Raw genomic sequence first — 144,179 nt, 5'->3', positions numbered from 1 at the left:
AATATTGGCTCTTGCAAAACAGTGCTCCAGAGTGGGAAATGATTGGAGAAGAGGCTGATGCAAACAATATTCTCATTTATACGCCTTTTTATTATTGTAACGTAGCAGTAATGCGGCGGTCTGCATTTTTTACATGATGCACGCAATATATCAAACGTTTTTTCAGCGTGCATGGAGATGTTTGTTCTCCTGAGGCACAGTTGCCCCTCAAGCAAATTTTGTGCCTCTCGCGTCTTGCTGTACTGCATTGTTTATGCATTTACAGCTGGTATATTGCGTACATGTGCAACGTTCTGCAAGTAGCATGTCGTATAAATGAGGACCAAGTTTATGATGGCTTCTACTAGTAACCTTAGATAATAGTGGGTGCCAGGTGGTTGCTGACCTCTATACCGGAACCTTTCTAGGCCCCACGCGTCTTGTCGAATAGTGATAGACGTCAAGCACAGATATCTCAGCAGGTTCTGTAGTGATTAGTACAATCAATAGTTTCTTGCTAGCAGAAGTATAAAAAGAAACATTTATGCACGCAAATACCGCGGCAGACATGTACACGTGACACGCCGGTTATCATCCATTTCTATTGTTGCACCCAGTACTGCGAGTACTTCAAACCTCCTGGGCGCCTTTTTTCGTGATTTATTGTTTTTCCGATGCTAGGGCAATTGTTCATTTGTGTCATTGATCCCACGTGAAATGAGGCGCTAACATCTCCGATACTTCGAGTTGGCAGCTTCTGCACATACTAACATTTATTTACAGAAATATATTACATTCGTTTACTTTTAATTGCATCGACATCTATGTTTATGTCAGGTGAGGTTTAAGCATCAATTTGCATTTTAAGCTTTGCTTATCAAAACAAAGGTTTCTCAGCACTATTCCCGCATTTTGGGGTTCCTTTCTTTTTTGGGGTCCCAAGTAAGCTATCTTGACTAGCAAGATCTTCACAGAAGACCAGACCACCAGGTGCTGCTCGCTTGTCCCGGCATCGCTACTTAAAGGCCGTCTTCATCTAATGTGGACCATTCTTGTCAGCAGCAGCAGTTCGTGCGCAAACTCACGCATTTCTTTCTGCTTGTGCAGATTGGTTAAGACAGCATCTGTCATTTTCTTTTTTATTCTGTTACTCTTACTCCCGCCACAAACTGTTATTGCGCTATTGTGTCCTGGCATTAAGTTTTCAGTGTTTTTTTTATAGTTGAGTGCTGTTGGATATGCCTACTTGTGCGGAGCTCACTAAGAGAATTGATGAACTGTAGTCAAGACATTTTATTGAATCTGATCGCATGAATGATCGCATTGTTGACAAGATTATGGTTAACACGAAGACCTCTGGAATTGACGTGCAAGAGCTAAAGAAGCACATGGACAGCATTGAGTTCAGTATAAAGTTTCTGAATGATCTGGTTGACAAGCTGTACAGTGAAAATGCCTCACTTGTGGCAGGAAAAGCTCTGAAAACTGTTCACTTCCTCTGAAGGTCTCCGAGCTCCAGCAGTACCATAGCATTAACAACTACAAAAGAAGGCGTATATTCTGTACGCAGAGCGAGGACTGTGTTGCGGTATTGGAGACAGTTGGCAGGAAAATCGGATGTCCCGCGACTTCCTCTGATGTCGCTTTTGTTCTTTGACTCTCTACTAAAAATAAGGACAAAAAAACTTAATTCCTAGATTCTGTTCCCAAACGAAAAAGAATGATTTTATCAGCAAGGCACGAAACGCAGGGCTCTGCCTCCGTGACATCGGCAAATAACAACTTTCCTATGTTTATTAGTGGCCACTTGCCCACTGACATGAAATGAGGCATTTTGTTCCAATCCACTGGTGCTAAATAAAGCTAACAACTGCAAGCATTTGTGGACGGATATTTCTCAGATTAAGGCTACAAAAACAAGAGCCGTGCTTGTCGCATAGCTGATCAGTCTGATCTCTCTGTTTTCAACTGACTGCCTCTATTCTGACCCTTAAATGTCAGTACCTTCCACCATGGATTATTACTAGTCAACATCTGCACAGCATGCATTCATGACGCGGGTGTGCCATTAGTCATTCACTTCAATGCTAGAACTCTCCACAAGCATTTTGATGTTTTTCAGCAGCTGTTTCCGACACTTTAGAACATCCTTTCACTAATATATGTGTCTGAAACTTGGCTTAGTAATGATGAAAAGAACCTATTCTGCTTTGACTCATACATTTCGAGTATTCTAATAGGGAGACGAGTAGTCACGATGGCGCCGCCATATTTGTCTCATATAACATTCCATACAAACGCCGCCATGACTTGGAGTTGAATATTACTTACTGTGAACCTGTATTTGTTTTTTTATTCCCCCGCCTTCTGTGTAGACAAGAACGTCATGTTTGGCTGCATTTATCGCTCACCTTCTTCTTGAGTTACTGATTTCTGTAGTGCCCTTGATCAAGTCATGGAACAAATATCTTGCGCTAATTGTACCGCAATAATCATGGGCAATATCAACATTAATCTCATCGATGCCACTTCATCTAATTATTCTAGTTACCCAAGCATATTCCATAGTTTTGGCAGAGTGCTTCCATGTTTTTCTGGTCACGAAACTCCGCCGTCACGCTACGGGAGAGGATCATATGCCGCCCAAAGCTGCCGCGACGCAGCGCCACTGTGCCGCAGAGGGCATCGTTCGCGTACCGAAACGCTTGCGCAGTGCGAGGCGAGCTGAGTGATTGGTGCATTTGCTGCGCTATTTTTCAAGTGCAGCATGGGCTGTTTAGTTGATGTGGCGGGGTGGGTCAGCGATGCTGAACACGTGTTGCGTGCCGGGGTGCCGTTACGACTACAAGGGCACGACCGAAAAAGTGTCGTTGTTCTCTTTACCTATTGCCAAGGAGCAGTGCGAGCAATGGACGCAGACCATACTGCCGCAGGAAAGTTGCGGGTTTAACTTCGAATCGAAGTATAGGAGCGTGTGCATTCTGTAATTATTGCCATTCGTTTGCTGGTGTTTGTTTCCTGCCCCCCGATGCATATCTCTCACGTTTGATGTTCTTTCTTTATTATTATTATATCAGTGTCATGCTTTTAACAAACTTCTTGCATTGTGAATGGTGGACCATTCATGACCGGACGCTTCTTCGTGGTTTGTATTTCGCTTCGCTTATTTTACATGATAAATAAATGATCGTGCTTGTATGTTGTTTTTGCACCAAGACGTTTTATTCCCTAATAGAGTTATAAAGTTTTTTTTCATTTTTCGGCCCTGATAAGAATGTCAGAACCGGTGATTACAACTTTTTTACAGTTTGTAAGTAGTTGCGCATTAAGAACCAAAATACCTAATCTCGTCGTTTCTGCGTCCAAACCACGAGCAGCGTGAATAAGTGCTGGGCTTACTGACGCTTCAAAACGACTGCTTGCAGAGGCAATTTCCTAATTACAATACAGCTAGTTTCGACTGGGCAGGTCTTAACACTTCGCGTTCGCCTTAATCCGTTGCCAAAAACCGCACCGAAGACATTTAGTAGCGAAGTTTGTCTTGCATCATTCCTACCTAAATCTCATTCAGAAATGGCATCGCTTTGCAGAGAAATCTTAAAGCGCACGGAGCAGCTCAATTTCCTTTTCTTTGTCATTAAGTATTCTACTGTAGCAGCCCTTTGCAATAAAAAATTCATTCTTTTGATTTCCTGATAAGCTACTGCCCACAGTTTAGCAGAAAGTTAACAGCTGGTGCTCAGCAAGCAATCTGGCGCTATGCTCAACGGAGAGTTGGCGCTTACTTAGGGCAGAGTCCTTACGGGTAAGCGGGGGTGCCACAGCCCATATGTTTGCATCCGGTGATAAGTGGGACCACTGGTGCTTTGTTGCGAATGCGCGGTGTTTAATTTCAGGCAAATATTAAAAAGCGGAGAGCGCCGAAGTGTTGAGGCGAACGGTGATGATGAAGAAATCTGGACCGAGACCGTCCGGCCGTGTACAGCGGACGGATTTTGACGGGGCCGAAATGTAAAAGACCCGTCTACTTAACGTTAGGTGCATTTTAAAGGATCCTTGGTGGTCAAAATTATTCCTGAGTCTCACACTAAGGCGTGCCTCATAATCGCATCGCGGTTCTGGTTCTTAAAATTCCAGAATTTCGCTTGGACTGAGACCGCCGAAAGCTCCATGTTATGAGCGGCTTTCTTTTTTTTTTTTCGTCTCGGGCGCTCGTATCATGACAGAAGACGCACTCACGCAGTTATTTAAGCATGTTGAATGTTACAAACGGTTGCGGGAAAGGAAAGCGACGGTTGTGGAAGTTTAGAAAGCTAGAATACCGAGGCTGCCCCACACACAACCACAGCGGTAGCGGCGTTCGCATGCCCTCTCATGCATGGTTGCGTCTCTAGCGGCGGGCGCCGGCTCTACATGAAACTGAGGCGGCAGTTTCGTGACCAGAAAAAAAAATGGAAGGACTATGGTTTTGGGTAGGAATGTTTAATTACTCTCCCTATTCGCTGTAGTACCATTGCCGATGGCACCTAAATTGATCACGCATTATCGAACTTAATAGACCCACCTTTTACTGGCATTGTTACCACCGACATTACTGATCACTACCCTATCGTTATACGCCTGCGCACTCAATCCACCTCATCAAACACTTCATTCTACAGAGTTCTACTTGACAAAAAAATGTTCGTTGCTAGCCTAACTAGAACTGACTGGTCGGAAGTTGTACTATCTAATGATCCTCAAAAAGCTTTCTCACAGTTTTAACGACAATTTCACCGTACTTCAACTCCCACTCTAATAAACTAAAATGCAGAAAAAAGCTATCATCGCCTCAAAATCCATGGCTTACAGATAACCTTCTGAAAACAGGGCGGTCTCGTAAAAACTAAGAACAAAGCATTCAATACTAAACTTCTTGCCCCTTACAAAAAATTTTCTAACTCACTTTCTGCACAGCTGATAAGTGCGAGGAGGAATTATAGCAAACAAAAAATTATAGATTATCGTAATAACACTAGGGTAATAACAACTTTTTAAACCGTAACTCTCATAACGTCATCTCGAGAATCATTCATAATGCCATGGTATACACTAATCAACTTTTGTAAGGATTACTTCAAATACAATTCTGATTCTGCTTCATGCTGCAATATGCCCTTTAAGCGCTTACCTCACTAACCTTTTTTTTCTTTTTCCAACGATACCTGGTGAAGTAATTTTAATAATTAGGACCCTTAAAGGCAGTAGTGCTGGACTCGATAACATAAACGCTTACCACATTAAAATTTTCATATATCGCTAACGTTCTTTCAGCTATCACTAACCCGATTTTTGAAACTTGGTATTTTCCCACATGAACTCAAATGCGGTCGAGTGATTCCTGTTTTCAAGAAAAGGTGAAAGCCCGATTACACAGAATTTTAGACCTATTTATGTTTTTTTTTTCATTTTTGATAAACTAATTGAAAAACTTATCGAGCAGCATCTAACAAAATAGGTAAATTTAGCATTTTCCCCCTTATCAATTTGGCTTTCGTTTTGCTTTTTTCAAGTAATCTAGCACTTGTATTTCCTACTGATTATCTCAAAAGGCGATTGATGAAGGTACATTTGCAGCCTCGATATTCTTTGATCTATACAAGGTCGTCCACACAATCACACAATTTTTTGTGCTAAACTTGAAGCCATTGGAAAAACTCGTCCGTCACTAATTCTAATCCGTAGTTACTTAGAAGACAGAAAACAATACGTTTTCTACCTTGGTACAACTCAAAAGAAGCTACTGCTAACATGTGTGCATCACAGTGGTCCATATTAGGTTCCTTACTTTTCCCAATTTGAATAATGATTGGCCTAGTTGCATTTCCTCATCAAATTGCATTCTGCATGCTGACGACACTACTATTTTTCGTTCTAACAGTTGTGTAACAACGCTAACAGATAAGGTAAACGAAAATATCTGGAAAATACCCACATGGTGTGAACTTAATAAGCTGCAGATTAACAATAATAAGACTAATTTTGTTGTCTTTGCCTCGCATCAGCGATCACGTGAGCTCATTCAGTCTAGTTTCATCAACAAAAACCTAATCACTGCAGTTGATCATTGAAGATATTTAGGTACGGAATTTGATTGCTACCTTAAATTTCACCATAACACAGCTAAAATAAAAAAATGGCACATGGAATACGCGTTTTAGTCAAAGCACGACCATATTTTTCGTTTTGTACTCTCAGGTCGCTTTAATATGCTTTTGTTCATTCACATATTAAGTATAACAATGAATCATGGGGAAACGCTTATAACCAATCAATCAATCAATCAATCAATCAATCAATCAATCAATCAATCAATCAATCAATTCTTTATTCAACATCAACATGAGGATGTCACCCGAAGTTCCTTGCAAGTCATTCTGAATCGAGCTATTCGCCTAATAACAATTTCGCCTCGTAGAATTAGCGCTCAGTTATTACATAAATATAATATTTCGAATGTTGCTATTTTGTTAAATCTAACCTCGTCATATTTATCTCTAGGTCATTAAACAACGATATCCAAGAAACGATCATACCAAAGGTATCCCTTATTATTATAAACAATACTATATTTGTTCACAATTTGAACTTCATTTTACCCTACATTCGCACCAACTATGGTACGCAGTCATTACACTTTTTAACTTTGTCCCTCTGGAACACATTACCATTCCCTTTATAATAGCTCAATGCTCAAAGATTTCATACAGAATTTGAGCATGAATTTCTTTGAGCTTTTTCCGACCTTTCCATTTTAGTGTAGTGTGTGTTGTATTTCTCACTTTAACTGGACTGGAATTAAACTTTGTTTCTATATTTGTCTACCACAGTTTTTTACATCGACATCATTTATCGTGTATGAGTTTTTATAATGTCTAATTGTGATTACACTCTTCCATCCTTTTACCAACATTAGGTCTCAGGGATGTCTAATCAGCCAGGTGCACTTAGACGTATCAGTAACGTTTGTGCACTGCATGTGCTTTCATTTCACTCACATGTTTTGCAATGTATGCGCCGAGTACAGGCAATCTAACACGCGAAATTCGTCTGTGCTTTGCCATCAGTAGCAAAATGATTTGCGTTTCCAAATACCTTGACTAACGCACTCAGTGCTACTCACTTGTAGGAAGTATGTGATTGACGTCATGGGGCGTATATGAAAGATAATGCAGAACCGCTTTCTTTGAGTTCTAAATGGCGCCTCCTCTTAGATCTATACAGCTGCGAAACAGGAAGAATGTACGTGAAGCCATACACAAGTCGTATTTCTGGAAAAGGAAACCTACACATTGCACGTACCATGTGTTGCCTTACAATAGAGCATTGTCTAAAACTTGGAAAGCTTAGCTTCCTTACATACACATGAGCGATGAGTTCTGCCGATTTCCTTAAATCTTCGCAATCTTATTTTTATAGTTGTTATTAGACGTTCATTTTCTCTTACCTACGAACAACTCAATAACTATTTCATTATGGTACCGAAGTAATTCAACAAGGCATTTTCCAGATATTGAGTATCACGTCGCTTTTTTTTAATCTCTTAAATGATTTCGGCTGTAGCTAGTCCTGTATTTTTTCTGACATATTTTTTGAACTTCTCTGCCTTTGACCTAGAATAAGCGATGGCATGTGATATCACACCATTTTTTTGTATCTAACGCTTGAACACCAAGACGTTTCGTGCATAAACACTCAATATAAAATGCCAAGATGGTTTTATTCATAGACCCTGGACAAGAAAAACGGTGAATAGCTGTTAGATAGTAACGATAAACATCAACCGATGAGCCATCACCTGTGTTTGCCATCTTACTCAGTACATAGGAACCGCAGCAACACCATCATCCACCTATACTTGCGTAGCAGCTTCTTCCGTTTCGTGATTCTGCGGCATCGCTCACCACGCGTGGTCATAAGTGATCGCAGATGGCAGTTCATCACCAACGCTGTAGACGAGCTGCTTCGCCTGTGGGATATGCATTTCCTACACTCAACGCCGTATCCTCCACAGACCTATAGTCTTGTTGAACAGACGAACCGAACGCTGACAAGCATGCTGCCCACGTACGTGTGCTCTGACCACAGGAACTAGGGTGATGCCTTACCACTCATCAAGCATGCCTACAACACAGCAGAGAATGAATCATCTGACAACAGCCCTTTCTACCTCGTTTCGGCCTGATCGCCGCAGAGCTTCCTCGACACAATCCTATCGTTTTTCTCACATACCAAATATTCAAGTTCAAGTTCAAGTTCAGTTTATTTGAACATCAACTTATGCAGACAGCATGCTGCCGATAGGGGAAAAAAGCCTCAAGAGAGGGCTTGACTGCGTCCACTGACAATTTACTTGACAGCAGTGCTAATAAAGACTGCATACAAGAGTGTCAAATGGAAGAACACAAGACATAAAGACAGACACTTAAAATTGTAGAAGAAAAAGCAATATCATTATTACAAGACGGCATATCTAAACAAACGACAAATAAATATATAAAAGGAACATGTGTATAAATAGCAAACAAATTTGATCGCCGATACACTCTGCCTTGCCGAAGAAGCCCAAAGAATAGCACGTCTTCACATGCTGGCACCGCAAAACCGCTCAAAGCAGGAGTACTACCGCACTCAGTAAGGCTTTGGATCGCACAGCGCTGGCGCGGCTTATGCCGCAAGTTTCCGTCACACTATGTTGGCTCGTTCGCCGTTTTAGACCGTTTGAGTGACCTAACTTACGTGGTCACACGCCTCCAGTGTATGGTGCGCGTTTTGAGCACTATTATAGTATCACTCAACAATGACTCTCCCAGCGGGCTTCGTCTGTGAAACGGAAATTAAAACGCTGCGAGATCAATAGGTTCAAGAAGAAGAGGACGATGACAGTCCGTGCGGCGAGCAGCAGTGTTTACACGGCTATCATCCCGATCAATCGTCTATGCCAGCTTTAATCTCTAAACAAACACATGATAATCCGTAACAATACTATTTCCGGGGCCCGAAAGGCAATGTCACGCCTATAAACCATCCGAAGAAGTCTGACACACATCCGATGCATGTCTCATACCAAAGGCCCTGGGATGCTGGCCCTGTGGGTCCACCCCTACCCTGAGGACCACAACTGCGCTGTACCTTGTGCCCTATGCGGTGGCGCACACCACACCAGGGACCACGCGAGTAAGAAACTACTCAAGCCCAAACATATCGCAATAAAAAACATGTAGGCTTACCTAGGTGTCAATGCCGCTACGACAGAGTAGACATTGTTGTGGTGAGATGTAAATAGCCATCACTTAAAGATATTTGTTTTGGTCGCTAGATAAACGTGTACAGTGACGCTAACTATCTGTCTGAAATGAAATAATAGGGTTTTCTTTTTCTATAGAGCAAACAATTCTAGGCTATAATTTTGAATATGTGCGTTTTCTTCAAGAACGGAATGCACCCTAATTCGTTGCAGCTTCTTGCAAGTTAAACCCATTTGTAGAGTCAACAGCTACAACGCACGCCAAGACGCAAAATGAAGATATGGCAGAGTGCGTTGTTCATTGCGACGGCGAGCTGTGTGTCATCTATTTGCGATGGTAAGTAAAATATTTATTATAGAACAGCACCTTGCCTAATCTTGTAGGCTAGATTTCCTTGCTATTCATAGAACGGCCCCGTGAAATAATTTGAATAAAAATCAGTGACCTGTCACAAGTCTTTAGCTTTAAAATTTTTAATGCTAAACCGTTGTGTGAAATCTTTCACTCCGCGAAAACGTAGCCGGCATTATGCGGCATTTTATATACCTAGGCAGCATTAGTTACGCCTCCAAGACGTCGCAGTGCACTTAACTGACACTGGTATACATTTTTCTAAGTATCTACTTACTGATTTGGTTGTTATTGCAAATCAGGAATAGGGAGATTCGTATGAAATAAGAGTTTACAGAGCACATACGAATGCAAAAAAATGCTTTGCAAGAGCCGAATGTCCTTTTAGTAGGTTTAAATAGATCACGTGCAGACGAAGTGAGTTATGACAAGAAGCAGCTTCATGAATAGAAGCTCCAATAAGAATGGAAGCACAGAATGGTCGAAAGCAAGCTTTCGACGTGCCCCCCTTCTCTCTCTCTCTCTCTTGATAGTCTATACTTTTCTGGACATCCATTTACCTTGCTGATCGAATGCAACTGTTCCATTAGTCGAATACATCCGTTTATCAGAAGCAAAAAAATCACATTTTCTGAATGAAGCATAATCGCTTTAGCTGAACGCCTTCTTAATTCAAGAACTGCGACAGTGTTTTTTAATCATTTTGGAAAGAAGTGGCTATTTTCTTAGAGTGGAAAAGTATCCTTGATAAGATATCATGCAACAAACGGCATAATCTTAGTCAATTCAATCAAACAGATATTTAAGTTGCGCCGTCAAAAGGGGCACGTTTACAAAATAATCGCACCAATAGCCTTTCGTGTTGGTATCCGGTACAATATAAAAAAATAACTATAGGCCAGTAAAAACCCGTTAAATATGTACATTTCTACGAACGTACTACATATTATCTCAAAAAGCGAATACAATTTGTCACAGGATTGGTCTTAATTTCGAACATCCCTGCCCCCTCATGTAATGCCCCAAGGGGGCCTTTAAGGCTCCAATAAATTATGATGACGATGAGAAAATTGATGAATTATCGCGAATAAAGAAGTAATGACATGTGATTTCACTATATTGAGCATATACAGGGAAGCGCATTCTCTGGCTGGTAATTTTATACATACTGCCACAAAATCCAAGGTAAATAGTGAGAAATGTTCAGTAGTCATTGGCCGTTCGAAATAAGCCAGCTGGAAAGATTTAATTTACCATTGAATACTTGTATAGCGTGCCGACTTTGGAACGTAATTACGTCATGAGGAAAGAGCGACCTCCAATATTATATGTTGCGTGCTAATAATGCAATCCCAGAAATTGAAGCACGTGAAGCTCATCCCACATGTTACCTGAATTTCTACGTGAGAAAAGCCTATAATTGTTTACATCACAAGATTAAGAATTAGGTTGCATGCTGTTTTCCTCATATTTTACAGCATTACGGTAGGGTAACATGAACAAAGATCATACCGATCTGAATGTAAACGGCTTGGAAAATATCAATGGGCACGAACGAAAGCATTACTCCATCGCATGTAAGCTTAGGCGCCGGCCTAGTCGTACATACCGAGTGACCCAAATCGGCATCAAAAGTGTACATCAAAGACCAGCACAGACTGCTCGGAATGTGCCCAGTGATTGAAGTCGGTGTCGTAGACGTTGAGAGAAGAGTGGTACGTACCCAGTAGAGCATCTACAGTGACCCATGTCGGCGGGAGAGAAGTTCGTAGAAGAGTGGTACATGTAAACATCATCCAATACTCAGTTTCCAAAGTTGTTGCAATGGTTGCTTTCGAACCCTGTTTCCTAAGCACAGCCAGCCCTATGGTCAACCATTCTACATGTACTACAGAGTGAAGCAGGTTGTTGGGAAAATATAAACACACAAACGTAGACAGACAGACAGACAGAGCCCGGAAAGTTCGCGAAGTAGCCTAAGCATGCTGACACATTATTAGTACAGAGTTCTGCGACAGATAAATCAGAGCAAGTCGCTGTTACGTTCCAATCACTGCCACCTATCAAGTGGTCGAGGATTGTGGCATGTTGTTTACAAAAGAAAGTGCAGGACCAATTGATTCTTTTGACATTGTAGAATTGCACAAAAACATAGCTTCGGGATTTGTCTTCAGGGCAAGTAAGTTATTATGTCAGCGTTTGTTAAAAATAACTTGAAACGTGTACATAAGCACAGAAAATACACTCTATAGTGGTTTAAAAAATTTGCTCCTTGAATGAGGAGGACGATAGCCCATGCTTATTAACACACCGCAATCAAGGTAGACAAAGAACGCTTGAATTCATTCTTTCCTGCAAGAACACTTAAGCAAGCATTCGAATCTCAGCCCTTCTTTGATGAAAGGAGCAACGCTGCCACCTTCTGTAGGCTATCACTTTATTTGGTTTTATAGATCGTAACTTCAACCGTAATGCCCATCGTTTTGGTCATATATTCATTAGCGCGAAATCTCAATCTCCATGCTACAAAACGTATGCGAGAAATTAGTTTGTGTTTTTCCTTATGTTTCCGTGGTTGCAACGATATTTTCTATTTCCCAACAAACCTTCATCTCACACTCTACGTAAGCAAGATCTTCCGCGTATGCCACATGAGTAATCTTCTATGTCATATACAACTAAAATTCCAGCGCTTTCTTTCTCTCTAGGGAAGAGTGCTTTGTCACGCAGTACCTAGCTGTCCGCACAAAGATTCTCACTGAAAGTAACGAGAGCGTTGCTATTCCAGCCTACCGCTACTAAACAGTACTACTAAACGTACCCTATTAAACAAAGCACGTGCCGGATGCTCACCATTCATAATAGGGCAACATACAGATTATAAGGGGCCGCGTGTTTCCATAAAACGAACATCAACATGAAGTCTGTGTTGTGGTAGCACGTGGGTTGGAGCGCATGGGTCAATGGGTGCCCAATTACGTAGTACTGCTCTTTATTAAGGTATTAAGAGTAAAATACATAAATAATAATTGCGCAAGAAGTGGTGTGGTTAAAAACACCCTGTGGGATATTTTAAGACGCAGTGCTAGTTTTACCATGAGATACCACCCCATTAACTGGCAAAAACATGTTTCTTTTCCGCAATATTGCTTTTACTTAAAACGCAAAAATACGTTGGTTGCTAGAGGAACACTGATGCCGGAATCCTGCAGGTACCATAATTTTACGTTGTGCCCGCTTTATTGCGATAGCAATTAGATGGAAAATTCAGGCGCATTTCTGCCGCTACCGTGACCAGCGCTGGATTAAGGCGGGAGGGGGCGGGGGGGCTAAGGGGACTGCAGCCCAGGGCCTCACCTCGGACAGTAGAAGGGGATCCATTTATTCTAACCTGCTTAGTATATAGAACCATGTGCAACGGAACATCGAGCGACATGTATGAAGCGAGAAAACCATAATGAGCAGACGGGGCCCCCCGCCTAATGTAACAGCATGCGTTTAGCCTGATGACTTGTGGTGAGCTTGTCGAGCTGCGAAAACAGGAATCCCCCGCCACCTCAGCGGGGCCCTGTTTCTTAAGAAGCGACATGCGTTTGCTTGGAAGAGTTTTCGTGGTTTCCTGTCAGTCCGTCTGTACAGTGCTGTCCGGAGAGGAGGGGCAAGGGGGAAACACCTAAACCTTTTAATGTGGGATGAGGACCCAAATCGCCCTTGCCCGCCGTCACCACCACGCCACCCTCCACCTCTCAAATAGTTTCGCCGCTGTTCTCATAGAAAGGATATGCTGCAGTACCTAACAGTGCCTCCCATTCGACTTTTCTTTGCCGTGATGGTAATTTGGGCAGGGCAGGATGAGTTCGATAGCAGATGATGATGAGTCTGATGGCAGTGTCTAGGCAGGAAAGGAAAGAAGACACCAGACGTGCTTTTGTCCGCGTGCCGTGGGGCATGGAATGTTCATTGTTCGGGCTAAGGTTGTGGAAGAGTGAAGGGGGAAGTTGGGGAGCTGGACACAAAGGCCTGTCTCCAGGGCCCATTCCTGCCTAGTGGCTGCACGCATTCGCGCGTGCTCAACGGAAAAAGTAAGTTAGACTGGCCGCCGAACATTCCAGAAAGAAGTAGAAAAATATGACTCAGAGGCGACGGAGGGTGCGTAACTTCGCCCGCGCTACGCGTCGCCCTCTCCCCTTCGTTCTCGCGCTCGGCGTCGGCGGGGTGAAGAAGAAATCGAGAACCACACAGAACAGACGATTGCTCCTAGCCGATTGGAAGACGAGACCGCAACGGGAGAAGGAGTGAGTTTTTACGGAGAAGGAAGGAATTTGTACAAGCAACTCTATGCGTATGTGAACGCCCGCTTTGGCGCTAGTAACAGACAGACGAGGCGCGCGTCTATAAAAGGAAGTTGATCGTGGGCTGCGATTCAGCCCCGAGCCGCCGGTTAAGCCCGCCCGCTGAGGAGCTCCCGGCGGACGTACCACTCTCGGCCAGCCACGGACCATCCAGGCAGCGTGCGCCAGTCATCGGAACGGCCACCATTGGACACCTGTGGTCGCGTCGGACTGACGAAGTGCCCGGCGAACAATTAGCACCCATCCATGTGATAATGCTGGGTCTGAAGCATCAAAGTTGTGTGTCTAAACAAAAGGCGAAGCTAGAAAGAGAAGAGCATGAAAAGAGGCTACCAAAGATGACAAAAAACCTACTGAATACAGCTTCCGCGGAACAGTATGATAGCTCTACCCAGACTCCATGTGAAACTCACAATAGTACCGACTGTGCTTCAGTGGAGGACTTGCCAACTCCAGCGCCATGGTTTCCCGTCAAGAAGCAAGGTTTGACTCATCTTGGTTGTCTCGATCCTGTGAAAACGGTGCCAACCTCGGTCGTCCATATTTCTGAGCATCCGACGCTAACCAAACCCCGTTGTGTTCCTGAGTCAGCAACGTCTATGCTACTCGTCCGGACCCCTGCCACAGAGCTCCAGGTGTCCGGTCCGCCACGCCCGATTTCTATTACTGCTGATCAACAAGTGACAAACCTCCCCGATGAGCCTCCTTCTACTGACGAGCACCAGGAAACAACACTTCAAGAACCGACTCATTTATTTCCTGTTAGTTTGGCTTCAAATAATCATGTTCCCACCCACAAAGTGTGCCTCGAGAGGACGAGTGAGACGGCTTTTCGTTGCGGCAACAGAGAAGTACAGACACCCCCACAGCAATAGCAACGTTGCGACATTCTTCGAAGTGACCCTGCCAAGTGGCCGGACGTTATTACTGACAGCTTCCGGAGTGTATGCCTTGAGAAAGGGCCATTGTATTTTCAAAATCGGGCAGAAAATTTTCGGTCTAACGAAAGGCAATACGAAACTCAGAAACGCTATATGTCACCTCATCTTTTCGTGCGAAAGCCTGTAAATGGAGAGGCGTACGAGTGACACTGGTGACACTGACACAGTCCAAAGGTTCCATTTACTGTTTCATTGCAAACAATTTTTGATTTCGAGCAACCCCAGTGCTTTCACCACGCACGTCTTTTCTGATTGGAAAAGAGCAGAAGAAAATGTTTGCGCACATGAAAATAGCGTCAAGCACCGAAACTACGTGGCAGCATGGCTCACGCGCTCTAACTCGAGCAGCACAATTGACAAGGAGCTCATTAAGCATCTTGTCACTAAAATCACCTACTGGACAGAGGTGTTGAAGGGTGTAATCGTTGTAGTTAAGCTTCTAGCTGAGCGCAACCTAGCGATTAGGGGAAGTGAGGATATTTTTGGTTCACTGAGACATGGCAAGTATATGAGAGTGCTTGAGGCCATTGCCAAGTATGATCCCTTTCTAGAGGAGCACATCAAACGCTACGGGAAGAAAGGAAAAGGTCACCCATCGTATCTGTCAAAAACCATTTCATATGGCAAAGGCTGTCAAGCTACGTCTCGTTGACGAAGTGATACGCGCAAAATACTTCTCTTTCATTGTTGATTCGACTCCACACCTTACTCAGGTTGATCAGCTGTCAGTTGATCTACGATACTATTTCAATGGGAAAGTGTACGAAGGCTTTCTTGGATTTGTTCCAATTGGATCGCATGCAGGCTTTTATATTTTCGATACTGTGATATCCCTCTTGACGACCAATGGTATCTCATTTGATGATTGTAGGGTCCAAGCTTATGATAATGCGAGTAATATGTCAGGAAAATACAAAGGACTGCAAGTTCAAATCAAACACCTGAACGTATTGGCAGTCTACGTCCCGTGTTCTGGTCATTCACTGAACTTAGTTGGCGCGTGTAGCATTGACAGATGCCTTGAGGCAGTCAAATTTTTCACTGTAATTCAGAGACTGTAGCGATGGAGGTATCTTTTGGACAACATGGGCGGAATTGACTAGCAGCTTGTTTTGAAAAGTCTCTCTGAAACCAGGTGGTCAAGACACGCTGAATCATGTAAGGCCATTCTGAAAAATTTCAATGCAGTCTTGTGTTGCGTTGAAGCTATATCAAAGAACGAGGAAGAAAACGGGGACACTAGGAACGAAGCGCACTCTCTCTTCAAGAAAATGACAAAACTAGAGACTGCATCCATGGCCATTTTCGGGAGCGAAATCTTGGAGCGCTTTGACAAAACGAGCGTAGCACTTCGGAAACCGGGCCTATACATTTCAACTGCTGTAGACCTGCAGAGCTTTCTAGAAGGCTTTGTTAATTCTTTGCGACCTCTCTTTGATACCTTCGAAGAGAGAGCACGCACGCAAAGCACCAATCAATGTTATCAGGATGAGGGCAAACGCATCGTTTTGAGTAACTACCCGGAGGGAAAAAGAGATAGCGCGCTACAAGGTACAAAAAAGTTTATCGTAGAGACCTGCAATGTTGTACTTGACAGTCTCGGCTCTGCTTTGCGAGTGCGAAAAGCTGCCTACACTGAACTCTGTGAAAGGTTCGGATTCTTAAAATTGCTGACAGAAGATGGGAGTGAGGCCTCTCTGACACAGCACGCTGAGAAGTTGGTGAAAACCTTAAAATGATTTCGAGCCAGCATTTTCACCTGAAATCGTTCAGTTTGCGAACTTTCTGCACAACTCTGTGTGCCAGGACACTAGTCCCCTTGGAATAATGAAGTTGCTGCATGAAAGAAAGCTTACTGATGTGTTTCCGAACCTTTCTATTGCTTTTCAAATGTACTTAAGCATACCCGTGGCAAACTGTGAGACCGAACGATCGTTTTCCAAGTAGTCGCTGATAAAAAATCGCCTTCGTTCGAGCCTCCTTGATGAGAAGGTGAACTCGCTTGCTATCATGTAAATTGAAAGTGACTTCCTCCGCGATATATCCTTCGAGCAGACTATCTGATTTCGCCAAAGCGAAGGCGCGAAAGATGCCATGGTAAAAGAGGACTGTTTGCGCTATACATGAACAGTTCCAATAATTTCGTTGTGTAGCCTCCCAGCCTCAATAATGCCAATGAAACACTGAGCAGTGTAATTTAAGATATGCAAATCTTCGTTGTTCGTCTTTTGTTTCTTATCCTTGTGATATTTAGCGTGCTTATGGAGAACTGTATTTTTGTTGTTTTTGGTAGTAACACATTTATTTGGTGTCGTCCTTGCTTGTTTCACCTTTAACGAAAATATTTTCAAATAAAGTTTTGTAATTACAGTTGGTAATTTCATCTCTATTCTAGTCTATTATTATGGTGTTTGTATTGTCTTAAGTATTGTATATATCTATTGCCTATTTATATACTAACGTGTATAACGATTACTGCAGTCTGATGCTTGAATTTTAATAATGTTTTGGATACAACCGTGCCTCTCCTCACCGGATTAAACTTAGTGATGCAAACAAAGCCTAGCTTCATAAGGATCGACATCTGAGCTGTGTTGTCTTTTCTATGTTCTTGTTTGCCTTTAGTGCACTAAACTTTTCCTTAAAGCCTAGCTTTTGCGTAAAAAAGAATGCAGATTAATCACAAAGTGAACATATGTGCTGGTGTTTACAACAGCACGCGTTTCAAGCAAGTGTTGTTGTTTTCCTGATAATAATAATAATAACAATAATAATAATCCCACTGACCGCACTTTGTTCATTTTAATTTGGTGGAATTAGAATGAAACATGGCATATTTCCAGTAGTGTAGCAGGCGACAGGGGGGGGGGGGGGAGGGTTCATTATAGGGAAAGGATGCCTGCATGCGCATTATCCCAGTGCTCCCATTTTTCTTAATCCGGCCCTGAGCGTGACGTTACGTAAAAAGTCCAAGGGCGATAACATCGTCGCCGCGTAGCATAGGCTTTATGTACAACTGAAAGCGTGCAAGGGTGAGCCGGCAATGCCGCCACAGTCACGCCGGAGAGGAGGCAAGTAGAAAGGCAGCGTTACGTGCAAAGCACCAAGGGGAGGGGAGAGAGGGGGGTCGTTCTTCTTCGGCAGCTGCTGCGCATTAGGCGGCCATGCTGCTCTATCATGAAAGGGATGAGAGATGGGGAGAGAGTGCACCGAGTGCTGATAGCTTTGTTTGCGCTGTGTTTCTGCCGCTTATTTCGCGATGAAGCGAAAGGCAGCACGAAGGACAACTCACTCGCTGCTGCTGCCGCGTTTCCTCACTCCAGCGTACTAACAATGAGTTTCAACAGTCATCGAGGGAGATGTGTTCATGTTCGCTTGCGCGCGCATGGCACCGTTAGCGTCATTTAGTTAGCAAGCGAATGTTTCTGTTTTTAGGGACACTAAATCTAGTAGCCTTACTTAGTATAGCTGTCAACTAATTTGTTATAGCATTGGATGATTCGCCTTTCGATACACTGTCTTTGTTCTTTAATAGCGCTTGCAACGTTTCCTGGAACATTTGGCACATGGCAGGTGTACACGATCATATGAGTTTTGTATAGGTGCGGAAAGCAGCATATGTAAAAAGAAACACGAAGTATTTAGTTACCAGAACTGTAATGAACTACTTGTGAACAAACTTAATATAAATTGTTATTTCCTCTATGTTCCTATTACCCGTTTGCGTAATTGTGTTCTGTAGTAATTTAACCTTTCTTGCTTCATTATTTCATGATACGTAGATATCCTTTGTTAGTCTTTTCCCAAATTGTTATGCACTTCTGTATGTGCTTTGCATCTTAACAATCCTTTTTTTTCCTTTGTTATGTCAACCTCTGAGGGTGGGAGAGCCGGCTGTAGTGGCGGTTTAACGTCTCAAATATTGTATTCACTAAAAATGAGAAAAAAAAGTGGGAGAGGAGCCTGCGCTGCATTCTTCCCGCAGAATCTCAATTTTGTGAGGACAATAAAAAGAAGTTTGGTAGCAGGTTACACTCCTGTAACAGGTGAAGCGGAAAGGTTACTGCGCATGTAGTGTAGTGCACATATACATGGTAGTGCATTAATTTTTATTATCGGAGGAGTCAGAATTCCTGTAACACATAACGAGCCGTAGTGTTCCGTAAACCTATGGCGCTCTAGCTCGACCTCCTCAATTACACATGCGAGCATCCACTGCACTACCTTAACGTTAGTTCTTTCTTTCACTTTTTCTCTCCGTCTTCCGTTCCATGTTTCCTTTGTTCTTCTTTTCTTTAGTTCCTTCATTCATATTCATCCATGGCATCTTTGCTTGCTTAGTTACGGTTGTATTAGCCACTCCAGATAATGACATTATTTCCCTCACAGGACTAGACGTCGCTTTTCTCATGTATCAGCCATTGCCACGAGTCACTTGAGTGTTTTGCCTGCGGTATGCCCTTCAGCGCGAAAACAGTAAAAAGGTATTCCCATCGGATACGTGCCTACTTGGAACAACAAATGAAATCATGATCAATTAAAGCTGCGTATAAAGCACATAACTCCGAATACCAAGGAACCAGGCGAAGCGCACACAGCTTCCTTCCAAAATTATCATCATTGTATTTTGTCCGGCCTTTCTTAGTCTAGCATATCAGCCACCGAAATTTGGCGATTCTAGCAGTAAAGCTGAAGAAATGAAATATTACAAGAGGTGCAAGGCAACCTTAATCACCAATTGGTTCCTTTTTTATTGTTTCTTGCTAGAATGCTGGCGAGAACATGAATGGAAAGTGATATGCTACGATTATAACGTGCCGGAAGATTTGTGCCCTGGAGTTCCTTCGACATATTGCAGGAAAAAGAGGCAGCGATGTGTTTGCGGCTGCAAATATGGAACGTATCGGAGGATGGACTGGGCATGCGTGCCGTATAGAGAGAATGCGGTGAGTTGACAAGCGGATTAGTACTTTCGATCGCGTCTGCTATCGCCTTGCTCACAAATTAGGAAAGAAATGGACAATGAATCAATCCAAACATATGCTTAAAGCGTCAAAAATAAGTGTCATCCGTTTATATAGTATGTTGCACTGTCAATGTACTATCGAAGAAGGCCGGGTGAGTGCCGCTATAGAATGCCTTCCACGTACTCATGCAGACTCCTTAAGAAGCCACCACGATGTCACATTTTTTTTCAGTTTTCAGTTATTTCTTTTTATAACTACACGTTGCTGAAAATCACATGGGCCCTTAGCAATACTGCTAGTTCTGAGCCCATGTAAATGAATACAAACCACCATTGCAGCTCGGGTTAACAGGTAATGTGATTTGGAAGTGCAGATTCCGCTGACGTTGTTAGCGAGAAACCACCAAGCGGAAAATCTGTTACTATTACAATACACAAACATATTGATTACGAATCATAAATTGCTTAAGAGCATACGAAAAATTTTCGACTCTCTTTTATCCTCTTCGGAAAATTATTCCATACTTTCGTTCCAATGTACGCTAACCTGCGCCTACCATACAAGTTGCTAACAGTTGATACGTTAAAATGTTTGTTCAATTCTGTCCTAGTGTGTATGTGTGGTGTGATAATAATGCTACTTGAAATGGGGCTTGTGTGCGAAAGTGTGGCATGAACTGAGCACGCTGTTTTGGGATCCCTAATAATGAGGAATGGCGTAATGTTAGTTTTTTTTTTTTTTTTTTTAATAGCGGCACTGTGTGTTCCATATAAATAGAGAAGTAAATAACTCGAAGCGCTCTTTTGTAAAGTTTGATAACTGGATCTACGTAAGATGAATACGTATGTCCCCATGTCTCAATAACATAGTTTAAATGACTGTAACAAATACTAAAGTAAATCATTCGTAGTGTACATGCGGGAAAATGCTGACGCGCCTGATATAAAGTAGAGCATGCATGACTGACCCGGCTGCAAACATTTGCTTTGTGTGCCCTGTAATGAAGGGATGAATCTAACGTTATACCAAGATATTTAAATTTTTGAGCTTCTGTAATTGTTGTCATCGCAATCTTTAAAATTATCAGTGGTATTCCGACTCTACTAGGACGAAAACATAATGCATTTAGGGTTAATTTGTTGTTTAGAAACCAGTTTCTTAGTCTTTTCTAGTTCTCTATTAGCAGTGTTTTGTAAGTGATGGATATCGTTTCCTGAGATTAAACCTGTGGTATCGTCGGCATAGATTATTGTCTCACCCTTATCAAGCCTTTAGGGTAGGTCCTTGATGTACAAGGAAAATAATATCACAACTAAAACAGACCCCTGCGGAAGGCCGTGTGTACTGGGCAGGAAGTAAGACGAGACACTGTCCAAGTGTACGCTCTGCTATTTGATCGATGGTGTCGCAAGCTTTTTCAATGTCTAAATATATGCCAATCAGTACTTCGTTGTTAAGTTCTGCAGAAACCTTGCCGGTTTCTGCAGAACTACTAAGTCAACTACTTTGCCGTTATTCAGATAAGTGTTATTATAGGTTGTAACACAACTAACTGTGGTTCTGGTCTACTTGTTTTGGCGAAATCCGTACTGGTGCGTGTTGGTATCTTATAGTTTGCTCAGAACTTAGTTTATCGCTTGACCACAAGCTTCTCGAACACTGTGTTAATGGTAGAGACGACCATCGCGCGAAGTCTACCGCGGCTGCGACGGGGTGCCACGACCAGCTCTTACGCAGCTGATGCACCCGAATTCTGGGTGGCGTTTTGGCTTCTTGGCTTCTCCCCTATCACGGCAAGGCTAAAAGGGAGACGGGAAGAGCAAGCGCGTCTCCCTCTCTAGTTAGGCCATGCTACTGTCTGGCTTCTAGTGCGCTAGCGGAGACGAACAGAGAGAAAAGGCCGCTTATAAGTGTGGTAACTCTACCAATAGTTAAAGCATTTGAAAAAGGTTTGCAGCATCAGATTGGTGGCACAACATCAATGAATTGTGAAGTCGTTCTTTGATTAGTCAAACAATTGTTTCAGGGCCCTCATAAATGCGGACAGGTGTGTATGCTTCTCTGATACAGTTCTGGAATCCTGCTTCAAGCGCCACGCAAAACAAGTTATCTTGCTAGATACAGTGCCGCACATGTCCCCTAATAGATCTATTTTGAAACGAATACCGTATTTGGCTCTTTAAACCGCTTTCGTGGCCAGCGGCTCGAATATTTGTGCTAGCCGAATGAGAAAGGTGTAACGCCCACATCACACTCCTGTTAGACGAGAAAAGGAGCTTCCATAACTCAAATGACGAAGGAAGGGAGCCATCATTTCACATCAGGCACTAGCATTCGTAATACCAGCGGTAAGCTTGAAATTATTTTGGCGTGCGCGTTTTTGCGCGTATGTGTGTGTGAGAGAGAGTTTTCTCGAGCCAGTGTATAAGAAGTGCGGGTGTTATTACTATGAAATGTGAACGTTACGGGTGGTGTCTCTTCATTTGTGGCTTGGCGTTGTCCTACTGAGTTCTTGAACCGAAGAAGTCCAGCGGTACCACGGTCAGAATGGCCGCCATTCGTTGACACAAGTATTACCATGCAAGAACACGGCCAACAAAACTGAGGTCATGGGCCAAATAAATTCCAAGTGTTTATAGTACAGATAAATACTAGTACTAAGTTGGTTTGTTACTTTCGTTTGTAGTTTCCTACTATATTAATTGATAATATTGCTATGGGGATGCTGGCAGTATACAAAGACTCTATTTACAATACATGTAGAAGCAGAGTCATTGTGGTTAAGATGGCTGACCAGCAAGAACCCGCAGCAGCTAGCGTCTCGCGATCTTCTTCCTTCTCTCTTCTTTCGTCCTTCCGTAACAGGATCCCACGGTGGCGAATCGCCGTCTCGGTGCATGTTAAGCGAAGAACTGCGAGCGAACTATGGCTTCAGCCGCGAAACGTGCACGATGTCGATAGGCATCGCACTTCAGCATCGATCAAAGTGTAACGGCGACATCTCGCAATTGACGTCCTCAACTTGACCTAGGACTTCATAAGGCCCCGTGTAGCGAGAGCGAAGCTTCTGATAGGGGCCTACCCGACGACATGGTGACCAAAGGAGCGCCTAAGCATCTGGAGCGAACTTAACATCGTGATGGCACCGGTCCTAACGCCCTTTTTGTATAGGCTACGAGGCTGATAAACGAGATCGGGCGACATGACGCGCCATGTGAGCGCGAACGATGACTTGACGACCGTACTCAGTTGCAACACGGGCCACATAAGGCGGGACGGTGTCAAACGGCAATGTGTGGTTGTGGCCTTACAAAAGACAAAAGGGTGAATGTCCTGCTGTATCGTGTAGAGACGAGTTATACGCCAATGTCACGTAGGCCAGCATCCCAGTTGGGGTGATCGTTAGAAACGCACATCGACAGTATCTCTCTGAGTGTTCGGTTGAGACGTTCCGCAAGACAGTTCGTTTATGGGTGGTAGGCGGTGGACAGCTTGTGCTCATGCAGTGGCACAAGAGCGGAGGTCGTCGACAAGAAGAGACAACGACGAGCGACCGCGGTCTGTAAGTAAATGCCGAGGGGCACCGTGGTGGAGGATGATGTCGTGGAGAATAAAATCGGCGACGTCAGTTACGCAATTAGTCGCGCACACCTTTGTTATCGCATAGCGTGTCGCATAATCAGTAGTGACGGCGATCCACTTATTCCCTCTAGTCATCGTCGGAAAAGGGCCAACCAGGTCAAGGCCTACGCGAAAGAAAGGTTGAGAGAACTTCAATTAGATGCAGTCGTCCTAGAGGTAGTAGGGGAGGTTTCTTCGGGCGCTGCCGTTATTCGCATATTGCAATATAAGGACAGACAGAGTGGTAGGACCCGACCAGAAGACGACGCCGGTCGTATGTATGTAGAACTCCAAGGTGTCCCGCCGTCGGGACATCGTGAGGTTGTTCAAGAACGATGGATCGCAGATGACGAGGACGGACAACGAGCAATTCAGGGCCGTCAGGGTTGATTTTGCGGGGTTAGAGGATACTGCCGTGCGCCACGAACATGGGGCACGTGCCTTCGGTGCTGCCAGATTGCACTCCGGTGATAATGAACTACTATAAGGATTCGTCACGTTGTGGTTAAGCGCACATGACGGTCGTGTCAGTCAAAGCCATCACGCAGGTCACCGGATCATGTGCAGCAGGATTGGGAGGATGCATCAGGGGACGAGGGAGACAGTCTGCGTCCTTGTGCAGACGTCAAGACTTGTAGTTGACTATAAATGAAAATTCCTGGAGCCACAAAGCCCAGCGACCAATCCGTCCCGTCGGGTCCCGGCGCGAAGAAAGCCAGCAAAGGGCGTGGTGTTCTGTAACGACCACAAAGTTGCGGCTCTACAAATGTGACCGGAACTTCACAACAACCCAAACTAAAGTCCAGCACTCCTACTCGGTGATGGAGTAATTTCTCTCAGTAGGTGACAGCAGGCGGCTGATGTTGGCGATCACGCACTTGGTACCATTCTGCTGTTGGGCGAGAACAGCGCCGATGCCGTGGCCACTTGCGTCCGTGTGGACTTCGGTCGGTGCAGATGGAACAAAGTGGGCAAGTATGGTGGAAGGGGTAGTCAGAAACCCGATGCGAGTGGCGAACGCGTAAGCCTGCTCAGTGCCCCCTGAGAATGGCGTGTTCTTCTTTAGAAGATCTGTCAAAGGCCGAGCAACGCGGGCGAAGTTTTGACAAAACGGAGAAAGCAAGAATACAGGCCGACGAAGCAGCACACGTAAGAAGCAGAACGTCGCAAAGGGAAACTGCGATCGGCGCGAACTTTTTCCGGATCTGGTTGTACACCGGATGCGTCAACTAGGTGTCCCAAGACGGTAAGCTGACGGCTCCCGAATCGACATATCGTGGAGTTCAGTTGGAGCCCGGCTTTCTAGTAGACCGCAACAATAACAGCGACTCGGGTAAGGTGGCTGCCGAACGTGGGAGAAAAAACAATAACGTCGTAAAGATAACAAAGACAGGTGGTCCGTTTGTAGCCTCGCACAAGAAAGTCCATCATACGTTCAAATGTCGCAGGAGCAGTGCATAGGCGAAGGACCACGACTGATCACGGCTATCTTCTCGCGGTCCATTTCAGCAACTGAAATGAGCCGGTAGCCGGATCGAAGATCGATGGACGAGAAGTACTTAGCTCCGTGCAAATAGTCCACGGCGTCTTCGATGCTTGGCAGTGGGTAGACGACTTTTCGGGCGATCTTGTTGAAAGCCGATCATTGACGTAAGAGCGCCGGGTACCATCTTCTATTTTCACAAGGAGAACAGGCGAAGCCGAAGGGCTGGATGATGGTTCCATGGCCCATTTGTGGATCATATTGTACACTTCTGATTTGGTGACTCTACATTCAGCATGCAATACACGATAGGGACGCTGACGAATAGGATTCGCGTCTCTAGTGTTTATGCGGTGGTGAACAACAGATATTTGGCCTAAAGGCCTGTCACCAACATCAAAGATGTTACTGTACGTTTAAGGAGGAGATGTGCATGTATGTCCCTGGCCTGTGCAGAGGTGAGGTCAGCTGCAAAAACTTTCGCGAAGTCACCCGTTAATGAAACAGAGCTGTGAGCTGCAATTAGCGCTAGTGAACCACTCTCAGCATTTAGACTCTAAATTTCCAATTCTAAAGTATTAGAAACGCTGGCCAAGCACATGCCGGCTCGAAGCACTTGAAAGCACACGCTGAAATTCAGGTGTGGAAGAACGACGTTGTTATTAGTAGCCATGACCAGGGTAGGCGGAACCATAACATTCCGGTTCAAAAGCACGTGGACGATGGGGCGAAGCACATATTCATCGTCAGGAACCTCTGGCTGTGTGGTCAAAGCGACGTAAGTGACTGCCTCGGGCGACAGACGCACATCTTGAAGCGAGCACAAGTGCGGTGGGGCGGTGCTCAGAGCATCGGCAAGTTGAGGCAATTCCAACTGAAGAACGTCGGTTACGACGTCGATGAGAGCAGAATGAATGCATAAAAAGTCCACTCCAAGGATAACGCCGTGAGGACAGTTGTCGATCACAGCAAAGAGAGCCGAAGTAGGGTGGCCGTCTATAATTAAACGCGCAGTACACATTCGAAGAACAACCAGCACACCGCGGTCGGCCACACGAAGCACTCGGGCAGCTGCAAGGGTGAGGACCTTCTTTAAACGACTACGTAGGCTAGCACTCATCACAGATACGTGGGCTCCAGTGCCGACGAGTGCTTGGACAGGTACGCCGTCTATTTTAAGTCAATTGCACTTCTCCATGTGGACACATACAGAGGATTTGCTGCGGTGGTAGGCAATGCAGCACCACCTCCGAGGGCTTCATTTGTTAGTTTTCCGAATGGGTGCGGCCGAAAGCCAGAGGGGACGAAAGGCGACGTGGCTGCGGCGAACCGGAAGATGGGCGACGCGTTTGCAGTGAACGAGACTGTTGTCCGTGCGGCGATGGTGAGCGACGGTACCACGTGTTCCTAGCAGGGTTGTCGGCGCTTTTAGACTCGGCGGTGGAAGAAACGTTGCGGGCATTCCCATCAAAGCGGCTTAGGTTGGTCGGCATGCTAGGTGTTCCGGCCCACCAGTTGCAACAGTATCGAGCGACATGACCAATGCGGCGACAGGTGAAACATATGGGCTGGTCGTCCAAAGTTCTCCACTCAGTTGGGTTGCGATAAAGCGAAGAGAAGCGTCGGTGGGGAGCACAAATAGTGGAAGAGCGTACGTAGGCTCTGGGACTCATGACCGCACAGACAGAATGTATACCAATGCTTTCAAGTTCCTGGCGAACGATGGCTTGTGCGAGGGCAACTGAAAAGGGGGTAGCATAAGGGCTACGGTAACAGAAAGCTGCGGGCGCCATCGCGTCAAGTTCACGTCGTACAATTCGAACCACGTCCTTTGATGGTGACGCATGCTGCTGCGCGGGCTGATTTCCACACGTCGACGTTGCGGCAGTATTCGGAAATGTGGTGAATGGCTGCAGGACGCCTCGACTTTTGGCCTTCTAGAATTGTTGCACTCTTTCATGGTAGCATCAACTGTAGAGCAGCTTTCGCGCATGAACAGATTAAAAGCGTCGTCAACAAGTCCCTTCAACCCGTGCCCGACCTTCTCAGCTTCTGGCATGTCTTGATTGGCTTTACTATAAAGCGCCAGCACGTTCCTGCTTTGCGGCCAGTTCCTGCTTTGCGGCAATCTTACGGCGGTCTGGTTGGCCAAACAACGATGTGAACTTCTATTTGCATTGGTCCCAACTGATTAGCTCATCTACATGGTTTTCGTACCACATCTTTGCAGCGTTTCTTAGGTAGAACAACAGGTTAGCTAACATAAGCCTAGCGTCCCACATTGTGATTCCACTCAGGCATTCGTACATAGCCACCCACTCTTCAACGTCGGTGTTATCGGTACCGCAGAAAGTTCCGGTATCTTTGTGTTGCACAACCACAACCGAAGGGAACAGCGACGTAGCTGACGACGGCGACGTTGGAGGCGGCAACAACGCTGATCGCGTGTGCTCACCGTCATTCATGGTGGGATGATGATGAGACGTGCACTGCGGAGCTCCGTTTCCAGTCGTGGTAACCGGCACTTCCCACCAATATGTTACGTAGATGTTGTGAGTATAGACAGAATGTATTTACAATATACATACAAGCAGGGATAATGTGGTAAAGATGGCTGACCAGCAAGTACACGCAGCAGCCAGCGTCTCGCGATCTTCTCCTTCTTTCGTCTTTTTTTTTTCATCATTCTCGTATAATATAGGCACCAGAAGATGCAGAAACCCATGACCCACGAAAAACCGAATGAAATTTATTCCATATCTGAGGAGGAACAAAAATCCAGCGAAGGACTTGGTGCACCCGCTGGTACGTGCGATACAGCCGCTCCCTCAACTCCAAGCCTGTGCTACGGCGTGGATAGTACATTGTTTCACAGTGCCGCACTACTGCCGGAGCTAACACTGAAACGAGATGTTATGGGGATGCACAAGTCTCATGTACGAGTTTTAATGTCAAGCCCCGTGTTTCTCCTAAGTGCGCAAGCACTCAACTTTATTAGCATCGTGAGGTTCGTAGCAGCCTTCACTTTGCAAAAAACTTAATAAAACGCATTCAAATACAAGATACCTCCGCAATGCATACTGTTGAACGCCTTCTACCCAATATAATAGAACATCTTCTACCTATATCACAGCGAGCACTAGAGGGCTGTTTAGGATTTTGCTTATAAAGTTTGACAGCCCTGTACAGTCTGTAAAGGTAAGTTCTGATGGTCAATCGAGGCACCAAATGGACAGATGGAAGTCGCCTAGGGGCACAACGGTGGCACAAAGAGAGCAGGTAATTGAAGCCACTCATGCACTTACATGTGCATGAGTGCAAGATATGCATAAATGAGCATAAGCCATTATCTCCCAACATTATGTATGTACCTTGTTGTTAAGCTTCTGCCTTTATCTTTGTTCTGTTGTCTTGTTTTCTATGGTATGACGATACTAATTTATGGACTGGAATAACCCTAAAGAGCCCAGGACGATGGAACCAATGCACGTAAGTAGCGGATCACGTGTACTTTCATGCAAATTGCTCTCCTTGCTGCCTAATGTTTGCATGGAGTTTTATCGCCATAACCGGAAACATATTTTTGTCGGACCGCACAGCTACCACAGCGAAGAAACTATTAAACGCTTACAGTGCTTCCATGCAGAGTACTTTCAATTCAATTCCACAGTAACTTTAGTTAAATAAGCAAAACTGGTATGCGACAATGTGTGGATACTTAGCCAGATGAGTGTTATGGATCCATGCAGCTACACAAAGCAAATGATTCAGACATGGGCGCAATCATTTCTTGTTTTGGATCAAACAAACAAACAAGCAAAACAAAAACATATAAAAGAAAGTAATGCAACCAAAGAAAAACCAATAAACTAAGGTACAGACCACCGCAGGAGCGAAAAAGCTACGGACACCGCTGGCTCTGCCGCGTGCCATTCCCCGCATCTCGACGACACATACATAGTGGAGTATGTCACTAAGTTGTGCAAAAATTGAGTAGACATTTACAATACTCGGTATTTCAAAGCGTTTTCTTTCTTTGAGAGATAGCCGGTATTTTTTATGTCATACTTTTACGTAAGCTGGAGCACAAGAATTCACACTAACCGAGTGGTAAAGACCACACGGTGGTACACTATGACCCAGTCATTGTACCAGTGTTACCCTTGGTACTGTGCACTTCTGCATGGTAGTAAGAGGAGCATCGAGGCCTGTAAACTACAGCGTAATTGAAACCGTAAATTTACAACCCGAAATCATAAAAAGAAGTTGAGAAACAGAATGGTAACTTGTATGCAAAAGGTAGGAACGATAAAAATACAGGGATTCAGAAAAGCAGAAAAACAAAAATCAGTAGGAAGAATTTGTATAATGACGCAAAGAGTTGTGTCTTGCGGTTTGAGGCGCGGGCGGGCGGCCTGAGAAAAAACATATCGAAACGAATATGCACCACAGCATGACGCACCTGCGTGCAGCAAGAGCAGCCCCGAAAGGACTCCACTTATCGAAATTGAATGCAAGGATACTCCCCCGTCATGACGCGTAGGGAATATTCGTCTTGTAGAAGTTTTGGGATTCAAAGAAGATAGGAGGAATAACTGGTTGGCAGTTGACAAGTAGGATACTCATCTTCTACCTAGGACAGGTTGTGACCGCGGATCTTGATCATGAGATTGAAATAATCAGAAGAATAAGAATGGGCTGGGGTGCGCTTGGCCGGCATCCTCAGATCATGGACAGCAGGATGCCATTATCCCTCAAGAGAAAAGTGTATAGCAACTGTGTCTTACTAGTACTCACGTACCGGGCAGAAACCTGGAGGCTTACGAAAAGGGTTCTACTTAAATTGAGGACGACGCAACGAACTATGGAAAGAAGAATGAAGGGTGTAACGTTAAGGAATAAGAAAAGAGCAGATTGGGTGAGCGAACAAACGCGAGTTAATGAAATCTTAGTTGAAATCAAGAAAAAGAAATGGTAATGGGCAGGACATATATTCAGGTGGTAAGATAACCGATGGTTATTAAGGGTTACGGACTGGACTCCAAGGGAAGGGACGCGTAGCTGGGGGCGGCAGAAAGTTACGTGAGCGGATGAGGTTAAGAAGTTTGCAGGGACAACATGGCCACAATTAGTACACGACCGGGGTAGTTGGAGGAGGAGCAGGAGGAAATAAACTTTATTGCTCTAGAAATAGTGATTCAGCGGTCAGGCCGGTTGTCTTCATCTTCTATTGGTTGATGACGATCTCCGGCCTGCGTGGTTGGCGTCCCTATTCCAAGGCACCACTGAGCGTGGCTGCTCGTCGGGCATGATCCACCAGCCTCCGTTGGAGGCTAGGGTTGCAGCTGCAGAGCACGCTCTCCCACTGCTCCACAGTCAGATTTTCTATTTGCTGGAATGCCTTATTCGTATTGCACTCCCATGTGATGCGGTAAAGTGTGAGTATTGCGCCACATCACGGTCATGTCTCCCTGTATTGACTTGGAATGTAAATACTTGGAATGGCTTAGCATATGTAAATTTGCTTAACGATAGAACGTTATCTAGTGAGGCGAGTCTAGCAGTGCTATTGGAGGAATTAGAGGGCAGCAAATGGGATATAATAGGGCTCAGCGAAGTTAGGAGGCCAAAAGAACCATATACAGTGCTAAAAAGCGGGCACGTCCTGTACTACCGGGGCTTAGCGGAGAGAAGAGAACTAGGAGTCATATTCCTGATTAATAAGAATATAGCTGGTAACATACAGGAATTCTATAGCATTAACCAGAGGGTGGCAGGTCTTGTTGTGAAACTTAATAAGAGGTACAAAATGAAGATTGTACAGGTCTATGCCCCTACATCCAGCCATGATGACCAGGAAGTCGAAAGCTTCTATGAAGACGTGGAATCGGAGATGGGTAGAGTGAAAACTAAATACACTATATAATGGGCGACTTTAATGCCAAGGTAGGCAAGAAGCAGGCTGGAGACAAGGCAGTGGGGGAATATGGCATAGGCACTAGGAATAGAATGGGAGAATTATTAGTAGAGTTTGCAGAACAGAATAGTATTAGGATAATGAATACCTTCTTCCGCAAGCGGGATAGCCGAAAGTGGACGTGGAGGAGCCCGAACGGCGAGACCAGAAATGAAATAGACTTCATAGTCTGCGCTAACCCTGGCATCGTACGCACCTTGCCGACGTGCTCGGCAAGGTGCGCTGCAGTGACCACAGGATGGTAAGAACTCGAATTAGCCTATACCTGAGGAGGGAACGGAAGAATCTGGTACATAAGAAGCCGAATAATGAGTTAGCGGTAAGAGGGAAAATAGAGGAATTCCAGATCAATCTACAGAACAGGTATTCGGCTTTAACTCAGGAAGAGGACCTTAGTGTTGAAGCAATGAACGACAATCTTGTGGGCATCATTAAGTTGTGTGCAATAGAAGTCGGTGGTAACTCCATTAGGCAGGATACCAGCAAACTATCGCAGGAGTCGAAAGATCTGATCAAGAAACGCCAATGTATGAAAGCATCTAACCCTACACCTAGAACAGAACTGGCAGAACTTTCGAAGTTAATCAACAAGCGTAAGACAGCTGACATAAGGAAGTATAATATGGATAGAATTGAACATGCTCTCAGGAACGGAGGAAGCCTAAAAACAGTGAAGAAACTAGGAATTGGCAAGAATCCGATGTATGCGTTAAGAGACAAAGCCGGCAATATCATTACTAATATGGATGAGATAGTTCAAGTGGCTGAGGAGTTCTATAGAGATTTATACAGTACGAGTGGAACCCACGATGATAATGGAAGAGAGAATAGTCTAGAGGAATTCGACATCCCACAAGTAACGCCGGAAGAAGTAAGGAAAGCCTTGGGAGCTATGCAAAGGGGGAAGGCAGCTGGGGAGGATCAGGTAACAGCAGATATGTTGAAGGACGGTGGGCAGAGTGTTCTAGAAAAACTGGCCACCCTGTATACACAATGCCTCATGACTTCGAGCGTACCGGAATCTTGGAAGAACGCTAACATAATCCTAATCCATAAGAAAGGGGACGCCAAGGACTTGAAAAATTATAGACCGATCAGCTTACTGTCCGTTGCCTACAAAGTATTTACTAAGGTAATTGCAAATAGAATCAGGAACACCTTAGACTTCCGTCAACCAAAGGACCAGGCAGGATTCCGTAAAGGCTACTCAACAATAGATCATATTCACACTATCAATCAGGTGATAGAGAAATGTGCGGAATATAATCAACCATTATATGTAGCTTTCATTGATTATGAGAAAGCGTTTGATTCAGTCGAAACCTCAGCAGTCATGGAGGCATTGCGGAATTAGGGTGTAGACGAGCCGTACGTAAAAATACTGAAAGATATCTATAGCGGCTCCACAGCCACTGTAGTCCTCCATAAAGAAAGCAACAAAATCCCTATAAAGAAAGGCGTCAGGCAGGGAGATACGATCTCTCCAATGCTATTCACAGCATGTTTACAGGAGGTATTCAGAGACCTGGATTGGGATGAATTGGGGATAAGAGTAAATGGAGAATACCTTAGTAACTTGCGCTTCGCTGATGATATTGCCTTGCTTAGTTACTCAGGGGACCAACTGCAATGCATGCTCACTGACATGGAGAGGCAGAGCAGAAGGGTGGGACTAAAAATTAATCTGCAGAAAACTAAAGTAATGTTTAACAGTCTCGGAAGGGAACAGCAGTTTACGATAGGTAGTGAGGCACTGGAAGGGGTAAGGGAATACATCTATTTAGGACAGGTAGTGACTGCTGATCCGGATCATGAGAGTGAAATAATCAGAAGAATAAGAATGGGCTGGGGTGCGTTTGGCAGGCATTCTGAGATCATGAACAGCAGGTTGCCATTATCCCTCAAGAGAAAAGTTTATAACAGCTGTGTCTTACCAGTACTCAGGTACGGGGCAGAAACCTGGAGGCTTACGAAAAGGGTTCTACTTAAATTGAGGACGACGCAACGGGCTATGGAAAGAAGAATGATAGGTGTAACATTAAGGGATAAGAAAAGAGCAGATTGGGTGAGGGAACAAACGCGCGTTAATGACATCTTAGTTGAAATCAAGAAAAAGGAATGGGCATGGGCAGGACATGTAATGAGGAGGGAAGATAACCGATGGTCATTAAGGGTACGGACTGGATTCCGAAGGAAGGGAAGCGTAGCAGGGGGCGACAGAAAGTTAGGTGGCAGATGCGATTAAGAAGTTTGGAGGGTCAACATGGCCACAATTAGCGCATGACCGGGGCAGTTGGAGAAGTATGGGAGAGGCCTTTGCCCTGCAGTGGGCGTAACCAGGCTGGTGGTGGTGATGATGATGATGAAAGTGTGTTTCTTGGTGGTGCTACTCCGCATCCTGCTCGATCCCACGTCGTTGCAGTATGTACAAAATTGTCAACAGGGTTCGCAGTGAGAGAGAGAGAGAAAGATTTATATAAGATAAAGGCAAGAGGTTAACAAAGTTGGATTAAAATATTTCTCATAAATTGATCGTTTCCTGCGCATTTTTTCATATCATTGGCATGCGCTGCTTCGCTGGTTTCAAACTAATATAGTGCTAAAGTTCGTGTGATATTTTCTTTACCTATTAATTAGACAGAAAACACGCAAGCACTGATGTCAGTTATTTCAGGACAATTATTCAGACATGCGAGTACTATATTCTTCTATGAAAATACATATTTTACAGTTCGTAGCGTTCAAGAATTCGTTCGCAGCATCTTTGGTAATGGCAATGCAGTTATTATTAATCTATTTCATCCCTCGACAAATTTTATAAGCAAGAAGCCCAGCCGTAACGTGACCCTTCCCCGAACGAAATTTCCGGCTACGCCACTCATCATAAGATATAATCATATAACTTTCGTAGCTACTCTAGAGTAAGTCTACTTATATGTGAACTGTCATGTTAATATGGACCAAATATAATAATTGGAAGGAAAAGAAATTCGCTGAAAGGTACACAAAAGAAAGGCCAGAAAACTACTTAAACAGCACATTTCATGTGCCGTCATAAGAAATTGCTGCACTGTGGAGCCAACAATCCAGTGGCTAAATGCCACAATAGACGTCCGAAATGAAACCACTTATGCCAGTAGTTCTTGCAGGCACTGCAATGACCTCGCTAGCTTAGACCATACGCTCTGGCGTTGCCCCTCGTTGCGAGGCACGGAACAAATCAATGAGGACAAGTGGCTCTCCTCTATCAAGAGCCCCGATGCCGAGGCGCAACTATGGGCTGTCCAGAGGGCCCACGATGCGGCGGTCGGGCATGGCCTGGCTGTCCCAACGAGGGAGCGGCCCGCAGCGCGCTGAGTCGCGTACCTCAAGATTTTCATTAAAGTTTTGCATCCATCCATCCATAGCGCCAAAACTGTTAGCTTTTTGCGCATCTTATTCACTTTTACCTTCAAAAACGTAACATGAGACATTTTTCCCACTTATATTTTCTGTCCACATTAATGAGTAACAAGCTAGGTCACCTTAAGATATTGAGGTTATATGCTTACCAATCAGGAATTGTCCTAGTACGATATTTTTTTATGCATTCTGTTGCATCCGGGATAGAAGCAAACAATCAAGGGGCACTTATTTATGTCTACGTGGATGAATACGAAAGCATTGCGACCATCGCGCGACGCTTAGAATTACGCCGATACAATAGGTCGTGGGCTCGACTCCCACTAAATGTCAATGGTCCAGGTCCCAAGAAAAATCATGGGTCCGAGTCCCTAAATAAGTATACCTTAATTTGCTGTAGCTTAATTAACTTCACCCTAATTAACACCAGAGGTCGCGGGCTGGACTCCCACCAAATTTTGTTGGTTCGAGTGCCTTAATTATGCCTACAGAATCTCGTCTTAGAGGCTAATGTAGTGGGTTCGAGTTCCACCAAATGTGCCAGGTTCAAGTGCCTTAACTATTTCTTAATTAACAGTGCATTAATTAACACCATCTGTAAGCCATAAGCCATGGGTTCGAATTCCTTAAATAAATTTATCTTAATTCAATGTTCCTTAATTGCCTTCGCCTTAACTAGGACAGCAGGTCGAGGGTACGTAGCCTTAATTAGCACGAAAGGCCGTAGGCTCCAGTTTAAACATTGGTCTAGGGTTCGTAGCCTTTTGAGATTTCATTTGGTTACGCCGACAGCACCATATCTTCCGTCTGATGAGCCATTTAACCATTTCCCATAATGAAGAAACATCTTAGGAGATGAGCTTCTCTTCTGCAACAGATGCTCTTTCTCGCTCTTTGTCCTGAGAGGGCCGAATTCTCATTTCTTCATGGCCCTGTCTTCGCCAGCACCGTGCGCGTTTATTTGTCCACCCTGTTCTCTTGCTGTGCCAAGTATTCTAACAAGCTGCTCAGGATGCTCTGCATTTTGTGCATACGCACTATTTCTCGCGCTTCTGCAGACCTTTGGTGCCCCCAAGGAGTAGTGCGAGCGACGTGGAAGGGCCGTCGCAACTGACATCTCTCTCGCCTAACAACTGGCTTCTTCGAAGAGCAAACTGGTTTTGCTTGCATTTTCCGTTGTTTTTGCGGAGACAATCAGTTTAATACATTGCAGGCACGACCATCAGTGCCTGAACCACGCACAATGGCTAGCTGTTTGGATTGCCTAAACCTGAAAGTAACTTCGGGAGGGATGACGATCGCTAGACCAGAGCTTAATTTTGGGCAGGTTTCAAGAGAAGGGTAGGATTTCTAGGCAGTACGGTACGCAAGTACCAAGCTAACAAAGAGTTAGTGTAAGCTCTTAAAATTCAATTCAGTAGAGTTGGCCCGAATGACTGCTGTTGCATCGCAGGCAGATTCTCCTGCCAAGCTGTCGCGTCACTGAAGTTCTCACGACCCGATGTAGCACACCTTACTGGCGACCACCTTTCCTATAGGGATTGCAACTTTCTCAACGTTGGCACGCGTCTTGCACACAAATGGTCCTCAGTCTACGCAGATAGAGCGGCTTCGATAACCACGAAATGGGTACACAGGAAGTATGAAAACATAATGCAAAAAAGGGTAAAGCATGCAGATATGGACACAACAGAAGTGGCCAACACGCCGTATCTGCACGCATTACCATTTTTTTGCATTACGAATCCTTACCAACTAGCTCAGCTTTCTTTCTTTCTAAGCTTCATACGAAAACATGCCGCGAGCAATCTCGCTGCAGAAATGATCTGGGGTATAAATTTCGCAAATCAATGCGCACCACTTTAGCACGTGCTCTTCAATCAGCCTTGAACCGGTCAATTGTAGTACATGCGAACTCCATCAGCGCCCATCTGCCATGAGAACTAATGAAACCAAGTCAATGATAACACTCCAGCATTAGTGAGGTATCGCAGGAACGTCATGAATAGCTGCAGCTTGTAGACCTGGTTTCGGGAAACTTCAGCGACTGCCGCAACAATTTCGGTTAGCTAGGGCAAGCGTACTGGTAATTAAATTTGCACCATCCATTCACTAAAGCGTCCCAAAGCCTCCCCGTCCGCAAAGGCCTCCTAATCCACCGAGCATTTTATTATGGGTATTATCGCGCGTAGGCGTCTTTAATGACGAGCGCTTTATCTTGACTGCAGATGTCTGAACAGAGGTGTGTTGTCCTTGCTCTGTAGAGTGTAGCTAGCGATGGTGGTCCATAAAGGCTACGCCGTTTGTCTCAGGCTGCGTTCTTTTTGGGTCCAGCGACTACAAGCCACAAGGTTCAATGCCTTCAAATGCAGACAACAGATCTCGTATTTAGAAAACCTTTCGTGCCCAACGTGCAATGAAGTTCATTACTGATTAAACTACAAACTCCGCATAAGGTGAATATGCAAAACACGCACGTACGATCGAGCAAATATTTAAATACGGGATCATTTCACTGAACAACTAGGCGCGATGCCAAGTCAGTGTGCAGAATGTTTGGTCTGGATATGAAAGCACTTGCCGATGCTATGGGTAACACATCGTACAACCTGGTAAAGGCGCTGGCAGTGGCCGGATATGCGATTCACGAGCACCGTTCACAGCTTGGCTGACGTGGTCTCAGATGCCAGCCGAGCTCTGGTTGGACGCACTAACGGCGGGAACGCTGTTGGCGCGTCGGCGGCGACGAACGCGCTTAACCTCGGTTCCGCCAATGATCGACTAATTGCGGTCATTCAAACCGGATCTTGCAAATTTTGGTACCATCGTCTCCGTGAAGATCAGCGGCACAAGTGGACACCACTTTCATCAAGGTGGGCCCATTCTTGACGAATTCCTGAGTGCTCGAAGATTTCGCCGACCGCCGCACCGCTAGGCCTAACGGCGGTGCGGCGTCTTTCTGGTGCGGCGTCCGCCAGCCCCGGCCGGAGACTGCCCGGCAATGGCGGCTCCGAAGACTGTGACTGGCTACGATCCTGCTTCTATGCAAGTCGTACGCATGGATACTGCTCAACTCGAGGACATTCCACCATCCGAAGAAGAATATTTGGACGACATGGTCCGCATATGGCGGCGCAAGCAGAAGCCTCACGTTCCCAAAGTCGCCGGTGCCGCCAAGCAGCAACAGACGCCGGCTCGCTCCGCGCATGCTGCGCACGGGGACGCGGCTAGCGCGACCTTGAAAGGCGGAGCCCGCAAGCCCCAATGGCGGCCGCAGCAAACGCCGCGCTTTGGGCGCGACGAACTCATCGTGGTGCTCAAGCCATGCACAACATTGGATCTGAAGGCGACCTTCGTTCCAGGCCAAGCCGGAGTTGCGGTGCGCAACCTCATACGTGACTGTGGAGAGGTGGACCTCTCTGTATGGCCTGTGTGGGATCAAAATGTGTTAGTTTGTGGACTGAACTCAGTGCCCGCCGCCGAGAGGCTCCTCGGGGACGTTATGCTGGTGGTAGGGGACCGCCAGCTCCCATTCCGTGGACACGCCAAAGCCTCGGGTGACGTCTGCAAGGGGGTCATCAACATTGACCCCAACGATACATCGGTCTCCCTTAAGCAAAAGCTGAAGTGGAGGCACGGCGAGATTCTCTCCGTGAGGAAACTGGGCGACTCTAACGTCGCAGTGGTCACCTTCGAAGGGAAGAGGGTGCCCCGTCAAATCTACTGCAGCGACCAGGGCATCCCTGTAAGATTTTATAAGAAGACGATCCCCGCCTGTGACTGCTGTGGCACGGTGGGGCACCGGGCTGACGTCTGCCCGAATCCACAGTCAGGACGCTGCGCCCGCTGTGGCTCTCAAGTGGCTACCACTTCCGAGGGCCCTGCTGAACATGATTGCACCCCTCGTTGCCTCATCTGCGGGGGCAACCACCTCACCGGTGCTGCCGGCTGTATCGGCAAGTACCGGAAGCCTATCAAACCGAGGACTCCACCGACCAACGCCAGGCGGAAGTCGGCTCCCAAGCATGCTCCGCCCACCAATGTCAACAACAGGAAGTCTACCACTACGACGGGCAAGTCCGGACAAGTCAAGACGAACGCGAAGTACGGGACCAGGACGAAGGCGCCGACTTTCAACGCTGGGGATTTCCCGTCCCTGGAAAACGCCCAAACCAAGGTGAGCGGTTGGGTAAGGGCTGTCTCCGGGCCTCCCTCCCCCTTCCCAACCGAAGCCGCCCTACAGCGGCAAAATGCTGAACTCAGGCGCCAGACCGAAATTCTAGCTAACAAAATACAAGAGCTAGAGGCAAAATTGGCCAGGCTCACGGAGCCTCGGGCACAGGACGGGCCTTCGGAGCCCATGCAGCAAGCTGAGGTAGCAGAACAAGATGATAGGGCCTCGGTCACGTCAGGACTATCTAGCGTCTCGCAGTGCTCGGGCAGCACAACTGTCGAGCGCATGCCCATTGTAGAGCACCGTTTGGAAAATTTAGAACGCACAATTGCGGACATGCCAGGTAAAATTTTAGCAGACATCAGGGCTTCCTTCCGGGAACTCTGGGAACAACAGCTCCCGCACATTGTGCAGAGCATAACTCCAGCCGTGATAGACACTGTCCTGTCCACAGTACAGGAACGGGCTAGCGTCCAATTTAGGAACAGCCGCTCTCGCTCTCGTTCCCCGCGACCGGATTCTCGTAGGCGAAAGGTGGTCACTCGCCAGACCATAGGCTCCCAGGAACACAGTCCGGCTGCCGCCTCCCCGGAGATCGTGGTGCCTCTGTCTGAGGTGCCATCGCCTTCGGGGAGTGGGCATGCCCTTCCCCATTAAAAACAACCTTCACTATGGCTATCCGACCCCAGCGGAAAGCCCATAATAAAGCCGTAGAAGAGAAATTCGAGATCATACAGTGGAACTGCAGGGGTTTTCGGAGCTGGAAGAAACGGTCGCACCTCCAGCTCTACCTGCAGTCCCTCGGTTCCGTGCCGGCGGTCCTGGCTCTACAGGAACCCGGCGCGGAAGCTAAATTCACTGGGTATAGCTCGTTTCAAGGATGTCCTACAACGTGCATCCTGGTGAACAAGGCGTACACCGCAGTCCCGGTCGATCTCGACTTGGAGATTGAACAGGAATACACCATGGTCAAGGTCCTGCCACTTAAGCGCCATTACCCGTCAATACATATTCTTAATATTTACTGCCCCCCGCACAAGCAGCGCGTAACTTTCAACGAAATCTTCTACCGCGCGCTCAAATTGGCTGACAAGGAACCTCTCGTGATTGTTGGGGACTTCAACGCTCCCAGCCTTCATTGGGGATACCACTTTGAGAAGGCCAGAGGACGCAAACTGGCGGAGTTAATATCCACACTTTGTCTCACGCTGCTCACGGATCTGGCATGGCCCACACGCGTGGGCAATTCGGTAACGCGTGACACATGCCCTGACCTATCTCTCGCTAAGAACGCTAAAGATGCCGCCTGGGAGAACCTGGGGGACTGTCTTGGTAGCGATCACTGCCTTCTCCGGATCACTCTTCTGGCGAAGGCGGCTCGCAAAAAGTGGAGCAAGGCCAAATTGACCGATTGGAATAAGTTCAGAATGCAGGAGGTACCTCCCTTGCTCTTTTCCAGCGGTTACGCTGAGTGGGCAAAGCAATTACACACAATACAGCAACAACACGTTACGACAGTTCAGACTTCCGAAGACATCCCCGCAGTGGACAATCACCTAATGCACCTGTGGGAGGCGCGCCGAAGCCTTACCAAACGGTGGAAGAAGCAAAAGCTGAATCGGAAGCTTAAGGCTCGCATTACCGAACTCACGGAGCAAGCCGCAGCGTATGCTGCCCAGCTCACGGACTCAAATTGGATGGAAAAGTGCAATTTGGCAGCGCGTCAAATGAGCTCGAGAGGGACGTGGCGTCTCTTTCGCAGCCTCATTGACCCCACTTAGACGAGAGGGGAGACGCAACGACAACTTCTGAGAGCTTTGCGCGGGTACCAAGGCACGACAGCTCAACTCGCGGACACGCTATGTGACAGGTATCTCTGTCGCATAGAGGACCCGATTGGGCCCGAGTACGAGTACACGGGCAAGCCTAATCCAGATCTTGATGCCCCTTTTACATTCCACGACCTTAGGGCGGCTTTAGCTAAGATGCGCAGAGGCACGGCTCCGGGCCGTGATCGCATAACAGTGAAACTATTGGCGAATCTTCCGGACTCGGCCTGCCTTCACTTGCTAGAGTACATTAATCAGATCTGGGACGGGCGTCCACTCCCTCCTGATTGGAAGACCTCCTTGGTCACTTTCATCCCTAAGCCAGGCAAGACCGTAAATACCGACAACTTAAGGCCCATCTCACTGACTTCGTGTGTGGGCAAACTTATGGAGAAGATGGTTCGCGATCGCCTCTCTCCGTACATGGAGGCTAAGGGCCTCTTTGCAGACACTATGTTTGGTTTCCGCCCGCATATGTCTGCACAGGACGTCCTCCTCCAACTACATCGCGACACAATACGACCCACAGCCATGCGCCACAACGACAAGGCCATCCTTGCCCTCGATCTTAGGGGGGCCTTTGACAACGTTCGTCACGGCACCATCCTGGCAAACCTGAGCACCACGGATTGCGGGCACAAGGCATTCGCCTACGTCAGAGATTTCCTCTCGAAGCGTCAGGCCCTCCTTAAGATCGAGGACGAGGAATATGGCCCATACACCATGGGCACACGGGGCACTCCCCAAGGAGCGGTCTTGTCGCCACTCCTTTTCAACATTGCCATGATGCAGCTTCCACAACAATTGGCCCGGGTGGAAGGCATTCAACACGCACTTTACGCGGATGACATAACAATTTGGACTACGGAAGGGAGCGTTGGGGAAATGGAGGACCGCCTCCAGCGGGCCGCCTCCATCGTCGATAGCTATGCTATCCACTGTGGTCTCCAATGCGCTCCTGCGAAATCGGAACTTCTTCACATTAAAACCAATCCCAAAGACAACACGAGTTTGCGTCTCTTTCTGATGGGAGGTCCTATTAGAGAGGTCGAGGAGATCCGGATCCTGGGTCTGTTCATCCATCACAGACTCAGCCCGGAATCCACTATCGACAAACTCAAACGCATAGGCGAACAGGTCGGACGTATGATCTACCGCGTTTCCAACAAACGCGGCGGGTTGCGGGGCAGGGACGCGCATCGGCTCGCCCATGCCTTCGTAACCAGCAGGATCCTATACTCCGTACCCTACCTTCGAACTACAAAGAAACACGATGAACGCATCGACGCCATCATAAGGAAGGTTACAAAGCGAGCTTTGGACCTCCCGGTGGCTACCTGCAACGCTAAGTTGTTGGCTCTAGGTGTGCTTAACTCCTACCAGGAGTTAAAGGAGGCCCACCTTGTGAACCAATACACGCGACTCTCGCAGACGGTGTCCGGGCGCCACTTGCTAGAACGCTTGCACGTACAACACGAGTGCATTCCAGAGGAAACATGCAGGCTTCCGGAGCTCTGGCGTCACAAGCTCTGGGTCCCTCCACTCCCGCGCAACATGGACACGCAGACACATGAAGGCAGACGAAAGGCGCGCGCTCGGGCTCTCGAACACCAATATGGATTAAAGCAGGGTGTATACTACGTTGATGTGGCAGGGCCGTCGCCCACTGGATTCTACACGGCTGCCGTAGTTCACCAGGACCAACGAGTTAACGGACTTTCCTACCGCGCTTTCAACTCCGCGCAGGCCGAGGAGGTTGCTATAGCACTTGCCGCCTCGGACCCGAATTCGAAGGTAATCATCACAGATTCGCGCAGAGCCTGTGAGCACTACCTGGCGGGCGAGGTATCACCTTTAGCCTACCGCATTTTACAGCGAGCCGTGAGGGAATCCGACCCCTCACCCAAACGCATTATTTGGACTCCGGGCCACCAGGGCCTTAGAGGTAACGATGCTGCGGACGCGGCCGCCCGAGCGCTTACCCACCGGGCACCTCAACCAGACTCTTCCGGCTCAGAGATTAGACAACCGCTTCTGCGGTTCAGGGAAATTCTGGCAGACTATTGCGAACGTCATCGGCTTTTCCCGGTCCCTGCTAAGGGCCTGAGTAAGGCCGATGAACGAACACTGCGGCGCCTGCAGACAAACACCCTGTTGTGTCCTGCAATAGCAAAACATTTTGACCCAAAAGTTGATGGGCGATGCCCTCACTGTGGGGAAGTCTCCGATAACTTTCAACATGGTGTGGGCATGTCAGATGAATCCGTCCCTTCCCCCCAACCCTTACCCCACTAGAGAGGCATGGGAGGCAGCCCTACTCAATTGCTCGGCGCTGGAGTCCCAAAGGGCTCTAGTCCAACGGGCGCGGGTAGCAGCTTCGTCCAGTGGGGTCCCAGACTAAGGACTCCACCTATGTAAAGGGCCATGTTTGGCCTGCAAACTCTCAATCCGTTGAATAAATGTTTTTCATCCATCTAACGGCGTTCGCCAACACAGGCAATGAAAGATGAATGATGAAATGCCTGTGTCTATGTGGCAGGCTGCTGCGAACAAAATCTCGCAGCTGAGATGAGGCGTAGTAGTATGAAACATTTATTATGGAAAATAGGATGAACGATCTTCAGGCTCGTCGGAGCGCCTGTACTAGGGCTCCACTGGCTTGAGCACTGCAGCTTATCTGACGGTCCCTTTCCGCGATATCCCTTTCAGCGCAGGCTCATTGACTCGTTGACGAAACCCGGATGAGCTGATTGGGCTGGTTGAGCACGACATCACGCTAAAGCGTTAGTATCGCCGAAGGTAATCGTCCGAGATTACGTCCTATGGTCGCTAACCCTGCGCCACCAAAACCACTTTCACCGTTTGCTCGCCGAATGTCTCACGTCATCGTTGCATTCTCTCAAACACTACTTAAGAGGTGCAGCATTCTTCAGCTACTTCGCCCATTATTCATGGCTGACACTTTCTCTCTCTGTAGGTATATAGATGGTTACATGATGTATGCAGGAGGAGAGAAAGGACTCGTGGTGGAGGCGCAGGCATGGACACGTAAAGAACAGATCACTCGATTTGAGAGCGATCTGAATGACATCGCTTAGATAAGGGAGGAGGAATGAAAGGAATTCACGTGCCAAAATGAAACTCCTGACATGACGTCATCGCAAAATTGTGCACAGGGCATGAACACGATGCACGCGGGGAAGCATTTTAAAAACTGTCATGACGTCACCTTCGACATTTGCACTGATTTGCATAAAGCGCGAACATTGCGTGCGCTCGGTTTTGTATCAAAACTTCCTTTACGTCATCGCAAGAACACCTACACCGGGCATACAGCTTATTTAGACCAGATCGCGTTTCGAAAAACTCAGGCCTCTTGGCTTAGGACCCCGACGTTATTATCAAGCACATTGTGCGCGTGCGCAAAATTGTGTCTCACACGCGACACGCCAGTATATTGAAGTAAACGCATGCTTTGTGCCCCAACACAGTTGGAGCTTAGTGCTTGCACAGTTCTGGGTAGGAGGCTTACTGTGGGCTATGGGATGGCACGGAGGTGGGCAGCAGGTCCCCACAATTTCTATTCATCGGTTGGAGAATTATCTGAGCTGTGATTTCATCAATGCTTTTTTTATGCAGAAGCATCAAATGGCCCATTGTGTGAAAAAGCCTGCGTCTGTAGCAGTGGAACTGCAACTAGCTACGACACAGCATTACGTGTGCGCCTCGATGATGCAGAGCGAGCGAAAGGCGCCGGCGTTGCGTGAGCGTAGAGGGCATCGCGACGACAACGCGTCATCAGGGCGCTTTGATGGAAGAGACAAGGCGATGAGACGCCGCGCGGGGCGAGAGGGGGGTTAGCTCCATCGAGACAGTCGCGTGAAGCCTGGGATACATGGAGCGAAAAACCGGCGTCCAGGCGGCGAAAAACGCCCGGCGTCGAACGCTCGCCCCTCGGCGTCCAAAAATTTGGCACCCGCCGGCTATTCGGACCGATCGGAAAAACCGACGCCCGGCGATCGACGCCGGCGGAAGTGGCGGGAGTGCCGCTCGTGCTCACCAGGCGTCGCGACGATGGATCTCCCACCGACTTCCGGCAGCCGCCGAACGTTCTTGTGTGTTTTTCCTTTTTAGCTGGTGCCTCCATCGAAGCGTCCGTCGCGCGGCTGGCTGGCTTGACGCACACGTGTGGGTACGCCGTCTCGTTCATGGAAGCCGGCGCACACTGCATATCTCTCTCAACCACGCTGCGCTTAGCTGCTGCGCGCGCATGCCAGCCTTGTTGGCCGTTGCTGCTTCCATGCAGGCGGTGTCCGTGGTCTCTCAGCCATATGGTGGAAGTGCGGCCAACACGCTAACTTATAAAGTGCGCAAAAATATCCACGGGAAATAAATCTAAAACCTGATAACATACCTCGCATTGAAACGCGAAAACATTGCTTGCAGGCCAAATTGAGTTGAACGCCGCTCAGCGACGTTCAATTTGACATTTATGCCTTTTCAACAGCAATGCATAGGAAGTGCTTAAATGTCCTCGTATTTTTTCCGCGCTGAAGGTTGCTGATTGCCCCAGCTCTTCGTCCTTTCTTTTCACATGCAGCGTCGGGACCCAACCGTATATTGTCTTCATTTAAGAGAGGTTTTCAGGGAGAAACTCCTGCCGTCCCTTCAGGTAGTCGTCGCCTCTTTCGGAGGAACGCCATACAATGCGTATTTGGTTTGCTCCCTTCGCTTATTGCCATGATAAACGTAACGAACAAAGATGTCACTATGATCATTTCTGCAAAATACCTTATTTACGATGAAACAGCAATCAGCTTCTCTTCGACATCTAAGTGCTACATGCGCCCTTCTACCACCAATGAACCAGTGATCAGTAACGTCACTTCACTGACGTTGCCTAGAAGGACATTTCACGTTGTTCGTTGTAACATACTTACTTTTCACTACATTTATTAACTTTGTGGGCTCTTTCCATCTGTCTGCGGTACGTGTATATGTGGATGTGCTTTTGTCATCTCAATCCTTCTTTCGTGGCCCCTTTCGTGGCCCCTGTGTCAAAAACAATCTCTCTAGTTACGCCTTCCAAATCTGCGTGTTCGCGCATTTAGCAGTATACTGGGTGACCTGCATGGCTTACATGACACTATTTAGTTTGGCATTATTGTTTTGGACCCAATAGATTGAAGAAGCAGTGGAAATCACATCGCGCTAATTATTCTGGAGGCTACTTTGCGAGGCTCTTGGCGAATCACATGCAGCGTCAGTGTTCGCATCATTTTACCTATGAACACAAGAAATGAAAAAATAGTTATCTTTTTGCTAAAAACTGTATCTCGCACTAAAAATGCTGTATTTTTTTAATGTCTGTGGCATCCTTACTAAGTGGAAGCATTTTTTTTTAAACTCCACGCTCCCCTGCGCACCTGCTCGGCTAAACTCGTCAAACACGAATCCAAGACATCTATGGTGCTCAGAGAGTATAATAAGCAACATTCCTTTTGTACGCAGCTGCTTACGAGCAAAGAAGACCTCATCATGGTGGGCGTTTCGGGAGACATGTACCGGTGGGCTCCTGTGAGCTGCTTCAAATCTGAATTTATTGAATATAATAATGGGAAACTCCAGCGCACCATACAATACGAAACAGGCCGCTACGTGAGTACCATCCCCCTTTTTTTTTGGCTGCATTCCGAATAAGTTCCATTCTGCAATATTTATCATGCTGCTGAAACAGGTTGAGTGAAAGTCCTCTCCTCAAACCAGTGGCGTCAACAGCCCTTCAAGAGAGTGTAATTACTATCGGGTGTTGCCTCACGTTTAAGTAAATTTTCAATAGTTCAGGCAGTTTGAGATGATGTGTGTGTACTCGCCATGTGCAAAATAAGACTTCCCGTGGAGTCAATGTTTAACGTATACGAATTACCTGACCTGGTAAGAGCAGGCTGACTATAGGGTGTTTAACTCAGTTCCTATAGTACTGGAAAAAATGAAAACGTCCTCATGAATGAAAAAAATTACACAGAAGCTCTACTATGGTTGTCTAAATATGTGTAAGCATCCTTCTACTTCGTCCTCTTCACGCAGCGTGGTCTCATTAAGAATCTTACCAAACTTGATCCGACCTGTATAAATATGCATCATTCTTTCTCGGACTAGATCCACGTGTTATCAACCCTTATCGGCCATTATCAACCTTATGGCAGTCGATCATATTCTTATCAACACTTATCTGTGCTTCATTCAATCAATAAAAGCATTTTATTTCCACCATAATAGGTGGGGGTCACCGCAGGCGAAAAGCAGAAAAATTCATCATGAAGGTGCCTGGTAGCCCGTACATAGGGCAGCATAACAGAAACTCCTAGATAATATGCAAAAAACATAGCATACATAACGAACAATCATCTTTAATATAGTATAGAAAAATTAATGACAAAATGCTGGCAAACATAACTGATACATACATTTAACTTGAATCAATGTAACTAGAAGTAGTAAACTTAAGAATGACATCACATAGTTACAGCAAAGTAGCAATTGGTAAACACGACAAAATAATAATAATAATACCAAGACTAGAAACACTTATGGCACTTCAATATGTAATGCAAGAAACTTGGCAATCCGGTATAATGAAATGAAAGTGTACAGGTAAGAAATGGATGGAAATGCACAGTACAGATCTGAAACAAAATATTCGCGCAACTGTTTTTTAGAAACGTTGGTAAAATTGATCCCGTGCTGCTGATATTTGCTCAAAAGTTATGGTACATTTATTTGACAGTCAGTGGGAGCTTGCCTTAAGATGTGTGCCATTACGGTACCAACTATATCTCGTTGCTCCTGTGTTCGAGAATCGCCTATGTTTAAACGAGCCTGGAATGGCTCTTAAAAAAGTGTTAGCGTTTTTGTTTGAAAAGAAATACGAGTTAATTAGGCGGTACTCATATATCAGCATGGCGTTTATGATTTGATACCGAAAAAGGAATTCCCTGGTAGAATGGGTGTACAAATGTTTTGCAACGCATCGCATGGATTTCTTCTGTAGCAAAAAAAATTCTGCGCAGATTAGTTTGCGTAGTTGTTCCCCACACAAGTCTGCAAAAATTTACGTGAGCGTAAAACAGTGCATTATATCCTTGCATTTTCACCTTGCTAGGAAAGAAATTCGGCACGTCGACAGCGCTCCCGTAGCCAAATAAAGGGATTTGGAAACAGTCAATATGAGCTGTCCACGTCATTGCACAGCTCACATCAAACTTATATGTCATTATCCGACCGTTACCAACCAGTATCGCTTTTGTCAACCTTAGCGGACTCGACCCGACCGTTGGCAACCCTTTTCAGATCTTATCAGCTTTATTAGAATTGATCCGCTCCTGATACGCAATTATCACCCTTAGCACCTAACCCATCCGCGTCAAACTATTGTCAACGATGATGAGACTACTACAACCTTCATCAGTCTTTATTATCCCTATCAACTCATTGACTGCTTATCTCTCAAAGTGGCGCTACGCGAAGCGCACGAGCCGTTAGAGATCGGTGGCATTGCGTCCCTAACGGAAGGCGCATCCCGCGACCACCTAAACGCATCGGGATGTCGGGCATTTGTTATTACATTTTCACAAAGTCGGAAACCTACTCATATGCACAATGCCCCAAGTCGCCTCTACGGCTCGTCCCTGGGATGGCTTTTATTCCACCATCGCCAAATCTTTCAAGAAAACCATCATATAAATTCCTCTCTTTGGCATTTCTTTTCTACCCTCCGTATACAGTACGTTCATATGGTTCAGTAATATTCCCCTTATTGAAGCCAGGAGTTTTAGCCCAGTTGATAAAACACTCGACCTCTTACCGTGGAGCTTTTCGTTCGAAACTCACCTGCACGAACGTTTTTCACTTCCAATTTATCTCGTTTTATACATTTATTTCTTTATAATGACGCGTCTTATATGATGCACAGACGGGTTTCGTCGCTGGGTAGACATAGAAATGATTACTCATTAAAAAAAAATTTACTCCCCATACAGAGGTCTGGACTACAGGAACACCAAGGAAAACGTACAATAAGAGAGACACATGTTGAAGGTGCAAAATAATTCGTACATTTTGAGAAACGATGCACACTTTGCGCCACACCTGGGACACTGAAACATTTTATAGGGAAATACTGCAGAATCTGTACAGGAATATGTTTACCTAGGTCAACTACTCACAGTGGATCCTTATTGTGAGAAGGAAATTTGCAAAAGAAATAAAATGGGCTGGCGCTCATACAGCAAACATTACCAAATCCCAATTGGGAGCTTACAACAGTAACTGAAAAAAGAAGGGTACAATACATTCATTGTACCCGTGCTAACATATGGTGCAAAAATTTGGGGGTTAACAAAGGAGCTCGGGAATAAGCTGAAGACCGAGAACAAAGCGATGGAACGATAAATGTTAGGCGTAACGTTATAAGATGCTGGACGAAAGCGGTGGAGATTACAAAACAAACGAGGAGAGCCGATATTCCAGTTGGCGTTAGGAGAAAAATGTGGAGCTGGGCAGACCATGTTAGGCCTAGGGCGGATAGCAGGCGAACCATCAGATTTGCGGAAAAAGAGCGCCAAGAGAAGGGAAGCGCAGTCGAGGACGGTAAGAAACTAGGTGGAGTGAAGAAATTAGGAAATCAGCAGCCGCCAGCTGGGATAACCTAGCGCAGGACAAGTACAATTGGGAATCAAAAAAGGCTGATGTCGTGATCACGACTACAGAGTCGGTTACTTGAACAATGAGACTTTCACACTAAAGTAGAGGCTTGAATTTCGAAACAGTGCTCAAACGTTGAATGCCGATGGAGCTTACCTTTCACTAATGATATTTTTCGTTTTTAGCGCAGCATAATAGGTCTACACATGAAATACATCATGACAGGAAGAAACGGTATGCCTCGAAACAAAGCTCTTCAGCAACACTAAATCAATGGCTTCGGGTGACCTGCAACCAACGCGCCAGTACACTGCACAAAGGGCTTTTTTTTTGTACAAGCGAAGACAGAGCCTTGACGAAGACAATTTTCCTTGTAGAAATCTTGGCTGCTCCCAAGTGTCACCGTCGACCAAAGTTCACAGTTCGACTAAAGCTGATCACTACAAGCACTTACTGGCCAAAAAGTTGTGACTTTCCAAGTGACATTTTCAGAGGAAGTTTTAGCTCGGGGCCAACTTTGATTTCCATATTCAATTATGTAAAACGCAGACATTACATTATGAGACAACCGCTTCCCGGATTTTAATGAAATGGTTGCATTTCAACTCACATGTTATGTACAAGAATTCGCCGTTTAAGGTAGCCACATGCTTTGAGGGATTCGACAAGTCACAGTCGCAAATTATGGTAGATTTGCGAGCCTGTACAAAGCATCAATTGAATATTTGTTTAGCCATTTCTCCTGTTTTCGTGAGCAGTGGCGTGTCGTCGGCAGTAGCCGATAAAAGATAAGCGCTCAGAGATTGGTTTTCGCAAGTTACCACAGCAGAGCTGTACAAAAATTATGCAGAAACTACGCTGCAGTTCTCTAAGTGTTCTCTAAGTGCTCTTCTCCACTCAGCCCGGTGTTGTTGTCGATCTGATAGAATTTGATCTGAACAGCATAAACCCTTATAAACCCTTATCGCTCGTTATAATTCTTATCGGACTTGGTGAGACTCTTACCAACCCTCCGAAATTGTTATCAACCTTAGCGTACTCGATCTGATTCTTATGAGCCCTTATCGACCTTTACCAACTTTATAAGAGTTGATCCGATCCTTAACAACGCTTAATCCTTACCTGATCTCATCAATCTTTTGGACATGACCCGGTCCTTAGCGACCCTTATCGCTCCTTATAAACATTGTCGGACTTGACCAACATTTATAAACCCTTAGCGTTATCAGAATTCTCCAGACCATTATGAGCACCTCATCGCTGTTATTTATTGATTGATTGATGGATACCGCGACGTGATAGCAGATAACCGTAGAGTGCGTGTACATAGAAATATACAAGAATGTCAACATACAGATTCACAAGAATTGCAGGCATTTTTCCAACATTGTTAAATAATTATAGACATATTGGTGACTTAGTGACTCGATCTGATTTGATCTAACCTTTGCGGAGTCGATCCAATTCTTATCAACCTGTATCCATCGTTCTCAGCCTTATCGCAGTTTGTCCGATCCTTATCAACCCTTAGCGGTTCGTATTAACATCATCGGACTTGATCCGAACTTTATCAACCCTTATCAACGTTACCGCAATTCTTCCGAGCATTCGAACCCCTTATAGCTGTTATTTATTTATATGTGTATAGACACACCGATATGATACCAGAATAATTGCAATCATTTTCAAACATTGGTAAGTAATTATAAAGACGTGTAAGGAATACATAAGAATATACAAGCATATAAACACACAAATTCATAATATTTGCAAGCATTTTTAAAAAAAAACTGCTGAGAAATTGTAGGTAACGTACAATCTCGTAATTAGGGGATTAATTAAAATAGCTGAATTGGGGGATATTACCTGTAAAAATTACGATCTCAGTTTCAGGCATGCCGTAGTGGGATACTCCGGAAAGTTGGACCGCCTCGGGTTCTTTAATGTGGACTTAAATTTAAGTACACGGATGTTTTCACATTTCACCCCCATCGAAATGCGGCCGCCGTGGCCGGGAATAAAATGAGCATTATTTCCCTTTGTTATTGTCCCAGGCGAAAATATTATTTGAAACAGTTATTTTGTGCGCTCAAGAGTGTTTTTGTTAGAGCATGCCTTCGTATCCTTTGATACCCTAATGAGTTAGTAAAAAAAAATGAAAGTGGTAGCTTTATAATGGCCGTTTACAAATCGAAAGAGGAACTTTTATCGGCAGACGCGGTTGCGCACAGTCAGCAGGGGTAATCCACTGCGTAGTATGAGCTTACTAACAGACATACGACCATATGATTTTAAAAAATATCTAACTGCCTTATGCAGTATACGTTCGAGTTTTTTATTGTTGGTTAAAGTGAATGGGTTCCAAAAAGTTGACAGACACTTTAGCATACCCTAAAGATGATGAAGTCGAAATACTGTCCACTGATGAGACATTCGTGACATTACCTGACAGACAAACAGACAGACAGACAGACAGACAGACAGACAGACAGACAGACAATGAAGTTTATTTGATCCTGAGGAGCTTCACATTTTCATTTTTATGCTTTGTCCCTTCCTATCGTTTTCGCTCACCAGAGTTCGTGAGTTAGAGTGCCTCGAATAGATGTGCCTTATTAAATTCGCCCTAATTAACACCAAAGGTCGCACCTTTGACTCCAACTAAAAGTCCTGGGCTCGAGTGCCCAAAAGAAATATCATAATTAGCCGTCTCAAAATTAACACCAAAGTAGTGGGTTCGACACTCGTCCTTCACGATGTCAATTGAAATCCAACTTGGAGTTATGGCTGGTTAGCACATATCACCGTATTGGGGCGTGGGTTGGAATGCCTTAATGCACTTGACCTTAATTAAGACCAAACGTTGTGGGTTCGACTCCCACCAATGGTCGTAGGTTCGAATCTCGACCTTCGCGATGTCAATTGGAATCGAACTTGGAAATATCACCGGTTCAACCGTATTCCCAATTTGGTGAAACACGCACCAAAGGCCGCGGGCTCGAGTGCCTTAAATAACTCCAATTTAAATACCTATAATTAAGGCACAGTTAAGTGCTTGAATTCCTTTCGACCTAATTAACACCAAAGGTCATGGGTTCGACTACCATCAGAGGTCATGACTTCTAGTGCCCAATTAACTATATGCTAATGAACTGTGCGTCAATTCATTTTTCCGTAATGAACACCAAATGTCGTGGTTTGCACTCCCACCAAAGCTCGAGGGTTCGACCTCCAATACTGGCGCCATTGCATATGGAAGCAATAACGCCGGATGGTAAAATTTTCGTTCCATAAGCTGTCTAAGGCTTGCGCCCAAATAATTACGGATCAATAAGCATTTCATCCATCCGCATCAAATCATTATCAACTGTGATGTCACCCGTATGACTCTTCATAACTCCTTATCGCGGTGGCTAGAGGTAGAACACCCGCCTCGCGTGCGAGAGGAGCGTGGTTCGAATCCCGGTGCCGCGCCATTTTCCACTGGATTAAAAAAAATCAGCCTGTTGATAAAATTCCACAAACAGGCCAGGAGTGTGGGCTGATCCCGGTGACTAGAACCGGTAACGCACTCCCTCACCAGAGCAGGATCGGCCACCCTGGTGCAGTATTTGGCCACAACCTCCTATATGAAAACAACAGTCGAACCCCGGCCCTCAGTCCCCAGCAGCTGCGAAGCAACAGACCACGGTGGCAGTCAGACCTGCGACGCAGCAGAGGGTGCTAAGAATCCCTGGTTCCGGACAGGCCGCCATTGGAATCTGAAGCCGGCAACGTTTAACGCTAGAACGTTATCTAGTGATGGGAGTGTAGCAAACCTATTGGAAGAATTAGAGGGCAGTAAATGTGATATAATAGGGCTCAGTGAAGTTAGGAGGACAAGTGAAGCATACAGAGAGCTAAAAAGTGGGCACGTCTTGCGCTACTGGGGCTTAGCGGAGAGAACTAGGAGTCAGATTCCTGATTAATAAGAATATAGCTGGTAACATACAGGAATTCTATAGCATTAACGAGAGGGTGGCTGGTCTTGTTCTGAAACTTAATGAGAGATACAAATTGAAGGTCGTACAGGTCTACACCACTACATCCAGTCATGATGACCAGGAAGTCGAAAGCTACTATGAAGACGTGGAATCGGCGATGGGTAAAGTCAAAACAAAATACACCATACTAATGGGCGACTTCAATGCCAGGGTAGGCAAGAAGCAGACTGGCGACAAGTAAGTGGGGGAAAATGGCATAGGGTTTAGGAATAGCAGCGGAGAGTTATTAGTAAAGTTTGCAGAACGCAATACTATGCGGATAATCAATTCTTTATTCCGCAAGCGGGATAGCCGCAAGTGGACTTGGCGGAGTCCGAATGACGAGACTATAAATGAAATAGACCTTATACTCTGCGCTAACCCTGGCAAATACAAGATGTGGACGTGCTCGGCAATGTGCGCTGCAATGACCATAGGATGGTAAGAACTCGAATTAGCCAAGACTTGAGGAGGGAACGGAAGAAACTGGTATAGAAGAAGCCGATCAATGAGTTAGCGATTAGAGAGAAAATAGAGGAATTCCAGTTCAAGCTACAGAACAGGTATTCGGCCTTAACTCAGGAAGAGGACCTTAGTGTTGAAACAATGAATGACAGTGTTATGGGCATCATTAGGGATGTGCAATAGAAGTCGGTGGTAACTCCATTAGACATGATGCCAGTAAGATATCGCAGGAGGCGAAAGATCTGATCAATAAACGCCAATGTATGAAAACCTCCAACCCTACACCTAGATAAGAACTGGCAGAACTTTCAAAGTTAATCAACAAGCGTAAGACAGCTGACATAAGAAACAATGACATCGATAGGATTGGACATGCTCTCAGGAACGGAGGAATTCTAAAAGCAGTGAAGAAGAAACTAGGAATAGGCAAGAATCAGGTGTACCCGTTAAGAGACAAAGCCGGCAATATCATTACTATTATGGATGAGATCGTTGAAATGGCTGAGGAGTTCTATACAGATTTATACAGTACCAGGGCCACTTACGACGATAATAGAAAAGAGAATAGTCTAGAGGAATTTGAAATCCCACAAGTAACGCCGGATGAAGTAAACAAAGCTTTGGGAGCTATGCAAAGGGGGAAGGCCGTTGGAGAGGGTCAGGTAACAGTAGATTTGTTGAAGTATGGTGGGCAGATTGTTCTAGAAAAACTGGCCACCCTGTATATGCAATGCCTCATGACTTCGAGCGTACCGGAATCTTGGAAGAACGATAAAATAAACCTAACCCATAAGAAAGGGGACGCGAAAGACTTGAAAAATTATAGACCGATCAACTTACTGTCCGTTGCCTACAAAGTATTTACTAAGGTAATTGCAAATAGAGTCAGGAACACCTTAAACTTCCATCAACCAAAGGACCAGGCAGGATTCCGTAAAGGCTACTCAACAATTGACCATATTCACGCTATCAATCAGGTGATAGAGAAATGTGTGGAATATAACCAACCCTTATATATAGCTTTCATTTATTACGAGAAAGCGTTTGAGTCAGTCAAAACCTCAGCAGTCATGGAGGCAATGCGGAATGATGGTGTAGACGAGTCGTATGTAAAAATAGTGAAAGATATCTATAGCGGCTCCACAGCCACCGTAGTCCTCCATAAAGAAAGCAACAAAATCCCTTTAAAGAAAGGCGTCAGGCAGGGAGATACGATGTCTCCAATGCTATTCACAGCGTGTTTACAGGAGGTATTCAGAGACCTGGATTTTGGAAGAATTGCGGATAAGAGTTCATGGAGAATACATTAATAACTTGCGATTCACTAATGATATTGCCTTGCTTAGTAACTCAGGGGACCAACTGCAATGCATGCTCACTGATCTGGAGAGGCAAAGCAGAAGGGTGGGTCTAAAAATTAATCTGCAGAAAACTAAGGTAATGTTTAAGTCTGGGAAGAGGACAGCAGTTTACGATAGGTAGTGAAGCACTGGAAGTGGTAAGGGAATACATCTACTTAGGACAGGTAGTGACTGCGGATCCGGATCATGAGACTGAAATAATCAGAAGAATAAGAATGGGATGGGGTGCGTTTGGCAGACATTCTCAGATCATGAACAGCAGGTTGCCATTATCCCTCAAGAGAAAAGTGTATAACAGCTGCGTCTTACCAGTACTCACCTAAGGGGCAGAAACCTTGAGGCTTACGAAAAGGGTTCTACTTAAATTGAGGACGACGCAACGAGCTATGGAAAGAAGAATGATAGGTGTAACGTGAAGGGATAAGAAAAGGGCAGATTGGGTGAAGGAACAGACGCGAGTAAATGACGTCTTAGTTCAAATCAAGAAAAAGAAATTGGCATGGGCAGGACATGTAATGAGGAGGGAAGATAACCGATGGTCACTAAGTGTTACGGACTGGATTCCAAGATAAGGGACGTGTAGCAGGGGGCGTGAGAAAGTTTGGTGGGCGGATGAGTTTAAGAAGTTTGCAGGGACAACATGGCCACAATTAGTACATGACCGGGGTAGTTGGAGAAATATGGGAGAGGCTTTTGCCCCGCAGCGGGCGTAACCAGGCTGATGATGATGATGATGATGATGATGATTATGATGGTGATGATGATGAAGAAGAACTCCTTATCATCCATATCAACTCATTGATTCCTGATTTGTCTGCGTATCGCTACACGAAGCGCTTGTGGCCGCGGTTACCTATGGAATTTCGGTCGGTGAAGGAACGCGCCAACGCAAGGCGCATCCCGAGTCCAGCGAAACGCAACGGTGATGTGGCGTGTTCGCGAATAAATGTTAGCAAAATTTGAATTTGCCTGATGTTCTCCAGGCTCTATATTTTCTCCACATGTTGTCCTACAGATGATTTTTATCCCACTATCACCGAATGTTTTAGGAAAGCCTTCATAGAAACTCTCCTCCTTACACATTCATTTTGTACCACAGGGACGACACATTCATATGGTTCAGATATATTCACCTTCTGCAAGCGTGAGTGTTTGGCACAGTATCTCTACAATATGGGCTAAACATTCACGCTTGCAGAAGGTGAATATATCTGGGTAAAACACTCGGCTTGAGTGCATAGATGGATGGATGGATACAACTTTCTTGTATGTCCGGCAAGGTTTAACGCGACCCGCGCTCAGGTCTCCCATGGAGGAACGTCAAGGCCCTGCCTCAACGCCGCTTCACGGGCTTGCTGGACTGCCCACATATGAATTCCGAGGTCTGAGCTGCGCAGAGCGGCGGCCCACCTCGACGACAGGGTCTCCGGAGTAACTGCCATCCCTTCTATAACTACATTGCACTCCCACAGCATGTGTTTGAGTGTTGCTGGTCCTTCCTGGCACAATTTGCACGTGTCGTCCTGATGCTTATCTGGGAAGATACGTTTGAGACGGAATAGATTAGGGAACGTGTTTGTCTGTAGTTGTCGCCAGGCGACGGCCTGCCTCCTGTTCAATTTGGGACTCGGCGGTGGGTATATCCTTCTGGCGTTCAAATATGCACTGGTGATGTCGTTGTATCTGGTGAGCCTGTCCCGTTCTGCTCGAGATGCGTTCGCTATCGTGCGAGAGGCGTTGCCCTAGAAGTTAGAAACTTTCATAGATTCATAGGTTCTTAAGTACGAATCTTACCACCGCTCAAATTTTTCCTCTCGAATTTATCCTATTTTTTTCTATGGAGCGCATCGTGTTAAGCTTTACGGACGAACCGACAGAACGACGGACAAATTTTCTTAAGGTCCCTTACAGACTAAAAAGCGCGTACGCTCACGTAGTGGGGCTGGTTTGTTGCCGAATGCTAACTGTCACAGCTCTTTCTGAGGCACGTGCTGTCCACGCCTACAAGCGCCAAAGGTGTTCTGATTAACCGCTACGTTTTCCGTGAAATTACGCAGTTAGACGAAAAACGAAACCAATTTGTTTTTAATGCAACAAATATATGTTGTTTAGCAGGCTATTCCTTTATTAAAGCGAGAACATTTCTTGAAGCGTTTAGTTATTCACATTTTTGACAATTATTGTTGATAGTTTCCGCACATTTTTTTCAACTGTGCGAATTTGAGCAAGTAGTGAAACAAAAATTTGAACGCCTAAATAAAACGATTCTTCCAAAAGTCCCTACATTTTACCGTTTCCTTATAGATGCAAGAAACCTAATCAGAAAAAGTGCTGTGATTGCCAGCAAAACAAATTTCTCGGTTCACATGTACGACGTTTAGCGCTCCCGAGGTACACCGCCCTTTAATGTCACATTGCTCGACGCTGAAATAAGAAAGAAAAAAATGAGTGCGTTAAAGAGTCGTAGGATTTTTCACGTGCTACTGGGAAGTCAAGTGAACTTCTGCGCACCAAATAGAAAGAGAGAGAGAGAAATCAACAATACAGGCTGTGCATCTGTCTGTTGGGTAGCCAAAGGGGATAACAGAACATATACACGATTTCAATACATATATTATTCTAACTTTCGTACACGAATTGCACACTGACTATTGGCATTCGCAATTTCTCGCTTTTCTTTGGATTGCAAAAGCAAAAGTGAAAGTAGCAAGAGAAACCTTAATTATTGCTTTGTAAAAAACGCAACACATGGCGTGCATTCTGCTGGAGCCCAATTACTCTTTTGGTACACGTGCAAACATAAAGCTGCATTTTTAAGGACAGGGCATTCATTCGTATTTAAATCAGATGTCTTTCTTCCAAAAAACTTGACTTATTACAGGTAAACTCTTTTAGCTGTTTGTGCATCGTATTCCTATCTGTCGGAACAAAACTTATTTCCCATTCTTTGTATTTGAAAGCGAAGACAATCCGGAAGTTATTTTTAGCTACAAGTGTGAGCAACATTTTCCGTAAGTGTTGCCTGCACAAACACACTTCTACGATGCTGTTTAGAGATATTCATATCAATGTAAAATCACTTGCCATTTGACAAGGTCGTTCGATCATTCCTTTCCTAAACGAGGTTGACTGAAAAAGAATGCTCCGTCCGAAATTTCGCACTTTACCAGATAAACTATTGAAGGCACCACCGGCTGATGAACAAATAAATGTTAATCTAAACAGTCACACGCATCTGCATTGAGAACTTCGCTTCAACTGTCGTATTTATTTACAATGCCAAAACCTAGTCAATGATTTACCACACGACCCCTTTTACAAAGAGAGAGTCCACATACCCAAACGTAGGCTACCATTTTTGAGGCAATTCGTCCCTGTTTGTGTAACTCCTATCCCACAGTGTGTTATTGCATATGTAAAGCCCCATTATTGACTTTGAGCCTCCTTTCTACTGTGGCAATAATTGAAGGAATATGACGCACGCCATAGTGGTAGGCCGCACTTTAACTTTTGTCACGTGGGGCTTTGTACAGGATCCTAAAGCACGGAAAATGAGTGTCATAGCATTTTTATTGTACTGAAACGCGGTCACCGCCACCGTGAATCACTGTTGCCGACTGTGTTCTGAGGATAATACACGTAACCAACTTAGCCACCGCAGGTTTAATGAACAAACATCAGAGGTTTCTTATCGGTGAGGATTCAGAACCAGCGCACATTGAGAAAGGGGCGGAAATAACGAACTGTTAGGTGCGATGCGAAGCCCTCTCTGCTGGACGTGATGCAGCCCTTTTCTGGGAAAATTATTTCTGACAGGAGAAATGTTCAGCTAGATTGGCTTGGAAGCTGACGCCTGGAAGTCGTCCAATGTTTTCACTATGCGAGCTCAATTCAGTGTAAGAAATTGGCGTGAAATCGATGTTTCGTCAGTGGCGTTACTGCTGGCCGGAACATTCAACTGTAGTTTACGGTTCAAGGAGATATGAACGGTTTATCGCAAGAAAGTTAGATATGACACTTTACTTTGATATTTACGATTCGTCCATTATGGTCTAGGCGCTGGGAGACAATCGGAATGCGTCCGTGATTTACAAGTGGCACGTTATTCCCGAAGAGCGCGTCTTCGAAGTGGGTGTCGCAAAGGTGTAGACTGCACGGAACTTTGTTGGTTAAGCGCTGAAATCGTTGCGCCTAGTTTCAAAGGCCGAGAGGAATCTGTAGGAGAATCGCATGCGATTACAGTTTGATGGTCTACGAGGACAGCGTCCATCTCCGATAATATAGTCGCTTCGCAGTTGTCTGCAATGCTTTTAAATACGTGTGCGATGGTACAGGTGTCAGGAATGGTAACACGGCTGAGAGTTCCGTAATCGGCATGCTCAAAGAGTACATTTTTATTCTATGCACAGAGATGAGCACCAAAAGCTGTTCGAGGATCATGTGGTGCCGAGCGCCAGGTTATGTTGTAAATCATTCTGTGGTTCGTTGTATGTTTTATTTCAACGCCGGTGCACATGGTCGTGGATAGGCTGACCGTTAGAGTTTTCAGAGTGCAGGACATTGTCAGTGATATTATTGCCCTGGCACGTTGACGGCGTCACATAAGGAAACTGGAGAAGATCTGCCAATAAAGAACGTGAAACAGGACGTTTTAACAGCAAAGGAAAGCTGCACCGATGGTGGCGCATTGAAGGTCAGCAGCAGTAAACAGTTATTGAAAGAGACAAAAGAGGATAGGTTTAGACTCAGCGACTTATCACTGTCAGATGTCATTTTCCTGTGTTCACAGCTTTGAGGGAGAACTTGCCAAACGTCTGTGGTGGGCAGCCGTTGGCAGTAGGACGCTTACTTCGGATACTGTGTCCAACAAGATGCGGTCTGAAGTGACGCACCCAGAAACGATTTGGTGGCACATATGTGCGGCAGAGGCACTCAACGTTGTCAGTAATGGGACTTACGTATCTCGTGTGACTGCGAAGGAACGCACTTTCAGGGTCGTGTCATCGAAACAGCGATGTTACCGGCACAGTCTGACGGCGAGAGAACTGGTTCCAGCACGGGGGGTGTAGGTTGCACAAACGGTTTCTTTCTGAATGAACATACACAGATTGCGTAAAATCAGCAAGACAGGACACGTCTTAGCCTAGCTCTATCACTGGATCCCCGCATCTGTGAGCTTCGATGGCCAAGATGGAAGATGCCGAAAGGTCCATAAGCTCGTGCGTGAAATCTTCAAGATTACAGAGGTCAATATCATCGCCTGCAGCTAAGATAAGGAATGCCCTCAAATTATTCGGAAAGAGCTGACGCAGGAGATATATATCGGTCTTGTTTGCTCTTTCAAGAAGTAGACATTGCATGTAGCCCTTTAACCACGCTGTTGTGCTGCGACAAAGCCTTTCTTCTGCGAGTAATTGCTGAAGACACTTCCGATCGGAAACTGAATGCAGTTGGCAATGGATTTTTTCACGTCTTATAGCGTGAAGTCTTTCACCGAGGATTAACAGTCGAATGTCAGTTGGAATTATTCATATCTAAGGAATGAATATCCTGAATGCTCTCGCGTTGTTCGGAATACTGATATGGGCAACTAAAACAACAGAAATTGCTACATATTCGCATGTTTTCCCCACAAAACAAGCACATGCTTTATATGCGTTCTGTCTCATCAAACAAAAAGTGTGTAGAATAGTTGGTGTTGCAGAGATACCAATTTCCAATGTATGCGCCTGGATGGACGCAGTCGCACAAGTCTTTTGGAATATTTGGTTGTACTCGTTAAAAGCACCATGCACAAAGTGTTGTTTACTGAGTTAGGAATGGCGACACGCTCAGGCGCTTTTCGCTCTGACCGTGCATGACGTAAATATCAGCACTCTTCGCCCACAGGAGCCACTTGTTTATTTGTCTCAAATTTGGCATGTCGAAGAATAGCCATAACACAAGTTGTTCAGGGTAGCGTAGGTGGCCTCGGACTGGCGTATGGCACTAAGTTCACTAATTTCGGCAATGATATTAGCAAGTAATTTGGACAGAATGTAGAAATAGCGCATCTCTTGAGAGTGTAACTGCTGTGCAGAAAACTTGTCCGGGCCAGTAGGAACCAGAGGACAAGATCGACAAGCCCGAAAGAGGAAATTGAAATTGAACTATAGGTGGAAGCAGCACTGGAGCTGTCTTGACTGTGTAACGGGCAGTACGCGTACCCTCGTCTATTGCCCCAGGCTAACACTAATGTGTTCGACAATATAGTCAGCGTAGCAACACAAAACAAAATTTAAGTAGCACGTGTTTTCAAGGATACATGGCCTTCTAAACCACCTCGATTTTCGTCAGACATCACATAGCAGTGACATTACAGTTTCATCAGATGCCGACAGGTGGGTGTTGTTTGACCAAGTGAATGTGTGCATTTGCGGCATTTGTATTACTGTGCAAAGGGTTGGGTAGGTTTGAATAGTAACAATAAAACTTTCTTGTTTTTCAGGGTCGACTGTACGTATGCTTACAAACTTACACAGAATCTTTCAATATATTCTTTATTTTTTCATAAGTTAGCATGAAGAATAAGAAAGGTAATGCTCTTACTTTTTTACCTTGTTCGTATTCAAAGCTTCTCAGCATAACTAGAGGCGCATGCCTTTAGATTAAGGATCACACAGCGCGAGCATATGCCAAAATGAGAAAGAAAAAAGCATTGTTTTATTTCTTCCGTAGATAATGACAGTTCTTATATACTAAGTCCCAAAATTATTACACAGGCCGAAGAGATTGTAAGCAGTACGCCTACGGCATCCTGTTATTGTAACTCTGCATTAGCGGCCTCTGGTAATGTCTATTCACATCATAATTACACTGCGTACATCTAACGTTGACGTGCTACTAAACAATTCCCATCACGTCACCTAACGGCTTTTTCAGTGGGCCGCAGAGAATTACTTGTTATTCTGAAACGAGACCACAATAGTGCTAACAGCGATACACCAGCTATACACCTTAGCAAAATAACCAGTTGTCTCGCCTAACCTAGTGAAAAGGCATGCGAATTAGCAGCGGCGACGTTGCATACCTTTAGTTAAGTTATTTTTTCACTAGTATTTCAGCTCCTAAACATTTTGTAGGCTGCACTCTACACATAACATTTGCTGAAACGTGGGCGTGCTTGCTCGTAGGCTATGGTACATCGCATATTTAGTGTTCCTTAGTTGCCCCAAATTTTCGATGAATTGAGAGTAATAATTGTAACCCCCGAGCTAAATTAGTCGATAAGGTGACAAAGTTTTTATTAGAAATGCAAACGTCTAATTCAATAAATAATATATATACACAAATTGTTTTCAGTAATAATTTGGGGCACATATATGAATCTACGAATCGTACTCAGCTAGTGAGTTTGCAAGGCATATCTACTTGCAACAAATCTTGAGGATGGCACCGGTTTCGAGATATGCGCCGTCAAACTTGCGGTAAAAATGCACTGTTCCATTAATTTTTTTAGGAAAGCAAATCCTTATGCATTTCAGCATAAGAGAAACTGGAACGCCAAAGCATTTCGTCTAGAATCTTGAAAATAGTGTTTCGAAACATGTATAGTCTTGGTAATTCTCTATACATCGACGCGCGTAGCGAACTCACTGGCTATAATCAGTAAATTGAACCGTGCCGTAAAGTAGTTTATTCAACAGGTAAATTAGGGCAGTTATGGTAATTCTTCAATTTAGCATTTGCATTTCGCGTGGAAGTAATGGCCGCATCTTCCAATAATTTACCTTATGGCCTAGAATTTTGCTACCAGCCAAAGAATTTTCTTTTTCGTTTCACGCAGCTAAAAGAACACCTGATATTCAAGGCTTAAGGTGTGGAGTTGTGACGATTTTTCTTGTAATGGTGCTGAAGCGACAGTCTTCACTAACTGGTACCTGCGTCCAATATGTTTTAGGAAAAGCAATGTTACGTTGGAGGTTGCGATGCACCAACAAGGAAAGGCCGCCGATATAAAGATCAATCGTAAGTATTAAAGTACCGCAGCATTTCACTCTGCTCTTGAGAATTGCAAAGCGCTAGTAAATCTCAGCAATTCCTGAAGGTGCATTGTCTTTAGCCTGATGACGCCAAATACTAAATTATTGTTTGATTGATATGTAAAGCCTGTATCAAATACCGCGATAATTACGAGGGAAAAGACGAAGAGCTTACCAGAAAATATATAAAGTTAAAAGCGACAATGCCCTTACCTGGCTGACATAGTTCCTAAGGAACGGCAGTTTCAGAATAGATCGTGCACCGTTCTTTCACGTTGTGCCATTTCTGTAGTTGTTCATTTGCGCAGTAAAGTATAACGGCATAATTTTACTGAAGCAGGGCGCTCCCACAACACGCGTTCTACAGTTGGTCGAGTGTATGAACCGGGCATGACATTCTTGCCCGGGCACCCGATGTACAGCAGGAGATTGTAGCCCGTACAATGTTTTTCGTTTTCCTGCTGCCTCTTTTTACGGGATTATTATATTTATCAACTTATCGACAGGAGCGAATGCGCGCATGCTATATCCAAAGCTTCTTTAACGTTGTTGGAGAATATTTGTGGAAGAGCCTTGTCAAATCTGACTTGGCGCATGATTTGGTGAATGTTGATGTTGCGCACTCTAGAATGAATGGAAACTGCAGTGATAGCTCTGTAATGTAGGTTGATATTTGCAAAAATAATGGATTCTCTTCACCTCTCACGTTCAGTTGCGACGAACGGCAATGGTTCTTGGCGCTGTCATTGTGATTCGAGTGTTGTCTTTGCTTAGCTTCACAATTCCGCCCAATAAAGAGCTCATTTGAAAAAAAATAACTTTGGCGTTTTGCATGCGAAAACCCTGATATGAGTATGAGGCATGCCGTAGCAGGGGGCTCCAGAATAAATTTGACCACCTTGGCTTCCTTAACGTGCACCCAAGACACACTACAAGTATTTGCATTTCGACAACAATCAAAATGCGTCTGCCACCCACGGGATTGCATCGTCAGACGCAGTCTTAGCAGCGCAACATCAAAGCCGCTACGCTACCATGGCAGGCAGAGCTCAATTCCTAGCTGCCACTTTCGGTGATGTTTACTTCTTGGCTGTCAATACAAGGTGCCAATTTGTGCTTGGTAGATGTTGACTTCAGGAGCAGACCTTGTTTAAAAGATAACTCCAATTTCTCTTTTGGGTAGAACGCAGGGCTGCTTCCTTTCGACAATTACTACCCGATACATGAGAGTGCTGGTAACAAAGTATTACTTTTGTGCAATTATTTCAGTGCATCACATATGCTACTAGCAGCGGCAAAATAACTCTGTCTCTTGCCCCACCCCCCTCTTCCTCCACCCTTCAAAGCCGGAGGACAACCACCTAAACACGTGTACCCAAAATACGAAGTTTTGTATGCTACACAACACTGCATTATTACCGGCAACGTGCCACAGCCAACGCGTAAGTAAACAAGACGTTGATGTGTTTGTATAAAGAGTAGCACCAGCTTATATATTGATGTTGTAAACTATCTGTATGTGTTTATGTGTATACTACAAAAAATAAAGATAATCAAACTTGAAACTTACAGGAATGGCAGGCACCGATTTGTTTCTTATTTAGAGCATTTATGATGCACTTTTAATAAATTATTGTTCTGACACACAGTAGCCAGAAACATTACTACAGAGCACCGTACAAGGAACATGTAGAATACAATGTAGCCCGAATCTGTCTTTAACTACGTTACAAAAGCCATTCAAGAATCTGCCGCAATTGCTTCACAATCCGTTAAGTTGTGATAACTCTATGTTTTGTGAGGACACTGTGTGCTCTTTATATATCATACAGTTCTCAAGTATATAGTGCATTATAAAACTGATCTGCGATCAATGTTATTGGGCCCGCTAGGTGTCATCTATTATGTACCTTTGTGCTGCCCATATAATATCGTTACAATGGGGTGGGCTTATTTAACTATGAAACAAGTGTTGCCGCTCCAAAGACAAGCGTACTTCGTCTTTTTCTTCATGCGTACCTGCTGTCAGACGGAGCCCGCTGGGCGACTAACTGTGACGTGCACTGAGAGTCACGGGGATGACAGCGCTTCAGGAGGGCGACAGAAACAAGCTGCGTCTTCTTAGAACGACAATGCAATGAGACACGAGACGAGCCGCAAATGAATATGTCACGTCACTTAAGCAACGGTGATGACGAAAGGCCCGGTGTAGCGAGTCAGAAGCTTGTGTTATGGACCGCGCTTGCGCAATTGTGTCCAGAGCTACATTATGTCCCCTTTCTCGTACAACGCATTCATATGCCGTGAACCGTCGGTGATTTTGGGGCGGTCCTGGGCCCGTACAGAGCTGAACTGTGCGCCGCCCTTTCTCAGCGCCGCGGAATTTCTGGGCTATATAAGAGTCCGCATGAGCAGTACAAGGCAGAATTGTGTCAAGGAAGCTGCGGGATGGTCTAACATAAATAAGATAGAAGGGGCTGTTGCCGGTGGGTCCATGCTTTGTAGTATTGCAGGCGTATGTGACACAAGGAAAGATGTCAATGCGATTTTCGTGCCTGGTATCGACATAGACAGAAAGTATGTTCGTCAAAGTTATCTTGGTGCGCTCGACCAGACCATTTGTCTGCGGGTGATACGGGGTCGTGCGGTGAAACTGACAAGCACAGAGACACAACATCTCATGGACAACGTCGGCCACAAACAGGCGACCACGATTACTCACAATCATACGAGTGGTCCATGCCGCAGTATAACTAAAAACAGCAGGAAGCTCGAAACGTCGATAGCCGTGGTCGTTGTCATCGCTGCTTCTTCAGCCTAACGCGTCAGATTGTTGACGCACACTATAATCCTACTGTTGTCGTTTGTTGATCGCGGGAATGGACCGAGAAGATCTACTTCAAGCATTTTAAAAGGAACTCATGGTGCGGTCATGGGGTGAAGAAGTCTAACCGGAGTAGTATTAGGACGCTTGAATTGCTGTCACTTGTCGCAAATGGCCACATACCTTTTTATATTCCGCTGCAGACTAGGTCAGTAGAATAGGCCTTGTATGCGGGGGTATGTTCTGCAGAAACCCATGAGCCTCGCGGTCGCATCATCGTGGATAGCACGGAGCACGTAATAGAGCACTGCACGGACCCTTTCCTCAGGCCCAGGCCCGGCCCGAGCCCGAAAGTGCTTTGCGGCGGCCCGTACGAGCCCGACTCAGTAGTTTCAAACCTAATCCGCATCCGGCCCGGGCCTGAAGGACTTGGCCCGGGCCGGTTCGTCCCATTGGCCATTGAGCGTAAGCAAAACATGGTTTAATTCTTCATAATTGTGAAGATAATATCCGCCGTGGAACACGACATTTTCTAGAAATAGTTTTGACTGTGTCAGCACTTTGTCTGGCATTGTTGCTGATAAATCAGCATGTAAAATGAAAGAAAGATGATATATTCAACCCACTGTACTCCTGCGTTAACCTGCGATATGAAAACCTGCGGTACATTTGCAAAATTGTTGCTCCATCCACCAGCGTGATGGTACAGGTGCGGCATGGTACAGGTCACCTGAGCAAAACATAGCTAAGCGGGAGCAGGGGCAAAGTGAGCGCGCGCCAGGGAGAGCGAGGAAGAGGTAATCGCGTTTCTCCTCCTCGGCCGTAGCACAGGCTCTGCATCGCTGTCCACGCGACTGAACACACTCTAGAATGTGTGTGAAACAAGCGACACTGATGCATGTAATATGGCACTGTGAGGAGGACAAGCCTCCTTTTAGCCTCATGGCTTCTTCCTAACCTGAAGCATGGGATGTTGTGCTGCACAGTTTTAGCCTGGACACCCAACTCCATAACTGGATGCTGTAGAATGATCTGAGGAAGTAGCTATGGAACATCGATTGATGGCCATCTGTCTCGCTTAAGAAAACACGCCTAATCACCCCACCTGACGCTAACAAAATAAAGTTTTGCTACCTATTGTAGGCAGTTTTACCAGTGACATACCCGGCCTATTACAGGCTTGATGGAGATCCGTGGCTATGATAGGGTTCAGCGATGCCCGGGACAGACCCGACTCCTTCCCGGTCCGCACTATATACGCTAGTCGACCCGAGCCCGGCCCATGGGCTGGGCCGGGCCCGGGCCTGTTCAGTGCTCTTGCATGTATGTTCTAAAATTCTTAGGAGAGATTAAGAGGAGGTGGGCACTATCAATCACGTAATTTTTTTTAGACCAGGCCATCGTGCAATCGGATAACAAAGTCATTGTTACCTGTTAGCTGAGCAGCTGGCGTGAAGAGGGCATCCAGGCTGCGGTCGGTGTACTGCTCTTCCAGGAAGGTGGCCAGGCAATCAGAAACTCATCGATAGTGTCGGCGTGGCATGCTGTCGGCGTCACATGTTGGTATAGGGAGCTTCTAAACGCAATCGACGTCCGCATGATGGTGGCCGCTGTTGTAACGCACTGCAACGTGAATTTTCTGCAAAAGTAGCGCCCATCGAGCAAGGCGATGAGACGGATAGTGCAGAGAGAGAGAGGGGGGGGGGCAAAGGAAGGACAGGGAGGTTAACCAGAGATTATCTCCGGTTGCCGACCCTGTACAGGGGAGGGGCAAAGGGATGCGATAGGTGAAAGAGAGAAGAATAAAGAAATAAAGAAAACACTACACACACACGCACGTACACACAGACTGTTTATGTGGGCAATGTCACGTAGCCCGCAAAGGCGTTCCTAGTGTTACCCAGTGTAACCGTACAATCCTACATCACACAGCGCAGTCACAATTTGTCAGAAAGTCCAGTGTCTTAAGTACCGCCGCAGCGCCTTCATAGCGGATCACACTGATGTTCGCGTAGGCTAGTTTCCGGGGGTTTATGTTCTGTCAATGGGCGCTTGTCCAGTTTGTCTAGGGTGGCTGAGAGGACTGCTTTTTGCGGATTGAAACGAGAGCACTGACAAAGAACGTGCGAGATTGTTTCATGGCACCTGTAGAAGTCACAAAGTGGGCTGTTGGCCATTCCGATAAGAAAAGAGTACCCATTTGAATATTGCTACTCCAAGCCATACACGGACTAGAAGGGTGCAGTCACGTCGTGGAAGCTCGGGCGGAATAAGGAGCTGCAAATTAGGGTCCAGGGTATGAAGGCGTGCACTTGTGCAATGGGATAAATTCCATTGAGCTACTGTCAGTTCATGTGCACATACGGAGAGTTCTTTCGCTGCGTCGGCTCTCGAAAGAGGAATGGCAACGCAGTTGACGCCGTCACGGGCATATCGGGCAGCTGCGTCTGCTCGATCATTGTCATGTATGCCTCAGTGACTAGGCAACCACTGATATAATATATCGTGTCCTTCGTCAGCTATACGATGGTGGACTTCTCTGATCTCTGCGACGAGCTGCTCATGTGATCCATGACGCAGTGCTGAGAGTATACTCTGTAAGGCTGCCTTGGAATCACAGAAGACTGACCATGCATGGGGTGGTTCCTCCTGAATGAAATGGAGCCGCACGCTGGGCTACCAGTTCAGCAGCTGTCGTTGACGATACATGTGACGTTTTTAGCTTATTTTGACTGGTCTTGTAGGTATCACCACAGCAGCAGCTGAACTTGCTGCGACTGAGCCATCGATGTAAACGTGTACGCGACCACCGTGCACCTCATGTAAATGTTTTATTGTGGCCTGCTTCAGGGCAAACGACGGCATGTTAGCCTTCTTCGTCATTCCTGGGATGGTAAGGCGTATTTCAGGTCTGTGCAGGCACCATAAAGGTGGGGATGGTCTTGCTGCAGGCACGTAGTTCGATGGCACCGAGGTACCATTGGCAACAATTATACAACTGAAAGTTGCGTGTGGCCTTTCTGCGGGTAGAGCGGCAAGATGGTGAGAAGGTAGTCGGGCAACGTGCCGAATATGCGCCCTGAGAGCGTCGGTTGCCAAGTGCGTTGATATTGGGTGATCTCGAACTTTCACAATCGTGGCCGCTGTAGACCCACACCTTGAAAGACCGAGACACATCCTTAGGCCTTGAGTTTGTAGTCCCTGGAGTACACGCAGGTTTGTTTTGCAGGCGTTGCCAAGCACAGGGAGGCTATATCTTGCGAAACCGACAAACAAGCGTTGTCAACCTGTAGAATTGACCGCACCGATGTGCCCCATGACTTCCCGCCGAGAAATTTGAGATGTATTATTGTCATTAACCTCTTCTTTAGGTATGAAACGTGCGGGCTCCCTGATAGGTCGCGGTTGAATATTACTCCTAAAAAGCGGTGTTTCCGTGCATTTGCGACTGCTTGTCCATTGACACAGACAGAGTAACGCTTTATTACCTTCTGAGGGAATGTAACAAGGTAGCATTTCTATGAAGACAGCTCTAAGTGCTGTTTTCGCAAGTACAGTGATGTTAAGGCAGCTGCTTTTTGTAGCCGTGCTCGTACCTGCAGTCGTGCTACAGCAGACGCCGAAATGCAGATGTCGTCGGCATAGATTGATACTTGAACTGTGTTGGGCAAGCATCTGACTAAACCAACGAGCGCTAGGTTGAATAGCGTAGGACTCAACACTCCACCTTGTGGTACTGCACGCAACGTTTGGTGTTGAGTCGTGGCGCCATCGTCCGTCATCACGAAGAAACGCCTGTCGATAAAATACCTGCACAGCCACTGAAAAGTGCGCCTACCGATTCTGGCTTCAATAAGAGCCTCTATAATGCCATAATGTGCTATATTCTCATAGGCGCCTTTATGTCTAGGAATAATGCCACAGTGAGTCGTTTCAGATGTTTTTGATGTTAAACAAACGTGACCAAGTCGATGACATTATCCATGGATGGGCGCCGACGCCAGAAGCCAGCAGCATCTGGGTACACATTGTAATTTTCCATGTACCATTGCAGGCGCGTCAAAATCATTCGTTCCATTACTTTCCCTATGCAGCTGGCCAGAGCGATGGCGCGGTACCATAACGAATTTAATGGTCATTTACATGGTTTGAGCAGTGGAACCAGGCTGCTGCATTTCCATTCACGTGGAACTAAGCCGTTGTGCCAAGAGTCGTTGTAATGGCTTAACAGCATGAGTCGTGCTTTCTGCCCAAGATTGGCGAGCGCCGCATAGGTAACGCCGTCCGGCCCAGGTGTCGAAGAGCGCCTGCAAGTCGCCAGTGCCGCTTCAAGCACAAGAGTGGCACAGGAGTGGCATCCCGTAGCACAGGAGTGGCACATGGTGCAAGTGCGTGTTAGAGCTGCAAGCTGGCAAGTCCTGAGCAAAATTCTTCAGCAATGGCGATTTCGCTGTGACCTTGGTGCAAAGTGGGGGATTTCAAAAGAACACGCTGTTGCGGTGATACGCGAAATCCACGCACGGTTCTCTACATCTGAGATAATCGCTCACGTGGATCCAACGACTCACAGAAACTTTTCCATCTTCGTGATTGTAGTGTAGATCAATGCGGTGTTAAATCTTCTTTAGTATCCGCCTTGACTCTCTGAGATCATGGAAGGATTTAGTTCTCCTGTATCTTCTTTCAGCTCACCGGCGAATTGCTCGTAGTCACTGCAGTTCGGCTTCAAACACTTCATTATTCGGGAAAGGCTGAAAACCACGCGTAGCCTCTTCCATGGCTTTTTGAATTTTGTGTTCCACACTTGAATGGTTCCCTTGCTGACATACTTCCTCCATGCACGACCAAAATGCCGACTAGTCAACTCGCCGGAGGGTCTTGGAGGAGCATTCAGCTAGTCCCTTGATCTTCAGGTACATTGGAATGTGGTCGCTTCCATGTGATTCGATGTCTCGAAACCAATGCACGTTTCTTTCAAGACGCCGAGAAACCAGGGTCAAGTGTAGGCAGCTGCTGTATGTAAGCCCGCCTAAATATGTCGGACTACCATCGTTGAGGCAGGAAAGGTCATGCTGTGTGGCAAAGGATGCTAGTCTCCTTCCCCTGGAGTCCATCTTCAAACTCCCTAAAAGCGGATGGTGAGCACGAAAATCTCCGGTGACAATCGTAGGGCTGGGTGTCGCTGATAGCGCGTCGTGTGGTCGTTTAGAGTGCAAGCCACTTGAAGGAACAATGTAAACAGCGACGAGTGTGAACGCAAGCTTATTCGTTTTCACAAGTAAACAAACGTACTGGTTGTCGTCGTGAGGCGACACTGGGTGCAACACTTATGTCAGATCACATCTGATATATACAATTACTTTGCTCACATCACCACAGGTAGAGGACGTGAATGTCTCATAGCCAGAAATGCGTATAACATTCTGAACGTTCGGTTCGCAAATTACGAGGATGGGAAAACGGTTTTCGAAGAGAAAGTGTGTCAAATCTGAAATTCTCGATTTTAGACCACGGGCATTTCACTGCAATAGAGATGCTTTCTTGACTTCCTTGTGGAAGGGAAGCGAGGGGCGGGCCATGGGGCTATGCGACGCTTTCAAGTACTGGAGCCAGCGCGTCCAGTACTTGCAGTGCGCTACGAGCAGCCGGAGTGTCCATGTTTGTCAGTAGTAGACGCATGACATTCGTGAGCGATTTGACCATAGCAATCACTTGTGAATCCTTGTCTCGCATTTGGTCAAGTAAAGTGACATTTCACCTTAAGTGGCGAGTCATGTGCTGTGGCTGTGGCACGTGGCATGTCTTCGGCAGTGCTAGCCAAACCTTACTTGATGAAGCATGAATAGCATGGCCGCTTTTATTGTTGACATTCATGCTCTTAGTGGAGACAGATGGAACAGGAGGCGGCGTTGCCGGACAACACATTTTCCTTGAACCGGAAGAGGTACTCGTAGACTTTGGTTCCCGGGAGCGATGTCGCCTTATCGCCGCAGTAGCATCTCTGTGCGATGATCCGTTTCTGGCCACTTTTCTCAAGATTTTCTGCTCTTTCTTTAGGCGTGGACAGTCTTTTGAGGATGCGGCGTGCGAGCCTTGGCAATTCGGGCACTTGAACTCTGTTGCACGGCAAGTGTCAGTGTCGTGTTGTTCGGAACATCATGGGCACATCGTTGTATTTCGGCAGACAGAACTCACATGTCCAATTCTTTGACACCTTCCCCACTGAAGTGGTTGGAGTACGAAAGGTCGTACCACATGCCGAAAGTGGCCGACCTTTACATATGACGGTAGCCAGTCACCTCTAAATACGAGCCTTACACAGGTCGAATTGCCAAGGCGCCGAGCTTGTAGTAACGCAACACCACCTATCGCAGGTTTGATTAAAATTGGCAGGTCGCTGTCGCTAATCCATGTGTCGATATCGTAAACAACAGCCGCCGTGGCTTCGTTGTCCTGCGGAATGAGGTAGTGGACGTTGATGTTCCCTAGGAGCTTTACAACCATCAAAGCATTCATTGCGCTTCGGTTGTGGACATCAATAGCCAGGACGTTCTTTCGAGTATTAATTCTGATAGCCTTTATTTCTCCTGGGACAAGAGCCTCCAGAAAAACGGAAATTGCTTACCGATGACGGCGGTTGAGGTGGCCGGCAGGTGTGTCCGGCACAAAAAGAATCGTGTGCGCCGATGACCTTCGTTGTGGCATGACGGTAGACTTACTTGACGAAGACAGTCCGCTGATGTTTCATCTCTTGGCCTTCCAGTGTGCCACTCTTTCGAAGCCTTCGTCATCTGAGGCGTCATCGCTTGAGCAGGAGTACAACACAGTGTCCTCGCTGTCAGCTTGACTAGCAGGGCAATTTCGCTTCCTGCCGTAGCAGTCACGTCGCGTCGGCATTATGCCGACTCAACATCCATTGCCGCGCCAATGGGAGCGGCGTCTCCCAGTAAAACACGGGAAAAAGCCGAAAATAATGCAGCGCGAAGGAACAGTGGTCTCTACAAGAATAACTTCGTCTTCTTCTCCCGGATAGTGCAGAGCAACTAGTCAACATAGTGAGCAGAGATAATCAACGATAGTAAAACGGCTCCCTTAGATATTTTGGCGGAACTAATGGACAGCAAATACGACAGACAGGCTCTCCTCCTCTGCGATGGTGTAGTTCTGTTTAACCTTGCTCAATGAACGGCTGGCGTAGGCAATGGCATGCCCGGTGGCATCAAAGCGCTGCACGAGGATGGCGCCAAGGCTGATTCGACTCACGTGGGTGTGCAATTCTGTTGTGGCAGTGGCATCAAAACAACGAAGTTGAGTACAGAAGATAGTAGGAACTTAAGCTGACAAAATGAGGAATCGCAATCTGCTGTACAGATAATTGACTTATCCTTGCGCAGCAACAAAGTCAGGGAGTTGGCGGTCTGCACAAAGTTGGGCAAGAAACTTCAGAAGTACGAGAAAAGACGCAAGAAACATCCAAGCTCGCGTTGTGACTGCGGTTGTTTAAAGTCATTAATAATAGCGACCATTTGTGGGTCTCATCGCAAGCCGTGCTTGTCAAGTACTAGCGCCTCTCGTTGGCCCAATCGAGATTTCTTTGAGTTGAGAGTAAGGGCAACTTGTTCAAGACGCGTCAAAAGAACGTGAAGTCGATGATTGTGCCCTGCGAGAGTATGACCAGAAAAGAAGCGTCATCAAGATAACATAAACAAAGGCACCATTTCAGGCCACGCAGTATTGCGTCCATAAACCTTAGAAATGTGACAGGCACGTTGCGCAAATCAAACGGCATGACGTTAAATTCTAACAGTCCCTGTGGTGGCAAAAAAGTGATTTTGTCTTTTTAGGCTGAATGCACTTATCCGGTCGGAAGTTCACAGATGAAAATTACGATATGGAATGAAGACAGTCGATAGCATCATCGATACGGGAAGTGGATACACATCCCTTTTGGTCACAGAATCGAGACGCCGGTAGTCGACAGAAGGGTTGCTGCGCGGACACTGAGCCGCTTCAAAGACAAGCGTATTTCGTCGTCCTCTTCTTCCGCACATGCTTTGGCTTTAGCATAGCAATATAAATCGCCCAAACAAAACTTTGTTAAACGACAAATCGTATAAATTTACTCGCTTTGTTTTCAATAAGTAGGGATGGGCGAACATTCGAACGTTTGAATACAAATGACATATAACACCTTAACTGTTCTTATTCGTATTCGAAAATGAACTATTTCGTGCTGTCAAAAATTTAAACTCATCATCAAAATCATCATAATCAGCCTATTTCATGCTTACAGTAGGACGAAGGCCTCTCACTGCAATCTCAAATTGTCCATGGCCTGCGCCAGCCAATTCCAAATACCACCCGCGAATTTCCTCATTTCATGGCCCCACCTAGTTTTCTGCCGTCCTCGACTGAGCTTCCTTTCTCTTGGTACCCATTTTGCAACCCTAATGGTCCAACGCTTATCAAACCTGCCTCATTACATTACCTGCCCAATTCCATTTTTTCTCTTAAGGTCAATCAGAATATCGGCTATACCCATTTTCTCTCTGATCCAAACCACTCTCTTTCCGTCTCTTACCGTCATGCCTAGAATTTTTCATTCCATCGCTCTCTGCGCGGTCCTTAACTTGTTCGCAAGCGTCTATGTCAGTGTCCAAGTCCCTGCCCCATATGTCAGCACCGGTAAAATGTACTGATTGTACATGTTACTTTTCAATGATAAAGGTAAGCGTCCAGTCAGGAGCTGTACATGAGCAATCAGTGCTGACTTGAGATGACCATGAAAGCGTTCCACGAGGCCATTGGTTTAGGGATGGTAGGTGGCTGCGTGCAGACGATCCGTGCCAAGCAAACGCAGAAGCTCTTGAAAGAAAGCGTACTTGAATTGCTGCCATCTCAGTAACAATTTTGGTAGGGCATCCGAACAGGGTGACCGGCGCTGTGAAAAGAGCTGCCATGACCGTTGCAGAAGAGCTGTCTTGAAGTTGCCTTGCTACTGGCGAAGGGGTAAACCTCTCGATAGAGGTGATCAGGTAACGAAATCATCATCAGGTTGGAGAAACTGGCGTGCTGGAAAAGAGGATACCTATGAACTTTTGTCCGCGTGCACATGCACGAATCCAGTCGCGTACAGTGGCGTTTATCCGTGGTCATACAGAGCGCAATGAAATAAGGCGTTGCGTAGCCCGAACTGAGCGAGCTGGTGCAGTGTGTCGAAAAGCTACTTGCTTAACACGCTGGGGACAAATGGTCTCGGTGTGCCTCTAAAGTGTCGCAGACGGGTGTGACCCCATCAAGCAGGATATCTAAAAGCCATAGTGTTCTTTTCGAAGGGCGCAGTTTAAGGAGCTCGGAATCATTAGCTTGATATGCGGCGAGTGTCTGTACACCTAGTGGCGTAGGACAAGCAGTTGCTGGGACGACGTTCACACGGCTAAGGTTGTCAGCAGGTACGATCTGCTCGCCGCTGACATGTCAGATGTCAGTGAGGAATTCCGAAGTAAGCAAGAGATGGCGGATTTCTCGTGCTGTATGGGCTGACGATATTTTGTAAAGCACATACGTCAAGGGCTTGTGATTCGTTAAGACGGTAAAGGGTCGGCCCACGACGATATTGCAAAAGGGACAGCTGGCGAGGCAAATTCCAAGCTACTGTCAACCGAAAGTTCTGTGGGGAGCTTGGGTTGCAGCGAGTTTCTTTGAGAAGAAGGCTAGGGGTTGCCATGAATTATCGATGCGCTGCTGGAGAACCGCTCCCATGGCTGTGATGGACACGTACGTCATGAGGGCCAATGATGCTATGTGGTTGCCATGTGCGAGATGCACGGTGTGTTCAAATGCGCCCTTGACCATGATGAAGGCGTATTCAGTGGCGGCTACTCAATGCAGCGAGGACGTCTCGGTCTTGTTGGTAAGGACGTGATCCAGACGCGCCGCTATGGCACCACAGTTCCTGATAAATCGGCGGTAAAATTTAACCATACCGAGGATCTGTCGCAGCTTTGTGATCGTTGTGCTCTTGGGGAAGCTCTCTGGTACTTCAATTTTTGATGAAAGTGGGCGAATGCTACTAGCATCGAGGTTATGTCCTGGAAACTCCAAGTTGTCAACACCAAACTTGCTTTTGAAAACGGCGATGACGATGCCATAATCAGATAGTCGTTGGAGCAAAAGTCGCAGATGTAAATGCTCTTCGATGCATTTTCTCAATACCAACAAGTCGTCAACATTGGCGAAGGGTAATCCTTGTTTTGCTGTTTCAATAAAACGTTGGAAAGACTGGGTGGCGTTCCTGAGACGAAACGGCATTTGCAGAAACTCGAAGCGTCCGATTGGCCTTGAAATGGGCGTTTTAGGTATGCCTTGCTCAGCCACAGGAATTTTGTGGTAGGCACGGGCAAGGTCCATTTTTGATATTACAGGGTCTCTTAAATTATCTCTTAAGATGTGAACGGTAAAAACCTACTCTTCCTTATCCTTCGCCTCTTTGTCATTGTCTCTTCTCTTTCCCTTCTTTTTTTTAGTCATTACTGCTCACTACTAAGCATTTTAGTGATTTGTAATCAATTGTGGTCATTACAAGTTGTTGACAGAGATATAGGTCATTTTGTAGTCATTACTAGTTAATACATGTCATTTCAGTCATTATTTGTCCTCACTGCTCACTACTTAGCATTTTTAGTCATTTGTAATCGATTGTGGTCATTACAAGCCGTCGTTAGACATGTTGGTCACATCATAGCCCTCAGTAGTCATTGGAAGTAATTTCACTCATTATTAGACATTACTGGTCATTACTAAGCATCTTTAGTCATTTCTAATCAATTGTAGTCGTTACATGTTGTTAGACATATTGGTCATTTTCTAGTCATTATTAGTAGTTAGTAATTGCAGTCATTACTACTCATCAATAGACATTTCTAGTCATTTCTAATCAATTGTCATTACAAGTCGTCGTTAGACATGCTGGTCATTTCGGAGTCATTAGTAGTCATTACTAGTCATTATAAGTCATTGCCAGTCATTCTTAACCTCTACCAATCTCTATTATAACGTTATCATTCACTAACTGCCACTATGAAATATTTTTCTTTCTTTAACCCGTCTTTAATCTGTCTTCATATGGAGTGATCAGGCTTCGGCGGACACTGCCCCATGAGCCTAGACTTAATAAAAAGATATTGGCACCATGCAGAGCGACGATGAAATCTTGTGTGTTGGGTAAAGGGTACCGATCTGGTATAGTCTTAGTAGTTATACATCTGTAGCCCCTATGGCCTGCAGTAGCCCGATTTCTTAAGCACCATGTGGAATGGAACTGCCCCTTTAATGGTGGACTGGCAAATAATCCATAATTCCAACATGTGCTCGAACTCTGACGTCCCAATTCGAGTTTGCACGGAGCAAGTCGACGTGGCCGGAAGAATGCAGGAGGTCCGGAAGTGATTAGGTGTCGCACGTCATGGCAGCAGACGATTTTTCTTAAGTAGGGCGACGCGGTGACTTCAGGCAATTCTCGCACCAAAGCCGAGATGGATCCATTGGAAACCACAACGCTATAGAGTGTTAAATCTGTGGTGTCCGCCGCTGCAATGTCTTGCAGAGAGACAGGTTGTCGCATCCAGGAGATGTCGCTTGACGTCTACAATGAGGTCATGGTAGGTGAGGAAATTATCATCGATAATAGCAGAAATAATGTCGGCAACCATGAACAACCATCGCAACGCTCTTCGTAGGCCCAGGTTATGTGCGAGCAAGCGTTGTCAAAATATCCGAATGCGAGTTCTATTCACGGCTTGTATGTACAGAATGGTAGCGGCTGTGTGATCCGCTCGTGTAGCAGGTAGAATGCTAACCTGTGCCCCCATGTCGGTCGCGGAGCGTTGCCCAGTGACCTTATCGATGACGTAGAAGAGGCGACTTGTGGTGGGGCCATGACCGAATTCATCGCCGTTAGCGGTCCGTCGGACGGTTTCCATACCAAGAGCAAGGAAGAAAGGAGCGACGTACTGCGGCAACAAAACGGCAGTGATACCAGAAGTAGGCTGGCTGATCTGCTGCACCGTAGCCCTGGCGCTCGCTGGACGGACCGCGCTGACGAGATGGAGATGGGCGATTACGACGTGAACGATAGGAAAGGTTCCAACGAGTGATCACCACCAGGAACTCGTTGAGTCTATCGCGCAGCTCAGCCACGGGAAATGGTCTCGATGATGTCTCTCACCGGTTTGTAGGTAAAGTATGCGCAGTGCGCGACGCTGACGCCGACATCACAGCTGCAACCAGCCGATGGGGATTGGCAACTTCCATCTCCTTGTCGGCCAATGCAGCGAGCTCTGATAGATGCTGGGTACAAGCAGTGGCCAGCACCATCTGGACTTGAGTAGCCAAGCGCTGAAGAAATAGCTTACCTACAGAGGCGTTGTCCGTGGAGGAAAGCGCGTGGGCAGAGAAGGTTAAGCATTCGGCGCAGCAACTGACTTGGGCATTGATTACTCAGCTGCTCGAATTAGAGTAGCTGTTGTATTCCTGTGTACTCCGGCGCAGCTGCGCAATCCAGTTTAGCGCCCTTGGTTGCATCATAACACACCACTGGGAGGGTGGGCGCGAACGAAAGGAGAAGATCGGCAATTTCCTGCATGACGGCTGCAGGAAGCGCGTCTATTACAATGAGGTACTTGCGGGTCTGTGACATTATCAGCGAAAGCTCGAAACCGGCCTCTACTTGGACGAACCACGCCGTCGGGTTCTGCTCCCAAAATTCTCGCAGGCGGATGACGTCGAGACAAGCGCAGCGGTTGAAGCGAGCTCAGCGGCTTACTGGTTGATCGAGCCTTGCTAGCGTTTTTCGTCGGTGTTCGACATGCCTCCATTTCCTTTTTGTGTGGCGCGTTGTTACTAGGCACAAGTATCACGTCGATCCAGATGTCCGCGGTCACCAATTGTACAGCACATGAGAGAGAGACGACGAGACGTTATTCCAGCACCGGAGCTCAATTTCTACTGAGCTTTATAGCTGCGGTCCCAAGCGCGAGCTAAGCTCCCACGCCCCTCGTGGCCTCTCCTGACTTCATCATCTTTCCTAAGATGATCGCGTCGATAACACAGACGCTACCAGTCAATGGGTAGCGCTTTCGAGACGCCCGCTTATGTCCTTAGTTCTCACTTAATACCCTACAGGTTTTCTGTTTGCCTGCAGCTCCTGAAGATATGGATGTAGAAGCTCCAAGCGTTCGTCCCGAAGAGTGCCTAGTAGGTGACAGATGCAACACCGTACCGGTTGTCCCTTCTAGATTTTTTCCGTGACAACCTTGTCTGTTATATCCTCCTTAAAGTGGCTAGCACCATTATCTTGGGCTCTTTGGTCTTTCATCCGTCTCGTTCCGTCGGCTTCACCTACGCCTCCCTTTTTTGGGAGAAATGCAGTCTTCGGTTATGCTTTCCATTTGAATGCGTGTTTTCGGCAGTGAGTCTTCGCCGCGTCGTATGCTCATTATTTAGCCGCGCCGCCTTTTCTATCCGGTCTAAAGCCTGTCTATCCCGCATCCAAGGCCTCAGTCGCTCCAGAGTGCTCGAGTTGTTCGAGACATGCATTCTAAAACCCTTTTCCACTTTCATAGACTAAGGCTCCCTTAAGTCAATCAACAATGTTTACTTCCAGACCGCACGCAGAATCAGAAAATTTGCGCGCGGTCTGAAAGCGAACTTGGTTTTATTTTGTTCGTCCCTCTGAAACGCTGCCTGAACGTTTCCGGTGTAAGTCAATTTCTCCTCAGGAGCGTTGACTTCATTACAGCGAAACTGTTTATGCGGACCCTGTTCCGTCGTTGTCGGACTTCTCTAAAGAGGGGCTACGTGTCCTGGCGGGAGAGGAAAAGAAAAGCTCAACGAGGGGAAAGGGGTTAGAGTGACGCCTGTCCCCCTGTGAGAATATCTATACGCAAATCTCGTACGGTTTTCATAGGGTGCATTTTCTGTGATCGAACCCGATATCGCCATTGAACCAGATATCAGCAGTGCCCAGAGATTGAAACGCGAGACTGAGCGGGCATGCCGGCAGTCACGTCAATACAATTCAACCAATCGCCAAACGACTGCAGCGCCCGCATCTCCAGCGGTGGGCCTTGCGCCCAACACACGCACCTTTGGATTAGTGATACCGCACATACCATCCCAGCTACAACTACGGGAAGGCTACGAGTAGTGCGTGCTCCTGAGGGTGAAGCTGCCAACCGCAAAAGCGAAAATGAGGTGAACGAATGGTGAAAAGGAAGATTTACTATATAAGCTGCTTGCGAAGTTTGACATGCATGGTGTAACACTCGGTGTAACTAACACAGCTTCACGTTCGACCATCTTCGCGGACTAAAAGCGGCGGTAATTTTTCCTCGTAGTCCCCGCTTCTATCGGCTTGAGCTTTGTGACTGCACTTGTCAACGAAGTCACAAACTGCTGCGACCATGTGCCCGAAGCGAAGTCACACCTCTTGCAAGTTCTTTCTAATTGAGCTTATGACAAGGCAATGTCGTCGACAACCTTTTGTAGTTTAATCCGCTAGTCCATACGACGTAGTTTGAAATCACTTGGCGTACTTGAATTGTCACGGCACTCGCCTTCTGAATGTCAAGCTACAGCTTTCTATTCTCTTGGTCTGTCATCTCTTCTTTATGTTCTTTCTGCTTCATAACAGCCCCACGTTGACACATGCAACAGCGATGAGACGTTCGCACGTATTATCCCTGTCTGCCCACTCTATAGCGCCCAGAGAGGAGTGATCTGCAGAGTACTGGACCAGTTGGACAATCGCCCACTATCAAAACTCAAACCTTTAGGTCAGTGCTCCGAAAGAGCATCCGCGTTGTAGGCCTTACTCGTGTTATTAAGGTTCCTGCGGTCTACGGGGCTTCACGATAGACGTTAAGAACGCCGCCCCCTACCACTCTATAGTCTACGGGCTTTGTTCGTGCTCATCTCTCTTTCTCTCTATTCCTCCATCCCCTCTTTCTTTTTATCCCCCTTTTCCCTTCACCTTGTGCAGGGTAGCCAAGCGGAACTAATTCTGATTAACTTCCCTGCCTTTCCCTGTATTCTTTTCTCTCTCTCTCTCTTTTGTATTCTTGTCAGTCAGTCAGTCAGTCAGTCAGTCAGTCAGTCAGTCAGTCAGTCAGTCAGTCAGTCAGTCAGTCAGTCAGTCAGTCAGTCAGTCAGTCAGTCAGTCAGTCAGTCAGACAGACAGACAGTCAGTTAGTCAGTCAGTGTTTTATTTTCACCAAACAAATACATCTGTGAAAAAGGGGAGACGGCAAAAAAGCAGCGGATACTGCAGCTTGACTAAGCACCATCCACCCTGTAGGAGCAATGACAGGGTAAATATACAAGCAAAAAGAGAATTATACAAGCAAAAAGTGAATAATGAAAGTGACAGGGTAAACAAACAAGCGAAAGCTAATAATTATTATACACCAGTACCAAAAATAACAGTACATGTAGGATTATTTTTGCTCATAATAAAGCAAGAGAAGACAAATTGGCATCGTAGTTCTATGGTTAGTGAAAACTTAATGATATAAAGCAATACACTTTAAGGAATGCGCAGTTACAAAAACAAGCTAACTACATTGGAGGGGTTTAATGTTTTGATTTCAAAGTCTTGCTGCTCATATGCGTTAAGAGTGCTAGGTAATGTGTGGCTAAGTATTTGCGTTCTGTAAATAGTGCGTGAGAATGGAGTTTTCCAGGGGGGTTTGTATCGATGGAAGTAAATACTTTGAGTAGGTTCAAGATTTGCAAGTGTGAGAAATGTGGCGAGCCTCCCGCGATTTGCACTAATGTAGGATTGTAGCAGCCTGCATTTGTATATATTGTTCGCTGTAACAATGTCATGCTTCACAAAAAGATGGCTGGTGTGTTCAAGGTATGGTATGTTCTATATGCCCTAATAGCTCTTTTCTGAAGTATTTTGAGTTTATTCAAATTAGTTAATGCAGTGTTTCTCCATATTAAAACACAGCAGTTCAAGTGACCATGGAAGAGAGCTTGATAAATAAGTCGCTTTATGGTAAGAGGCAAAAGATATCGACAACGATTTAAAGCACCAACCACCCAGCTCAGCTTTAAGCTAATCGGATCTATTTGCTCATTCCAGGATACATGTTCATTAACAATTACTCCAAGCGTCTTAATTGATTTGGTTACTGAAATTTCGTATGGGCCTAGCGTAATACGGTGAGGTAACTGTGGGGATGTGCCAAGGACTCGAAAAATGACACATTTTGCTTTTGTTGCATTTAACATTAAATTGCTTTAGTATACCAATCGCGAAGCTTGTAACAGGTGTTTGCTGCTAGTGCCTCGATAGTACCTAACTTTTTTCCAGTAAAAAATGGTGTGCAATCATCAGCATAAATTATAACTTTGCAATCTTGGTAGACCTTGATTATGTCATTGATGTAATATAAAAATAATACAGGCCCTAGAATGCTGCCTTGTGGCACCCCGGTTTTAATTCGTTGTGTGCGTGATATAAAACCATTTATTTCAACGTACTGAGACCGCGCACTCAAATACGACTGAATAAGTTTGAGTGAGATTCCTCTAAATCCATAGCATTTTAATTTATTTAATAATAATTCATGACTTAAGCGATCAAATGCCTCACTGAAGTCCAAATATAATGAGAGTGTCAAAAGCCTGTTTTCGGTACTGTATAGTATGATTTCTTTTTGTGCTAATAGAGCGCTCTCAGTTGAACGCTTCTTTCTGAAACCATACTGACCTTCGGTAATAAGATTGTACTTTCTGGAGAAGATATCAATTCTATCGTTTATTATTTTTTTCGAGGCATTTCGAGAAAATGGGGAGTATAGATATTGGGCGACAACTGCTTAAATTGTTCTTGTCTCCTGTTTTGCATATTGCCGTACCTTTTGCTAGTTGCATGAGCGTTGGAAAAATATCTGTTGATAACACCAAGTTGTAGACATGTGTTAGTACTACGGCTATGATTTCTAATACATACTTTATTGGTCGCATCCCTATGCCATGAGGATCACAGCTGCGACTATTTTTTTTATTCTGCTGAATAGTGTAATTACTTCAGAACTGGAAGTTGGTTTAAGGAAAAGCGTGTTTGGTATTGGATTTATGCCGGTTGTTGTTGTGCGCTATGGCTGGCATTTCCGATTTTCACGAAGAAATCATTAAATTGTTCTGCAAGCTCAGTTCCGTTTAACGTTTTTCCGTCTATTTCCAGATTATCGATTTTAATGAGAGTGGCTCCTTTATTCAGTATTTCATTTAGTTTGTTCCACATGGTATAACGTTGCGGAGGACGTTGTGGATCCAATATGTGGTAGTAGTAGTCCCTTTTTGCCCTTTCCTTTTCTTTATTCATCTTATTTCTAACAGTATTGTATTCAGCCCATAAGTCCGCATTACGTGTTTTAACGAACTGCTGGTAAAGTTTATTTTTATGGTTTATCTGTCGCTTTAGATAGTTTGTTATCCATGGTTTCCGCGACTTGTTTGGTCTGTGATATGTCTTGAGAGGAAACGATTCAAAGTTCTTTATATGTTGTTATAAAGTTATTACACGAGTTGTTTGCAACACCATCGGCCAAAATATCATTCCAATGCAATTGCTTGATACGGTGCCTAAAGTGCTCCAATGTTGCAGGTGTCACATCGAGGTACGTGAATTCTTCTGGTTTCACGTACGCCAGGATGGTGTGCATATTCAGGATAATAAATATAATCAAGTTATCGCTTATGTCGCAACTTAGTACCCCTGAAATTCTTTCTTCTTTTATAGAATTAGTAACAAACATGTCCAGCAATGACCTTGTTGATTCAGTAACTCGTGTTGGCATAGTAATGACATTTTCAAAAGAGTTGCACTCAAGCAGTGATAAAAATTCATTACTTGCGACTGAGTTCTTCAAGACATCTATATTAGAATCCCCGCCGACAGTAAGCATATTATTCATAGCATTTGCATGGGACAAAAGACGATCAAAAAATATTAGGAGATCAGCCATAGAACCGCTAGGAGGGCGATACAGAACAGCGAACACATTTGTACCCTTCTTGATACATAAGGCTTCGTGGCTTTTTGTGATGAGGCTGTATTCTTCAATTACTTCACAAAACTCGAGAGTTGTTAGAATGGCAACGCCAGGCCCTCTACTCTCCGTGCGGTTTAAAAAGAAATGGTTGAACCCCAGCTGCATGAAATGTTCTGACTCAATAGTATACCACGTTTCTGTGAACATTAAAAGGTCAAAGTTTATGCTACAAGATTCCAACAGCAAAGTGATATCATCTCTTTGTGGTTGAAGTGACCATGCGTTTAACTGCACCACTTTTAACAAGGTAATACCGTTTTTCTTCAATTTCGCAACGTGCTGAATGTCCTCAAGGGCGACATAACTAGCCGACATAACATTGCGAATAGGCATCATCGAATGGTTGTAACACTACAATTGTGAGGTGCTGCTAATCTTTTCCACATCCCTTTCGCGACAGATAGCAACGATAGGTAACGTCTCCGTACGACGAGCAAAGGTGTTCCCATTCCTTGTCCAAACGAACTTCCAACCGTTATCGCGCTTTTGGGAAATTGCCATCCCCAGGATTCTTTTCATTGCCGGGCACAAGTGCCCATTTATATAGATATGAGCTTTGTTTGCAATCCGATGGCAGCGTTCGTTATCTTTTTTCGAGCGACGTTAAGAACCCCTGTCACGTTTTTCCCGGCGTTGAAACTTGACACCCTGTGGTACATATCGACGTCACAGGCTGATATGGGTTCTCCGATAGCTTCGCCAACTTTCGTCAGGAGCTGTGCAAGGTTCTCATCATCTGCTTTTCCTATTCCCTTGATTTCAATATTTAGATTTCGCGAGTATTGCTCCGATTTTAGCATGTTTATTTGACAGTCAGCAACATCTTTTTCGAGAGCGTGGATCATGAGTTTGAGAGCCTCATTTTCCTTCTTAATACCTTTGTTCTCGTTGAGAACAAAGTCAAGTCGACGGCTCGCATCATCGAGACTTCAGCTAACATAATTCAAGCTAGATTTTATTTCTTCAAATTCCGCACGCATTTTTCGCTCGTCTGTGCGCATGCTTCGTTCGACAGCATCCTTTGTGCTTTTCCACTAGGCTCTCATTTCATCTTTAAAATCTTGCAATACCTTTGCGAACTCTTTTGACATGATAGGTACAACAATTATACACAGGAAAGGAAGGGCACAGGGCAGCAGCGACAGCGGCTAAGTATTATACTAGCTATGTCAGATCAATGCAAAAACATGTGCACCAACCTTGAAAATACAATGGATGCTTGTAAAAACGTGCGTACACCGCTGTCACTGCTGCCAAAGAGCCGATCCATAGGGTGGTGCCAAATATATGAGGACCATACGCCGTGACCAGTTAAGGCCTCGTCCACCAGTCGTCGCTTGCGGTCAGTCGTCGTGTCATTCGCATGCATCGATAAGATAGTGGTTTCAGCAGCCGTTCAGCAGTGCTTCACAGTTCTCAATATCCCTCGGTTTTACGCTCTCGAAAATGCAATGGACGCTTGTAAAAACGTGCGTACACCGCTGTCACTGTTGCCATAGTCACTGCCTCCAGGCCTCCAGCCTTCTGGGTGGCTCATGGAAGGCGAACAGTGGAGTGGAGTCCACGTTAGGGTGACTAATCCCAAGACACGCAAAGTTGGGCCGGTCAATACAACAAACAACACGTGCACAGGCTGACCACGAACAATGTTACGCAGTGCAACGTTGAGTCATTCCTGGCATCAAGCAATGGCAGCTGGCACCCGGCTGTCGCTCGGTTGGATGCGTCGAAAAGCTGGGTATGCGGTTGCAATGGCGGCTGATTCTTGGCAAGAAGTAGCGGCAACGAGCGCTCAGTTTGCCGTATATAACAGCAATCAAGCTTTACGGATGTTGATAGGCTATTTGTGCTGTTTTATTATCGTTAATTTTGCTTAAGCGTTTGGAACCTTACTTTAGTGATAATCGCCTGTTCACAGATTCCCAATTTGGTTTTAGACGAGGTTTATCTACGGAATCTGCGCTGCTTAAACAAAAAGAACTAATTTTGCACAATATTGAAACAACTGCTAACACTGGGCACTTTTATTGATTTCAGCAAAGCATTTGACTGTATTAATCATAGCATTATTTTAGATAAACGTTATGCATACCGTATAGGAGGCAATCCGCTTAAGCTGATAAGGTCTTACCTTGAAAAACGGATGCAATCTGTATGTGTCGATGGTTGTAACTCCAGTTTTCAATATATAGGATGCAGAGTGCCGCAGGACAGCAATATTAGGTCCGTTCCTTTTTAATGTGTATGTAAACGATCTCGTCTATATCCCCAAGAAAGCTAAATTTATAATATATGCCGACGACACTAGTTTATTTTCATCTGAAAACTGAACTCCTGCTTGAAGCGAACGTCATATTAGAAAGCCTCAATAACTGTTCACATGTAAACGGCTTAAAGAATAATTATAATAAAACAAAGGCTGGAATTTGTCGCTCAAAAAATCAGGAAGTTACGATATCAATCCCACTGCTTATTTGAGACTACGCTATCGAAATCGTAAGTAAATATAAATCTCTTGGCGTAATATTTGACGAGCATCTTAAGTTGGCTGATCACTTCCATTATCTTTCGTTAAACTTGTCAAAATCTGTAGGAGCTCTTTCACGCGGTCGCGACTTGCTTCCCGTGAAAGTTAAAAAATTAATATATTATTCATTATTTCATTCTCAAATAAGCTACTGTCATCTTGTGCGGGGAACTGCGGCTCGCTTGCATTTAAACCAACTACTACTTCTGCAAAAACAAGCTATTCGCATAGTTTCTGGCTCAGATTACCTAGCTCATACCGGGCCATAGTTTATCAAACATAGAATATCTCCCATGCATCATATAGTGTAATTTACCATACTTCGCGCCTTCAATAACTTGTGCTTACCTCGGGCTAAGTTCATCAACCAACTCTCATCGCTGACACAAACGCTCACTCATACAAGCACCAGACGCAAAGAGAAATGGCCTCTACCCCGACTTCGTACAACGTATGGCTCCCAAATGTTGCATTTCCCGGTTCCGAACATCCTTAGCACAAACAAATGGTACACAGAAAATCTGAACCTCAACAAAAAAACAATTCTTCAGCAATTTTTTGAGCATGTGGTGCGCTCAAACCCAAGTTAGGGTATTCTTGATATATTTTTTTGCCATGATATAAAAAGAGAAAATATTGCTATGTATTGTGTTGGAACTTCATTTACTATATCGTAGTGTTGAATTTCAATTATGTTTTAAATCTTCTGTTTCTACTATACCGTCGTTATATGCTTTTTTTGCTTCAGAGTGCAATGTATATTTGAATTTTACTTTTGTCTTACACTAAGTTCAATTGTAATTCTGCATTGTGTATGGTTCCTTGATTCATGATGTATGTCAAATTGTATTTTTTTTTTCCTCCACTGCTGCCATGTGGTAAATGGGCACCGGACCCCGTCAAGCTACACCAGGGCAGCTTTTTGTCCCGGACATTTTGCTCTTGGAGAAATAAGTGAATCTTGAATCTTATTACCGATTCGAGATGTGTTTAACACAGATGGTAATTGCCCGTGTATTCGGCTGTCTATTTTTTTCATTTGTCTGTGTAAGCAGTGTACTTAATTATACCTAAATAAATATTGCGGTTCGAAATATGTGTATCTGCGTTTTACTATTCCACTCGATGTGAGATTCAAACTACTTCTATTCCATTTGCATTCGAAAATTTTTATACTCGCCTACTTCTACAGATTAGTTATGATTGTTACGTCGGCCGGAAAGTATAAGTGCGCTAGAACAAGGTATTCATTCATTCTGGATTGTTTAAGTCACCTTTTCCAATGACAATCATTCTGAGTTTTTTTTTTTTAATTATGGGGTTTTACGTGCCAGAACCCCTTTCTGATTATGGAGCACGCCGTAGTGGAGGACTCCGGAAATTTCGGCCACTTGAGGTTCTTTAACTTGCACCTAAATCTAAGTACACGGGTGTTTTCGCATTTCGCCCCCATCAAAATGCGGCCGCCGTGGCCGGATTCGAATCCGCGACCTTGTGCTCAGCAGCCTAACACCATAGCCACTGACCAACCACGGCGGGCAATCATTCTGAGTTGCGCTAACGTTAAAGAAATATCCTCGAGGATAAAAGGATGAAGCTGGCTTCTTGCATAGTGGGTTTTGTCTTAGAATTTACAGAAGTTTTACCCGCACCTGTGGCAGATAGCCTTCTAGTGTTTTTACTAGATTTGTTCAAAAGGCAGAAATAATTGAATGTAAGTACAAACGCATCAGAATCAGAATCGGTTTTTATTGAGATGATTAGAAAGTTTACAAGATGGTAATGTACAGAAGGAGGTTCCGAAGGCAAAAACTGCAATGGGACCTCCTTTACAAAGTAAACGTAATAAAACAAAAAATTACAGAAGTTTCAACAAATCATTAACATGGAAGAATTACAGGTTTTATTATGAATGGAATGATTAAAGAATTACATGTGCATAAATCTCATTAGAAAAACCAATGTTACATAATCTCCTTGACTATTAATAAAGTAGCAGCACAGGTGACGTGACGAACACAGTACGATTTGCTAACTCGAATGTATATGCAAGCAGAAACGGAAACCTGATGGTATGGTAATGAAAATGAAATGAAGGCGCCCTGAAATAATGGTTGTTATTGTGAACTAGACATCTGTATTTGACAGAATGGAATCTTTTAGTTGTTTCTGAAATTCGTGAATTATAAGGGCTTTTATATGTAATGGTAGTGGGTTCCAGAATGCAATAGATGACAATTGGCCGCTCTGCTTGCCATAATTAGTATGTATCTTGCGTAAAATGAAGTTTATATTTATTACAAGCCTGGTAATATTAGTATTTATTAGAGAAAATTGTGGTATCAAGCTATCGCATCGCGTGTAGTTGATTTGACGGAACAAAAAGGTACCTAGGTTAAATTTAACGAGTTGTGTGACTGAAAGAATTCGATTAGTTCGTAAAAGGTACGAGGCATTGTTGTTATATGGGCTAATTGTAATTATCCTAATAGCCTAATTTTGTGGGATTTGCAATGGGTATAAATGGCTTACGAAAGTGTTTCCCCATCATGTATTGCAGTAGTTAATGTGGGATTGAATAAACGAAAAGTATAGTTATGGTAATATTTGATGGCTAAATATGTTTCGTGCTTTTAGAAGTACCCTAATCCCGTAGGTAATCTTCTGCTTCACTTTGGGTAAATGTTCGATAAATTTAATATTTCTGTCAACTTCTATGCCTAGATAATTACGTGAAAAACTTGCAGGGATAGGACTTGTGCCCAGATAAATAGGAGGAATGGAGTGAAGTGTTCGTTGGTGGGAAGTGAATAAAACAAATTTTATTTTCGACGGGTTTATCTGTAGCTGGTTAGTATGGCACCACTCCGGCAGGCTGCGTAAATCACCATTGCGGTTAGATACCAAGGTTGTAAGACATTTATCGGAGTTATGGATAGTAGTATCATCTGCATAAAGTATACATTTCGAAGACGAGAGGCAGTTAGGGAGATCATTGACATAAAATAAAAATAAAAGCGGACCCAATATGGAACCCTGGGGCACGCCAGTATTAGTGAACATGGTTTTAGAATGAACGCCTGAAATAGTTACTTCCTGCATTCTGTCTGTTAAGTAATTTTGTAGTAACGAAAGTGCCGGGCCGGTAATTCCTGATGATTCAAGCTTACGAAATAAGATGTCATGATTTATTTTCTCAAATGCTTCGCTTAAATCTACAAATACTGAAGCTGCATAATTGCCTTCATCGATAGCGAGTTTTAGTTGATCGGTTAGAGCAACAAGAGCAAGTTCGGTCGAGTAACCCGAGCGAAAGCCGTATTGGAATGGTGAGATAACGTTAAATTTTGTAAGGTAATTAGTTAAACGTTTTGCTATAAGCTTTTCAATTACACTGATGGGACGATAATTGTAAATTAAAAAGCGGTCACCTTTCTTAAAATTTGGGTGATCTTGCCTTCTTTTAGTTCCTGTGGGAAACTGCCCGATTTAAACAAGATGTTGATTGAATCTGCAAGAACATCAGTTATGAAGGGTGCAATTAATTTTATATGGGAATGGTGTCATTTATCGATGCCAGCGCCGGTTATGTTCACGTTGTTTATAATGTTTAGAACTTCCTGAGTTGTAGTTGAAAATAAAAAGGAAAACTGTGGCAGGAGCTGGGACACGGGATTGTCATGCGCAGGTCTCTGTAGTTCACTGCTAAATAAGAGATAAGCAAACGCATCAGCTATTTCTTTGGCGGTCTTGTACACCTTACCCTCATAAGCAATTTTTGTTATAGTTTCGCGATTATTTGCCCTATTTAGGAAGGAGTTAACAATTTACCATTTCGTTCTTACGTTTTTACCGCATTCCAAAATTTTTCTTTCGTACCATGCTTTTTTAGCTTTCTTCAATGAGGCAGAAAGCTGGTTAGAAAATTTCTTGTACCGAATGGCTAAATTCTTGTTTAATGGTTGTCGCTTGGTTTTGTTGTAGAGATTATCCTTCTTGCGCATTAAATCTAGGAGCTTATCTGTTATCCATGGATTCTTAGGTAATGCGAATTTCTTTTTGCATTTACCTTGATAGGAATAACGATTAAAACAGGACAAGCCTACTGATAAACAGTCCAAATGCTTTTTGTGGATCATTTGTAGAAAAGATGAGGGGCCAGTCAAGGTTCGACACGGCTTCATGAAATGACTGTGTGTCTAGAAAGAACTTCGTGTACGTGATTTTTTCGGAGCCATGAGTACAGTTAAAAATTAAAAATATAGCATAGTGATCAGTTATTTTGGTCAGTAGAACGCCTGCATCTGGTGGATATGCCAAACTGAATAATGCATGCTCAATTAATGTACCTATGGGGTGGTTATCAGATCATGTCGGTATCTTAATTAAACATTCATAACGAAAGCTGTTAAAACAATCAGAATAATGTAAAGCATTAGTAGACGTACCATCAGCGAGGTTAATGTTGATGTCGCCTTAATTACAACATTTTTGTTTTAATTTGCTAGCAGTCCCATAGAGAGCAGCACAGAAATCTATTGCTGGTGACGAGGGTGAACGATATATGCAACCACTTACTTGGTCTTTGTTGTCTATGTGGAGGAAATCATTCTTAAGTTCAATCCAAATGTCTTCAGAATTAGTTACATTAAGCATAAGATCGTTCCTTCGGTTGTACGCAATATCTGAATAGACATACAGCACTGCGCCGCCATGGTTACTGGACGGACGATTAGAGTATTCAGGAACAAAACTAGAAAAACAGAAAAGGTGTTTATCATGGTCACTAAACCAAGTTTCAGATACTCCGATGACCGAAAATGGGAAGGTGAATGAAGAAAGGAGATAAGAGAATTCATCGAAGTGCTTGCGCAGACTACGCTCAATCAAATCCAAGACAGATCACTGATGATTTGAAAGAAGATTCTTTAACTGGTTAGTTGTTAGATAGCACGAAATTGCGAGACTTGCCTACGTGACACGCGTAGCGCAAAGGTGACTTAAAGTGAGGTTTTCACTGAAAGGTCGGATTCAGTTGCGATGCGAAAGACGGTTGTTTTCCGAGCCTTGATTTGACAGTTTTCTGTCCATAGAAATCTCCAGTTTGTCGTTTTTTTCAGACCCAAAGCTTTGGAAAAGAGAGCTTTATTTTAAAGTGTTAAGTGTTTCTTAACGAAGACAGGGTTCTCTTTTGCTGTTGCGAGGCCCATATCTCTCAGGCAGAGCCTAGCTTCCCGTGCTTTCGCGACGGACTCGGCTTTCTTCGTTCTCGAGCAGAAGCGAGCGATTATATTTTTATGTTCTGTTTTAGCAGGAACGCGATGAACAACGTCGAGGTCGGTGGCCGTTTACTAGGCAACCAATTTTGTTGCCAAAGTTTATGTGACCGTCGCACAGTACTCTCCTTGTGTGCAAGGAATGCCCTTAATCTCAACGATGTTTAGTCGAGAGTATTGCTCTAGCTAGCAAACTTTCTTTTTGAGTGTTGTTGTTTGCTTGTAATGTTTTGTTTTCGCTTTTTAGTACATTGTTTTCGGCGCTCAGCTTTTCGACGAGTTTGCTTAGAAATACCGCGCTGGTTTCGAAACTATCAGTTCTTTTCTTACGTTCTACGACGTCTATGCCTGAATTGCTCGCCCGCAGCAAGAATTTCCCACAAATGTCATCAATAAGTCTTTCGCTTATGTTTCAAAGCTTCGATTCAATGTCAATAATTCTTCTGGCGAGCTCCACGTTTGTAGGCATTGTTCACCGTTCACACCCGTGAGGCCGCGCGAGAAGACCCAAGCTTGGCAGCAGAAGTTAACACAAGTTCAGCAGCAATATTTCGCAGCGGCTGCAGCAATATTGAAATTACAAATGACAACGATACATACGTATATGACTAACCTGCAGATGAAAAGAACGTTTTTCAGTGCGTGTGCCTATTGCCACAACCACTGCCAGAATAAGATGCCGGTTTCGCTGCACCTCCTTTTATCCTCGTCCCACTGCCTGGCCGGTAGCGCAAGCGCGACCCGCGCTCCGATAGCACCGAAGATTCTTGATCCGCGCCGCAGCTGAAGGTCAGGGCACAGGTGGAAGTCGAAAGCGGTACGTTGGTCACGTACAGCGGAAGACAATGACACTAGGCTGCAGATTACAAGAACATTCGTCAGTGCGTGTTCCTAATGCCACAACCGCTGCCAGAATAAGGTGCCGGTGTCGCTGCGCCTCCTTTTATACTCGTCGCACTGCGAGCTGGTGGTGCAAGCGCAACGCTGGCTCTGACAGCACCGAAGATTCTTGATCCGCGCAGCTGGCTGAAGGCCGGGACACAGGTGGAAGTCCATAGCGGGACGTTGGTCACGGGGAGCGGGAAACAACGAGTGCGTGTTCCTATTTCCACAATCGCTGCCAGAAATGATCAAAAGATTACAAAGATACCATTTACAATTTATTCTGTGGTGTACCGCGAACATATTTGAAAGGGCTTGACTCTGTTGTCGTGACTCCGCTGTCAGATAGTCCAACGTCCCTCGAATATAAGAAAACGGCCACTCCTGATGCCATGCAGTGTTAGGACCCTCGCCGTATGCCGAGCGCAGCCGGAATAGCCGCAGGAAAGAACTGAGCGATGACATTCATGGCGGGCGTTATGACAACCCTTTATTTCGTGCCAGCTTCCTGCATTATAACGAACACTCAAGTGACAAGTGACGTCACTTATAGGCAACCTTTTCGACATCAGGGTCACAGCGCCGCATAAGCTGGACGCATGACACGCTGCGTAGGCGCTATTGTCACATAATTTATTATCTTATGGCACATATTAAAGTTCACGAATTGTGGGTGGGGAGCTTGGAAGGTATGCACTCGGAGCCAATTTTTAGGACGACAGCAGTTTTTATATATTCATTCCCAAAGCGTTGCGACAAAAGAGAACGGCGCACCACTACTTCTTGCTTCAAGCATAAAACGGAAAATGGCGTTTGGGTAAAATAAAATGTACGAGAAAGCTGGACAATTTTACCGCACGTCTGACAGTGCGTACATCGAGACCAGTGAACTCCTCACACTACGTCCCAAGCGCATATTCCTTGCGATTTCCCCGGCTGCTATTCGAGTATTGAATTATAAGTGTCATAAAGTGATTAGCTAGAAAGCTAGTTAATTATATCGTTACTAGGTCAATTCTGCATCCTGATTTCTCCTGCGAATCATATCCACTGCTGACGGATGTCCAGCTCAAAGACTAAAATATATTATCTGCCACAGGCGATTTTCAAAATTTTGTATACTGCAACAAATGCACACCGTATGGGCGGTTCTAGACAAACATGAAGATGGAAGCCACAACCACAGCAGCGCGCTGGACTAGAAGCATGTTTCCGTACTTTAAATGTTACAACTTGAGAAGGCAATCGTGGACCTGTGTCCGTTTTCGTCGGTAAAAGATTGATTAGTGGTAGCGCTACACATCAACTACTGCAGGCTCTCTTAACAGATAAACGATTCTGTGAACCACCAACATGAGCGCGTACTAAACGGGAACTATTGCTGCAGTTCTCTGACATGGAGAGCATTTCTACTGCAGTTCAAGGCCACGGAACCGTAGGACACGGGCAGCTGTGCTCGGACGTTCATTGTAGGCCCACATACCACAAACTTGCTCTCCTCGAAATCTTGTCGCCAGACATGTCGTACGAAAACTGACGGAAGCTATTGCTTTCGTGTTGGATAATGATCACAAGCAATAGCTGTAGGCTGCTTCCTTAAAGACAGACTACCTTCCAGAAATTGGCGTTTCTCACACAAAGGACGATGCGCAAATGTCGCAGATAGCATTTACCACACGCTGCAAACTGCGATCAGTAGTATAGGAGTCATGTTTGTACAAGCGCCAAAAATAATCTCAGATAATCAGGCTAAATTTCACTTGTGCACCAAACCAAATTTCGTGACGTAGATCACTCGGTGCGACAAGAAGGTATGTTCCACTCCTACAGACATTCTGAGAATTGTCTACAAAGGCGAAAGCATTGTTTGGCTCGGTTGCAACTTTGTTATTGCTTTGTTTTGCCTACTTGGTTTTTCTAGCTCGTGCGCGTCCACCCATGATCTTTTCCATGGCAAAGCATCTGACACATGCCAGATTTTCAGACCACATCCAGCCCCTTCAATACAATTGTACCAATTGAGCCGGAACGCCGGGAACGAGCGCGGCTCGACGGAGCAGAGTGGTTGAAACGGAACAGCAGCTACCCCAGTATCGCTGGAGTCATTGCGGGAGGTCAGAGTGCATGGGCACGAAGCCATGGCACCCAATTTAACGCTGCTGAGCGCCCTTCGAGTTACGAACACCTCGCGGACAAACGAGTGCGTTTTCCTTGAGCCTTACCAAGGCGCAGTCAGAAAGTAGGCGAGAGCATGCGTGGACAAAGAACGCGCACATAACACATGCTGATGAGAGCGACGGCGGCAGTGTGATTGTGTTGCGCCTCTTCCTCTTTACAATTACACTCTCGCGGTCGCTCTCATAAGTGCTCTCAAATAAGACACAAAGACACAGCGTATGTGGTGGTTGCATATGGTAGATTGATAACACATCTACTATTGGCTCAACATAAGGGCCATTTGGAACAATTAGATTGGTGTTTGGTTTATACATATACTGTATGTCTGTGTCCAGGCTCGCTGTGGGCACAGGCATCCGTGTAGCAACTCGCAGGGACCAAAAACCGTTTTTTTTTTGCTTTCAATGCTTACTACGAGATTGTACTAAAACTAACGCATTATTGTGATTTTTTATATCTCTTTTTTTCCAGTTAGAACATACTGCACCTACTGGGTCAAGAAGAGCGATGTGAAGAATCGGCACTGGGCTTGTGACTTCATATTAGACCACTACTGCCGAAGCCCAGAAATTGTCATTAAGGATACAAACAATTGTTGGCCTGAAGGCAATGCATAAAGATATAAATCAACTACACCAATACAATTGACGATGATGTTCAATATTAGCGAAAAGCCGAAAGCGTCTAGATAACAATTCGCTTTATTAATGAATAGTACGACGAAGTTGCCTATTTGTTGAAATGGGGACATTTAGTAAGCGCTTCTTCTTTCATTGCATAATTTCGAAGAGCACAGAGTCGTGAAACAGCACATCTGCAGCAGTCATTAACTTGCAAGCTAAATCGCCATACGTGGATTAATTGGAGGAGTCATTGTGAAGAGTGTCTGGCGCTATTTACTGCAACACTTTAGGGAGCACGGCTAAATGCCTAGTGAACTTTGAGACCACCATCACGGAACGCAACTGCTATCCCCCTTTACCGTCGCAGAAGCTTCCGCAGCCGCAGGGATGAGCGTGGCTTGAGTAGAGTGTCTAAACAATGTCAACCACAGCGCCTAAACAACGCCATAAACATCTCGCGCTTCAGCTCGCGTGCTTCAAGGTTGGAATTCACTAAAAACTCCCATTCCCCCCTCCTCCCCCTTGATTGGCAAAACCACGAAACCGTTTCATCGGTGCCTTTGTATTGGCGGTGAGACATCGGCGAACAATTTTGAGGTCATGTAGAATATTAGAAGAAACCGAGCACCAACCAAGAGAAGAGGCGAAACAGGCAACGGAAGCTGTCCTCTTTAAATACTGAAAATCAACTCATTAGTTAATGCTCTACTAGACTTTCACCGAAGATATTATTCTCGCAATGTTTATCACAAAGCCATTGGAACCAGCGACAAGGAAACCTTGCTGGGACATTCAATACAATTTCATTAAGCATTTCCTGCGAGCTATGAAGAATGTTCATCAGATAACGGTGATGCGTATCATCATATTGATAAATACAAATAAATGTCTTTCTGGGTTGCAAGAATTGCAGCATGAGGACTTTCTTGCTTACAATGGCGTGTTAGGTTGAGCATGTACGAGAAAACACGAAATACTCATGGAATGCTGCTAAACGTTTAGTTTTAGGGGCTCAGGATTGCGCTTCATCTTACGTAGAATTACTTCGTAGGCTGAAACCAGGCGCTAACTGCCGACAGAAGAGAGTGCAGCGTTTTTTACAGCGTAAGGTGTTAGGGGCACATTCCACTAGCAGTTTCGGTTGACGATGTTGTCCGCCGCCGCCGCCGCTAATATCCGTCGCAGCTACAGCAGGGAATGAGAAAAAAAATACCCTGTTCCGCCGGGATCGAACTCGGGCTCGCTGCGCGGGAGTCATCTACTCTGCCCCTGTGTCACGCGAGCACTTTCTATAACATGGCATTTATTGCAGTGAATGAAATGACGTATGTAAAGCAACAATATGCAATATTATGAGTACCATATGGTCATAACCAATGACAGGTCACAGAGCAGTGCATACAAAGCGTCACACAAAGCAACGCCTTCCATCACAACAAAAACTTTTAAGGATAAGTTAAACACCTAATTCAAAGTGGATCACAATCCGGCTGACATTCTTGTTTAAGTGCGTAATCATTTGATCAAAGTGCGATATTGAGAAAAGATTTCTTACTGCATTTCGGTCTTGCATACGAGTTTTCCATAGGCTGTCCACAGAGGATACGTCACGAATTCCCGTCTTTATATGGAACGTTTCCAGAGACTATCGAACAGGGAGCTATCACCCTGGCGCTCCTGGGTTGCAAGAGAACCAGAATACACAGTGACTCGAAGGCGACAGTGAGAGCCTTCGCCAAGGGCACCGTTTCCAGACAGCCCCTGGCAATCCTACGCGGCAAGGACGTTAACCCGTACACGATCCTTTGGTTTCGTGCACACATGGGAAGAATTGACGGAGCCCCCACTAATCTCGACGAGTCGGCTCACGACGCTGCGCGAGGGCTTACAGACCACGTGGCGCTAGGGCAGCCAGGCTTGGAGGTTACGTACTGCCAGGACCATCTTCTCTCGTACAACGAACTCACAACACACTTTTACTAGGCGTGTAGACCACATCCGCCTCAGCATGTAAAGCTAAACAGACCCCAAGCTCATCGCCTGATTGGGGACCTAACCCAATCCCCTATAAATAAGCAAATTATTTCCCGAAGCCTTGGCTTCATACGCTGGCCCGCGATGCGGTAGCGTAGCAGACTTAGAACGCGGTGGTCATCCGCGTTAGGCAGCGGCAAGGACAACACCCGACGTGGCAGCGGCCCGCCTCGGGCTAGGAATCTAGCACCACCTGAAGGACCTGAATAAAGTTTCTCATACCATATGCCGACCTATCACTAAAAGCATATCCCACGGTACACCATCACATGGAGTGACAAGATATCGGATACTGGCAAAATTTAAATCAGAAGATTTTTGAAAATTTGTGTGGAGGACATCCTAGAATAAAATCGTATCTTTACAGTCAATAAACGAGTGTTCAATAGGTTGAGGCTCTTCACAAAGGCTGCAGTGAATTGACGAAACGATAATATGTCTTTTTTTTTTTTCCGCAGCCATGTTCTAACTAGCATGGTTTCAATGTGAAATTTGTAATAAAAAGAAGTTTTTGTAGAAGGGGAAACTGGCCGCACCAGCATTTGCTAGCTTCGAGCGGAAACATTCGCTCGAAACACCACTTAGCGCGCGAGGAGGCACGAGATATCGCCGGCGCGCCGCGTAGCGTCCACATGCGCATACTTCACATTGCAGTTGCCTATTATTACACCATGTGATACGCCATGTAGCAGCTGCGTATGTAGCGGTACAAGGTAGATGGAGAAGTCTTGAGGAAGAAGAAGAAGGTTAAGGATACGTGGACAGAAATTGTAGAATAAAAAAAGTATGTATACCTGATGCTGCGCACACTTCACATTGCAGTTGCCTATTATTACACCATGTGATACGCCATGTAGCAGCTGCGTATGTAGCGGTACAAGGTAGATGGAGAAGTCTTGAGGAAGAAGAAGAAGGTTAAGGATACGTGGACAGAAATTGTAGAATAAAAAAAGTGTGTATACCTGATGCTGCGCACACTTCACATTGCAGTTGCCTATTATTACACCATGTGATACGCAATGTAGCAGCTGCGTATGTAGCGGTACAAGGTAGATGGAGAAGTCTTGAGGAAGAAGAAGGAGGTTAAGGATACGTGGACAGAAATTGTAGAATAAAAAAAGTATGCATACCTGATGCTGCGCACACTTCACATTGCAGTTGCCTATTATTACACCATGTGATACGCCATGTAGCAGCTGCGTATGTAGCGCTACAAGGTAGATAGAGAAGTCTTGAGGAAGAAGAAGAAGGTTAAGGATACGAGGACAGAAATGGTAGAATAAAAGAAGTATGTATACCTGATTAAGTGAACCTGTCGAGGTGACTATTTCACTGCCCCACTTAAAGTGGATGCCAAAAAATTGGCAGTGCCTTAGCTCGGCTATATACGGCTATATACGGCTATATACGGAGCGAAATCTAAGGCATAGCATGGTTAGCCTTCGTTAATCTTGATTGCGAGTCCAGGTTATTCTGGTTGTCTAGCTATGTTGCGGTGTTTAGCGAGTCATTCGGCGCGCTGTTCGTCTGTTCCCTGGGCGATTCGTTTCCTCTTCATAACGTTCCGATGTCGATTTCAGGCCTCCTGTTGCTTATGAGAATTGTCGCCGTCCATAATGCCTCCTCAACTGTGCTTGCGACGCACGCGAGCTCTTCTTTTCAACCCTCCTCTTATCAGGCACGCCACGCAGCTGGCGAAGCGAGCGGAGGCGAACGCAACGACGAGGAACGCGGTGTGACGAAGCGCGCGTTGTGACGTCATGTGCCCGCTCGGAGCACCGCCACGGCGAAAATATCGCAAGTTCGCGGCCAGTAAAGTAATAATTATTCCAGTAGCAATTATACGCACACTCCAGGCGCATTTCTGCAGTCGTCGTCGCCGGGAGGTTCTGTATGAGTCAAAGCTTGTGAGGGTGAGCCAGCGAACACGGTTCAATTTCACGTGCGCGAGCGAGGAATGCGGATCGCATGCGTGGCCCCTCCTGTGGCGCACGAGGCAAGGGGGTCAGGCGAGGGAGGAGGGGCGTTCTTCTCTGGCGGCTGCCAGGGTGTTTCGATGTACTCCTCGCCCTGCTGCTCCGTAAAGAGTGGAGATAACCATGGCGTCTACTTCGGCGTTGGCTGCGCGAATCGCGGACGCCGTAGTAGACGCTTTGGCGGACTCCCTAGGGACGTGTTGCCGGCGCTCATCTGTCTTGAAAGCAACCTGCGACATGGCCAAAGTACGCGCCTGCGTGGGCCTCATTTTGAAAGTGATCTACGGTGTTTGCAGAGTGCGCATACCGCCAGTAGATCCATATGCGCTGTGCTTTCGACGTTTGGTGCAGGTTCAAGAGACAGATGCACGAAGTTTCATTGGCTCGCGGCTGCTGCCGCGATTCCTAACTCCAGTGTTTTCAAAGACAGTTTCCACTGTCATCGAGTGTGATGTGTTCTTGATTACCTGCGCGAGTGTGGCACCGTGCTGGTTAATTTAGTTAAAACGCGTTGGCGGGCTAGTTGGTTTGAATCTATGATAGAATGGGTAAGCGCGATTGAACGAGGACGTAGAAGAAAGCAGACACGCAAAGCCAGCGCTCTCTCTGGGTGTCTGTTTCTTTCAATGTCCTCGTCGAGTCACACTTACACATTCTATCATTGTTAATTTAGTTAGAAAGCGAATGTTTATAAGTTGATACGGCCGATAAAACTACTATCCTTATTTCGTAAAGCTATCTACTAATTTGCTCTCGCAATCGGTGCTCTGCCTTTCGGGCGGAACTGCGAATTTTATTTTCGACGTTGTCATTAGTATCCTATCGTCCTACTTGTATAGCGATGTGGGATGCCCCCACGCAGCGTCCATAAGTGCACAATTTTACTGCAGTTGCATATCATCGCACCAGGTTGCACGCCATGTAGCAGTTGCATAAGCAGTGGCGCAAGGTAGATAGTAAAGGTTTGAAAAACGAAAGAAAATTAGGATGTATAGAAAAATGCTAGAATGAAAAACATGTATTGCCTACCGGGAGGAATTAAGTGGGCAAGTGACTGATTGTAACCCTTGCGTTTCAAAGAGAATGACAATAAATCATCATCATCATCCTTCGCATTGTACCTTGCATTTGGTCATGCGATGTGGCATGTTATGCTGCGTAGCGCCGATACGTGCAAACTTTGTTTTGCAGTCGCTTTGTATTCCGCCAACTGCGCCCACAGTTGCATGCTGTATGCAGCTCGACCTGGTTAACTCAAGCAGCCTAGGTGACTACTTCTCACAGCCAAGTTTCAAAAGGGATGATAATAAATCACCATCATCAGCACCATCGTATCGTGACATGGGTCAAGGGACGTGACAGGTAAGGCGCGTAGTCTGAATATATGTTCTTTTTCCTCTTCAATAGAAGTTATGGCGCCTCCGCGTAATGTACAAACCACTGTTGAAGAAGTGAATTGTAGAGCCCCGCGCGCTCTGCTGCAACCAGGCAGCGTCGGGCTGAGCAGATAGCTGTGCAGAGAGCAGCATAAGCCGGAGCTTAACAGAAATTGTTTAATTCTTTTTATTCTTTCCCGGAAAAAGTAAAAATATCTGCGTATAAATTAAATTAAACTTTGTGGCTTACTTCCGTTGCCTAGCGACAGGCGAACCGGCGAATGACGAGCCAGGTGTTTGCGTCATTCGTCAGACACACCGCCGAAGCGAGAGAGACCGGCCGCGCATGTGAGCGTTGGACTGTTCGGGCGTTCGTCTGCCTGTTTTTCTATTTTGGGATTTAGCCTGGTTTGGTGGCCTCCCGGCGAATTATTGCGTTCTTTCGGAACTTCGACATGGCAGCACTGCACTATTGGACTACGGCAAGGTGAGAAACTTTGTTCGACAGTCTGCGACGCACTTCAAGCAATTAGGCTTACTGCCCGGCACCTAGGCTGGACTTGTGACGCAGTTAATGAAAAACAGCGTGGCCGTCGTGGAGCAGTTAATTTGAATTAATGAATCGTACTGGGAGGTGTTTGCGACGCTTCCTATAGGCCCCAACATTATTTTACCTAATTTCTGTAGTTTTTGGGCACGCTAGTCGCACAGGGTGCTGTGACGCAGTTTCGCGTGTACTGAATTTTACTGCGACAAGTTTTGGCGCTTTCTCTGACTGCCAACATTATTGAAACTAATTTCATTACTTTTTGGGCTACCTTTCGAGCGCAGTGGGCGCGCCTGGCGCTGTGACTCGGTTAGCGAAAATCAGCTCGGCCGTGGAGCGCGGTTTCGCGCTTTAATTCACTGACAAGTTCATGGCGCTTCTCTTTCTCTGACGCCCAACATTGTTGAAAATTATTTTCGGTACTTTTATGTTATGAGGCCCGCTCGCCGCGCCTGTTTACGCAGCGAAAAGCAGCTCGGCCGTGGTGACAAAGATAGTTTGGCGCGTACTGAATCTTACTGCGACAAGTTTGTGGCAATTTTTATGTCCCCGCAACAATTTAAGCCTTCTTTCGGTACCCACGCTTGTCGGAAACGCGACGAGCAATCGTGAAGAGTGATAACACGGGAATGCGTTGCTTGCGCCTGCTGAACGCACAAGAGATAAGCCAAGGAGCTCAACTGCCAGGAACTAGTAACTCGAAAGTTCTGTCTTCTGAACGGCATCCGCGCATTTTGTCTTGAGTGCGAGCAGAAGGAATTCTGCGAGCGTCCAGCATGCTATGGTTGAGAGCCTGTGTTGTGGCCCCCTCTGTGTATTCGTAGCCTACTATCGCGTCGGTTGTAGCCAAGTTCGCGAAACGCGCCGTTGCCCGCGCATTTGTGCTATTAAAGTGCAGGAAATAAGTATGGGGAAGAGGGGAATGCTTGGAATTAGAGTGTGTTGGTGGTATGTACAGTATTACTTGGGATGAGTCGGGTATTTTCTACGCCGTGTGTGTAAATACGAACTGATTTTGTTTGTAATGCCGCCCACTCACCACTTTCGCACGCTTCGCCTTTACAGGCATTATTCTTACATGTTAATACCAAAATAACGCTTGTAATTTTTTCAGCTCACGTCGTCTGGTGGAGCTTCCTGCGGAAACTACTGCTGCTTACCTGGTGCCACAACGTTGGATGAATGCACAAAAAGCCCGCGACGAGCATTTTCAAAGAATAAAATAAACATTAATTTTTCCTCATTTCACAAAGTGTCTTGCGTCTTTATGAAATTTCACGTGGCACATATTCAATGGAGGCTTGTGAATATCGTTCGCAATCAATTTTACTTAATAAAATGATTTGCGAAGAAATATTTCATAAATAAAAAATATATGAATAGTTATTTGCAGCAAAAGAAAAGAAAAGGAAACGGAGCCGGCGTGACGCGCATCAGCCAGTATTCAAAACGCGCGCGCACAAAACCGAAACCGGAAGTGTGCTTCAGGTTTTAACATCCACGGCTTGGTGTGCTGCAGTCAATTCGGCCGCTGGGCTCTATGGGAGTGTCCGCTCTTGGGGCGCTATTCTTGACACGCATGGCGGCTGCACGGCCGCCATTATCCCCCATGTTGGCTCTCTGATTGGCTGTGGCTAGCTCACGTGCCTTGAAATTTGTGCCGGGAAACGGAAGTTTTGCGAAATGTCATTTTGCGTTTTCATCAAGATGACGAAACGTGACGTGGAGCTGCAAATTTTATGGACTAATACATTTTTTTGGTCCTTGGCAGATATATTGTGATGTTAGCGCTTCAAAAAGAATGTGAGCGGTAGCGTGCAGAAGCCAGTGCAATGCATCTGCAATTGCGCGAATATGTGGTGGCGATCCAAGATATGCGCCATGCCAGCTTGCTGAGTGGCTGAAGGAATATCTCGTGAGGAGCGTCACAGGAAGGGCTGTTTCGTAAACGTCATTTTGACGATGCGTGACGTTGTGCTGGGCCGCCAATGTTGAGATTTTCCGCCACAATTTTTGCTGCGACGAGCCGCGCGAATTATGCTAATGAGCAGCCATACGCAATGACAGCCGAGAGGAATGCGTATCGCCACATTTTCCCCGCCGTTTGGCGCCACGAAAATCTTTTGTTCATAACGCATGCTCATAGTATTTGCATCGCTCTCGGGTAGTGTTGGCATTTGTGTTTGGGACCATTATTTTTTAAAAGAACGCGTTTATACGAAATAATATTGGTTGAACATAGCAAACTTTCGGCAATGCTGTCCACTTTTCACTGCTGCATTTGTATTGTAATCAAGAATAATGCCTTTTCGCACAATCAGAAGTTATGACAACGGCCTCTTTCTAATTTATAAAAAGAAATGTACGCAAGGCGGCGCCTTGAAGTTTCCTCCCGCGATGCGAGTAACCAGCGAAATGAACAAGAGATGGCAGCGCCGGCGCTTGCGTCGCGCTAGTGGATATCTCTGGCGCGCGCAACGCCATCGGTGATACTCGGCCGTTTCTCAGCCAGCCGAGTCGGGCTGAGTCACTTGCGTTTCACGAGATAGCGATAACGTGGCCTATAACGTGGGCGCATCACCACTGGTAGGTCGCGTATGTTGTCTCAAGCAAGAAAACAAGCGCGTTGGCGCCAACATGCGATGACTCGTTCCATTTTCCGGAGACACGCATTGTAGCTATTGATGCAGACGACGGCTTGTACGCAGCAGACGACGGAAGCGAGAAGCGTTTCCGACGGAATAATCATACGCTTTGAGATAGCTGCTTTATTTTTACTGCGGAGGAAAACTGTTTTGCTTTACTGATAACGCTACATTCAGTGCCTTCATTTCAGTTTCTTAGTCGAAACGTCAAGTTGGCGTCACGTTACGTTACGTAAGCAAAACTGGGCCAGCGCCATTTTGTTTGCGTCTCGCCTACGTCACGCACCGAAGAAAATGGCGGAATGTCCAGAATAGCGCCCTTGTTCTACCCCTTTCTCTATGGTATCGTCCTCTAGAAAGAGACGCGAAGAGACTTCCATGCGAACGTCCTCTAGTGCTTGTTGCGGAAAACGGAGCTCCTATGGAGGTGATCATCCTGCTTACGCGTGCTGCGTGTGCCACGTAGTACTGTGACTTGACATTCTTTTAGAGTACAGCTCTTAATGGCCGTTCCTGCGGTGACCGCCCGCGCCAATGAAGGCGGCGACGGCGGCGTAACCTAGCGCACAAGCGCAAGAACGGAAGATGAAAAAGCGAACGCGGAGGGTCAGATGAAAGATGCGAGCTGCAAACGGCGGAGACCAATGAGAACGGCCTATTCGGGCGCGCGGGAAACTGGTTTAATGCGGATCCGCCCGACCACTCGATGTGTACTCGTAGCTGGTCTCAGCCAGACTGCTTGTTTCGTACTATCGTCTGCTCGCGTCAGTTCTTGCTCGCGCTTGTTTCTTTTGCTTGGGATGGTCCTGTTTGTGCTTACTCCGATTGTCATTGTTTGCGATTGTTATGTAATCCGATTGTACGCATGACTGAAATTGTGTAGTATTTTCTGAAAGCCAAGCAGCGCCAGCGATTACACGGCAATCTTCGCCGAGTGATGTATACAAGCCGACGCGCTTGAACCGCAAATCAGTTTCTCGACGATTACTGGCTCTGCTACATGTCTCTCTCAAATTATTTGCCTCAATATATCGCGTTGTGAAAACACTTGTAGAGTTTCGCTAAAATTTTGCATGAGGGAGTATTGTAATCATCGGCGAAATTTTATTTCGGCGTGTTTCACGGCTTGACGCAGTGTACAATTTCAGAGCCTGCGCAATCTCCTTGTGAAAAATAAATTCACGATACATGTTTTCTTTTTTTTTCTCTAAGGCAGATAACAGTATTACGCACTCCATTTAGACAGCTGTTGGAACACGCATGGATTGCATTAAAGTTGCAATACGATTGGATTACTTTATCATGAATGAAGAACTGTTCACAAGAATCCTTGTTTGGGCGCTCGTTCTATACTGTATGACTTTGTCCTTCGAACGTTCGAGCGTGGTTTCCCACCACGCATTTCCACCACACTGGAAATATGGAGTTGGGCAAACTTTAAGTTTAGGGGTGGACCTACTTACATTTGGGAGTGGGCCAACTTGAAATTTGAGCATGCGTCAACTTGAGATTTTGGAGTGGCCCAATTTCCAATTGAACGCTCCTGGGCGTCCTTCGAGTTATGGTCACCACGCGGGCAAGCGAGCGCGTTTTTCGTTGGGCCTTACCGAGGCGCCGTCAGAAAGCAGACGAGCGGATACGTAGACAAGGAGCACGCGCATAACACAGGCTTGCGAGAGCGACAGCGAGGGTGACGTCGTGGCGACGTACTCTTCCCTGATGCAGCGTCTGAAGTGCTGCTGCGGCAGCTGCAGCGTTTCCTTTCGACCAATGTGCTCTGTCGAGGCGCGATCGTGCCCAGCGTTTCGGCTCAATTAATACCATTGCATTGAAGGGGCTGGATGCGGCGAGAGAATTTGACAATTGTCAACTAAAGCCAAAGCATTATTTGGCACCGGAAAGGTCAGGGATAGACGCGCATGAGCTAGAAAAAGCAAGTAGGCAAAACTAAGCAATAACAAAGTCACAGCTGAGCCAAAAAATGCTTCCGGATTAGTAGACAATTCTCGGAATTTCTGTAGGTTTTTCCTAGTTAGAAAATACTGCACCTACAGGGTCAAGGAGAGCGATGTGATGAATGGGCACTGGGCTTGTGGCTTTATATTGGAACATTATTACCATATCCCGAAAATTGTCCTTAACGATACGAAAGACTGTTGGTCTGAAGGGAATGCAAAAAGATAGCAATGATTAGTACAAATACAACTGACGATGATTTTTATGTGATCCCATAATCCGTCAAGTATTTTGCACTCGCGGATGAATGAATGTAGGTACTCGGATACAAAGATCAAATCGAGAATGGATGATGTCGTAGGACATATCCTTGTGTAGTCGGTTACAACGTGACGGGACGCAAAGTCTAGCAACTCTTGGCAACTAGGCACCTCTCGTGTACCAGGCAATATTGACGCCCAGTCAATCCCAGGCAAATTAAAATCCCCAAGCAAAAGAATCTTACTGTCATGAGGTAAATGTACATCTATGAAATATCACCCCTTTGCCAGTAATCCACCGGTGATTTTTGCGCTCCGTAGGCAGCCCCAATGAAAACTGTGTGGTTATCTAACTTTGTCCTTATCCCCTGTGCTTTGATGCAATTTATGTCTGGCAAAGCAGAGAATGCTAGGTTATTTTTTAATATGTTCAATATGCCCCTGCCTTTATTTTCTCAATCGTTTCTGACTATTTTATTGTTGGGAGGAGTAATTTCGGCATGTGAAATATCCTTATGAAGCCACGTTTCAGTGGCTATCAGTATGTCAGGTACGTGTTCGAAGATGCTTTCTAACTCAACCAATTTATTTAATATACGGCTGGCGCTCACGTTTATAACCTCAAATTGTTCAGAGCGGGACTTTTCATGTCATTTCTTTCTCTCGAAAGAGGCATGACACCTGTACCTTGCCTTAGTAGTTTCATTCCAGGCATACGTGACACACTGACATTAGTCATCTTCAGCTTATGAAACACAAGCTTCACCTTCACTCCCCTGTGTTTTTCGCCTGGTGTTGAATTCCAGACATCTTCAGTATTTTAAGCACTCTTTTAGAATAATCTTCTTGAAATGCCGATTTCCACTCCTTTCAATTTGAAGCCCCTTTTCAAGACACTCATTTGCTCCCTGAAGTCTCCAATGTTAATAACTAGGCTATATTTCTCGACACACTTCTTACCTAGGCGGTGTATTCTTTCAATCGTGGTTATGACATTTCAATAGCACTTACGCTGAATAGGATACATTTCTCACGCAAGAAACGACACATGAGCGGACGGAGCAAACTTATAGATTGTTAGACCCTTTGAGGATTATCTTGTCACACCAGAATAATGTCACACCAGCTTGCAGTGAACACAAGCATCGCGCCACCGTCACTACGCATCACAACTTAGACAAGCGCTTTTTCGAATATGCTTCCGAGTCGCCGACGGCGACACAAGCAAAAACAAAGAAGTGAAGGGTGGGGAGTCAGCAGGCGGCCGGGATGAAGGCACCGACGAGGTAAAAAAAAAATGACAAGGCGTAAGGGAGTAGCATGCCACCGCCGTAGTTGCCCATGACGGATACCAACGGCACAGAGCCGCGGTTACGCGAAAAAACGAGACAACCTTCGGAGCAACTCAGTCTACAAGGCGAGAATTGTAGAAGGCGCGTTGCTTATAAATGTACCATGCTTGCCGTCAGCCAAGCCATTTTAAAAATACTACTTTAGTGTTAAACTTGAGTCTCTCACTTACCTATGTTTAAACGCGGGCTGGTTGGTGCTTCGGCATATTTTGACAAAAAACAGCGCGTAGAGGATAAAGCGCTCTATTTTCGGAAAAAGACGTAATTCTATTCCCATGCGATTCCGGCAGAAGGCGCTTAATTTCATTCCCATTCCGTTCGTCAAAGCGGCACATGATTCTGGAGTCATTCGAAATCCAGTGTGGTAACTCCACAACACTGGTCGGCACGGCGTAGGTGAGCTCGTTCCCAGTTCTGCTCGCAGCGTTGCTGATGGAAAGCTGCCTGCTCCTCAGGATTACGTATGACGCGCAGCCTACCCATTTTGGGCCCGCAGAAATACTGCTCCGCGCGCGCTCGGCTGCAACGGAGAGCAACGACGTCCCTACTGGTGCAGTCAAAATCGCGCCTGTCTTTCTCTTCTTTTTTTGCGCATGCGCATAGGTTTGTGTCGGAGTGTTTATGGCCCACAGGCGACCGATGGCTGAACGGGCGAATCGGCTAGCCATATACAGCTTCATTGTAAAAATGAAACGACTATGACCAACTCTTATGTAAAAAGATGAATAGAAGATAGAAGATTTTCAATACAACTTGCTGCTGGCAATTTCTAATAAAATATTTTGTAAAGTATTTGCAAGACAGCTGACGGTTGATTAAAAAGGCAAAATTATAATGCCCTATGGAAATACCGATTTGCTATATCCTTGAAACCAGGAAAAACAGTGCTCACAAGACGTCATTCTCGGCATGGACTTCCTGAACACACACGACGCAACCATCGACCTGAAGTCAAAGTCGGTAACGCTATCCGAAGATCATGGGATACCACCGCAGAGTGTTCGTAGTCACCATGCCTTGAGTGTACTTGAGGACCAAGTCAGCATGCCGCCTCGTTTCGGCATTAGGCTGTTTCACATGGCGCGATCTGGGCGAAAAAAGTTCTGCCACGCACGTCGCAGAGCGATTTTCGGTGACAGCTTCCACATGCGTTTTCGGCAGCACGATTTGCGTCGCAGCGATGCGCAAGGTTGCCCTTGCTCACCAAATATCAGTGCCTTCATGGTTCAATAAAAGCAATATGGAAACTAGTCAAATATTCGAATTTTCCTATTATTATTCGATAATAGAATAAATACACGATTTTTAACGTTTAAAAGCGTTGATACATTACGACAGCTTGCAGATGAGGTGACTGAGACGCTGCACAACACCGCAAGTGTGAGCGTGCGGCTCATGCGGCTCGTGCGGCGTCGGTGTGGTAGTTTGGTAGATTCTAGTTTTGTTGTTACTATGGGAGCCACAGCTTCTTTCCTGGATGAGTATTTGCTTTTGCAGAAGAACAAGCTACTATTGTGTGTGCATGTCTAAGGAGCTGGCACAATTTGCAGCAATGAAGAGGTTGATGACAGTGGCGATCAAGTTGGTACGTGCCTTATGTTGAAGCAGCGTCCTTCTCCCAACCTAGATAGCGTGCAGCTTATCTTTCTAAACGAATCGCGTAAGCGGAAGAAAAAAAGAATGCTTATGAAGCTCCTAAGCCACAGGCGCTGGTGGGTACGGTCTATTAAAACATAACTAAAACTAGCGCGCGACATTGCTCCACAGAGCTACCAACGCATGGTAAAACAGGAAAGCGCCTATTTTGACGGCGCTTTGTTTCGTCACACATTGCCCCTCCCACATTGCGCCGATGGCTGTGACTCAGCGACGGCGCTACCAACTTGTTGGAATCCAGTCACGGAGAGCCCATCACGTCGCGGCGGTCGCTCAGCGATGGAATTTGCTGTGTCGCTGAATGAAAATCGCGCCATTTGAAACAGCCTATTGTCATTTCCGTCGGCAGTGAAACACCTGGAAACGTACAAGGTGTAATCGAGGGCGAACAACGTCGATTGCTCGACTGTGAAATTTGCTTCGCAAGACAGATCGCTCGACTACACGGAGGGAAAGCAAAAATGATGCTGACGAACTTTAGCCAGAAATATCAAGCACCCGTCATCAAGGGCATGATGATGGCCTACATTGAGGAAATTGTAGAAACTACCGATGTATTTGTAGTCTCGGATTCTGCCGCATCTACCCCGACGACCTTAGTTCCCGAACCAGACTTCGACATAAATCAAAGGCCCGTATTCACAAACTGAACTTACCCTTAACTTATGACTTAAGTAGCCGGTCGATGTTTAACGCGTTTTATAGACAAATCTTGTACTTAAAGTAAACTTTAGTCGGCACTTCCGTGCCGGAAAGTAAAGTACGGTCATCGACAACCTTAAGTGCGACTTTCCCTACTCTCACCTAGCAAGCAAGATGGCCGCCTGCTGCGGCAGCCTGGCCGACTTTGCCGATTTCGCCGGACGTGTGCACAATATTACGGAGGATGAGGCATACCGATACGTGTCTCCATTACGGCCACGGCTTAAGGATCGACAGAATCCCTGGGAAGTATACAACGGCGCGGAATTCTCGTGGCGGTACCGCTTTTCCAAGCAAGCGGTGCTACGGCTGTTGGAAATGCTGCCACTGGTCCCAGAAGACAACGAACGCGGTCACCCCGTGCCGCCGCTGCTCCAGCTTCTAATCGCGCTGCGATTCTTCGACGCTGCAACATTTTAGGTTGTCACCGGGGACCTCGCTGTTTCTCAAGCAACTGTGTCTCGAATAATTGCACGAATGTCAAGAATGATTGCCGAGACTTTGTTCCCGCAGCTCGTCAAGTTCCCAAAGGCTAATGATTTGGCATCCGTTATGGAGGAGTTCTACACCATCGCACAGTTTCCTTTTGTGAGCTGGTGCATTGACTGCACTGATGTATCCATCAGAAGTCCCGGAGCAGATGAAGCGGAGGTTTTTCGCTGTCGAAAGGGGTACTTCTCCATCAATCTCCAGGTATGTTTATTACGCTGTCGTACAAGGTACGGAGCTGCGAGAGAAACTGTGGGGGCTACATATTATGGTAGCAGTAAGGAACGCTACCGATTTCGCATACACCAAATGACCACACATTTTGCAATTAGCTAACTCCAATATCAAGGAGGCATTTATGCATTTCGTGCCTTACATGTCGAGTGCACTTGGAATGAAATATCCTGGGGATGTGTGTGACGCAGTATTATTAGCCGTTTCTAAACACAGCTAAACATGTGGCTTGTTTTGCAGGCAATAACAGGGCCTAAGCTTCAATTTTTTTATTTGGTTGCCAGCTGGCCCGGGTGAACACATGACAGCCGAATTTTCGATAATAGTCGAGCCAGAGTGCACTACGAAGAAGGGAATGTGCCTGGCTTCCTACTTGGTGACAAGGGGTACCCCTGCAGGTCTTATCTCATGACCACTTTTCGAGAGACACAAAGCAGCCCTCAGCAAAGGTGATTTGGAGTTTCAACACTACTATAGAATCCGGCGAAGTAACAGTTACGTTCGAAAATAATGACTTAATCGAAAAACTGCTTTGTTTAGGTACAAGTGCCACTCCAAGACTCGCTGCAGTGTTGAGAGGACGTTTAAAGTATGGAAGCGAAGGTTTCCATGCCTTGAAATGATTCTTCAGATAAAAACAAGATCAGTTCCTATCGTCATCACAGCTTGTGCTGCACTACACAACTTCGGCCACCTGCTGAGAGACCCTGTCCCACCTCCTGCACAAAGCCAGGCAATACACAACGCCGCTTTGCAAGCGCCCACTCCCTTCTTTCAACCAACGCCACCAGGCATGCCTCCGTTGCCAGACACAGCAAGTGGTTTCAGGATTAGAGACGACATAGTCGCACAGTATTTTACGTAAATGAAATGAGACAAAATCACAGCAACAAGAAAGACGTTTACTGTTTCTTCAAAGCTCCCAGCTGAAGCTTTAGAATTTCCACTTTTCTTTTTTGGTTGGCTTCTTTAAGCCGAAAAAGCTGCATAGTTTGTTCATGCTCAGCTTGCCTATGCAAAGATTTGTATTTGTGCTCGAGGCGCATGAATTTCATTTTCAATAAATGTTCCTTTTTTTCTTCACGGTCAACCTTGATGGCACTGAGGCGGGCAGCCAGTCCAAGGGAGACCGCCGTCTGTCTCTGGCTGCTCCTTGTCGCGGGTCGTCTTGTTCCAGCTGGCACAGGACCGCTTGAAGTTGCGGCAGCGCCTGGCTCTGTCACAGCAGCTTCCTGGCTTGTTGTACCATGAACGAGCTATTTTTTTTTTTAATTATGGGGTTTTACGTGCCAAAACCACTTTCTGATTATGAGGCACGCCGTAGTGGAGGACTCCGGAAATTTCGACCACCTGGGGTTCTTTAACGGGCACCTAAATCTAAGTACACGGGTGTTTTCGCATTTCGCCCCCATCGAAATGCGGCCGCCGTGGCCGGGATGCGATCCCGCGACCTCGTGCTCAGCAGCCCAACACCATAGCCACTGAGCAACCACGGCGGGTCATGAACGAGCTCTCGGCTGTCTGTCTTCGTCGGTGACGAGGCAGCATTCGTTTCAGGTTCTGCTGGTGGCCTTCCAGCATCATCCCATGACCAGTAGTCGGGCTCATCAGCCGCGTCTTGACTACCTGCAGTAAGAGTAGAAAGTGACCGCAAAGCAAGAGGGCTGCTGCATTGCTACACTGAACATTCTGCAATGTTCTGAACACCTTGGTGCCTATGCACGGTCTACGGTTGTATAGTGCACGAGGTCGCCAATGTAAGTGGGAGAATATGTAATACACACTATACAGCGCAACTATAGTCGCTTTTCGAGCTGGGTTTCAGCGCCTTTCGTTTCCTCCTCGATTAGCTTTGCCTCATCTCCTGGTTGGTCACACTGACAACTGCTGCTTGGAGGACACCACGTAAACAGCTGAGGACACCACGTAAACAGCTCAAGGCAATTTATTATTGCATGTATGCGCGAATCGAATTGCTTAGTAACACGCCAGCACAAGCGATTACTCTGGAACTTTGGGTGACTCGTGTATAAAAGCGGACGCGCTTGACCCGCTGATCAGTTGTCGACAATCACCGACTGTGTTCGCCGCTATCGTTGTGCTTCGAGTGTAACTTGCTTTTGTGGGCACAGGTTCGCCCACTAAAGAATCAGTTTCGTCATTCACAGTTTCACGACTGTTTTCATCAGCGTCACTACTACATGACAATATATAAGCTCACAAAAGCTGGTTACATAAGGCATGAAAGTGTAAAATGATTTATGTAGTACTCATGATTCCCTGCGCCATTCAAGAAATTTTGGTAATTTTTGTTGTAGCAGAACAGTTTAGCGTAAATGACATGAAATGTGGGCAGCAAAAGGGAAAAGAAATGAAGAAGCCACACCATTTGCCTCACCCTAGAGATTCGTTCTGTGTCTGCGATAGTCGTGCAACGACAGCAGGCGTGCACTGGTATTGGCATGACTGCGTTTCGCCTGGCACGGCGTGATGTCCGCCGCGGTCGCTGTCGAATGGATTTGACAGTCGAACTGCCGTATGTGACGGTATAGCTCCGACTTGCTGTAGCTCGTCAGTCGCTTGGCTAGGTGAGAGTGCACCGCCACCTGGAATTGCAAGGAATCAGTTTGTGCGACGACAAGGTTTAAGATATCACAAGAGCGCATAAAATGATTACACAGCCAGATGAAAACATAAATTGAAGCTTTTTATGCTGACTGTGACTGTGTGCAACACGGCCAGGCGTTCAAGGTAGGCACCTTTATGAAACGTCAAGGTACACCATACCATAACTTATTCGGAGACACACATGACTTATGTGCTAGCTGTTCCCAGAGCACTGGCATCTTCTGCCGCAGGGGAAAGTCCCTGGTTTTGCGCTGCTCCAGCTTAATATTGTTTTTTCGATGGCCAAGCAGCGGTAAATTCCGAGGACAAACTGCTCTTTGAGAAGCGTAGTTTGTCTATCAATGCTGCCAAATGTGAGAAAATTTTTCAATGCAATTACTACATGGTACCCATTTGACATATCATGCAATACATTTTCCAAATAAAGAAGGAGGGAAAAACATAGCAAGAGCGCGGAAATTGAAGCTGTAGTTGGGAAAATCCACTCGTTTTAGAAAGTGCTAATATACGATTGCAGCACCCAATATAGCTTCTTTTCTAGAGAACAGCAAGTTGTTTGTGCTCGATCACAAAATACGACATAAGTTGAACGAGGGTGCAGAAAAAGAAGGTATACAATGTAATAGGCATACACTACATTCTGTACTACATGCAATTTATTTCAGCACTCAGCCAAATAAATGCCGTAATTTCGACACTGAATCATATCTGTACTATCAGCGTCAAATTAAACTTGGACAGTGGAGCGCGTGGCGCAAGCATATATAGTGTGTGCCGTACAGTCATCACGATCTGCAGTCACGCACATCCGGTTTGGGCGCTGCGCGATTGTCAGATATTTTCGCTTCTGTTCTGTTTGAAAGGCAGAAAATAAAAATAAAAGAAAACCGAAACTAAAATATCGAAGTTTACGGCGAGTATCGTCGCACAGTTCGCCGACAACATAAGTGCTATCGGCGTCAAATGAAACGCTAACAGTGGTGCCACTGGTGCACTTTGCACCGTCATCATTAGAGTTACATTCGCTCGTGTGGTTTACCGCTTGTACGCCACATTCAGTCTCTCGATCGGAAAACTTGCGCAGCGTGGTATCGCTGGGAGCCGCGACAGTGGCCGGCCTGAGGGAGTCGATCGCGTTCGGCCGTTTGACTCCCGGACGAGTGCAGTGCGGCCAAACCGGGTGTGCGCGCCTGTCAATGGTGATGACTGGACAACGCGCACTTTATCTTCACTTATGCTTGGGCTACGCGCTCCGCTGTTCAAGTTTCATTTGACGCTGATAGTGCGTAGCGCAAACGGCAAAAAAAAAAAAAAAAAAATAAAGAAACATTCGGGCCTCAAGCTGCGAGACGTTCGCGGGCGCCAAATGGGCTTATTTCAGCCAATGAATCCAACGACTTAGGTCGCTGAACGCTATGCAATGTTCAGAGAGAGGATCTCCGTCAATAACATCGCAACTGCACAGGACACAATGCTTACCTGTAGAAAACCGCTCCCGCATGTCTTGTGCGGTACACTTGCGCCACTCGTCTTTGAGGTTTTCCTAACACTTTTTAAGTTGGCCCCACGTCCTCCGCGTCACGTTATGGCGGCAGTTGAACTCGTCCTCGATTTTTCTCCACGACTCCCGTTTTCGACTGACGGGTCCAGCGTCCGTTTTCTTGTTCTCGACCACGCTGCGATGGCGCGAAACGAGCTCCCGAAGCACGGCGCGTTCTTCTTCGGAAAAGTTTGTTTTCCTTTTTTCCACCGTCCGCGGGGGTTGAAAATACGCAACGCACACACACTCTCTGCGCAAAAACACCGCACGTTTTCAGCAGCAAAACCAAAAAAGTTGGGACGGCAACACACACAAGCGCAGTGGCTACGAGAACTAATGTGAACTTGTGGCCAGACGAGATTGAGTAAAGCGCTAGAACCAAACCGTTCTTTGTATTTTACTCAGAATAATGCGTGGGCAAGCACTGCAACACTTATATCCGTATTAGTCTGCGGCAAAAATTATTTTTTTTACGATTGAACCGATTGTACACGTAAATTATTTACGTATCCTCGACACCAGACGACATACTTGACTCAAAAAGTGTTACTTTCTAAAGTGATACTTAAGTGTCGTTTATGAAGTACTCTCCTAAAGCTTTCCTAACACTTGTACTTTTCCCGCCCTACTTAAGTTCTGCTTCTGAATACGGGCCAAAGTCTCCCTCTGAGTAAAGAGCGCAGAAGGAGCGTTCAGAATTCTTCCTCGACGATACAGACTGTTTATCGACGTCATCGAGGATTCAACAAACACCAGTTGAAAAGCATTGCATAATGCCCGGAGAGTGCGCTCAACCTCTCCGCCGGAGCCCTTACCAAGTTTCGACGCAAGAACGTGAAGTTATTAGGCTTCATCCAGTAAACCGGTGGCGCCGCTCAGCAGCAGCGGTGCCACGCTACTCAGCGCTGCCTGTGGCAAGTAGCACGACACTGGGAAGGTGAGAAGACCGCGACATTTAAACTTCCTGCACATTTCGTGAAAACCCGCACTTATATCCGCGATTCGTCGTTTTTTGTGTGCATGAAGGTACAAGTGTGGTCGTCAGTGATGTCGCAAATACTTTTTGTGGGTTTAGGCATATTAAAGTAACCGGAGAGTGCTTTCATGCTGCTTCGTTAACCAACGCAGACAAGCTGTACGTTACTTCACACGTTCTCTCCGCGAAAGAAGTGGCTGACCTGGACGTTCACGCGAAGTGCCGTTCGCCGCAGGGAAAACAACTGTACGAAGTCATCCTGCGCATCAGTAAAGCCCACTGTGGCACTAACAACGAGGTCCCTAAACTGGCACCTTGAAAACGTTGTACGTGTAATAGGTTGACCGATCTTTAATCGACGTCTCGCTGTTGCCGATGCATGCCTTATTTCGCTCCAGCGCGTTGTAAGCCGCGGCCTATCATTTGATGCCCACGTCACATTGTTACGTTATACCGCCATACAGCTAGATCTGAACCGGATAAAGCTGCATGGTCGCTTTCAATCACGACTTTGTTGATATGCGTTCAGTCGATTGCAATTGGCGCATCGAGTTCGATCTTCACGATCGTGATCATAGGCTGTCGTCTGCATGTCATGCCGAGTGAGCTAAGCTAACTCGATTCTAATTCTAGAACCATGTATCAGGGACCAGGCTTGATCGAACTTGAGAAATTTGATCCGATCGGGCGCGATCTTGATTTAAAGTGACTGTGTGACACCATGGTGCTCCAACGTTCCGTGTGCTTCTTCATCGTCTATCACGGCACCAAACGAAAGCTCTTGCGGTTTTCAACCAGTTGTAAGCGGCCTGTCCTTTCCGAGGTAATCGGCGCTACTACGAGTCGCTTCGCACGAGGCAAATAAGTGAGACAAAAGAGCCCTTATTTATGAGGTCTTTTTATTCGCCAAATTATTCTCGTCAGCTTGCCGCACTTTGTAAACGTCCGGAAAAAGCGTGGGGCTGTGCTTTAGATCGTGCTTTTTCCTCCCTTGGCGAAATTATTAGAGTATACCCTGACTGATTCACTTGGGACCCATTCGGAGCCGTCTGCAGCTGAGAAATGATATTTATAAACAACGTGATATGAATATGTATGACACGAAAATTTGTTTTCATAATGTACAGTAAACCAGGTTCATTATGCTCTTTTGATAAAGTCTGATCTCGCCTGCGAATGCGTTTGATTCCATACGCGCTTTGCTTTTGCGAGGCGATTTCATACATGTAAAATCGCAAGAAAGATCGCTGAATGTGAAACTGCGCCCCTGACGCCAGCAGCCGACACGAGTATCGTATATGAATTAGCACTTGCCAGCTCAAAATATGCCATCTTGGCATGAAATATTGCTCATCAAACAAGCCAATGTTGTGCCTGCACTGCTCTGCCTCCACTAAGCAGTAGTCAAATAAGCACAGTCGTGACAAATAGATTTTAAATGTCGAGCAGCTGACCCGGCCATGGCCGCTGGCATCGCACAGGCTGGGGAACGCGCACGTGCAGCAGGATTCACAAAACAAACCGTTCTAACAAATATGATGACAGAAACTGACTTACCTTGCTCCCCTCCCAGCTGCGCTTCATTTCTTTCACCGTTCCAGTTTGTAAGGCCTGCTAGAAAGTATCCATCAATTTATCGCGGGCCGGCCTTCATGACTTTCACTCTCTTACGCAGCAGTATCGCCGGTTCCACTTGGTATTTTTCGCATCACCGTAATTTCGACGCTTGCACATGAAGCGCATGTCATTGCACTGTCGCAAGACGTATCCGAAAAAAAGGGGGGAGGGCTAATTAACAAATCAAAACGGCCCCAACAAGGGCCGACACGAAGTGCAGTGTGCATTAATACGCGTCGTGCCGGCCGAGCCGCAGAGCCCCCTTCCGAGTACTGTCCCATCGCTGCGGCAGATGGCGCCAGAGTATCCGCAAACTCGACTGCATGAAGCCTATAAGACAACGAGTCGACGAAATGCTGCGCGACGACATCATCCAGCCGTCAAAAAACCGTGGGCATCTCCTGTAGTCTCGATGAAAAAAAAAGGACGGAACCTTACGTTTCTGCGTCGATTACCGTCGACTGAACAAGATCACGAAGAACGTATACCCTCTCCCACGGATAGACGACGCATTGGATCAGCTCCGCAAAGCTAACTACTTGTCGTCAACAGATTTCAAGTCTGGCTACTGGCAAATCGAAATCGATGACAGAGATCGCAAAAATACCGCCTTCATCACGCCAGGCGGCCTCTATGCGTTGAAGGTGATGCCACTTGGACTGTGGTCGGTGCCTGTAACCTTCCAGTGCGTCATGGACACTGCGTTAGCAGGATTGAAATGGCAGACCTGTTTTGTTTACTTGGATGATGTCGCCGTCTTCACCGAAAATTTCGAAGAGTCCCTTAGGCGGCTTGCGACAGTACTAGAGGCCATCAAGTCATCAGGGCTCAATCTGAAGCTGGAAAAGTGCCGCTTCGCTTACGATGAGCTTCTGTTCCTAGGCGACCACATCAGCATACCTGGAGACCAGCCTGTCCCGCAGAGGACAGCTGCCATCGCAAAGTTCAAGCTGCCCATCGACAAGAAGGCAGTGCGGAGATTCCTTGGCATGCGCCCCTACTACAGGCTCTTTGTCAATGACTTTTCACGCATCGCTGAGCCCCTAACATGTCCAACTAAATGTGATGTCGAGTTCAAGGGGAAAACGCCGCAGGCCGACGCATTTCAACTCAGACGACGCATGCATTCGTCCCCGGTACTTGCGCACTTCCACGTGGACGCCGATACCGAAATCCACGCTGACGTCACTAGCCTAGGCATCGGTGCTGTCCTAGCCCAGAGAAAAGATGGGCTTGAATGGATGATAGTTTACGCTACCCGGTCGCTGTCAAAAGCGGAAGGTAATTTTTCTACGACCGAAAGAGAATGCCTAGCCATCATTTGTGCTACAGCGTAATGCCGCCCTACCTATATGGCAGACCGTTCAAAGTTGTCAGCGACCATCACGCATTGTGTTGGCTAGCGAAATTAAAGGACCCGTCAGAACGCCTGGAGCGGTGGAGCCTAAGATTGTAAGAATAAGACATCACTGTGATTACAAGTCCGGACTTAAACACTCTGATGCCGACTGCCCATCGCGCGTCCCCATCAACCCCTCCAACGCAACACGACGAGGATGACGACGCCTTCCTTGGAATAATATGCGCGTAAGGCTTCGCTGAACAGCAACGAGCAGATCAGGAGCTAAAAGTCCTCGTCGAGTATTTGGAAAGGGACACCGACGTTGTCTTTACTGCATTTAAGAGACGATTCTCTTTGTTTTCGCTTCAAAACACCTTACTCGCAAAGAACTTCTCATCAGTCCTTGCCAACTACTTTCTTGTTGTTCCCTCAGCGCTGCGTCTAGAAGTACAGCCCGTCCTACACGACGATCCGACTGCTGGGCACCTCAGATTCTCCCGGATGCTGCCGAGGATAGATGCAAGGTATTACTGGCCGCGCTTCACCACACTCTTCACACGTTACTTCAAGACATGCCGAGACTGTGAGCGACGCAAGACACAACTTACAAGGTCAGCGGGATTACTACAGGCGATCGATCCTCCTTCCTGACCATTTCAACAGATCGGGATGGATTTGTTGGCACCCTTTCCGACGTCAACATCCGGAAATAAGTGGATCATCGTGGTGACGGACTATAAGCTCACCCTCTTCACTGGAATGAAAGCTCTGCCGAAAGGTGGCGCAGCCGAAGTAGCGAAATTCTTTATTGAGTACATCGTGCAAGGACATGTTGCCCCAGAAGTGCTCATCGCCGACAGAGGAACGGCCTTTACAGCAGAGCTCACCCAAGTTTTCTGCAATACAGCAGGCAAGTCACAGGAGGACAACCGCGTAACACGCGCAGACGAATGTTCTTACGGTGCGCCTAACCAATACCCTCGCCGACATGCTAGTAGTTTACATCGATGCCGAGCACAAGACGCGGGAAGCGGTCCCACCATACGTAACCTTCGCTTATAACAAGACAGTGCAAGAAGCAACTCAAATGATGCCGTTAAAGCTGGTTTACGCAAGGAACCCGACGACGACTCTTGACGCGATGCTGCCGCATGTCATCAACGAAGAGAATCTCTTCGTCGCCGCCTATCTCGAGCACGCCGAAGAAGTACGTCAACTCGCCCGCCTGAGCATCAAGAATCAGCAGAGGACCGGTCGTCGGTACTATAATCTTCGACGACGATACGTGGAGCATGAGCCTGACGACTATGTTTGGATTTTGACTCCAATACGCCGACGAGGATTTAGTGAGAAGCTTTTACGCCGCTATTTTGGACCCTACAAGATCATCCGACGCATTGGCGCACTCAACTATGAGGTCGCGCCAAAAGGTATTTCGCTATCACAGCGGCGCCGCTCACCACCTGAAATAGTCCATGTTACGTGACTTAACGCGTTCTGCGTGCGCTAACGAACTTTCGGACTTTACCTAGCGCAACTTCGAACTTACTTCTTTTCCGACTGCGTTACTTTGGACTTTGTTTCTTTGTTGTTTTCTTACTTTTCCTTAATAAGTGTCGTTTTGTTTTTCGCTCTCGTATTATTTTTCAGGGGGGGGGGGGGGGCATTGACACGTGTACTTGTTTATCTTTTTCGGGGGACCTCTTTTCGTCATCTGACATGACAAATGTTATCGCTCAGCTCATGACCAGGCCCCATATTTCGGAAGTTTCTCGAATGTTATCGGTGGTTCGATCTGCTCTCTGCTGTCCCCGAAGCTTGTGTAACCTGATTTTATGCGCGACACGAATTGTGTAGAAATGGCTGGAAGACATGCGGCCACCAGCGATTACTCTGGAACTCTCCATGACTCCTGTATAAAAGCTGACGCGCTTGACGGGCAGATCAGATTTCGACGATCACCGACCCTGTTCGCCGCTATCGCTATGCTTTGAGCGTAGCCTTCTTTTTTGTGTGGGCACAAGTTCGCCCAATAAAAGTTAGTTTCGTCTTTCAAAAATTGGTCACTGCATCATTCAGTGTAACTACTACGTGATAATATTGTGCCCCGGTTAACGTTAGCCGAGCTATTCAGAGAAAAATAGAAGATAAAAAGCACAGCGCAACATACTTTCTTTACTATAGTATTCGGTCGTCAGACCATCATAGGTCTTACAATTACTTGTCTCACGGTGATTGTTAATCTGATTCTTCTTGGAACACCTTGCCTAACGTTCGCGGTTGTACAGGCTGCATAAGCTAGTGGTCCTGGAGTACTACATCTTTCCTCAACTTCATTCTGTTATACAACAGTCCTGCAGCACCATTCTTGGTATTGGGCTGTTGCTTATATATGCCAGCATGCCAAAGTTTAACAGAATATATAGTCTGTTTTATGCAATCAGTATGAAGAATCTAGTAACTGCATCACTTTATACTTCACTAACTCTCATTCTCGTATTTTATAGCGAAGCTTGATATGGCATAGCGGCAAATTTTCTGCGTCCGTGCGTGTACACCATCGCATGGATAAAGAAAATTTTTCGTCTAGACAGCAAATATAAAAGAAAGTGTAGTCTTGCAGGTTCATTAGCGTCATCAGAGCTATGATGGATGGCCCATTGTTCAACTTAGTACACTCGTCGCAAGTGTTGAGTCGAGTAATTGATGAACCATTGTTTTTGGCGCGGCGCTCATTCCCCGCCGCAATAGCGATCATGTCCGCGTGAAGCCTCTTACAAACGTACACTTATGTATCGTCCAATGTGTGTTCGTCTATGGAGTGACGTCAGTGTCGCCTAGCAACATTGTCAGTAGCTGTTCTGAGCGGTTCCATGGGACGGACACGTGCCCTGCGCACGGACGAGGATCAACTTGTCGTTCTAGAACGACGGCGGGAGCGACAGCGAGAATGGGCGTGCCGGCGATGGGAAGCCACTGAGGAATATCGTGGGTTCGTCGATGAGCGCGGCCCGTCGTGTGTGCCGAACGACAAAGACCTGCAGGGTGCCCGTTAAGAACGGCGGCATGAGCAGAACCGGGAATGTCAGCGACAGTGGCGGGACGCGGCTAAGGCCTGTCGTAGCAATCCCCTACCCGGAGACGATCCGCAGCGTGCCCATCGCTAGCGGGCACGCTAACAGAACTGGTAACGTGATCGCGGGCAGCGGCAAAGCAGCACTGGCGAGACGCAGGCTTCAATTTCATATATAGAGTAATGCATACGTATATAATATCGTCATTTAACAACAACACGCAAATGCTTCGCTGGTCGTCCTTCTTCACAGAGTGGAAGGGCCGATGAATCTTCGTTATTATTGTGATCATTGTGGCCTTTGATAGCGGGCAGGAACGAGGGGTAATGAAAGCTCGGCCGGTCTTTACTCTTGATCGCTTGTAGATTTTCGCGCACATCTCATAAGTGGTCGCATGTGGACCATGAAAATACAAGCACATACCCAGTAGCATGTCAGACACATTTTAGCGCTAGAGCGTTAAGGGCCCCGCGTCGCAGATGATCCGGCGTTGGCGTCCCGCGTTGACCATCGTTCCGACAGAAATAATTTCGAACCATGCAAATCCAACCACGTATGGCCAAACACACGTGTTCGTTTCATCGAAATGCACCACTCAATGTTCTTTTTTGCTGTTACGTTTGTTTCCGCTCACACGGTATATATTTCTCGATGCGTGCTAAAATCAAATCTATAGTTCAAAGTGAAGCGCTGTGTCTGTGTATCTGTTTCTTTCTACGTCCTCGTCCAGTCGCGCTTATACACTCTACCATGGACCGTCAGATTGCAATCTGAATGTAGGAGAAAACATAATTCTGTTGCCCAAACACTCAAACACAAACCACTTTCTCAGCGTTTCTGTCGTGCATAGACCGCCCAAGGAGCCGCGCGTCCAGTTGCTTGCAACACCTCCAGATGGCGCTCACCTCCGCCGCATCGCGGCCTACGCAAGCGACCGCGTTTCTACCACAAAGCCCGCCTTCGTGCATAGCGTTCATCGCCAGCGTTTTTCGGTAAACACTACGGTTACATAAGCTGCAGTTACCGGGAAGCGTAGAAAGCAGTCGGGGATCCTTGAATGCTATCGCGTTCCGCACTTAAATGCAAAGCTTAAGCATCATCCAAATTTTTATTCGACTTTTTTCGTCGGTCTGTTATTTTAGTGCACTTTCTTCACCGAGGATATACATTTGTCTTGCTTACCTTGCACGATATACAATTCAGCTTGTAATTGTGGCACCATTAATAAAGGTATAAAACCGATGTAGCCTTCGTTACCAACCACTATTGTCTGAAAAAATATTATAATGAAACGAAAAATATAATGTTGGCTACACCCACCATATGGCCTAGAATGGCGTTGCCTTTTAGGCGCCACAACTGGACCAGAGCTGTCTTGCCAGGTTTGGGCCTACCTTTTGTCGGTAGCACTTGGACCGGTATTGGCGGCTGGTATCTGCTAACATATGGCCCTATTACGAACAGTACTGGTGGGCTGTTTGTGCGTGAGCTCCAACTCTATGAACGGGAGAAGACATCGCCCATGAACCCTCCAGCCATCTGCAGTCGCCGAATCTCTGCACCACCACAGATAACCTGCAACATGAGATGCATTGGCCGCCTATGCGCTCAGCCGCGAACACAGCCATAGGGCGCTACGGCTGGGCTAGAGCAGGAGACAAGCTCATGATCACGTGATCGTAGTATTTGCCGTGCGTATAAAACTGCGCGCATCAAGACTTTTCAGCGCTGCTTCGCAAGCTTTTTCTAAAACGCAAAGCATACATCACGCGGTGCGCGATCTTATCCCAATGGAATTTTATGTGAGGCATCATGGTGAGAACAACTGCAAACACCAAGAGAATTGCGAAAATTCCTATGGAGTGGCATCGTAATAAAAACAATGCGCATTTTGGTTTTTGTGACAGTGCGTTAGTCTGTCCCGACGCACAGTGCATGACCAGCGTCCAAAATCTTTAGATGTGTAAGGCGTGTCCAAACCACATATTTAACCGCCGTTTGATGAACCATGTGTTTCGTGTGTAAGTACAACATTTGTAGATGTGAAGCAGGCAGCATTCTAAGTGTTGAACCTTCGTTTTTGCTTCAAATACATGGATATTTTCGGTTTTCGTGGTACATACACAGGTACCGCCAATGCGCTGAAACCTTTGCTGAAAACTTACGTAGGAGAATATATTTCACTCTCTGAACATACATTTTTACCTCCTCAGTGATCGTCAACGCCATTGCATGACATGGTGCCTATTATGGTGCGATGGAGGACGCTACGACGGGATGGCCAGTGTACGTCATTCAGACCTCCAGCCCTAACATGTGCGACAAAGTCCGTTTATTCGTGTATTTTTGTGTCACATGGTGTAGAAGTCTTGTGGCGTCCGCAGTATAGAAACCGCCATTCTGAACTTAAACTGTTGCTGGATACACCTCCGAGTGATTTGTCAAGAAATTATTAAATGATTGCAATCAACTTGAGATTGTTCCTGAGCCAAAAGCACAATAAGCTCCACATTCATTCTAGGTTATTGAGAAATATAACAAAACACAGGGCAATACGCGCTGACATTCCTTAATTCATGGACGGAATTTTTGGTATGGTGTGCAGGGGCTGATTATTTAACCCCGAGTTCTAGTTCAATCATAGTACGGTAGCAGTGCCATTTAAATAAGACACTTTCGGACTCGGAGTATGCACATTGGGCTGCCATATACCCTTAGAAGCTTTGCACAAAGGAAAGTAAAACTTCATATCGTCCACGCAGTTGTAGCAGAGACCAAACGTAAAAATAAAAGCTTCTTGTTCTGTACTTGTGTCATGTGTATCCATTGTGAACACACCAGCAGCGGAAGTAAATTATGGCCTTAGGCCACTCTAATTGTGACAGGCAACGTAAGCGTCATCGCCTAATGAAACATGGCAGCGTGCATGAGATTACGAATAAAACAGTCTGAGAAAAATTATAAATTCAATACTATTTCGCGCCGCCCACAACTTCACTTGCACCTATCTCCCGTGCATCTGCGTTCGAAAGCATATCAGATGAGGAACGCCAATATTGCTAAAAGTTTGCTTCCACCTGGAATATCGTGGAAACACGTTGGCGCATATTCAAAAATTTGGTTTGCGATTCCGAGCAGTGTTTTCCCTACAGTGTTCTTTTGTTGTAACCAACCCTTGCGGCTGTATTTAGAAAGCCTCCTCAAGGAAGTTCCGGATCGAACGCAAATTTTTGAATATGCTTCAAGCGAAACTTTCGTGAAGCGGGTATTTAAATGCTATGTATTTGCAAATTTCGTTCGTCCTTCTCAAATGTAAGAGAAACTGGCATGCACGCATGCGCTCTCGCGCCCCAGTGCTACGTAATGTCACATGTGCGATGGTGATCTCCAAGGGATAGGTCGCGTTGACCCGATTAGGTCTACGTGTGATTGTGGTTTAATTGTTGGAGCATCGTGTTGCTACTATAGGCGACCAGGGTTAACTGTCACGACCGGGCACGTAATTCAACTTGTCTTAGCTATGAGATAATCGGCATGACAGCAGCAGCGCCCCGTAGCCTTGGCCAGGAAAGTCCGGGAAGGTTGCTAATGAAAGCTTGGCTTTAAAACAACGACCATTGCAACATATATTTATTTACAGGTAACGAGAAAAGGTGCACAGGCTTGAAGTGTAGCTATACCAAGGCCCTGGTATGTTTCCGCACTTCTTGAAGAATACATGTTCGCATTTCGTGTGGTTCTGTCCCAAGCTGGTGAAATCAAGCCAGTATAAACAGGAAGAATCAGCTGTAAATAGATTGGTATATGTTAAACACAATAAAAATTCTTGACAAAAATAAAGTACATTAGGAGCAGGTTTCATTAAACCCTTCTTTTTTTCCCCTTTAGCGTATGGAAATATAAAACTCCGACAAATTTTGGGGGCATAAACGAGAGAGCCCGAAAGTTCTTACTAATATAGTATGTGTTTTTTTTTTCCTTAGGCGATAAAATAAGCTTTCTAAACACACTCACTTAGTGCCGATTACTCGAAACATTCATGACAGTTAAACGTACTGCGAAATATTAGTTAGATCAAAAATACCCTGCTCCGATCCATTGGCACAAATGAACACTGAGAACATTTTATTGCTACCTACAAGTCTATTTAGCCAACGGAAAATTGATAAAGAAGGACCGCGTATCAGAAATAACGTTCTCTACCTCCACTTAAGGTGAACGCTAGAAACAATGGAAAAGGGGAAGCGAAATGCGAGCAGTGAACACAAACCATTTCGTGCACAAGTAGAAGCATTCTGAGCTCTTTTCCGCCAGCGCGTTCCCCTTCTACAGTAATTCACATGTGGACGGCATTTATGTCAATACAATTTATAATAGAAATGCTTGTACAGCGAGGGAATGCCCTCTAAATTATGCAATTACAGCTTTTCTGCTTAAAGCGACACTAAAGAGAAATATTAAGTCAAGCAAAAGTGATCGATTAGTGCTCGGTAACCTCTAAAAAGGCGTAAATGTTGTCACGAACAGAGCCTTAATAATCGAGAAATTTAGGTAAATGCACGACAGGATTAGAGACTCCGCAGGGACATTCAAGTACTTGCCCGATGATGAAAACACTTTTCAGTTAAATTCTGTTACTAGTACTAAAACACTCGCTGCCCAAAACATCCTTGTATTATTAGACGAAATAAAATACTGCTTGTCCTGTTTTATTTCACCTTTGGAAACAGAACTCATTGAAACAATCCTGACAACGACGTGAGTAGTCGAAAGGTTTCGTTTTCGCTCGACTCCGCACAGCCCATGCTTTCGCGTTTCAGTAGTTGTCGCGTACTGCTTCGCTGCTTTTACTTGCTCGCGAAACTCGCACAAACTGCAAGTAGCGGAGAATTCAACTTCTATGTGATGTCGCGGGATGCCCGAACGGTCTACGCCACCTGACCAGAAATGCCACCTGACCTGCAGCGGCGCATCCGCCGCTCTCTGTTGGTTCGGCACCGCTGTCTGTCAGGCTCCGTTTTTCTCACCGACGGCAGAAAATGGTGGTGATGGCGTATGTAACGTCACCACTCCCCGGTTTTGGTTGCGGGAGACCAGAATTTCGAAAAAAGGGCTTCGGGCCCTTCAGATGCAATCTTCTCCTAAACTAACTTATTTCTTGGCACGAAACAAGCGTTGCGAGGTTTCTGAACTGGTATTTATGCAGTCCACGTCAACTTATTATTTGCCTTTAGTGTCCCTTTAAGCTACCCTAGCATTTGCAGGGTAGCTTAATCACAATATTATTGATCAGCTTTAGAACAGAGATACAGTACCAGTGGCACCCACGACGATAATGGAAGAGAGAATAGTCTAGAGGAATTCAAAATCCCACAGGTAACACCGGAAGAAGTAAAGAAAGCCTTGGGAGTTACGCAAAGGGGGAAGGCTGCTGGGAAGGATCAGGTAACAGCAGATTTGTTGAAGGATGGTGGGCAGATTGTTCTAGAGAAACTGGCCACCCTGTATACGCAATGCCTCAGGACTTCGAGCGTACCGGAATCTTGGAAGAACGCAAACATGATCCTAATCCATAAGAAAGGGGACGCCAAAGACTTGAAAAATTATAGACCGATCAGTTTACTGTCCGTTGCCTACAAAGTATTTTCTAAGGTAATTGCAAATAGAATCAGAAACACCTTAGACTTCCGTCAACCTAAGGACCAGGCAGGATTCCGTAAAGGCTACTCAACAAGACCATATTCACACTATCAATCAGGTGATAGAAAAATGTGTGGAATATAACCAAACTTTATATATAGCTTTCATTGATTACGAGAAAGCGTTTGATTCAGTCGAAACCTCAGCAGTCATGGAGGCATTGCGGAATCAGGGTGTAGACGAGCCGTATGTAAAAATACTGAAAGATATCTATAGCGGCTCCACAGCCACCGTAGTCCTCCATAAAGAAAGCAACAAAATCCCAATAAAGAAAGGCGTCAGGCAGGGAGATACGATCTCTCCAATGCTATTCACAGCGTGTTTACAGGAGGTATTCAGAGACGTGGATTGGGAAGAATTGGGGATAAGAGTTAACGGAGAATACCTCAGTAACTTGTGATTCGCTGATGATATTGCCTTGCTTAGCAACTCAGGGGACCAATTGCAATGCATGCTCACTGACCTGGAGAGGCAAAGCCGAAGGTGGGGTCTAAAAATTAATCTGCAGAAAACTAAAGTAATATTTAACAGTAGGAAGGGAGCAGCAGTTTACAATAGGTAGTGAGGTACTGGAAGTGGTAAGGGAATACATCTACTTAGGACAGGTAGTGACTGTGGATCCGGATCATGAGACTGAAATAATCAGAAGAATAAGAATGGGCAGGGGTGCGTTTGGCAGGCATTCTCAGATCATGAACAGCAGGTTGCCATTATCCCTCAAGAGAAAAGTTTATAACAGCTGTGTCTTACCAGTACTCACGTACGGGGCAGAAACCTGGAGGCTTACGAAAAGAGTTCTACTTAAATTGAGGACAACGCAACGAGCTATGGAAAGAAGAATGATAGGTTTAACGTTAAGGGATAAGAAAAGAGCAGATTGGGTGAGGGAACAAACGCGAGTTATTGATATCTTAGTTGAAATCAAGAAAAAGAAATGGGCATGGGCAGGACACGTAATGAGGAGGGAAGATAACCGATGGTCATTAAGAGTTACGCAAGGGATTCCAAGGGAAGGAAAACGTAGCAGAGGGAGGCAGAAAGTTAGGCGGGCGGATGAGATTAAGAAGTTTGCAGGGACAACATGGCCACAATTAGTACATGACCGGGGTAGTTGGAGAAGTATGGGAGAGGCCTTTGCCCTGCAGTGGGCATAACCAGGCTGATGATGATGATGATCAGAACAGAGACCGCACGGGGGGCTGTGGCATCTTTTAGAATCCGTGCTTCAAGACACCTTTGCCCAGAAGTCACCTGACACAAGGTAGTAGCTAAGACGTACCTAAAACAAAGACATGTTCTAGAAGTTGAGGAAAAAATATGAGGTTAAGTGCGAGGCAACAAATAACGGGGGATGTCGTCGATATACTGCGGACATGCAATAACATACGTTACCCAAAATTCGTCGGTACGCTATCGTGAACAGGCGTTCGACACTGCTACGAGTTCTTCTGATGTTAAGCGCTTTTATTACGCGCAAAAAAAGGAAGTAAACATTCTCACAATCATAACACAGTTCGCAACCACCTTGCATTACATGTCTTCGTGTGAACGAATGCATTCGCTTTGGCAGTTTTATGGGAATAGTGGGGTACACTGACCTTGGAATGAGGCAATTAATTTCTGAGAACATACGACAATCGGAAGAATTTTTTGTAGTTTTGTTAATGTTCAGTGGAGAGCGGTTGTTCTATTTCTTTCACAAGGACAAACTCACCACAGAGAATATGAACCGAAGTGAAAACGTATCTACATCGAAATATTTGTTCGAACAATGAGGTTGGTTACAACTCACTCAGGAAGATGCCTTTAAAGAAAAGCTTTCTTTCAGGACCGTCTCCAATTTTACCAACCGCGGCTGCGGACTGCTGGCTTGCCGAATAGCACATACGTAAAAAACATGAATCGCGTGCCCGAAGTGGTTGCCTGACTCCTTGTCAGGCAACCACTTGCCTTTTGGTCTGCGCCCTAGGCAACTGTACCATACGTTGTCTGAATAAGCTCTTTGGCTTTGACTTTGATATTGGGATCCAACATCTGTCTCCGAGCACAGCAACGCGCGCTCTAAGATTTAAACCACAATCGCGCGTATTCTTTTATCGCGCCAACGCCACCTTGCTGTTTCACATGACTGCTGCGTGGGTCAGATCGCGTTACACGGGTGCCCGAGAACACATGCGTGCGCTAGTTTCCTTTACGCCAAAGAGGCGAGAATAAAATGGGAAATGTTGTAGCATGTGATGGACTACTTCACTAGGGTTTATTTTCACATAGATCACAAGATTAGCGTTGAGTATGCATAATCATTAGGTCAAAAGTCTTTGCATATTCTTGCAACTGACATTGTATATTTGACCTAATATTTGAGATAGCGAAACTAATGCTGCGAAAGCGAACGCGAAACAAAACGTAATATTGATTAGCATTTCACAACCTTTGTTCGAGGGTACAAAGAAAAGTTAAAACCTGCAGAGGATGTTTCCTGGCTCTGTCGTGCTTCTTGCACTGCTCAGGCACAAATATCAACCTGCTTGGCCTGGCAGAATGCGCAACCGTGCCTCAGCCGTTTATTGTCATATACGTCAGTGCAAGTGTGGCTAACCATACAAAAAGCTACATTTTTTTTCAGTTATCATGCGCTATACTTCAGATTTTCGGCATCATCTGCACTTGAATGCTTCACGGGAATGTAAAATAATGAATGTGTAGTCCCGCCATTTAATTTTGCAATGTCCGGGGCCAGATAAATACGAAACATGCTTAGAGGTGCTGATACGCGTGCAAATCCCCCATCAAAGAACCAGCGAGTAATTGCCAACATTACGTTTCGCAATCAAGATATGCAGCTTCCTTAAAAAGGAACAGACGCACTTGGTGAGGGATTATATGCCGTGCGGCGTACATTGCGATTTCCACATATTTTCTTTAATAGGATAATGAATCAGCTATTTTAATTACTTTGAAGATGTCGATGCTGTTCGATTGCGCAAGCTAAGCACCACGTTTTCAGCCACTAAAGACTTTGTAAATGTGTAAATATTTTTAGTGATCCTCTTCACGTAACATTTTCGGTGGATTTGCTGGGTGTCTACTAAACCCACGAAAGAACTCCGTAACGAATGCTCCGTAGTTCCGCTCCAATGCCATCATAAGGCTAGAACACCCCCGAGTCGTGAATAAGCATTGTACCTACAGTCATCTTCGCATAACCGCGAGGCTAAGGTACCTTTCGTGGAATCGATTACATTGGCATGGGTGACTGGCTGCAGATGTACGGGCATATGATGTGTTCAATCTGATGTTCAACTTGAATGCAGAACGAACGATTTTTTTTTAAACACATGAAGGACTGGCCACAAGGAAAAGCTTTGGGGCTATTGGTAGGCCCGTGGGACGGCAGCACACCGCGCCAGTAGACCTCGCTTCGTGTATAGAGGCATACCATGGGCATACATTCGGCTCGGCCTAACGTACATTTAGGACGTGCTCTCTTTCCCTGCTGGAAGGTAGATTAGATGTCCGAATATGATAAGTTCGCGCATGTCATATGGCATAGCACATGACGCCTATCACCTTGTTTGTAAAAATTACCCCCCTGAATACCTAAACGCGGCAATTTGACAAAGACAACGGACGTGGCATCGCGCACCATTTCCTCACCTTTACCACGATGATGCTACTTACATCTGCGAAGACCTCCGCCCGTTAGCGACGCCCACTAGTTTCAGTGATACATCATCCACACGGAATAGAAGCGGCGTCTTTATTCAAAACACGATCCCTTGGCACCAACAACTGCCAGCTTACAGTCTCACTGATTCATATTGTTGCGCGCCTTGAATAGGCATAAGTTAGAATTAATATTTGCTGCATCAATCAGCCTGACTACAGCATACTCACCGCTGTCACCCGTAAACAGTTTGTAATATCTTACGTGGTATGAGAACACGGTAGAGTGGCGCACTTCAAAAGCAAATCTTTCATACTTCACTAGTGGTAGTACTGGTAATAACTCTCTTCACTGCTGCTTCTCACGCTGCCCAAACCCGAGGCGCTTCCTTTCATCCTACCATACAACTTCCGGTACTTCGTGCTCCCCGTGTCCAACCCAACCGGCAACTCCTGGTGGTACTTCTATGCCCACCTGTTTCTACCACTCTTCGCCATACTGCGGCTTCTCTCGCTCGCCCCCGTCTCGTCAAGCACCATGTCCTATCTCAGGAAAACTAAAGGGCGCCGTTTCTAGAACTGGTGATGCTATATTGACTCGATGCCGATTTTATCTACTGGCCCTGCGGACACATAGGAACCTCATCAAATTGGCCATGCACGCTGTAATTTTTGTGTTTCTGACTGACACTGGTGAGCACATATTTGTGATGTATGCTAAGCTTCGCACTCATCTCTAAGAATGCTATATCTGCGCAATTGCCAGCTGGCCGAGTTTCCGACGGTGAAATAGCGGCCGTTGTTCTGGTTTTCCAAGCTGGTGCCACTGTCGCCGGACATCATACTTCTGTTTTATGGCGTGAAATATTTCCCTGGCGACCTCTCCTTGGGTCTTTTCTGTTGGCCAGCAAATCCTCACTGTACCGGTGTTGTGCAACACGCGGTAAAAGTTGCTTTGATTTCCCCGATTGTGCTCTACACCGGCACTCTTCCACTGAGGATATTCGCTTTCCTGAGCATGCTGTTACCTGCATATGTGTTTAATTAGTCTCACAAGTGCAACACAGGGACCACATCGGGTCTCTCACTTCTGACGCCCTGCTCGCGCTGTTAGATACGGGACTTTTTCCAAAGCCTACTTCGAGTTCACCAGACCACATCGAATCGCGTCACAGCTAATTAAGGAGCGCAGAAGCACATGTACCCCGTACCCGAGGCGCAGCATGTGCAAACTAGTTGGCGTCCCCCACCTCGTGCGCCGCAGGTGGAGCTATTCACTGCTTGACTTTTCCCGAAAGTGTAGCGGGAGCCTGGCACGGTTCCAGGTAACGCAGGGCCCGAGCAAAGCTGCTTTGTAGCACTGAAACGTCGCCCCCATCCGCCTTTGTGACGGCGCTTGCAAGTCAGAATGGCAATACCGCAGAGAGAAGTAAGCACTCGGACAATTAGGTCCCAAGGAGCGACTCCGTGCGCCGGGTGTGACACAATCGCACGGGCGCCTACCATTGGCCGAAAATGAGGACACCTGAGTGGGCTCGCCGATTGGCCGAAAATGGCGTCACATAAGCGGGCTCGCCGATTGGCCGAATGTGACGTGTCTTCGAGACACCGAAGGGCTTAAAAGCCAGCGACCGGGAGCAGCAAGAGAGGTTTCCTTCATTCATCTCCTTCGAGCTTCTTACCACGGGCCGCAGCGTCCGAATTGCTGCCGGCCCGTAATGACTCTATGATTGTTAATTTCTTGGTCCTCTCACTGTAAATAATGTAAATAAACCTCCAGTTTTCATCTCAAAGTCCTCCTCAACTTTGGCCAACTCCCGCTCTGAAAGGCAAGGTCCAAAAATCTGGGGGACAGCAATTTGTATTGTCCTCCAGATCCAACAACTGCTTGACAGCGGTGGGATCGTCCTCCAACTCTCACAGCTGGTGGCAGCGCTACGGATGAACCTTCGTCGAGAGAAATCCTGAGGAACCCGGAATAGCGAAAAGGAGCCTTCATCCAAAGGACTTCCGAGGAACTTGGAACAGCGAAGAAGAGAGAGCCTTCGACCCAGAGAGTCCTGAGGTACCGGGAAGAGCGGACCGATGAACCAGATGGCAGGCTGCTGCAACCGTAAGTGAGCGTGTGGTTTTTTTCCTTTTGATTCGCCAGACTTCAAATGTTGTGTTTATTTTGATAGTTCTAGGAATCGGCAATTTGTTGCATATTGTGTGTTTGCACAAATTAATTAAGGAAAACAGGTCTAACCACCAGTCGGGGCAGCTGCCATGGATCTTAAAAGGTTGACGAAGTTAGACTTGTTGTTGGTGTGCGACGATTTGGGAGTTGAGGCGGACGAACGGATTAAAACGCCAGCTATCATAAAGGCGATTCAAGATTGTGGCAACGATGATGAAAGCATGAAGATTGCTTGGGAGGTGGTACAAGAACCAGGGGAGCGTGAGCGCCGTGAAAGCACGCGTGAGAGTCACGAACGTAAGCAAAAGCACGAGAAAGAGACAGCAACATTGGAAAAACAGATACAATATTTTCAGCAGTTAAAGGAACAAAGACAACGCCTCGCTGAAAATTCTGTAGGAAGTACAGAGCACAAGAATGAGCAAGTATCTAGCGGATTTTCGCCAAAAGCCGACGAAACAGGTATTGCCTGTGAGATTAGCGGCACCTTCATAGGTGAAGGGAAAAAGCTAGCTGCTAACGATGCCTTAGTGGCAACAGAGGCCGTTAAAGGCCGTAGTGAAAGCGACGAGGTGCTGTGCCAACAGAGCACTTTAGAGACAGCTAGGCCAGCTGTGAATGAATTGGCAGTCACTGCGCGTGTGCGTCGCAGGTAATGTGAACGAGTTAGTTAACGAAATGCAGAGTACCGCTGACCCGACAGACGCGAGCACCCATGTCGAGATAACTGTCGAGTCGGATCTGCGTGCCGAAGTGCAGTGCCCGCTAGACGATGCAGTTGAGGGCAGCTCTCAAGATTGCGAGCTACGTAGCTCAAGAGAAGACAACTGCATTATTCAGGGATCGGTGCAGCTCTCCGCCAGTCTAGATAGCCAAGAGAGAATGGATTTAAATGAAAATCACTCAGACTGTGCGGGTAAGAGACCGATCTGGTCTGACGAGATGTGTACCGGCCAGCACGAGGCGCCAGAGGACGGCATATAAGGGAATTCCAAGAAAAAGCACCGCAGAAAGAAGCGTCGTAATGATCTGAATACGGAGGCTAATGTAGTGAGGCCAAAAACGGCGACGGGCGCGAAGAAAAGAAGGGTGCAGTCGTCGTTGACGATGTTGACGCATCCAAGATATTCGAGCCACCGGTCAAATAGAGACCGAGAAGCATGTTCTGCACGGACGCGGGCAAAGGGCACGGGCAGTTAAATTCCTCGTCGTTCCGTCGTTCTTTTCGAAGTTCAGCATGTAGTACGAAGAAGCGCAAGGTAGCAAGACGAGACCAGGTGGGGAGCAGCGACGCAGTCAATTGAGGTCGTGATGAAAACGGGGCGCCAGGACTGTAACGTCTTGGGGGAGCAGATAGTGAGTCAGCCCTTTTGTTGTTCTTCGGTAGCCAGAGTAGCTTTCGGACCGCGACCACCTCGGGTACGACTCAAAAGTATGAGTCAGTCGTAAACGTTTGGAATGGGAGGCCAAGAGAGCTTCCGTAGAAGTAAAGCATATTGTTTTGTTTTATTTTTTGAGCACTTGAAAATTTCGCGTTTTAAGTTTCTTTCAATCTGTAAAGGTATGAGCTTTGTTTATGTTTTGTTCGAGAAGCTCCGAGAGTTGAAAGACGCGTTTTAATTAAACATGTAGTTTCGCGAGGTGTTCATTAATGAGTAGTTAGGCTTTCTTTTTTTGTGTATGTATGAGTAACCTGAAGGTCAAGGTTATCGGTGAGAGGCCTATGGTAACGTATGTGTGTATTAGTTAAGCTTCTTTTGTTTATGTCTTTTTTTATTTTCTAAGGTTAAGCGCGTAGGTTTTCAGCAAGTGCATAATTTGCACTAAGAGTTCGTAGTTCCATTAGCGCGTGTTCTGTGCGGACGGAAGGAAGCAGGTTTATGACTGGGTTGCTCGTGTGTATTGAGGGCATCCGTATTCTGTCTTCTTTAGTGAGCGTGCGTAGAACTAGTTATTAGCAGACGCATTTTTAAGGGTTCTACGGAGTGCGTATGTTACGCAAGTGTAGTTTTTGTTTCAGGTACGTGTCCTGTATGGACTAGAGAAAGACACGTGAGTAAGCGTGATGGAACGTTTGAGTGCGACGCAAGTACGGGTTCGGAATAGTGGCCACAAAGCTAGCGCGCTTGTGATTACGTATTTGTAGAGTAGACCGGACTGTTCAGTGGCCCCAATACGTGCGACAAGTACGCCACTGCGATAGGTTGGAAACATGCTGTTCGTGTAGTTAGGCCACTTAAGGCACATTCACACCGAAAGCGGAGCGTCCAAGCGGCCAAGCGGATTTTCAACGCGGCGAAGCGGTGAGCGCGCGCGCCTGTTCAGACCGGACGGCTTGCCTGGCGGCCCGCGTCGCAGGAAAGGCGGAGCATCGAGCATGTTCGTGGCACACGTGTCGCCATCTCTTGGCACCGGTCGTCCGTCCTCAACGCGCGCGCGCGAGCATCGTCACCGCGCCACTGTCTTCTGGCCAGCCGCTTGCTAACCACTTGTGAAGAATGATCAGCTCGGACGAAGAAGACGAAATAGTTGGTATTCTACTCGCCGCTTCTTTAGCAACTTTTCAAGACGAGAAGCAGAAAGCTCGAAGGAAAACAGCCCGCCAACGCCACTGGTGGGTTCGCCCCGCCTTGCAAGAACGAGAGAGAATGGGTCATGCCAGTGCTTTGATTCTTGTGTTCAGTGTCCTTGTATACGTCGTGTCTCTTGTCATGTAGCATCGGGCAACATTTGATTGTAACGAGCTGTCGAGACTGTGTCGATCCAGCTGTCTCGGTGGATGCCATTTTGAGTCGGCTTGTCTCCTCGAACCCTAGTTGGCTGCGGGAAAGCGGGAAGCTCCGGCGGGGCGGAAAAAATCGGTCCGAGAGCGATCGGGCTGCCCGCCGCGTTTTCCGCCTCTTTTGCCCGCTCGGCGAGGAGGTTTTCGCCGCTTTCCGCTTTCCGCCTGCCCGCTTTGCCCGCCCCGCCTTCGGTGTGAATGCGCCTTTATGTTCGGCTGTTTTCATTTGTTGCTTGCAGCGACAACGGCCCTTTGTTTTGCAAGAATAATGTGGCCTTGTCGGCATTCGGGGAGAAATGGATAGCGGTTTGGAAAAGTGGTTGGAACTGCTTTGTCAAAATTGGGGAAATAAAAGATCAGGGTTCATTTTGACTCAGTAATAGCGTGGCGAGTCAGGGGCAAAGAGCCTGCGCTTACACGTGGGGCAGCGCTGTCCTGTTTTGTTTGTTTGACGTACGTTCTCCAGGGCCCAGGATCCCGAAGTTCGTCAAACGAGGCTCGACACCAGTAACCTGCAGGTTCTTTCAGCGTTCCTCATGGCCAGCGAATTGATTTCACCGACCATTCCGAACTTCCGGGTCAAGGAAGAGCTGTTAGATACGGGACCTTTTCGTGAGCCTACTTCGAGTTCACCAGACCACATATAATCGCGTCACAGCTAATTAAGGAGCGCAGAAGCACATCTACCCCGTTCCCGAGGCGAGGCATGTCCAAACGAGTTGGCGTCCCCCCCCCCCCTCGCGAGCCGCAGGTGGATCTATTCACTGCTTGACTCTTCCCGAAAGTGTAGCGGGAGCCTGGCTCGTTTCCAGGTAACGCAGGGCCCGAGTAAAGCGGCTTTGTAGCACTGAAACGTCGCCCCCATCCGCCTTTGTGACGGCGCTTGCAAGTCAGAATGGCAATAGCGCAGAGAGAAGTAAGCGCTCGGACAATTGGGTCCCAAGGAGCGACCCTGTGCGCCGAGTGCGACACAATCGCACGGGCGCCTACCATTGGCCGGAAATGACGACACCTGAGTGGGCTCGCCGATTGGCTGAAAATCGCGTCACCTGAGCGGGCTCGCCGATTGGCCGAACGTGACGTGTCTTCGAGACACCGAAGGGCTTAAAAGCGAGAGACCGGGAGCAGCAAGAAAGGATTCCTTCATTCATATCCTTCGAGCTTCTTACCACGGGTCGCAGCGTCCGAGTTGCTGCCGGCCTATAAGGACTCTATGACTGTTTATTTCTTGGTCCTCTCACTGTAATAATGTAAATAAACCTCCAGTTTTCATCTCAAAGTCCTCCTTAACTTCGGCCAACTCCCGCAACCAACGGCGAGGTCCAAAATCTGGGGGACAGCAATTGGTATCGTCCTCCAGATCCGACATCTGGTTGACAGCGGTGGTATCGTCTCCAAATGCAGCAGCGCATAACATCACGTTTTCCCACACCGCCGCTATCCTTACGGGCAGCAAGACATGTCTTGCGCTTGTGAACTTTGAACACTGTGCGCAACTTTTTCTCGTGCAATAACGGTTGCGCAAATTAGGCTACCCTGGGGCTACAAAAGTTTTTCTTGCGAGAACTATTCCTGCGCAACCTTTGGTTGGCTTCCTAACCCTTATCAACTTGGATGCCGTAATGAAAACCTGCTAGCCTAGCAACGCTATCACAACGCGTTTCCGCATTGGTCGTAAGGCTATCCGGCTACGCTAAAACTGTGTTACCAGACGCTCATGGCTGCAAATATTCGCATTTCTCGAGTGCATCAATGTGGACACCGGAACACCGGAATTGGAATACCGATTGCCTGCATCGTTGTCAAGCTCCGATGACAATCACTGTCGCGGAAATGGTCCAAGCACAGCACAGTTGATTTCGTCGGTACGAAATTCTCTCTCCTCACCACACTGACCCACTGCGCTGCAAGCTTCTTGTCCTTCGGGAACATGCGAAACACCACATTGTCTCGCCCGCTTGTGTTCACATAGCTGAATGTTGCACAGAACAAGGGCATGTTGGGCGCCCTTGGCTGTAGGCACTCACTCAGCACAGAAAGGAAGCACAGTTCACGAAAATTGCAAAAGAAAGTAAACGTCAGCGGCGGCAGATCTCTCGTAGCGTGAACGGAAAGAAACACGCCAGCACATGCCAGCACGCCGGTCCGCCGGCACACTCCCCGGGAATGACGTCACTCTCACCGGTTTTCTCCTCCGGCTGCCTCCTCACCCGCCACTCCGGGAAGCAACGGGGGCGTGTCCGCGGGGGGGATTCAGAAAGCAATTTCCGCCCCTTATATTAACAAGAAGAATAAAAAAATTCACAACCCTAAATTAATAGGTCTGTTCTTTCCAACCCCCGCAATTCATGAAATTTGAAAACCGTTTCAGCTTCCCTTTAAACACCTAATCAAAAGTTGATAACAATCCGGCTGAATTTCTTCTTTATGTTCTTAATCATTTGAACGGAGGGCAATGTAGAGAAAATTTTGTTGCTGCATTTCGGTCTTGCATAAGAGTTTTCCATAGGCTATGCAGGCCTATTACTAAAAGCATTTCCTATGGGGCATCATCACATGAAATAACAAGATATCGGATACTGTGAAAATTTTCTTCAAAAGATTTTTGAAAATTTCTGTGCAAGACATGCCAGAATAAAATGGCACCTTTACACTCGATAAACAAGCGTTTAATAGATTGAGGTGCATCACAAAAGCCGCAGTTATTTGAAGAAATGATTATATGCTCTTTCTGCAGCCATGTTCTAACTAGCATGGTTTGAATGTGTAATTTACCCGCCGTGGGTGCTCAGTGGTTATGGTGTTGGGCTGCTGAGCACGAGGTCGCGGGATCGAATCCCGGCCGAGGCGGCCGCATTTCGATGGGCGCGACATGCGAAAACACCCGTGTACTTAGATTTAGGTGCACGTTAAAGAACTCCAGGTGGTCGAAATTTCCGGAGTCCCCACTACGGCGTGCCTCATAATCGAAAAGTGGTTTTGGCACGTAAAACCCCATAACTAAAAAATTTGTAATAAAAAGAACAAGAAGTTTTCGTAGATGGCTCAACTGACCGCGCCCGCATTTGCTAGCTTGGAGCGGAAACATTCACCCGAAACGCGCCCTAGAGCGCGAGGAGGCACGAGATATCGCATGAGCGCCGCTGCAGAAAATAGCTTGCTATTCGAGTTAAGTCTTCTAGTGAATGATATGTCTCGTAAATTCAAGACGTGTTCGCTCTTTCTCGAGAAGGCGCCGAGAAAAAGGCCGAGGTTGACGAAGTCAACTACGTACTCAAAGGCATCGCGGAAAACGTGTTCAGCTTGTTCGTCTTCAACAATGTATCCACCATCCACATCATTGTCAAGGAATGCCACCGCTTTGAGCTCGCCAAAAGCCGCCGCGCCATTTACAGTTCTCCCGGCTCCCTAACACGGCTGCGACGTCATCTTGCGTCGATCGTACCGCTTCACCACCCTTAAATGAGCACGTCATACGTATTGTTCGACGCGAGCTCAAGGCTACAATCCTGCACCGTTCCCGTTCCATCCACGCCCACTTGACCCCACCATTGACCAACCAGCACCAGCAATCTCTCTCATTCAGGCAGTTGTGCGGTAAGAATTTGCAAACCTAGGTTTTCCTGCTGCCTGCTTCGTCTCCCGACCAGACACCCGACCGGTGCCGTCAGCTACGCCTTACAGCGATCTGCATTCTCCTTCGAGATACCGCAACCCTACCGAGTTGAAAACTCCGGACGACAAGCCCATTTGCTTCCGTTGCCTCCGCATAGGCCACGGCGCTCGCCACTGCCGCACTTCCTGGACGTTGCCATATTCGAGCTCCTTTTCGTCGTCTCCTCGCCCATATAGCATGAAAATTATTATTAACGATTAGAATTAATTTAATATCACATTTTCAGTAAAAAAAATCCTATTTAGGTATTTATTCTTTTTGAACCCACTGCCGCTCGATTCATGGCCAATCCCCCGTAGTGGGTTGTGCTATATCTACAGGCTCCAAACCAAACCAAACCAAAGCCCTCCCGCACCGTTACTCGCCTCACCGTATGCCTCCTACCTCTGACGTATCCGCCTATGGCAGTCGTCCTGCTCGCTCGCCGTGACCTCAGCGCCGTCGGTTTCCGTCGCCCCAGCCACGCCGCTATTGGTCGCCGACCAATTATGGACTCCCCCGGACGGAAAACTAGACCATGTAGCTCCTCGGTGTAGTGCTGTGTCATCTTTCGAAATCCTCCATTGACGCTCCCGACGAACGAGAACTTACTTGATGTTCACGTCGACGGTGTCCCTTTGACGCCGCTAGTAGATACTGTAGCCCATGTTTTCATAATGAGTTGCAACCTCCGTCGTCGGCTGACAAAGGTTCTTACGCCTGCTACGACACGAGCCGTACACGTGGTCGATGGCAGCACTGTTGACGTCACTGGACTGTGTACTTCACATATCAATATCGCCGACCGCCACGTTCCTGTTCTTTTTACAGTGCTGATCAATTGTCCCCATGACCTAATCCTCGGACTTTCTTACGGCGCATTCAGCTTTGATAGACTGTTCTGCCGGTACCGTTTGCCTCGAACTTCCTTTGCTCCGAACTGCCGAACAACTTTAGTACGACTGCCTTCGTCAGCCTACATCCTAAAGCCTTGACTTTCGTCGATTTGCTATCAAGTTTTCCTGTGCCAGATGGTGATTACGTCGCTACCCCTGTTCCTGATGCCCTTTTGATGCGCATTATTACTGTACCCCACTCCGTCCTCACCGTCGCCGATATCTGGGCATGTCTCCCCGTCGTCAATTTTGGCCTGGCAAAGGAAGTTCTACCCCAAGACATAGTTGCAACGCTGCGTGCTATAGGAGATGACCACGTCACGGCGTTTCCAGTTGACGTCTGCTCAGATTCTTCACCATGTCCACAATATGCTATTTGCCCTGGCGCAACTTTCCAGCCCATGATTGCTGCGGGCCTATTGCCTGAACAAGCAGCAGCTCTGTGTCGCCTTTTGGTTTCCGACCACAGCATCTTCGACTTCAACAATCGGCAATTTGGCTGGACTTTAATTATTAAGCATCGAATAAATAATGTTATTTCAAAGCGACACAGTCATCCACAGTGACAAAGGTAGTTTCGAATCGTCCCGATCGCCAACTTGACTTACCCAATGAGAGGAATGAAAAATACTTTGCCGTAGTTTTTTGAGAGAGTCATAATTTCGCAGCAAGGGGCAAATGCGTCAGTTGTACGGTTGTTGAGATTCGGCAATCATCCCAAAAGACAAGTATGCCATGCTTCTCGAAGATTAGGACCGATGACGACTGCGGACTGCTTGAACGCTGCATACTACCATTGTGATTCATTTCGCTTGGATCTGCCTTATTCTTCTTGCCTTCTCTGCGAGACGCTACACAGCTGCTGGTGAATAGGAGGTGCATCATCGTAGGTGATTATTCTGTATTGCGATATTGACGATTGACTTACTTTAGACGAACAAGCAAATCAGGCCTTGCGTCCAAACTATACTAGCTGAAGTGCCGGCTTTTTCTCCTCCAGCAGCTCATTAGTGATGTCAGTGCTTGAGAACGAGAATTCATCGATGTCGATTTCTTCACAATAAAAATTCTCAATGTCGTACTCCATGGCCTTGGCGTGGGTGATCGTGGCACTGCGTAATAGGTGTCAACTTTCATTGGTAAAATTTGTAAGCAATAGCACAGCCCGCCCATTCGGAACGTCAACAATGCCTCGTGCCACACAAATTCCTGGGGTCAGCAAAACGGAAATTTCTGTTTTGCTAGGACTTCACCAATGGGCGTCTCTTCACATATCACCTGAACCATAAGTATAGAACGGGCTGCTAGCGTGATCCTGTCGATAAAAACGCGAAGACCGGCTCTATGGCGGCAGGCGTTACCTCGGATCACAGCTTTCCTCGTAGAGAAAGCGATGCAACCCTTCCTGTGGGCGACGATAGCACCATACTCCCGGAGAAAATTTATTCACAGTAATAAATTACGAGAAGACTCACCCAGAACGATGCACCTAGCGAGAAATATGAATTTTTGGAATTCCAGCCGCGCTGACAGCAAGCGCTGCGACAACGTGTCCGCCAGCTCTGCGAACTTGCGTCCCAGTCCTTGGCATAATAACTTTGTTGAGACCCTTCGTCTATTTTCCGCTAATAATTGAGTGATCAGTACCAGTGTCTACTAGCGCACTGACATTTCGATCGTTGATGAGCACAGATTAATTTATTGACAACTTGTCTGCAGGCTTAGGTGCAGGCGTCGTCAAAATTCTGGGTACAGGCGTCGTCGAATGTCCATCAAGCCGAATTCAAGTAGATTCGAGGTCTTCAGCACGTCGAGTATCGGTGACCTCGCCTCAAAAGGTCGCTCACATAAGTTTTCCAAGCGAGGTCTCGGAGAGCGTCTCTGCTTATCCTCGATATATTGAATTACTTGGATGGAATTGTCGCGGTGATGGCGATTGCAACTAGCATGTAGGTAAATGGCGGCGCGCGCTGTTTGACGCTAAACACTTCCATTTCGGGTGGCGCCTGTATGAAGCGGGGGGGGGGGGGGGGGGAGCTAAATTGGCAGCAAAACAGTGGGGCCTAAGTTGATGGTACTTGCACTCGGGATATGTGACACGGCTCACCACAATGAAAACAAAGTGTTTGTCGATTGGAAGAGCGCCAAAGTTCATTTTACGTGTAACAGCGTGAGTATTTTCAAAGCAAGGAGCCGCCTCTGCCCATTGAAGAGCAACATGGGGGGTGACGGGCGCTAGCGATGATGATGCAAGAACAGAGCGCCTCAATGTGTCTGCCTAAGTAAAACGCTGAAAATCGCTCTCCTCGAATGGTGGTATAGATGTAGCGAAACTGAGCCTTAACGTGTCAACATAAATCGCGTGCTGAAATTCACTCCCCTGGGGCATTTTCTTTCTTGTGGTGAGTTAGAGGTACTCCGAGCGCATGCAGCACATGGTTCTGCACGATCCCGCCGATGTAATAGGCCGAACGCTGCTGCGCCCAGTGCTGCTATTACATCTCGTCGCCAACTACCAAACGTATGATCTCCCGGAACACTAGAATGCCAGTCGCGAAAACTTCTAAACTTATGATTGCCGAGGCAGCACTTAGTTGCCGGTTGTACTAGTTTGACTGCCGCTGTAGGGGCTGATTCATGGCAACGGCTTCTGGGAGGAACTCGTCAAATGTCCTCGGCGGACTACGAATATGCCCACCAAAAAGCTGCTCTTCGACACCTCGCATCAAATGACGAGGCTTCTTGTATACCCACATGCTAAGATGGGCTCGCTTGAACACATGTGTATATCTTCCACATGCATTGTCACATTTTCATTGGGATTCTGAGCGCGCCAATGGAGGGCACGTCCTGGTCATTCTAGGCGATCGGAACTCCAGTAGGTCTCCAAGACTCGCCGGCGCAACGGACGCCATAAAGTGAGGACCTATTTGCGGTTCTAGAACCAGGTGCGTGCACCGTCCTCGAGGCTCGAATACACGTTCCTTAGTTTTGTTCTGTCTTCCCATTCATTGAAAGCTGCCACTAGCCTAATGTCGTCCAGTGAGTCTTCCATACCTTCAGAAAGGTTGTCGTGGAAGTAATATGACACTAGCGGTTCCTGCAGAGTGTAGCGAGTCGGTAGTGTGACCGGCATACCTTCCACCATGGCCATTGTTTTCTCAGATGATGACACAATATCAGGGGTAGTCGCTGCATTCCTGCTGCTTGGAAGGGCCTGTTGCATGGGTCAACGTTACTCCGAAGCTCCAACTGAAATGTCACGTTCTATAAATGCAACCTACCTTTAGTTGAAGTGTTCCGTCCGACTCTCTAACCGTCGAGTGAGCACACGCGCACACAAGAAAAGAAAAAAAAAGGTGTTTGCTTCACCACTGGCGTCTGTTATAACAGTTGCCAGCACGTGGACATAAACGTCCTCGTCTGCTTTTTTAAGCCAGTGGTGCTTGTTGCAAGGAGGGGCAACGTATTCAAGCTAAATAAGAAATAAAGTAAGAAATGTATAGAAGTAGCAGTCTCTCTTTGCC

The 144,179-nt window shown here is 46.2% G+C and overlaps 2 long non-coding RNA genes and 1 pseudogene across 3 annotated transcripts; all 3 read left to right on the top strand.

The window, feature by feature from the left end:
- The first annotated feature begins 28,443 nt into the window (after positions 1 to 28,443).
- Positions 28,444 to 95,367, top strand: LOC126526414 (uncharacterized). Of its 2 annotated transcripts, XR_011895969.1 has the most exons (5): positions 28,444 to 28,470; positions 45,875 to 46,021; positions 62,854 to 62,921; positions 64,282 to 64,377; positions 95,219 to 95,367. It is a non-coding gene; the product is annotated as an uncharacterized lncRNA (long non-coding RNA). The 2 variants fall into 2 exon arrangements; XR_007598559.3 differs by lacking the exons at positions 28,444 to 28,470; positions 45,875 to 46,021 and having other exon boundaries at positions 62,190 to 62,921; positions 95,219 to 95,361.
- LOC129383507 (uncharacterized) lies at positions 40,978 to 42,835 on the top strand (annotated as a pseudogene).
- Positions 95,368 to 101,135: 5,768 nt separating the features above from the next.
- On the top strand, positions 101,136 to 102,548 carry LOC126526413 (uncharacterized). The gene is made up of 2 exons (XR_007598558.2): positions 101,136 to 101,243; positions 102,418 to 102,548. It is a non-coding gene; the product is annotated as an uncharacterized lncRNA (long non-coding RNA).
- The last annotated feature ends 41,631 nt before the right edge of the window (positions 102,549 to 144,179 follow it).

This window comes from Dermacentor andersoni, chromosome 8 (genome assembly GCF_023375885.2).
Source record: "Dermacentor andersoni chromosome 8, qqDerAnde1_hic_scaffold, whole genome shotgun sequence".
NCBI lineage: Eukaryota > Metazoa > Arthropoda > Arachnida > Ixodida > Ixodidae > Dermacentor > Dermacentor andersoni.
The sequence above is the reverse complement of the archived record's forward strand: the minus strand, read 5'-3'. Positions and strand labels throughout refer to the sequence as shown.